Source organism: Vigna umbellata, chromosome 1 (assembly GCF_029865625.1).
Source record: "Vigna umbellata cultivar VRB3 chromosome 1, Vumbellata_1.0, whole genome shotgun sequence".
Taxonomy (NCBI): domain Eukaryota; kingdom Viridiplantae; phylum Streptophyta; class Magnoliopsida; order Fabales; family Fabaceae; genus Vigna; species Vigna umbellata.
The window spans coordinates 87,916,495-88,031,753 of NC_142165.1; the positions used below are offsets into that span (position 1 = coordinate 87,916,495).

General features: G+C 31.6%; 9 protein-coding genes and 1 non-coding gene across 14 annotated transcripts; 5 read left to right on the top strand and 5 right to left on the bottom strand.

Moving 5' to 3' along the window:
- The first annotated feature begins 4,765 nt into the window (after nt 1-4,765).
- LOC148206698 (uncharacterized) lies at nt 4,766-6,939 on the top strand. Its single transcript, XM_088114470.1, has 2 exons — nt 4,766-6,555; nt 6,633-6,939. Exons 1-2 carry the CDS (start codon nt 4,766-4,768, stop codon nt 6,937-6,939), a joined length of 2,097 nt encoding a protein of 698 aa, XP_087970596.1.
- A 3,835-nt stretch (nt 6,940-10,774) lies between these two features.
- Nucleotides 10,775-12,565, top strand: LOC148206699 (uncharacterized). Its single transcript, XM_088114479.1, has 5 exons — nt 10,775-11,211; nt 11,285-11,411; nt 11,507-11,785; nt 11,872-11,976; nt 12,062-12,565. Exons 1-5 carry the CDS (start codon nt 10,775-10,777, stop codon nt 12,563-12,565), a joined length of 1,452 nt encoding a protein of 483 aa, XP_087970605.1.
- A 6,599-nt stretch (nt 12,566-19,164) lies between these two features.
- On the top strand, nt 19,165-19,236 carry TRNAE-UUC (transfer RNA glutamic acid (anticodon UUC)). The gene has a single exon. It is a non-coding gene; the product is annotated as a tRNA-Glu (tRNA).
- Nucleotides 19,237-20,377: 1,141 nt separating this feature from the next.
- On the bottom strand, nt 20,378-24,399 carry LOC124846120 (sulfite exporter TauE/SafE family protein 3-like). Its single transcript, XM_047323337.2, has 12 exons — nt 23,963-24,399; nt 23,723-23,882; nt 23,328-23,528; nt 22,973-23,037; nt 22,848-22,887; nt 22,189-22,250; nt 22,011-22,097; nt 21,690-21,740; nt 21,228-21,452; nt 21,062-21,155; nt 20,816-20,956; nt 20,378-20,702 (listed from the first exon to the last, which is right to left on the bottom strand). The coding sequence occupies exons 1-12, from the start codon at nt 24,185-24,187 to the stop codon at nt 20,620-20,622; spliced, it is 1,434 nt and encodes a 477-aa protein (XP_047179293.1). The 5' UTR covers nt 24,188-24,399; the 3' UTR covers nt 20,378-20,619.
- Nucleotides 24,400-26,566: 2,167 nt separating this feature from the next.
- On the bottom strand, nt 26,567-30,387 carry LOC124846118 (proline-rich receptor-like protein kinase PERK15). Of its 2 annotated transcripts, XM_047323336.2 has the most exons (9): nt 30,273-30,387; nt 29,710-30,209; nt 29,004-29,591; nt 28,816-28,902; nt 28,652-28,722; nt 28,479-28,555; nt 27,868-28,012; nt 27,330-27,491; nt 26,567-27,195 (listed from the first exon to the last, which is right to left on the bottom strand). In XM_047323336.2, the coding sequence occupies exons 2-9, from the start codon at nt 30,110-30,112 to the stop codon at nt 26,968-26,970; spliced, it is 1,761 nt and encodes a 586-aa protein (XP_047179292.2). In that variant the 5' UTR covers nt 30,113-30,209; nt 30,273-30,387; the 3' UTR covers nt 26,567-26,967. The 2 variants fall into 2 exon arrangements, with proteins under 2 accessions (XP_047179292.2, XP_047179291.2); XM_047323335.2 differs by having other exon boundaries at nt 29,710-30,376.
- Nucleotides 30,388-36,793: 6,406 nt separating this feature from the next.
- Nucleotides 36,794-40,178, bottom strand: LOC124848242 (Leucine-rich repeat (LRR) family protein). Its single transcript, XM_047325877.2, has 2 exons — nt 38,713-40,178; nt 36,794-37,256 (listed from the first exon to the last, which is right to left on the bottom strand). The coding sequence occupies exons 1-2, from the start codon at nt 39,820-39,822 to the stop codon at nt 36,993-36,995; spliced, it is 1,374 nt and encodes a 457-aa protein (XP_047181833.2). The 5' UTR covers nt 39,823-40,178; the 3' UTR covers nt 36,794-36,992.
- A 9,881-nt stretch (nt 40,179-50,059) lies between these two features.
- Nucleotides 50,060-53,258, bottom strand: LOC124847800 (uncharacterized). Its single transcript, XM_047325372.2, has 3 exons — nt 52,786-53,258; nt 52,490-52,708; nt 50,060-50,451 (listed from the first exon to the last, which is right to left on the bottom strand). Exons 1-3 carry the CDS (start codon nt 53,005-53,007, stop codon nt 50,380-50,382), a joined length of 513 nt encoding a protein of 170 aa, XP_047181328.1. The 5' UTR covers nt 53,008-53,258; the 3' UTR covers nt 50,060-50,379.
- A 1,375-nt stretch (nt 53,259-54,633) lies between these two features.
- On the bottom strand, nt 54,634-56,595 carry LOC148206700 (putative polyol transporter 3). Its single transcript, XM_088104618.1, has 2 exons — nt 56,311-56,595; nt 54,634-56,118 (listed from the first exon to the last, which is right to left on the bottom strand). Exons 1-2 carry the CDS (start codon nt 56,411-56,413, stop codon nt 54,746-54,748), a joined length of 1,476 nt encoding a protein of 491 aa, XP_087960744.1. The 5' UTR covers nt 56,414-56,595; the 3' UTR covers nt 54,634-54,745.
- A 22,232-nt stretch (nt 56,596-78,827) lies between these two features.
- Nucleotides 78,828-82,480, top strand: LOC124836917 (zinc finger protein GAI-ASSOCIATED FACTOR 1-like). Its single transcript, XM_047312164.2, has 4 exons — nt 78,828-79,653; nt 79,733-80,129; nt 80,207-80,415; nt 80,976-82,480. The coding sequence occupies exons 1-4, from the start codon at nt 79,539-79,541 to the stop codon at nt 81,779-81,781; spliced, it is 1,527 nt and encodes a 508-aa protein (XP_047168120.1). The 5' UTR covers nt 78,828-79,538; the 3' UTR covers nt 81,782-82,480.
- Nucleotides 82,481-87,209: 4,729 nt separating this feature from the next.
- LOC124836918 (putative protein phosphatase 2C 55) lies at nt 87,210-97,143 on the top strand. Of its 4 annotated transcripts, none has more exons than XM_088104619.1 (5): nt 87,210-87,659; nt 88,442-88,766; nt 89,586-89,735; nt 95,059-95,349; nt 96,424-97,143. In XM_088104619.1, the coding sequence occupies exons 1-5, from the start codon at nt 87,349-87,351 to the stop codon at nt 96,463-96,465; spliced, it is 1,119 nt and encodes a 372-aa protein (XP_087960745.1). In that variant the 5' UTR covers nt 87,210-87,348; the 3' UTR covers nt 96,466-97,143. The 4 variants fall into 4 exon arrangements, with proteins under 4 accessions (XP_087960745.1, XP_087960747.1, XP_087960748.1 ...); XM_088104621.1 differs by lacking the exon at nt 96,424-97,143 and adding an exon at nt 96,343-96,378; XM_088104622.1 differs by having other exon boundaries at nt 87,211-87,659; nt 96,533-97,143.
- Nucleotides 97,144-115,259: the final 18,116 nt, after the last annotated feature.

The following is a 115,259-nucleotide window of genomic DNA, read 5'->3' on the forward strand; positions in this document are numbered from 1 at the left end:
GATCTACATACGGAAAATTCCGTATATAATGAGAGAAAATATTTACATACGGAATTTCCGTATATAAAGTCCGTATGTAAGGTTGGCGCCTTTGAGCACAATGCTTTCCAAGGATAAACCGTATGTATTTTTCGTATGAAAGGGGATAAAATATTAGCGGCTGATAATACATACGGATATAGGAAAAAAATAAATTAAAAAATTGAAACTGTGCTGCTAAAATGTGCATCTCTCTCGAAATGTTTCCCCTTTCTTTCTCGACAAAACTCTTTCTCCAGAACACCTAAATGCTCCCTCTTGCTCCTCCTTCGATTCTCCCAATCACGAGATTGCTTTTTTCTTCGTTGAGCTCTGGCAAGTGAGTTGCAGTGTGGCAGTTGCATTTTGATCGTTTCACCATCGCGATTTGGAAGCTTTGAGGTTGTTTTATTGATTGCTTTCTCTGTCCAAGCCTGGAGCTGTGGTTGTCCCTGTCTCGAGCCCTCTTTCGTCTGGCTGTCCCTGTCTCGAGCCCTTTCCACTTTCGTTGTCCATCGCGCTTTGGTTCTTCATCCTCTCTCTCGAGCTGACTCCTTCATCAAACACTGTTGTTGGGCGTCATTGTTCGGTGCGGTTCGGTGCTGAAAGAGCACCTTCATCTGGTAATTAAATCGTAATGTTGAGCAATCGATGAAATCCTTAAATAGTGAAAATGGCGAACCCTAATCTGGTTTTTTTTTTTTTACATATTTGTGGTTCGGCTCCCAAGCCGTGGTTGGAGTGTTAGGAAGCATCCATTGAGGCTACTGTGTGGCGGTATAAGAAGATTGTTACTCGTATTAAGGACAAAGACATATTCTATTTGGAGTTGCGAAGGCCCTTAGTGAAGGAACCAAAGGTGAGTGAGTTCCTTTCGACTATTACAATTTTGTCTTTGTTTGATTCAGTGTTGTGTTGATCTGTATGGCTATTGTTAGTTTTCTTGAATTCACGTGTTGTTCATCGTTATCCTTTACTGTCTTGTGTTTTGAGTTTTTAATCATTGTTTGTCTGAGTTTGTTTGATTAATTAGGTTTTGAAATGATTTGTTTGAGTTTTAATCAGTTGTTTGACTTCTGTAACAAATGTCCTTAACTAACTGTTACAACGAAAATATATTAAGAACATGAGTCTGCAGTGTTGTTACATGAAAAGAAAGATACATTTGCAAGGCAATGCCTAAAAACCCTTGATAAACATAAATAAACTAGAAAACCAAACCTTGATAAAACATAAGTAAACTACAAAACCACTAAAACCAACGAAAAAAAGTTACTACTAAGCCATACATAATGGTATGGCTGTTGTACATAGATTTCTTCCTTGAGTTCTCCATGAAGAAATGCACTTTTCACATCTAATTGAAATATGATCCAGCCATTATGAGCAGCCACTGATAGTATTATTCGGATGGTGTCTAGCTTGGCAACTGGTGCAAATACTTCTGTATAATCCACTCCATAGTGTTGTGCATAGCATTTTGCTACTAACGTTGGTTTATACTTATCAATTTCTCCATTTTCTCTAAGTTTGGTCGTGAAAACCCATTTTACTCCAATAGGTTTTGCTCCTGTTGGTCCAGTTTTCTGGTGTTTCAAGCTTTGACCAAATCTGCTCTATGAGTCTAAATGTGTTTAAACTGATTGCAAACTCATATTAATCTCAGAAAAGCAAAATGACTGGTTGAATTCCTCACACTCTGATTTCAAAAATCTGCATCAATATTCTTCACTGGTTTGAAGTTGTGCTCACTGTTGTTGGTCAGATTTTGTGGTTTTGAATCTTGGTACAAGTGTGTTTACTATTGTTATACATGTTTCAAGTTGTAGCAACTCTTGTTAATCACTAAAATGCAAAATGCATACCTGAGTTCCCTACTTTCAGTAGCTTGTCTTGTCTTTGTTTCACAATTCTCCAATTCAATTTCTGGTCTGCTTTGGTCAATACTGTTTCTGCTCAGTTTTGTTGTGTATAAAGCTTGAGACAAGTTTCTTTTATGATTTTAAGCATGTCTCAAGGGATAGCAACTCCAATCAATCACAGAATTGAAAAATGAATGGTTAAGTTGATTAAATTCTGGATTTCAAAACTGTCACAGTTTTAAATAAAGTGTTTGCACCGTGCTTGCTGTCTTTGTGTGGTTTTAGGTCACTTTAAATCTTCTAGCTGATATCCTGTAGTTAGATCTAGTGTTTAGGCATTCTTTGAGTCTTTATTTGAACCAGCCAGCTTTGAATGTACTGTTTTATTAAATCTGCAAAAGTTTTCAATGCATTTTTCGGCATTTTAAGCAACTGCTGCTGTCATATGAAGCCACTGCCTGTGTCTATGTATTCTAACCAATTGAGCAAGTCTATGTTGTCATTTGAAAGTTGTGTGCAATGTTCAAATGGTCCTTGAGAAGCCTATATGCACAATTCACCTTTAAACCATCACATTTTGCTGCATTTTAAGCTACAACTGTTGTGAATTATAGAATCTGATTGTTTCAGTGGAGTTTAAACATTTGTGCATGTGTCTTTTACCGTTTGAAAGTTGTAGTTACTGTTCATTTGGTAAATTTGACACCAGTAAGATGTGTTCATTAATCTGTTCTTTTTACTGTTTATTGTGTGATTTACAGGAGGTAGTGTACGGAGGTGTGATTAGGGAAAAGCCAAGAAGCAAAGAAGATTGTCCACAATTCCTGAAAGGTATGCTTAATGTTATAGTCCTAGCATTTTTGAAGTAATAAGTAGTGTTCTTTGTCTTCACTCTGATTTATGTTAATCATCAGGTCAAAATTTCCCCCAAAGTTGTAGTAAAACAGTGAAATCAAAACTCAAGTAAGTGGTTCTAACCTTTTATTTGGATCTTTTTGCCCAAAATAATGTTGGAGTTGTGATGTTTTCTTGGATTTTAGTCAATGAGTTTGTTTTCTTTAATTTATTTATTTATCTTCTATTCTATTTTATATATTTAGCATTTATAGATATATTTATTAATTTGGTTTCTACTATTGGCTATCATGCCTTCTGCCATATTTTTATTTTGTTTTCTTCTACATTATAAATAATGAGTGGTGCAAGCAGCACCATTGCTTGCTTTGGAATCCTTACTTATTTCTTTGGTTCTTTAGTAAACAATAACCCAAACATTCCTTTTCCAATTTATAAATGTAGAGTAGAAGCCTAGTTTTTGAATAATGTCATATAGGAAACAATGACCTTAAAGTCCAATTTCCCATCTTACAAACTTCCTTTCCCTAACAAACAGTTTAATCTATTTGCAATTGGATCGTCTGTGAAACATGCAAAAGAAGTGAGAGTTTAGGATGCCACTTTTAGCCTCTGAACAGTTAGGTTATTGTTACCCTTTTCATCTAAGGTTGAAAGGTTTCAGCTTTCTAATAAAACATCTCCATTAAAAAAAGAACATTTATAGAGAGGAAGATTCTGGATTGATGGGAAATCCCCAACCGTTTTTCTCCCTCAACATTTAGCCAAATCCCCAACCGTATTTTGCAAGTCAGAAATGTTTGTGCAAGGATGCCAGAGATCATTAACAAGTTAGCTTTAACAAAATAGATTGACAGACAACAGTTATAATGGTTAATGCCTTGCTAGCTCATTTGTAACGTGTCCATCTCCTCACTCCACTAACACTATTATTCTTTCATGATCTTTTTCCACAGCATTGACACCAAAAAGTTCTACTTTCTTCATTATTTGTGTCAACCCATGTACCCCAACTCACTCAAACCTCACTTCCACTCCTCTCATACTTAAAACTCATTCTTTTCTCTTTAAACAATGGAAGAGAATACTCAATACTCTCTTACCCGCACTCTTGGTCAAAGAGTATAGATAAGTGCCCCACCAATGTATACTTAATGCAAGAGGCTAAAAACAAGATATCCACAATATACATGGTTTTAAAGTGTATCCATGACACTTTTTCATACACAAACAACACCCCAAAGTATCCAACCATGTGTACTAATTATAACAACATCACTTTTCATAAAGCATGAACATCTATACCCCATGTAATATGGCAAACCTTTTAAACTAACATGACTAAGTACTTACCTAACATTACCTTCCAAGGAGCAGTGATGGAAATTCAATTACTGATTGTTTAGTGTTGAACTTTCTTATTACTTTTTCTTGAAGGAAAACTTGTAATACATAATTAATTTAGCCTTGTATTAAGTAATGGCTAATTTGTCGTTAATTGATATGTATACAGAACCTGGATCAAGTTCCACCAAATCGTTCATGGATGTACGATAGGTGTTATAGAGGAAGAGGTGCGTTGAAAGAGTCATTTGTATTGGGTGTTGAAGAGTTTATAATTAAGGCTTGTGAACAAGACCGTTATCAAAGAGATGGGGGGGCTTCGATGTCCATGTTCAAAGTGCGATTGTACAAAGATTTTGAACGAAAGAGTTGTGAAGGTTCACCTGTATAAAAACGGTTTCAAGCCTAATTATTTCATTTGGGAGGATCACGGGGAAATCATGCAAGAAGCTGATTTAGATAATGATGTCACTTTCAGGGGTGTGGAGACAGAAGGTGAACCAAATGAACAAGTTATGACGATGGAAGACATGGTCCATGATGCTCTTATACAAAGACAACCCTTCCAAGCATCAAATTCTTCTAACATAGAAGAGGCTCCAAATGAAGAAACTCAAAGGTTTTATAACCTTTTGTTGGAGGCAAATACGCCTTTGTATCAAGGAGCATCAGACTCCAAATTATCAATGTGTGTGAGGCTTTTAGCTTGCAAGTCCAATTGGAATATTCCTAACCAATGCATAGATTTTTTTGCAAAAATGCTTTTGGATGTAACACCACACAAATGTGGTTTACCAAAAACTTACTACGATGCAAAAAAGATAGTGTCGAAGCTGGGATTACAATCGCAGAGGATTGATTGTTGTGTGGATGGTTGCATGCTATTCTATGATAATGAATATGGTAAGATGGATGGAGCGTTAGTTGAATGCAAATTTTGTGGGAAGCCAAGGTATCAACAACACAAGACAGGAGCAAGTTCAAAAAAAAAAGTTCCCGTTAAATCCATGTTCTATTTGCCAATATTTCCAAGACTTCAAAGACTGTATGCCTCAAAAGAAACTGCAACAGAAATGACATGGCACCATCACAACAGGTCGTCAAATGGTGTTTTGCGTCATCCGTGTGATGGAGAGGCGTGGAGGCACTTTGATAGAGTACATCGTGATTTTTCCATTGAGCCACGCAATGTTCGACTTGGTTTATGCTCCGATGGTTTTAATCCATATGTGCAGGCGTCATCTATACCATATTCGTGTTGGCAAGTAATTGTCACGCCGTACAACCTACCTCTAGAAATGTGCATGTCTAAACCCTACATGTTTTTGACTTGTCTCATTCCGGGGCCATTCAATCCAAAAGTACGCATTGATGTATACCTAGAGCCCTTGATAGATGACTTGAAAAAGTTGTGGAGTGGTGTCATAACATACGATATTTCAAGGCGACAAAACTTTATCATGAGGGCGATGCTAATGTGGACAATTAATGATTTTCCTGCTTATGGTATGCTGTCTGGATGGAGCACCCATGGTAAATTGGCTTGTCCACATTGCATGGAGCATTCAAAGGCTTTTAGATTATATAATGGGCGAAAAAATTCGTGGTTTGACTCTCATCGGAGGTTTTTACCAAATGACCATGCCTTTAGGAGAAATAAGAATGCTTTCAAAAAGGGGGAAGTGGACATGGAAGACGCGCCACCATATTTGACGGGAACAGAAGTTTGGAATAGAGTTAATGGTTATCCTAAAGTAACTGAAAATGGTGCACCAAGAATAGATGGATACGGTGAGTGGCATAATTGGACGAAAAAAAACATCTTTTGGGATCTACCATATTGGAAGGATAATTTGTTAAGGCATAATCTTGATTTCATGCATATTGAGAAGAATTTTTTTGACAACATTTTTAATACTATGATGAATGTCAGTGGAAAGTCAAAAGACAATGAAAAGGCCCGAATGGATTTAGGCTTGTATTGTAAACGAAAAGACTTGGAGCTCAAAACTCAGACAAATGGAAAGATATACAAGCCAAAAGCTAATTATACACTTTCAGTAGACCAATCAAAACAGGTCTGTCAGTGGTTGAAAGATCTTAGGATGCCTGACGGATATTCTTCTAACTTGTCAAGGTGTGTTGATGTGAATAGGGGAAAGGTCATTGGGATGAAAAGTCATGACTGTCATGTGTTTATGGAATGCTTACTTCCTATAGCGTTTAGTTCTTTACCGACTCATGTTCTCAATCCCATTACAGAAGTAAGTCATTTCTTTAGAGATTTATGTTGTACAACATTGAATGAGGTCGACCTTCGGAAGATGGAAGAAAACATTCCAATCATTATTTGCAAGATGGAGAGAATATTCCCCCCCTCATTCTTTGATTGTATGGAACATCTCCCTGTACATCTTCCATATGAGGCAAGACTTGGTGGACCGGTCCAATATAGGTGGATGTACCCATTTGAAAGGTGACAATATCTCATTCAACAGTTGAATTTAGATGCAACACATATTGAAACTAACATACCACTTTCTTAAATTGTAGGTTCATGGGATATGCTAAACGTTCAGTTAAGAATAAAGCTAGGGTTGAAGGATCAATAGTGGCATCATATTTGCACAAAGAAACAACTCATTTTTGTTCACACTACTTCAAGAACTTTATGTTAACACCACAAAGCATGAGAAATGAAGTAGACACTGAAGTTGAAAGGACAACATTATCAGTGTTTGACGAAGGTGGTCGTCATTCCGGGAGGGAATCAACTCATTGGCTAAGTGACGAAGAATTGAGATCAGCTCATGTTCATCTCTTGATCAATTGCAATGAAGTTCAACCTTATCTTCAGTAAGGCTCCAAATAAATTGCATTTGTCTATGGATTTTGTTTTCATCATATTAAATTGATATTGACTGAATATTCTCATACCTATGGACAGCTCATTCTTACATACCTATCAACTTTCAGAGTCAAACAGTTCGACACATATACATGCAAATTTCCCATTGTGGTTCAGGGATCAAGTACAACTTATCAAATTCTTCGACATAAATTTGTTATTCACATATTGATTCATTTTTAATTATATTGAATAGGTTCATATATTTTTGTAGGTTCATAACGATCCTTTAAGTGTCAGAAACCAACATCTTAGAGATTTATCACTTGGTCCTTTAAGATGTGTGAAGGAATGGCATACCTACTTTGTCAATGGATATAAATTTCATACCCATGCATGGAGCCAAGGCAAGAAGACTATAAATAGTGGGGTTCATGTTAAAGGCCTTACAGAAGGGGGTGAAGATGATTTCTATGGTGTCATTAAGCACATATATGAGCTCGAGTATAATACCTCAACCATTGAGAAGAAGATTGTATTATTTTATTGTGATTGGTTTGATCCATCAAGAATAGGGACAAGAGTGGATTCAAAGTATGGCACTGTGGATATTCGAATGGATAAAAGATATATCTTGTTTGATCCTTTTATAATTGCACATAATGTAGAACAAGTGTATTATGTACCATATCCTGCATCGCGCACCGACAAACGGGGTTGGTGTGTAGCAATAAAGACCAAACCTAGAGGTCGTATAGACTCTAATGAGGAAGATGCCATTGAGCCATACCAAGTGGAGGAAATGTCACATGTTAATGACATCATTCAAGTTGAAGAAGTTATCCGATTGCAAGATATAGAAGCCGGTCTTGAAGAAGTGGACCCCAACAATGTACCATCAGTTCAACGCTATATGGATGAAGAAACAAGTCAATCGGAAGAAGAATGCAGTGAAGAGGGACAAAGTGAAGATGAGGATGAAGATTCATTTCACAGTTCTAGCAGTGAATAGAGTTACGATGTGTTCGTGTACCCATTGGTGATCATAAACCCATACTTGTAGAGGGGAGAAAGAAGAAGTGATGAATTCATTTATGTAATTTCAATTTCCGTGTTATTTTGATTAGGGGTGGGCAAAGCACACTGTACTACATTGTATTGTAAAATTTTATAGTTAACTATAAACTAGTTTAGGAAAACTGTAAAACTGTAATGTACTTAAAAACAGCTCAAAGTAACTGATCTGAACTATTTTTTAGTTCAGTACAATTCAGTTAACTGTTTTATTCATGAAAATGTAATCTCTTTACTGGTTTAAACATCACATGATTTTTACAAATAAATCTTTTATATTTTAATCTTCAAGAATATAAAAGATTGGATTATTCACCTCCTGCTTGCAAACTGTAGATCTATCTATCCATCTTTTTTTGTTGTCTTTTATACTTTTAAAATTAATAATTACTCTGCTTTTATCTGGGTGTTGTTTCCCCTCGCATGATTTTCTGCCTTGGGGCTTCCGCCCTTTCTTTTACCATTTGTCTCAGAATCCAAACAAATTTCTTTGTAATTGCTGCAACTGTTTCATTGGATATATCGTTTTTTTTTGTCTTCTGAATCACAATGCCTTTTATTAATATTGGTTGTTTATTAATATTAGTATGAAACATTACAATCATATTAGTATCACCCTCCTTAGCCTCTGAATCAACCAAAGCCTTAACTACTCGACTAATGGGTTATGGTATCAGCATAATACTAGTGTATGATTCCCACACACCACAAGTTTCAACACTCCAATAGAAAACTGGTATCAATTTTCAACCAAATACCCATTCCCCAGAACCAATTCTAGACAATTCATTATTTTTTATCTTCTTCTTAACCCAATCAGTCTCTGCCAAAATTTCCAACACATTAGCTTCTCCATATGATGTCTGTCCTTCAACCATACGACATCCCAGTTGGATTTCTTCGCAAAGGCTTGATTAGACTACTAATTAATCTTCAACAATATACATCTATATAAATCTTCTAATCCACTTAAATTTTATCAAGAACAGTATATACGTATTCAAGAACATAAATACTTGGAATGAATGTAATATATAAAACAACCTTTTCAAAATGCTACATGTCTGTGCGTGGATCTTCTCCTAGTTACTAGGGTACATAGGTGGGGATGGATTCAGCTTTTAGGACCTTTAATCAATTGGTTATGGCTGTTTCCTAGTGTCCGTTAGTTTTTCAATAAATGAAGATTGCGAAAAGACATATTCCCTCTGCTCTCAAGTTTCCATATCAGTAAACAGGAAGAGACTGTGAAGCAGCTATAGGAATACAGCATGCTAATGTCTCACAGAATAGCACCAGACATACAAGTTGAGACTTGTCTCTTACTTTTAAAAACTTGTTTTTCATAATCTATTAATCATAAATTATGATATCCTGTATATAAAAAGGTCTTTCAACGCTTCATATATGTTTAAAACTTTTTATATATTTAAAGAGAGTAAAAATGATAAATTGACGTAAAAAAAAGAAAAAAAAAAGTATATAATAAGTGCAGATAAAATAAAAGTGCATTCTTTATGATGATTTCTTTTAAGTAATCTTCTGATAAAAGATAATTGTCTCGTAGTCTTATCTGCTTGGTACTCAACATCTCCCAACTTATCCTCAGCTTTCAAATCCTTCAGTGTAAAACATCGCATTCAATTAATCAAATGAATAAACATGTAAGAGTGATCTGATTTGTTAATGAGCATGCAGAATCATTTTTGAACTATTTGAATGAGCCAAAGATAAACATATAACAAAAGGGATGTGGATAATGTATAATATATATGAACCAGAAAACTGCATAATGCTTGCAGATAAAGATGTATACTTGTGTTTGGCTGTGTTTGAGAAGGTCTCGTATGTTTATACATTAGTTGGAACTGAGATCCATGTGATGATTAGTAGAATGTAATTAAGCAAGTGTGATGTTATTTGTAGTTTTTCAGCAGAGAATACTCTTTATACAGATAAGTTTCTGGGACAGCAAGTTTCTGTCATTTTTTAGTCTGATCTGTTGAATCAGTGGGAAGGGAAATGTGTGAGGTATGCAAGGTGATCATTTGGGATGGAGTTTTGATTGTGTAGATTTGTTGGTTGAATAATCAGAAAAATATCAAGCTGATGTGGTACAAATGGATGAGATGATTGGACACATGGAAGAGAACCGTCTCTTTGAGATGTAAAGGCTGTTAGGGAAGAGAACCACGGTGGAAGATGTGAGTTGCAATCATAAGTAAATATCCTTTAAGCCAGGACTCAAATTTGAATATCCAAGGTGTGGAGAAGTACTGTATGGCTATTAAGATAGTGGAACTGCCGTCCTTTACTGAGAATAGCCTGTGGGATGGATGACTAGGGCAGAAACATACTTTGGAGCAGTGCAAAATACTTTAGAAGTGCAGATCAAATTGATTATGAAGGGATTAACTATTAGTTGCTTAAATATTTTGAGAGAAACAGATGTTGTCACTTGGTGGAAATTAAGGATTCTAATTGCTATGTTTGGAGGAAGAAGGTTTGAGAACCCATATATGAGGAATTAGCAACCTTGAGATAATTAGAACCCATATATGCCACTTACCACCCCAATAGAAACCAACAAATCCCATAGCAGAAGCACCTTTCCTTTTCAAGGCTTCAATAATAGGTTTTGCAATTTCAATACATTTTCCCTGCACATTTAATAGGTAATATCATAATAACACAAAATGTTCTTTTCTTACTTTTCCTTTCCATTCAATTGTAAAAATAAATTGACCCCACAATTTGATTTTTGTTCAACAATATGGCATCAGATGGTTGTGACCCTCCTATTCCACCTTCAACAAAATCAGATAAGGAGAAGGGCAAGAAGAAATCTTATATGGTCAAGTTGTTAAACCGTTTCAATAACGTAAATGCTTCAAGTAGTCAGCCATCTACACCTACCTCTACCTCCACTGCTAGATTTGTTCCACCACCATTACAAGTTCCTGGTTTGACACCTACTCCACCACCAATTCCACCTTCGTTGGAAGTTCCTCCTTTCACACCTAGTTCACAACAATTTGCTGCTGATCAATGGAGATCACCCTCCCCCCATGTTGGTTCTAACCCAACAACTCCCACAAATATGCCATCACCATCTCCTATAGGGGATAACCCTCCACGTTCAAGTTCAGCAGCCAATGACTTTGAAGATGTTTCCAACAATCGTCCAATCATTACACCTATTGGAGGAGGGTAAGAAAACATCAATTTAATCTTCCAAGCATATACTGTATTATTCTAATATTTGACTTTTATTTTGGTATAGCTTTTATCCAACAAAAACAGCATCCAAAGCAATCAAACCCACCATCAAGGCACAGTTTGATGAGCCATGGGTGACATGGGGACAAATACCTCAGACACGAAGAGATGTTTTCTTTGAGCGTTTTAAGGTACACTTGTGTTCATTTACATTATGTACTACAGTTAATTTTAAATGTTAAGGTCCTCAATTATCTTATCCAATATTCATCTTTTTTGTCAACAGAGAAAGGTTTCATGGAGGTCTAACCATGAAGAAAAGGTGAAAAAAAATTTCCACACAAAAGCATCTCATAGATTATCTGAGATGTTTAAAAAAGCTCGAACAGAAGGAAAAAAACCTGATTGGATGGGGGATATTGTTTGGAATGGTCTTTTGGAGAAGTGGAACATGCCACTTTATAGACAAAAATGTGAAACGGCCAAAAAGAACAGGACATCTGACAAGGGTGGTTGTTTGCACACTGGGGGATCCATTAGCGTGCATGAGCATGCAATTCGTCTGGTACATATAAATTTATTTTTACATTTCTATACGGATAAACTTTAAAAATATTTGATGTTAACAACTTACATCTTCTTTGCTTGCAGTCACAGGAGCTTGGTCGGTCAGTGCATGTTGATGAAATATTTCAGCAGACACATATTCGAGCATCAACAGGAGAATTTGTCGATGAAAGGTCTAGGCGGACACATGTTAGTTTCTACTAACTTATTCTTTATTAGGTTATATAATTCTTAGGTCTATCTATTTAACGATAATCATGTATTCATTTAACAGGAAGAGTTTGAAGCCAGATTTTCTCAAATAAGATCTGAGACAGCATCCGTTGGGGCTTCAACATGTGCTCCCCTAGACCCTGCAGATGAGGAAAGATTGAGGAACCAATGTTGGTTGGATGTTGCTGGTGGAAGGTACAAGGGACGCGTATACGGCATTGGAAATGTCAGTGCTCAAGATGACTGTGTCGATAGTTACATACAACAGACACAGGCATCTTCTTCTCAGCAACCGATTGCAGAGGACATTCTTAACCTCCACACACGAGTATCAACCCATGATGACCAACTTCGACAGATGAACTCTCAATTGCAAGGCTTTATTGGTGTCATGATGCAGTATCTTCCACCTCCTGCAGCCGCAATTGCACAACAATTTCTTCAATCCCAGAATCAGCCACAAGCTAATGTTCAACCACAACAACCACAACAACCACAACAACCACAACAACCACAGCAACCAACAGATCAACCACAAGATGATACTGTTTATGGAGATTACTAGTTATGTTTTTAGAAGTAGGACATGTGTATGACTCACACTTATTCCCTCAATGACTTTTTTCATGTTATTTGAACTTATTATGATTAACAATTATGTAAACTTTCTTGTTATGATTAATGTGAAATGCATGTTTGTAGGTTTTAAAGACTTAATTTATTTATCAAATTTGTGAATGGATATAATATCCAGGTCTTGTGAATTGTCTGTGTGGTATGGGCAGGTCTTGTAAATTGTCTCGTTTTGGATGTTGGATGACCAGGTCTGCTATTCAAGTCAAGCTGTATGTAATTTATATACGGAATATCCGTATATAACTTATATACGGAATATCCGTATATAATTTATATACGGATATTCCGTATATAATTTATATACGGATATTCCGTATATAATTTATATACGGATATTCCGTATATAAATTATATACGGATAATCCGTATATAAGTTATATACGGATATTCCGTATATAAGTTATATACGGATATTCCGTATATAATTTACATACGGATAATCCGTATATAATTTATATACGGATATTCCGTATATAAGTTACATACGGATTATCCGTATGTAATCTTATCTACGCCCTTTTTATATACGGATTTTTGACCGTATATAATCCGTATATAACACCACTTTTTATACGGATTTTCGATGTTATATACGGATTTCGGTCGTATATAAATGCGATTTTTCTTGTAGTGATAACCTCCCGCAACCTGGTGAGTAATCATTCAACATACCTAAATTGGAGCAAAGAAAACAAAACCGTTGAGGACTAAGAGCCTTAGTATAAATGTTTGGAAGTTGCCAAGAAGAAGAAATGGGCAATAGGTGTAACAAACTACTTTATGTCTTTTCTCTAACAATATGACAATCCAATTTGATATGTTTAGTACGCTCATGAAACAATGAATTAAATTTAATATGTATTCTTGATTGGTTATCATAGTAAAGTATAACTAAAGCCTTGAAATGAATTTACAATTCTTATAATAGAAAAATGAGTTGTTGAATTTCACATGTCACTGTTGCCAATACTCTTTATTATGCTTCATAAGAACTCGTAGACACTGTAGTTTTCTTCTTGGATTTCCAAGATATGAGAGATGATCCAAGATAAACATTATCTCCAATAATATATCTCTTAGTATCAAGGCATGAAGCACAATCACTATCAATTGGAGAGGTAAGGTAGATGGAAAAAATAAGCTCAAGCCTAGTGCATTCTAGATATAACAAAGAACTCTTAATGAAACATTATAGTGATCATGAGTTTCTTTGAAAGAAATTGTGTTAGGTGTTGCACTAAACAAGAGATGTCAAATCGAGTGTTTGTTATATACATGAGTCATCCTATAATACATATATATGCAGACACATCATAGTAGAGTTCTCTAGAACAAGATGAAAGTTTCTTTGCATTATCAGTTGGAGTAGATGTTTGCTTGCAAGCTAAAAGACCAGCCTCAAACAATATTTTCAAGGCATATTTACTTTGATAAATCAAAATTCTCTGTTTGATTTTTGCCACTTGAAGGCCAAGGAAAAAAATTAGCTCAGTTAACTTATTGATCTGAAAGGAAGTATTTAAGATTGTTTTATGTGCACAATTTCATCACTCTCCACTTCTTGTCAAGATGATATCGTCAACGTAGACCAAAGTAGTAGTGAAAGAACCATAAAAAGATTTAATGAAAAGTGAATAATCATGCATAGATTGTCTATATCCAACAATGATGAAAAAATAAAGACAATCAGGAAAATCATTCTCTACTAGCTTGCTTAAGTCCATATAATGCTCTTTGTAATTTACAAACCTATCGTGGCCTAATTGAATATAAACTAAGGGGTGTTTCTATGTAAATTTCATCCTTTAATTCTCCATGCAAAAAAGCATTATTGATGTCCAATTTTTATAGTTGTCAATTAAGATATGAAGCTAGAGAAAATGGTTATCTCATTGTGGTCATCTTAGCTATATGGGAGAATGTGTAAATATAATCAATTCTTTCTATTTATGTGTATCATCTAGCAACGAACCAAACTGTGTACCTTTCAATAGTTTCATTGTTGATCTATACTATTATTTTGTTATTTGTCTATTGGAGGTTCTTATTGATACAATGTTATTGTCAACAACCAACACATTACAAAAATTTCCAATTTTTTCGGGGGTTATTTTTCTCATTTCCGACGGTTTTAACCTCCGGAAAGTGCATTACCCGCGGTTAGAAAAACTATTGGGAAAAGCTGCGTCGTTAAGTAATTATCGACAATTTTTTGAAAAACCACCGGTATTAGCGGGGGTTTTGGAGAACCGCTGGTATTAGCGGGGTTTTTGGGAAACCGCCAGTATTAGCAGGGTTTTTGAGAAAATCGCCGGTATTAGCGGGGTTTGAGAAAACTGCCGGTATTAGCGGGAGTTTTGGGAAAACCGCCGGTATCAGCGGGAGTTTTGAGAAAACCGCCGGTATCAGCGGGGGTTTTTTAAAAACCGTCGGAAATGTGTATAATTTTTTTTTTGTTTTTTATTGTAATAAAATGATATTATGATAAAATTATTTTATTAACCAAATAGATAATGAAATAATATAAACTAAAATTGAATATTATATATAAAATAAATTATATTGTTCAATATATTAATATGTTCATATATAATTAATTGTTCATACATTAAATAGAAAGATGTTCAATACTAAATTAAAATACTAAAAATATGACTGAGATGTTTATTACATTACTAAAAAGGAAACAATATCTAATTTTGATCTTTGTTACTTTCATTGTTTGGCATGCTCGATTGATCAGATACCTATAATATAACATAATATAGTTAGTCAACAATATATTTAATAAAGAATCATAAAAATAAATTTAACAATTATTATCGGTGATGGTTGAAACATAACAAACTACGAAGGCAATGGAATCAATACAATGTATAAAGGAGATTTTATATTCAATACTAACAAAAAGATAAGATATTGAAATAAATAAAACTGTTTCTAATAATACATATATAATATAGATTTCTTTATTATACAATTTAGATAAAAATGTTCCCAACATCTAGCCGACACAGTTTTAAAAGAGGGTCTATATATCATGTTATTAAATTAAAAGAGTGTGCAGTTTAGAAAACACAGGTTTATTTATATGAACAGAACATGAATAAAATAAATAAATAAAGGAGATTTCATATTCTCTGATGACAAAGACATGTTATGGGAATAAATAAAAATGTTCCTAATATAATATACAGGTTCAGCTTCTTTTTTCTATAATTATGACAATAATACATATGCATGCACTTTTCCCTTTTATTTGGTTATCAAAATTCAAGTAACAATGGATTAACAATAATTTGAAAGACAGATAGAGCAATTGCCAAAAAATAAACTAATTAAGTGCAAATTATATAGGACAACACACAAGTATGAAGAAAAGCTACCTTCCACACCACATCTCTTTTTGCACTACCAACTACACGTGGATGATGTGAGCAAAGTAATATTTTGACAAATGAATCTAGAGCATGTTTCAGAGTGGTGACATCATAAGCAGAGCCTTAACCAACACCTCAACAGATGGATCAGACGAAACTTGACGGTTCAAAGAAATATCAGTATCACTGCAAATTCAAATATTAAGAGTTTAAAAGCAGAGTGGCAAATATTGAGATTGACAGGGGCAGAAATACAAGACTATGATTGAAATGCTATACAACACTAGGACTATGTTTGATATCTTCAATAATACTATGCGACAAGATAGAAAGCCAAAGAGTAAGTGTAACTGTTGTAGCAGTTGAGTCTTCCAAAACATGTAACTGAAGTCCTACCTGGATTCCTTCAGCTAGAATGTCGAGGCCATACAGTTCTGCTGCCCTTAAACTTGCAATAGCTCCCATGTTCCTTCTTCCGTCTAAGGCCACAGCCTGCTCATAATGTCCAAATCCTTATTAGGACATAAAACTCTACAACCTAATCAGTGCTTGTTTTAAGTGGAGTAGAGAAGATTTGTAAAATACCCTAGCAGCTGCAGCACTGTCATCTATAGCAATGTTGGTAGGCCATCAATAATCATGTTAATGAAAGACTTTTTAAAGAGACATAAAATAAACAAAGATTTAGTTGGCATAATAGTTTAAGATAAAAACGATAAAGAAAATACCTTCTATTTATTTGCCAAATGACAAGTAGCTTGAAGAAAGACTATTGGAATAAAAAACCTTAAAATAATAAAAAATCTAGACAGAGAAAACTGCAATAAAATAATTATTAACCAAACCCAAGATTCCAATACTAAACTAAATCTGATATCTTCTATATTTGAACTGCTAACATAACTAAATTATAAATATAGTAGAAAAGTTACAGTTGTTCTTTTATTTTAAGAAGAGAAATCACATCAAATCCTATTTGAACATAAATGACAATAGGGGCCATCTCAAGCTCAACTAAACAACATGCAACATCAGATATAAATATTTCTATATGAAAGAAAGAAATTAATAGTTTTATGAATCAAAATGACTTTATGTGTATTTTTTTTTAATTTATAATTCTTTTTTACATATTGAAACATTTGAAATATACTTAACTGAAACATGAGTGAGTCAAGTTCATGCACAAGATAAATTGAGAAGCAATTATAATAAGGCATAATACTCAATTTTGTCCCCACTTTGGTTCGGAAATCTCAAGTTAGTCCCTTTATAGAAAAGTGAGTTGAATGGATCCTTACTTGTAATTAGTTGACTCTAATGAGTCCCTTCCGTTAAATAGAAGGAAAAGGAGTTAGTGGACTGATGATGTGACAGTTGTCTTTGGTGAGGTGTCAATACGCAATTGTTTGCGTGCTTACGTGGTTCAGAAAGCTTCAGGTTCTCCTCTTCTCTCCGCGCCATTCCAACGGGATGAGACCCAGAGTCTCTTTCTTCTCCCTACAGTTCGCTGGCCTCCCAACCAAAAATGGCCACCGCATTCCAACCGGCATCGATGCCATCTCCGACACCCACGGACGGCCATCGTCGGACGCCGCTCCAGCCCCTCCTTCTCGCGTGCGAGGGAGGACCTCGCTTTTCACGTACGCCCCAGATCTGCTCCGAATCCATCCTTGCCGCGCCTCGATTCAGCCACCGCGGACGGATCCCACGCCGCCGCACGTCACCAGGACCTAGATGGCTGCGACGCTTCTTCTCTCTCCGCTCGCGGCCCAGATTCACCGCTGCCCTCGCCGGAGCTTGCTTCTCCACCGACGCCACCACTCCCTTTTTTTCTTTCCCTCTTCTAAGAAGGGTTCTTTCATCTCCAGCATCACCACCGAACATTTTCCCCTCTCTTTTTACTCATTCATTTTTTTTCTGAACCACGTTGCTTAGGTTTTACTCGATTATTACATTCTTTAATTTATTTTAATTCTCTTTTGTGGTGATGATGGGGCTGGGAAGAATTGAGAGATGATGGGGGGTTGGAGGAATTGGTTGGAGAAGATGAAGAAGGTGGTGGTGATAAAATACCACCAAGAACAGGAGGCACTGCAACAGGGGAAGCATTTGGAGAAGGGTTGGTTGAAGCCATCACGACACAAATCTTTCCTCAAAAGCAAAATGTACTAGTTAAACACTTCCATCACCATTCCTCTGATACTTTCTCAAACCACCATCACTCCAAATTCCTATGCTTTCCAGAAACATTGAGTCAAGTTCATGAAGAAGAATTTATTGACTTGACGATCGAAGGTCATCTTGTGATCTGTGAAGAACTGATTTATAATTATGTTTGATCATTCCTTAAGTTGTGAATAGCTGTATTTATAAATATTATTCTGTTTGGTATTAAATTCTTTGGAAATCAAAGGTTCCAACCAAAACAAAAATCTACATACCACAACGTTTCTTACTATACTTGTCATTATTTCTTGATTTAAAAAACAAATAATGTTTAAATCGTTATTTATTCACATTTAAATTAATTTTTTAATTTAAGCTCACAATTATGATGATGGTATCAATGTCAACCATCATTATTTGTAACCATTTTAACCGATAATTTTCAAATTAAATGTCACTATAATGTTAAACAATAATAATAAATTAAATTTCTTTTGTATATATTACAATGACACTATATTATTTATGATTGTAAAATTATTGAAAAAACATTAGAAAACGAAATAAATATATTTTTGAAGAAATTTCAAAAGTAATATTTCTTACATATTAAAAGGTATAATAAATGTTTATTCAAGGAATTAAAAAGTTATGCAAAAAAAGTTAAAAATATATTCACAGTATTTAACACTGATAAGTAATTTAAAGAAATTAAAACTGATATTTTTCATGAGATCAGCAAAATACATATTTATCGGAAAAAGAAATTAAATTGTTAATTAAACAAAATTCAAAATAAAAAATATAATTTTCTGTAACTAATGATTGTGCCCCTTTTATATAAAAGTCTCACCTAATGTTATCCTCTATTCTTTTATATCTTACTTACACGTATTTTCTTCGGGTTAGTTTAGTTTATGAAAGGAAAATTAATATAGTAATTAAATAAATTAGGAAAGAAGAGAATCATAAGCAAAAATCCATTGTCGTCCAGCGGTTAGGATATCTGGCTTTCACCCAGGAGACCCGGGTTCGATTCCCGGCAATGGAAATTTTTAGCATTTTTTTAAATTTGACCAATTAATGGATTCATCTATTATCCAATAATGTCCCAATAGTAACAAATAGGCCCATTCGTGTATGGACCATAAATAGCCCATTACCAGTTGAAAAGTCTGAATAAGTCTGTCAGGTTTATTTTTCGTGTTTTTTCTCTTTCTAGGAATTTAAAATTCATTTTTAAAAAAATATTATGAATAGGAAAAAAAATGTTAATCGAATAAATAAAAAAATATAAGCTTGTAAATGATCTGCTTTGACAAAAAAATAAAATAAATAAAAAGATCTTTATGTTCATATATATTGGAGGACTAACCAAAACATTTCATGCGCATTTTATTACATACAAATACTTCTATTGATTATATTTAATATAAACTTAATCTTTAAAACATACAATATATTGTTATCAAGACACGTTGAATTTAAATAATTTGTCTTGCATGGTTCTAATAAGTTTACATCTCTTCATGGGTATTATTGTACCAAACAATGTATGATTAATTGACCATCAAAGTCAATTCTTTGTAAGAAAACCCTCGAGCAACAAATTGTGGTTCATATATATTACAGTTTCATATCTATTATTTGATTTCAATAAACTATTAAAGGATGGTAAGTCCACAAATATTCACCCTTGAAATCATGTTTCTACCTAAAATACATTTTCCAATTTTAGCTAATAATTGTCAATATTGACTTCATTTTGATTGCATCATTTTTCATTCTTAACGTAATTCATTATTATTAGGACTTTAAGTTTTTTTTTTTCACAATGTTATGTATAGTATTTAATTATGTCAATGGATTCTCGTCAAATTACTGTTTAAGTATTCTTCAAGAGTTATCATATCTTTGATAGGGTAATCTTGATTTTTAGCTTTATTTTGTAGAATGTTTATCCATGAAACCATTGAATCTGTCATACTTCATGCATGTTTGAGATAGAGTATATTATCCAGCACCATAATTCATTTAGTCACTAAGGATAATGATAAATAATTATTTGAGCTAATGATTAATATTTTGTGTATTCTCACTACCCCCAATGTTTAAAAAAGTTTGGTAAAAAATGATAAAATATTTAGTGCATCTAATATGAGAAGTATTAATACCTTCAGATTGAATACAACTTTGAGGGAAAATAATTTATTTACTGGAATGGAAAGAGACAACAGAGCTACACACTTTCTTCTAATACATTTTTCGTTAAAACTTATTAAAACTGAAAAAAAAAACAGATAAATTCAAGAATAAAATCCATATTGACTTTCATTAAATTTGAAATACTAATAAAAAAATTTAGGAGGAAGTGTGTTCCTCTGATAGGCATAAAAAGGTGGCCACATCAGTGATCTATAGAAGCAAAACACAGCTAAGATTGATGGCAGATATTTCTAAATCCCATATGCTCGTTATTTTCCATCTTCTCAACCATGTTCCCAATTCCCACTCCACCTGAGATACCCAAAAAGAGAAAATAAGTGTGTTTGAATGATAAACTAATCAGGAAAAGGAAAAAATTAACGGAATAGAAGGCCAAAACTTGCAATGAAAATCATGGAAAGTACCTAAACTTATTGCACTCAAAAAAATGGTGAAAGCTAGAACAAAGATGATGATGGATGCTCGTCCCAAGATAGCTATTATCTTTCTCACCACATGCTGCCCAGTTAACGCAGCTATGGTTGCAATCAAAATAAAGTAAGAAGCTGCGTCATCCCATAAGAAGAAAGGCATTAGTATCTTTCATGAAATCTGCTACACGTTGACCATTCAGGAATGGTTTTATTTAGTTATAGTTTTTTGGTTCTTACCATAGGGAACTGGGAAGCGTTCTAGAAGATAGTATTGTACGACTGACATGGAGGAAGAGAAAACCATAGCAAAAGTTGATGTAGCACTGGCAACCTGCAAAAGAGGAGAAATTATGAAAGCATGTGTGATTGTTGTGGAAAATCTCAAGAGTGGTAAAAGGTGTACCTGAGGAGGAATTCCCAACTCCAGAAAGAGTGGCCCCAAAATGAAGCCACCACCAAGACCAAGCAGTCCACTAACTATACCAGCTATTATACCACAGGAACAGTAAAGGCAGATCTTGTGAAGCTTCTTCCAATCTGTTATTTCCTTTTCCTTTGATGCAATCACTCTACTTCCATTGCACAAGCATATGGCTTCATAAAGCGTAACAGAGACTGCAATAGGCACCTTTAAGTGACAAATAGGCAACCCAAAGTTCATTCAGACCATATGGACAAATTCTATAATTCAATTTTTATAAATCAGCCTTTGCATACTATATTTCATAATTGGTTGCTAAAAAAGCTAAGAGATAACTTCATATATATATCTTCATTCAGATTCTCATGTACACAGCTTAAAATAATAGAGGAAGCACACAGATACAGTTAATTGCTGGAATATTTATCAAAGTAGAATGTTTACCTGTAGTAAATTAAGAATCCAGTACAGTGTGGAGCAAGTTTTGCTGTATGTCTGGATTGAAACAAAGAGGTGCATATTCAATATACATATAGCGTTAATTGCTGGATCTAGTTTCCTATCACTAAGCTAAAAGACTTTAGTTGAAGTATGGGTGTAACTTTATTTTCAATAAGTTTCTAGGAACTGAATCAAGCTTAAGGGGCTCATTTTTGCATCAAATCGTAAAGGAGAAACTCCTCTCTCTTGGTCTTGCTTCAAAACCCACAAGTGCATGCCAGTTACTGAATTAGAAAAGCCAACAAAATGTAAAAACTTAACTACCTTAATGATCTGAACGATGAGAAAAGCCACCCAAACGTAGACAAGGACTAATAATTCTTTCCAGTAGATGTTCTTTAGTAAAGGGACCTGCACACCAGAATTTAATGCAACTTATAAGGCTAAATAAAACTTCAATAAGGTTCCTGTGAGGAATGCCTTGGATGGCCGTTGGAATCACCTTCTCATCTCGTGGATCAGTCAAACCAGCTGGTAGTGGCTTATAGTCTTCTTCAGAATCATCTGCATTAAGGGTAGGGGCAATAATGTTTCAATGATATATTAGACAGATTTTTCACTAGATTTTTCAAATGATAATTATGAACTAAATAGGTTTCATAATCCTTGTGTGTAATGAACATCAATTTGTCAAGAGTTTTCAGTCACTTGTTCTCCGAAATGAAGTTGTACAGAATCATTTTCCTTATATTTCCTTCAGTTGTACGAATCACAAAAACTTGTTGTGAAGAAACTCAAATCAAGTTCTACATGTGATGGCAAAATAGTGAAAAAATGTGGGAGTCCCTGCTCTGTGAAATATGCATTCTCTATCCATTTAAATCCTGCAAGTAAAACCAAAAAGAAAAGAAGCCAAATTTCTCCCCTATTACAAATTTGAAACCCTGATTTAATGCCTAAAATAGACCCTGGTAGGAGAAATGAATATGTTCATACATTCTTATCTGATAAATCTTATTTTCTCTGTATTTTTTCAGCATTGTGCTTTTCTTTTCTTTTTTTGCTTCTTGTAGTTCAGATTTTGCAGTAATCTTTTAGGTAGTTGCTGAGATTTTCTCTCTATTTTCTCTATATTTTCTAAGAAGGTTTGCAGGGACTTACAACCAGGAAAAGAATCTGATTCCAACATCTTAGCTGCCTCCTGAAATTTCGGTAGCATAATCATCTTGATATCAAGTTAAAAACAACAGAGCTTCAGAAGCTTTACAGTGCATAGGCAAGTTTACCTTCTTCATAGTTGTTTCCTTTTTCCATGTATCTATGCCTTTGAACAAAGCTTTTGTGGAGGTAGCTACAACCGATTAATTTCATTAGAAATCAGACAAATTATTGTAAGATATTCAGAATAGAACAGTAAGTAAATCATGTCATGTGTACTATGTACCATAAGCTAGTTAATAATCTTAAAAAACTAGTAACATGTTGGCTACAAAAGATAGATTAACATTTTTTAAGATCCATGAAAATAGGATCTTAAATGAAGGAATAGCAGTTTCAGAAGAAAGAACGCACCCACACAGATTTTTGAGACTGCTCCAGGACAATTTAATAGTTTAAAAGGTTATGGCAAGTAAATGTTACCAATAAATAAGATGATGAGCAAAACCGTCACCATCCAATCAGCAAACATGACATTAAATGCAACACCAATGCTTATTCCTAGCATTAGCATAGGCTGGAATAGCAAAGCCAGATCATAATCTATAACTGGCAAATCTAGTGTTGGGTGTCTAAACCTCAGGTTATAATATACAGTTGATACCGCTGCTCCCATAATCATACCTGCAATTGCCAAATAATAACAGTTAAACACCCAAACAATATACACACACACACACATGAAGTTAGTCTCCAAATTGAGTTTGGAGCCAACGTATATTAAGTTTTGTAGATCAATAAGAGGATGTTTAAGACCCCTTCAAGCGTGGCCGTGTTTTACTTGTGGAAAACTAAAAAGAATAGAGCAATATACTAACACTTAGAAATGGCAGTGGAAGACTTAGCGTCAAAACCAATGATCAAAGTGAGCATTGGGATGAAAATTCCTCCACCTCCAACCCCTCCTACGCTTCCCAACGCAGCTCCAAAGAATCCAACGATTGACCCTACCAATATTCTCCAACCAAACTTCATCTCCTGCATTCAGACCAACATGAAAGGAATAAGTAACTACAAACATAGTCCATAATGTGTGAAAATGTGTTTGATAAACTCACCGGCCAAACACGGTCATTGGAAGAATCTCCTCCATCGTTCCAAAAGAAATCAATTATACTATTCAAAGCTCCATGTCTTTGTTTTGCAGAAAAACTCTGGTGGGTTTGGTTTTTCAAAACTCTTTCTGCATAACTCACATTGTAGGCCATGATAATGCTCCACGACACCAGCCATATTGCGGTTGCTGCTGCTCTTGAAGTCTTCTTTTTCATTTCAATGGCCATGGTAGATGGGTATGTAGAAAGACCAATGCTACACTTCTCTCTCTCTCTCTCTCTCACTCTCTCTCTCTCTCTCTCTCAACGTGTTTTTCTTTTTTCTGTGGTTATTTTTTTATGGAGGTTCTACAAGTATGGTTGATGGAGGAAACTACGAAAGCTAAGGACTAAGGAGTACATTGATGAATAGCATCGTTCTCTCTCCCTCTTTTAGGCCAACTCAATGTCACTATTTATCCTTGCCTAGCTCCTTCCTCTGTTCTGTAATGGCATCGATTCTAAAAGATTCTCTTCACAGTACTACTTTGTACGCACCCATGTCTTATGAAAGCCACTAGTAACATTTTGCCTTTCACACACTTTCCTTTTTTCGACCTTTTCTGTGATATAAACATTATTATTGAATAAAAAATTATTGCACGTAACAATTTATTAATTTTTTATCATAACTATTTTAATCTACCCTACTTAATTCTAGTTGATGGCTGACCCATTATTACCTACGGAAATGAATTTTTATAGGTTGAATGCATATAAATACCGTTGGACGTAAAAAGTTTGAAGACAAAGAAATAGTCAATTCGTGTTAGTTTGGATTTAACATGAATCTTATCCGGTCAAAGAATAAAGCAAAGATGGTGATACACAGTGCAGCGGCTATGGCTGCTCCGTTTTGGTCCAACATTTTCTTTTCATCTGAAGCAAATTGAAGAAAAGTGAATGTGACGAAATAGACATTGGAATATAAGCACGAGATAATCAAAATCACAATATAGGAAGCTTCATTAAAGCAACGTAGCTCTCAAACCCAACAGATAAACACCGCAAAATTATGAAGCTTCATGGTAATTTCATTTTCTCTCAGTTTTCGTTTATCGTTTATTGACTTACATAGCAAAGCAACAACAGAAAGAGAAAACAAATAACATTGCTTTCTCTTTCCATAAATCCTGAAAACAAGTTGCAAGATGAAATAACCACAGTCAAGCTCCTAAGGAACTTTCTTTTGCAATTATTATATACAGTATGAGTCCCCACTCCGAGGAACTATAAGGCAAAATCTGGGTATTTTCAATTCGTTAATTCGCCAATTATTTGATCGTTTTGCTCCCTCTGGTGACCAGCTTCTTTAAAAAGTTAATTTAACTTTTTATACAGTGAATTGAATTGAAAATTATTATTGACTAAAATCATACTTATATTTTATTATTATTAATCATTAATATTAGTAATTAAACTGTATGCGAATAAAAATTTATATTAAGTTTAATTTCATAATTCGATTTTTAAAAAGAGTCGTATTTAGAGAGTTATGAAAAATTGACAGCAATCATATTTTGTATTTGACTTATAATGAAAATTTTCATAAAATAGATTAAACACGGTCAATTCAAGATTTAAAGTTATAAATTCATTTTAACTTTAGAAATATAAACTTTGGTAGAACTTTACCAATCATATTCTCCTGATTAAATATATGTTCATTCAGTTATTCATATGTAATTGAAAGTTCAAGAATGCTTCCAATTTCTTGAATCTAGAAGATCTGAGGATTTAATGATAAGATCTCCAACTGATATATTCAAATCTATTTCCGACATTCAAAGTATCAGATTATTTGATTCAATCTCAAATTGAAGATTTTTTTACCTCTTGCCAGACATAAACAAAGTGGTGAATGGAGCTTCGGGATATTCCATTGTAGAGATGAAAGGTCTTCTGCAATAATAAATGTCTTTTTCCACATGATAGTTTGACAAGATACGTATTAGACTTATGTATAGACTTATGTATAGTTTACAGTAAGATTTTCTTTTCTTCTTTTATGTTATGCTTGTTTCTTTCAGATATAAAACTTTCACTTGTTCAGAGTAACTCTTAAAGTACAGTATACAATATTTGTGTTTAACTTTAGGATCTGTAGCCCTTATGTATATGTATAAAAATATCATATAATGGAAAAACGACCAAACATATGAATTTTTATTGCATCTGTTTCTCTTTATGTAATTATATATCTATTATGTAATTATCAACTAATTATTCGCGCATTTAATTATAGTTTGAAAGTGCGTTTATAATATTTACTATAATTGTAGATTTTGACTGTATGAGCCTGAATAGTTTAAATCAAAGTAAATCGGATCTTAAAATAGGTTGAAAAATAAACTATTTTTTTCTTAAAAAAAGTTTGAAATAAACATGATTTATTTTATATATCCTAAAGTGTAACAGTTGATTTCGTAAGTAACAAAATTTGTAGGTGCAACAGAAAATTATGAATAACATAATAAGTATTATAGACTAACTCTTATCATTTTTAAAGCACCAATTAATTACATGTATAACCACCAACAATAACGTGGGTTAGACAAATCTTGCTAGTTATACCTAAATGGACTTTACACTTTTACCAATCTCTAAAAAATTGAACATAATGCCAAATCAGAAGATAAATCAACAATTAAAAGAATGTTACATTATAATAGCGCGTTGTAACGTGCATCTCAAACATACTAATAGGGCCACAAAACCAAATCATTCATTCCCCCATTTCCTATATAGTATGAGATCTCACTTCACATATACACCAACGAAATAGATAAAAATAATAATAACAACCCCAGTGATAAAATTGTTGATGTATTTTTTACTTTCCTATGGTTGAGAACTTTTTTTGGTATTGTGACTTGAGATTAGCAAAACGTTAAGTAAGCGAAGGGTGACCCAAATTTAGCTGAGAATTGGTTCATTTGATTCAGCATTCCAAACTTAGGTTTAGGTTTCTAATGATAACCGATCTCCTTACTGGAAAGCTCACCACTGTCATTAAATTCTTGGCTCGACATTATTGCCTGTCTGAACTTTGCCATATCAGCATTGTATTGCATGGTATCATATTCTGAGCTTCCAGACGAAGAAGGGTAGGCACCACTATTCCCATTCCCTGTTGTAAGTTTCATTCCATCTTTTAAGTCTTCCAATGAGACATCTCCTTCCAGTGCTCTCACAATCTGCCCATAGTTAAGTCATACATACGTTAAATTAATACATATTCTTGTTCTGGTACTATCCATGAGGACAATATATACTTGGTAATTACAATGGTATAAAACAATAATCAACAGATCTAGGTGTATATATATACCTGGCTCATTTTTGAACGCTTCTTAGCAGAATGACGAATGCTTGCAGCTGCACAAGCTGCCATTCTTGTCATTTCCTGGGCATTGTAGTTACCTTCCAAAAATGGATCCACCAACATTCCAAAGTTGCCATCCTCCAATCCTTTATTCAGGAGTGGTCGAGCCTGCTCGGTACATATAGTTCTTTATTCACATTTGGATTGAAAAAAAAAAAAGTTGCAGGACAATATGGACGAACTTGGAAATATTTAAATGTGAATCTAAATCATACAATCGATAAAAATAACAAAATTAAATACTGTAAAAGAAAAAAAACTCATAAATCTAATATCTCAAAATTTTATATTAAAAACTTATGTGATATATATTAATCTTCTCTTAATAAACCTTTTTAAAAAGAACCATCATGTATATACTTTTATACTTTTGGGAGATTAATGGACTGTATATTTGAAATCTCTTCCAAATGATAAAAGGATAGAAATGTATATATTTATAGTTCAAACTATTGTAGATAGAAATGTAATATATAGTACTAACCCAATCCACTAAACTGTCTTCCATGGCATTTGTTGGATCTACAGGTCGTTTCCCTGTTATGAGTTCCAAAAGCATGACCCCAAATGAGAAAACATCAGACTTCTCTGTCAATTTTCCACTTGATGCGTATTCTGGTGCCAAGTACCTATTTTAATATACAAAATTAAACTATTCAGTTGGACTAATTAATGAATATGATTTTATGCCACTTGTTTTTTTTTACAGACCATGCATTGGAAAAGAATTTATTTTCTTTTCTATATGTTCTGCATGCTGAATGATTTGACATTGTGAAATCAACAACATCTGTGGTTATTTAAACAACAGTGTTCATGCAAATTATCTTATGCAAAAGCTTGTAAGTGTATAATGTTCAAAGACACTAGTTAATGAAGTTATTGAGTGTTAAGGATAACCACACACGATATATCGTGTATTCGGTCAGACATTGTACAAATATTTAATGACGTTATCACTTTTAAGGGCTGCTTTGACAAATTATGTCTATTTATAGAAAAGCACTTTGTATTTATATAAGAAAAACTATTAATATTCTTCTTTTCTACTTGCTTTATGGTTCGACAAATATTAGAGCGCGAAGGGAGAATTACCCGAATGTTCCCATGACACGAGTTGAGACATGTGTATTAGTATCAGAGGTCAACTTTGCAAGTCCAAAATCAGACACCTGACCAAGATGCACATTGGAGTGTAAACTTACTTGTATAATATGTGCGATATACGACTAAAGTAGTTAAAAAATAGTAAATGTATGTTGTTCAACCTTGGCTTCAAAGCTTAGATCAAGAAGGACATTAGAAGCTTTAATGTCGCGATGGATAATTCGAGGGCTACCTGAGTTCATTTATAAATGTTGCAAATATGAGAAAGACAATGAAGCAAAACAAAAAATATGATAAGCAGAAGAAATTGAAATGTAATGCTTACAATCTTCGTGAAGGTAGGCAAGCCCTTTGGCAGATCCAATCGCAATTCGCATTCTAGTAGGCCAATCCATGGTAGGCATACCTTTACCTGTGGCCATCAAATCATAAGCTCTGTTATTATTCATCATAAATAATCATAACAAGAAGTGTTTTCAGTACAAGAGTTAAAACAATAAATTATGTTGATACCATGAAGGTGATGTTCCAAAGTTGAGTTGGGAACAAATTCATAGACCAGCATTCTTTGGCCTCCACAAATGCAATATCCAACAAGTGACACAAGATGACGATGATGAACTCGACTGATGATTTCAATCTCAGCTTGGAACTCGCGTTCTCCTTGTCCACTACCTGCTTTTAGACTCTTAACAGCCACTTCCTTTCCATTAGGCAAAACTCCCTTATGGACATAACCAAAGCCACCTTGTCCAATAATCTGGTCATTGGCAAAACCTTTGGTGGCAGCTGCTAGCTCCTCATAAGTGAAGGTACCACTCTTGAGCGTGAGAGGAAGGCCTGGCGATGAGGAACCCATACCCGCTGAATAATTAGAGCTCATATCACCACTGCTCATTTGAGGATGTGATGTTCCCCAGCCACCACTAGGAGGACCCATTCCCATTCCCATCTGCATCCCCATCTGCATCCCCATCCCCATCCCCATCCCCTGTTGTTGTTGCTGTTGTTGAACCCTCACAACATGCTCCCCCATATGAGGACCAGCTCCTGGTTGCCAATGAGGAAGAGATTGTTGTCCAGTGTTGTAATAATTGTTAGCTGAACAAATCATTTTATACCTTATTAATCATCAATCACTAACTTAAACCCAATGTTATTTCAGACAACGTAATTATCAGATGAGAATCTGAATACAACATCTAAATTCAAATGTTACCTGCTTTTCCTTTAGAAGGAGATGCGTAATAGTAGTTTTTATTCTGCTTTCGCTTCTTCCTCCTGCAACACCAAACCAAACACACAACGAGCAACACCAGAATGACAAACCCAACTCCGATCCCCGCTCCCAATGCTGCTTTATTGGTGCCATCCTCGTTCGTTGACTCTGTCAGCTTTTCATGCGACAGCGATTTATGTGCCTCTTTGGTCGGTGGTGAATGAGTGGACGACGATGAGGAACCTTTATGTGATCCATTTGATTTATCGGGCGTGGCATTGTCGGGCGTGGCATTGTCCGGTGTGGAGTCATCGGGAGTGGAGTTGTCGGGGGTGGAGTCGTCGGGGGTGGCGTCATCGGGTGTGTTGTTATGGGGTTCAGATTTCTTATTAGGGGAAGACATTATTCCTTGGGTTCCGGCGAAATGGTTTATACGTTGAAAACCACGAAATGCCGGAACACCAGGATTTCCCCTCCTTTTTTTTCACGAAGCTTGAGCCCTGTGAGAAAAGAGATTAAAAGAAAGAAATGAGAAAATGGTTTGGGAAGAGAAATGGTAATACCTGGAAGGATTATCGAAAGAACGAAATGGAAGAAACTATTGCATTGGTGAAAAAGTGGTAATACAAAAGGAATCGATCACAATTCCTTCCCTACAAAGGAGGGCCCTTAGCACCTCTTATTTAGTTCATGTCATTTATAGATTTACCATTTTCTGACTGGTCTTTATTTTATCATCAACACCCATCATTTCCTTCTATCATCCATCTTACCTTACAAATTTTAACCACAAATAGATTTCTCAACCTCCCATCCCATCCCCCAAATTTTCAATTCCAAATAAACCTTTTCATTATATTTTTCTTCTCTGCTTCTTTTGCATATCTTGTAACTTGTATGGCTAGAAAAATACTCATGGAAAACAGTTTTACCTGTTATATACGTAAGTGCCAACCTTAATTATTAAATTTACAAAACTTATGAGTGACTAAATAAAGAGAGAGAAAAAAGCTATACATTAGTATATTGAATGTTAGATACCATAAATGATGATGCACAATATCAAGATCGTGTTTTTTTATGGTATTCAATATATTGCATAGGTTTCCTTCTCTGTGCGAGTCTTAAACATACATTTTTGAAAGTATATCTTTGTTATTTCTATCATTTTGTGTTAAAGATGCTTCAGAATTAAGGTTATAACAATTTCAACAGCTTTATAATTAACTAACTTCAATTTCTCTCCATTTTATTCTTCATTTGTAAAGTATGTTACAAAAATGTTAAACTAATTAAGGTTGAAGATCAAAAAGATGAAGTTCAATAAAACTTGTATACATTCCAATTTTTTGTAAAATTCAAATTCAATACAGAATGCACTTTCTTTTTTAAATTTCTTTTCCAATTAATAGTCTTTAATTTCTCTTGTCTTTAAATACTGCCATTTAATTTGTGTTTGCCTTTAATTTTTGTTTCTTTTATCTTTCTGCATTACCGTTTATGTTTCTTGTCCAATTTGTGGTATTTTTAATTGCTTTTAAATTCTGCAGCTATCTCTTATTGTTCTTGATAGTTGAAGAATTGCTTTAAAGTTTTGTTTGTTTTTATAACTGGATTTAACACTACAAAAGAAATTGATTTTTTTCGGAAACAAAATCTAGATGTAATGTATAAAATCTATAAGTAATTATATATTATCTACGGATTATATATGGAAAAACAAAATCAGGCATAATTAAACTTACATATAAAAAAATTTCTGTAAATAATATTACATACAAAATTTTTCACAAATAATAAAATTCGTAAAAAAAATACATCCAAAACAATATGTAATATCTTATTTTACTAATATAAAATTATTAAAATAAGTGGTACAAATACGATAACTAACTAGAAACCTTTTGATTTATAAAGTTGAAGACTTACGTTTATAGAATTAAAACCTAACTATTTCATTGTTTTGCCCGCCAAAGCTGAATCAATTGGAAGGACTTCCCTCCAACTTCACACCATTTAAAGTAATCATTGCAAAAGAGAAAGAAAACAATCTAAGATAAAAGGGTAAGGTAATATTAAGATGCTAACACAACATTCACAAAGTAACATTATATTTTTAGTTCAAACTAAATGCAACACCTAAATAGGTAATACATCTCGACTTAAAATCTGGATACATGCGTTATTGTCGAACTATGACGAGTTGTACACTTGTGGTGGTGGAACAACTAAAATGTTCATAAACCATAAACATATACATAAAATGTTCATAAACCATAAATATATTCATTTATTCAAATCAATTAAGTGTAACAAATTTATAAACTAATTCACCCAAATAAGGATTCCAAAGCAAAGGAAACATATAAGAACTTAGAAACAAAAAGTCCAACAAATTTAAATTTTTAAGTTCTTTTTTAAAGATAATTGATTATCACACTTGATAATTGATTATTCCAAAGAAAAATCATGCAAAGGAGACTTTCTAAATGAAATAATTGATTATCATGTGTGATAATCGATTATTCTAGAGAGTTTTGAAGAAAAGATGACATTTTGATTGAAATAATCGATTATCAAGTAAGATAATCGACTATCCCTTTCAGTTTTGACATTTAACATTATTTTTCTGGTTTGGTTGCACCTGTGACTCATCCAACAGATCAAATAGGTTTCTTAAACACTAGAATTGATGTTAAAACATTTTTATGGTTAAAATGAAATATCACTTTGCTCATTAGAGCAGAAACTAGGTGAACTAAACCAACTCAAAGTGCCTAAACTTAATTCCATACTTTCTAACACAGAACTTGGAAACCTAAGGGTCTAAACAAGTCAGGATTGATCTAACAACATACCTCAAACCCTCTTCTTTAACACAAACCCTCTATTTTAGAATTTCACTAGTCAAAACCCCTAAAACTCAATCAAAAACCATACAAACTCAACCTATCAACTACATACTAGTTCTAATTCAGATTTCACTTAACTCAAAGCTTAAACAAGTTTCAAATGACTATAAAAGAGACCCAAAAACACAGTTTTCCAATTTGACTATTATCTGAACTTCTCACCTATCAAAACCTCCTTTTAAAACCAAAAACCAACCTATAACTCAGCCTACGCTCTATTTCCCAATACTACATCAATCCATACCATTTACACTCCAAAACAAAAGCATGAAACATTCAAACCAATACCAATTCTCAAACATGACCTACATTATTCATCAGCATATAAAAGTTACACAACAATCATCTCAATCATAACACATTCAACCAACATACATCCTCACAACATAGCAAACATAAACTCATGCATCATAACACGAAATTAAGGACAATATTAGCTTCCCTTGTCTGTTTGAAGACCCACAACTCTATAGAACCCTCAAACAGCTTCTACAAATCCAAGGACACTAATTGTGCTACAAACAATGAAATTATGATCAAAGTATGTCGTTATGACCACTAGTTGACAAGGAACTAGATACAGAGATCAAATGACACGTGTAGGCAATCATCCTCTATACATGTATCTTAAACTAAAAACCAAAGAAAATTAGTAGAAATTGACTTACTTTTATGAAAGATTGGTCAACTAAAAGTGAAGAATTCACTATCGTGATCTTTTAAGCACCTCCTATATAGATGTCTTAGGAGCTAAGTATCTTAGAGAGAAGGGAGAGAGAACTCAGAGGAATGAGTTTTAGAGATATGGTGAATATTTTAGACAATGAGACGTGTTTAACAAATTTTATTTATATTATTAAATTATTTTAATCATTTAATATACTCAATCTCATTATTTTAAAATATTTATCCATTGTAATACTTCATTATTCCCCTAAATTATTTGAGTATATTACATATAGAATAATTAGTATATAAATTACATAAAAAATCATAAATAATGTTAGATGTGTTACATACAAAATTTTCATAGCTAATGCTGAGTTAATTTTATCCAAATTATTTTGTATATAAATCTGTAGCTGATAATATACCTTTTCAAATAAAAAACTATATATTTTTATTTCCAAATCTGTATGTAATAATATACCTTACTATTATCAAAAGTCATAATTTAAATATTTTATTATTTATTATTATCCACATATATTTATAATTTTATAATAAAAATAATAATAATAAAAGTTTAAAATATATAAAAAATGTAATGATACTACAAAATAAATTAGCAAACAGTATCTCTCATTAAACATAAAAAATAATTACATCAAAATACCATGTTTGAGTATTAAAAAAATTAACCTTAGTTCATTGCAATCCTACAACTAAAGCTTTTTATCTTCTAAAATGTTTTGATTCGACCACTTGATTCGATTACATCATTTTTGGACAAGGCATGCTACTCCGAACATCTGTGGCTACGATAGAAAATATAAGTAATTGAATTAGACAGCAATACAATAAATTTAAGTTATGTTCTTTTCTACATTATATCTCATTAGTAGAAAGATTCTCTGGAACATTGCAGATAGTCAAAGTTCCATCAGTTACCTCATAAGCAAGTAAATCAAAACTCATGTGCCCAAACTTCAACACCGAAACTAGACGGATTTTCAGAATTATTCCACCATAAAAACCAAGTAAAACAGAGACTGGTACTAGGGTAACAAACAACAAATTTAGGTTGGACTTACCATATGTTTTGCACTTGTCAAAGAGACAATGAATTCCAACAAAAGAATAAGCAGAATAAAATTTCTCAGAATGTGCCTCTCTTCCCTTCAAATAACATAGCCACAATAAAACCATGTCAGCACCAAAACTACATCGAAAATTAATGATGTCTTAAACAATTATTAAGCATGATAAACCACACCGGACAATGCATCAAATTGAATGCCAAAGACCTCAAGTGAAATTCATATATATAAAAATTATTTTATCTATAGATTTTATTTCGTATATATTATATGTAGATATATAATTTTGTTTTATTTAAAACTTATAAATTTTAAATTGTCTTTAGCATACTTTATGTATTTTTTTTATATTGTTACGATAATGAACTTTTGAGAACATATGATAATGTAGGATATGAAGAGAAGGAGACTTGCAAGAGGAATAGTAGACGATACTACGTTACACCTTTGTGCATTTTTAAACTTTAAAAAGTTATGTTTTATTTTAGTTTTGAAAATCATAAAATTATGACACTGCATCTTCACTATTATTTTGAACATTTTTAATTTTAAATTATTAATATTGCATTTGAAATAACCAATGTTTTAAATTATTCAATTATCAGATGAATTTTAAAACTACTTACTAAAGAATAACTAAGATAGTACATTAAAAACAATCAAAACATTGCATTTTGTATCAATTTGGCACAAGTTAGATACATGGTATTTTAGTCGTTAAACTAGTAATATAATATTAGATATTAAATTCTTCCATTTTAATTATAAACAATATTTTCTATTGAGGACTGAACATCAAACTTTGTAGATTTTGTTAAAAGTATGTAACATGGTCTATTTATCTAAATCTATAAAATTGACCAGATTCTAAATAGGTCAAGATAGTGAAACTTGTTTCTACTTATGGTCATAGTACAATAAGAGAGGAAAAATAAAATAAAGACGATACTTAGAAAAAAGAAAAGAGGCAGAGAGTAAGAAAGAAAGAAATGGAATCATCAGGTGTGAAGTGCTGCAAAAGTGCGTTTGTGACAAATGTTATTATCCGTATTTGATATGTCCAAGTATTTCTTTAATATATGACTTATTGTTTCTGACCGAATACAACTTATTAACTCTACATATATCTGGTCTATACTTATTAAATTAGTATGAAATTATGTCAACCAAACTGTTTTAAGATGGTTTACAATTAAGCTGAAAAAATTAATTTAAAATTAGCATATAATTAGATATATGATCCAAATTTCTTCAAGTAAAAACTCAAAAATAATAATATATTTTCCAAGATATATTTATAACGTTTATTATTATAATATTAATTAACTTTGTCTTCTGTAAATATACAATTATTTTATCCAACTGATAGAGAATAAGTACTTTTTAAAATATCAAATACTTTAAAGACTTGAATTGTTTGTGAAAGATTTTGTAAGATATATTTGACAGCATAAGAAGATTATCCAATAGACTGTTCTTTTAAGCCAATATCTCATCTTTCACTTAATCAATTAACCTACTATCTTTGACCAAGTAACAAAGTGAAGCTTTTTTCTCACATATAACAAATTCAGCTTAAAAAGTTGAACAATTACCATTTTGATTAGATGTAAGCTAAGAACATGTCACCCACTTCTATATCAATCTATTTATTTAAGATATTTATATTTTATTTTAGTTAATATGATTTAACTAATGATTTCCAAGTTTTCAAGACTGGGTTAAAATAATTTTGAATCATATTTATTAATCACATTATTTATAATACAAGATGGTCCGATGCCAAAATATAAAAACTTAGGAAACGCCGTGTTGAGGAGTGGAATGAACGTTAATAGATTCTTATTGGATGGGTTCCATTGGGAAAAATAAATCCAATAGCATAAACACTACTGATCTCACCGTCCAAATGAAGATTATGAACAAGTGGCAAGATGTAATTTTCAATAGAAAGAATGGATAAAAACATGAAAATGGCAAATTAGATAAAAACCCAATAGTAGGGACCCATTTGCACATTACCTGTCAGTTGACTACTCCAACTGGACCAAAATTTGGTGATTGCAATCCAAATAAATGCAAGCAAAAACTGGAATAAATCCACGTAACAGCAATAATTTGTGAAGTGTACACGTCATTACACAATAGTAAGTCACCAAATTTGATAGATAAGAATCATTTTCATAAGAACTATCTACAGGTTTTTACAAGTTCTTCCCTTTTCTCTCACCAAAAAAGTACTCCAATAAACTAGAGATTTGAAAAAATTTTAAAAAGTTCCCACCCTTTCCCCCAGGCACCAGCCAGTTCCTTTACAAGCCAATACCAGCATCGAGCACATGAGCGGTAAACCTCTTATAACTGCCATTTGAATATTTAATAAAGTAACGGCTATATGTGAAAGGCAAGAGGGAAAAAAAACTAACGACTTTTTGAACTAAACATATTTCCACCCAACATACAATTCTTTTCCCTAATGTGTCCTCTGTCCATCACAGCTAAACTCCTAAAAGCTAATCATTGTTCTATCTAAAACTGAGGTTTCTCTGCTTCCCACACATGGAAGCCATCAACAGAACAAGAACATTTTATATATTAAGAATGATGTTGCTCAATGATGCTTCTTCGATGACTTAGTGAATGCTACCACATCTTCATCATCACTCTCCTCATCATCCTCCTCTTCATCATTCCTCTTCCTCTTCAGGTGTGATGAGTCAGGAGGTAACACCTGAACATCTTCATCGTCATCATCAACTTCATCCTCCTCTTCACCCTCATCATTTCCACCATCCACATCAGCAACAACTCCAGAATTCAGAGCATCAGACTGTCCAACTGGCTGAACAAGGTACCCACCACCATAGTCTTCTTCCTGTGATTCCAACAACATTAAAAGTCTGGTTAAAAAACTGAGATACTTCCAACAATAATCAGGAATATACAGTAAATAAAACAAATAATATTTTTCACCACCCTTACCCATACGTCCATAAATTTTACATTAACACCGCCAAACAAAATAACTACAATGTTTAATGAACGTTTTATAACTACATGGGAAAGGCTGAGCTCGCCATTCAAACATTATTTGTAAAATTCATGAATTATCACACGGGTTAGACAAGAAGAAATGAAACATGGTAAAATCAGAAAACTAAAAAGATGAAAACTCTAGACTTCTCACCATCCAGAGTATACTAATATGCACCCAAACCAAATTATCTAAATATCTTAATTTCCAAAGAAACCAAGTAACAGATCAGAAGCACGGTATGACATAGCACAGACTTGGGAAAGGCTGAGCATGTGCCAACAATAGAACATCCTAATCCTAAATACAAAAAAAAAATTATATGGGCAGAAAAAAAACTACTTTACGGAAAACACGTACCCAGTGTTGCATTTTATGAAAAGAAAAAGAGCAAAGAACCCAAATAAAAAAAAAAGCTTAAAATATTCACTGGTGTGGTAAATGATTGGTATGACTTAGTGGTGCCAAACCCTATAGTGATGCATTAGCACACTTTTCATGTTTTAGACGAAAAAAAAAGACATAAAAATGGTAAAAATTCTTAAAAATGACGGTAAAATACGTGCTTTTTATTATGACAATGACATCAATTAAAACATAAGAAAGATATACCTATAACTTAGAGGAATTTCAAGTATTAAGATATCAGAAAGTTATTTTAAATATATAAATAATTATGAAGCTTTCAAGAGATCTAAAAATATCAAAATAATGTCATTAATAATCAAAAGTTCAATTGCAACTAATACTACTACACTGTTTCCCTTATCTGCAAGAGTCCACTCCATTCCAATTCCTGCATTTGATGTGAACTATAAACATGGAAAAGGCAGTGGGAATCAGACAAATATCAACAATAAAGTTTGTAGCAAAGCAACACTAACATGCATTTTGTAAAACAGATACAGCAATGACAAAATGCTTGAAAATAAGCAATAAATGTAAAAAAACAAATATCCAAGATCATCGAATTATTAAGGATAATATAAAAAAATATCTAATTTTTAAAGTACAAAACATGCAAGACAAACATCAACCCAAACTCCACGCACGGAAATATACATCACAGTGTAAATAAATTAAACCAAACAGACAACAATGAATCCAGTTAGCAAGCATCAGCAAATAGAGACCACCCCCAACTTGGAAATCTGACCACATCAAAAGAAGAAGAAATAAACAGCAAAATATAAAAAAAAACGCAGAAAAATTCCAAAAAATGAAACAAATAAAAGTTTAAAACCAAATTATAGCATGCACTAAACAAAATCAAAGTAAATCAGAAGGGATATCTCACTTCATCGTCATCTTCAAAATCGCCATCGTCTTCAACCCCCATCTCATCTTCCCCGGTCTCCCCATTATCATCCTCATCTCCATCCTCCTCCCCCTGTTCATGTCCATCAATCTCGCCCTCGGTACTCGTTAACCTCCCAGTACTCTCCGGCTCCGCAAAATCACCCTCATCATTATCCACCTCCTCCTCATCGTCGTCATCATCGTCATCGTCCTCATCATATTCCACTCCATCCTCATCGTCGCTATCCTCAATCTCATGAACCTCAACCACATCATCATCATCGCCCTCCTCCTCATCAATTTCCTCACCAGAATCATCCTCGTCATCGTCCTCCTCCACGTCATCCCCTTCTACAGGCACAACACGGAATCCATTCTCCCGGTGATTATCGCCATTGGTAACCCGCCTCGACGTCTCCGTCTCCTCCTCATCCGCATCACTCTCTTCCTCCTCATCAGCATCAACAACACCATCAACGCCCTCGCTGTGTCCATTGTTAATACCATGAGGTCGATCTTCTTCTCCGTCAATCTCGCCACTCCCAGGGTCATCTTCCTCCTCCTCTTCCTCTTCCTCCTCTTCTTCATCATCACTTTCAGGCCTCTCGTTCTCCTCCGCATCCATCTTATCCAAGTACTTGAGCGACTTAATCAACCCAAAAACCCTAGATCGATAATCCTTCACACGCGTCACGGGACACTCGTACAGATCCAGCGAAACCAGCTTGACCTGCGCCAGCGGCGCGAGATCCTCAATGTACTGAATCCGATTGTTCGACAAATCAAGGTCACGCAGCGAATCGAGGCCAGCCTGGACAAGAAACTCCAACCCTCCAGCGATCCGGTTGTCGGAGAGGTTCAGCTTTTGCAGATTCCGGAGCCGCGGAAACTGCTCCAACGTTGAAACACCAACGTTTGCGATGGAAAGGTGCTGAAGGTTCTGGAACCTTTCAAGTAGGGTCGGAGGAGGTAAGCGTCCCTGCACGCACTTAACGGCGCCGTCTAGGGTTAGCGTCCGGGCGGACGCATGGTCCTTCTCGCCGTCTAAGGCGGTCTCCACAGCCCGCTCCCAGATCTCGTCCATCAAATAGGAAATCCTATGTCTCATACAAAACGACACCGCAAGCGTTTCAGGCACAACCTTGGCAAAGCATGGGTAGAATAGAAAAGAAAAGAAAAAGGGTGAGAGTTGGAGTGCTTTTATGAACCCCCAAAAGCGCGTTTGTCTCGTAGATTGGTGATGAATGAAATTGGATTGAAGTGCAGAGAGCGCCGGATGGTTTGTGCAGTGTGGGAAATTGAAGCCCGGTGATGGTTTTGGTTTTGGTTTTGGTGTTTTTGGAGAGTTTAGGTTTGTATGTGTTTCTCTCTCTAGGTCTGTGTTTTATAATTTCTCTCTCATTGGTAAGAGAGGAGGCGAATTGGGGGGATAAACCTCTTTCTCATTGTGTCTGGGCAAACGGGCTCGCGGTTTGGGTCTGACCTAGGGTTCAGGTGGGCTTAGCCTTTGTGGTTCGGGGCGTTTTGTCTTGTAGCGATTCCCACCGTTGGATTTGGAGAGACGGGGATCGATGACGTGGAAACATTGGACGGCTCAGATTGGGGGTTTCTGTGTTTGTTTTCGAGAAGGGTGTAGCGCGTTGGACTAGCAATTTTCAAACACGTCATTGATTATGTAAATATCGGAAAAAGGCTTCATATTTGGATCTTTTGGGCACCACATTTACCGAAATGCCACTCACGCGGAGCGTGAACTGCCTGAATCAGATATCCGAAATTCATATTTAGATATTACTTTTCTTTTTTTTCTATTGGGTACCTTAAAAGGATCAAATTTCTTCTCTCTTATCATCTCTTCGGTTTTGGCTCTCCAATAAAAAGCAATGGACAGTTTTCACGGCGAATTCTAGTGTCTGCTTGCAGTATTACTGACTTTAAAAACCTATCTCATGTGACTCTTTTATTTTATTCATTATTTGTATATATATTTACGTTATTCTTGAATTTTAAAATTAAGAGTTTTTTCTATTTCATATTATTTTATTTTCATTCTTTTTCTAAATCAGTATTTAGAAAAAACTTTATGTATAATTATCTTTTATTTTATTTTCTTACTTAATCAATTAATTTAATTTAAATTATATATTTATATTAAATTGAATTTAATTATTTCTAATGTTTTGGACTTTACTTTTAAAAAACATCATAAATTATAATATAATTAAAAACTATAATTGTAAGACGTTATTTTTTAAATCTTTTTAAATATTAAAATTGGTTTGATTATGTACTAGTAAAAAAAATGAGACTTATAATGTAATTTCTTTTATTTATAATAGATATAAATACAGTAATGAAAATAAATACAAATGGATAAAGAATAAAAATTGTGATTTCCAAAACAATCTAACTATTAAATAAAACTATTTAATCTCAGTCTAACTATTGATTATGATATTAGGAAGGTGTGTTCTTTTGGGTGTATTTGAGAGAGATGATTTGGGGGAGATGATTTAATGGATTTGAGTGGATTTGAGGATAAGTTTGTAGTTGTTTTTTTGAGTGGATTTGTGGATAATTGAGAGTGAATTTGGAAGTAAAGTTTGTGAAATTAGTGTAGGGTTTGGATGATGTGATAGATTTTAAAAATTAGTATAATTGGTATGAAATAAGGATGACCAAAATGTCCCTCTTTATAAAATAAATATAAAATGTTATTTATTAATGTTATATTTAATTGTAAAAATGTTTATAAAGAGAAAAAAATGGTGTATAATTTATAAAATTTTTGTTTAAATATTATTAAAATTATAATTTAGTAAAATGAATTAATTTTAAAATGTAGTATTAACAATATATTAAATTTAAAGATGCAAGTATATTAATATTAGAAAAAAACAATTATAAGAAAGATTTTTAAAATACACAAAAATGTAACCGGTTATACTTTGCCGTGACCGGTTACAGTTTGTCGTAACCGGTTACAGAACCATTTGAAAACTCTTCATATTGACGTGACCGATTACGTCTCTGGTGTAATCAATTACGAACCCTCCATTTAAACACTCTTCATCGTCTTCTTCGCCTCTGACGCACGCGGTTTCATCTTCTTCTTCAAGCCTTTGATTTTTCTTGCCATCAACACGCACAACGTCATTCTTCCTCCCAGTCTACAAACCTGCAAATGCAAACCACCATATACATGACAATAGGTTCTACTTACCTCACCACTTCCTCTTCCTCGTCTCAGCAAAACAGCAAGGCACTCTCCATAGCTCTCAACAACGTACACTTATAGAATTTAGGTAATACGGTAAGGGCACATAGGACTTTTTCCAAACAATCCACACAAATCTCTTCGAAATTGAGAGTGACCAAAATTGAGTATATCCCGCAAATCTCCACAAATCTGTCGTGATCCATCCTTTTTCTCACAAACGAACAGCATGGGGTTTATAAATCGCCCGCAAATTTGCATGAACAGTCATGCGAACAGGGCCTTAATTTTTTTCATATACCAATCTTTCAGCTCCTGTACGTTCAATTGTTGGAGAGACAATGTATTACAAAAGTATTAAAGCCACATTGATTTTCATATGAGTTAGTATACTAAAAGAGAAATTTAAAAATATAAATATTTAAAATATTAATTAAAATAATCTAAACAACAGTAAAGATGAAATGTAAATAAATATTTTCAAAAAAAAATGGTAAAAGTTATAATTCATTGGAATGTCTAATTTTAAAACAAAAAATTCATACCAGAACATTTGCTAACAGCCAAAACCAGATCTCATAATTGAATTTCTTCCTCCCAGTTGAAGAGAGAGCTCTACCTGTTCATTTTGCAACAACGGAAGTAAAGAAAGTAATAGAAAAGTGTTCATTTTTTTATATATTTGAAGATATTAAACACATTTATACTCTGTGAATACCTTTTATAAAATGTAAAGAGGAATTACCACATGCAGAAAAAAAAAAGTTGAAAAAAATAATAGCTTTTAAAAGTTCCCTAACCAATATATAACCTGAGATAAAGTGAACCATTTCTTTCAAAAACAAAGAAACGTTTTAAGTTATTATTCATTTTTAGAAAAATAATTTATTGATTGTCTGGTATTAGATGTTCATAAAATTTTGTAACCTCTTATGACTTGGACTAATTTATCAGAACATAATAAAAAATAAACATAAATGAGAAGAGTAATATAATATTATATATAAATATAGTGAGTTACATTTAATTCAAAATAAAAATAAATAGCTATTCATGAAATTTAACATCGCAAAATCTACAGAAAAGGACGAAGAAGAAATGAAGGGGAAAGTCACATATGGTGTGTTTAGGATACGAGTGTCCTAGTCTTTTCTTACATGCTTTTTGTTTCTCTCTTTTTTCATACCTCTTATGCTTTTTATGTGGTTTCAAGCATAAGGTGAAGTATTCCTTAAGTGACTCACTGAGTCAAAATTTGAATTTATTGGACAAGGTCTGCAATGTTGCCATAAATAACATGAAATAGCTACTAATGTATAATTAAGTTGTTTTACATCAATTGGTTTTGTTACTTATTTTATCAAAATATTTATACATCTTTTTAATTTGAAATAAAGAAACTAATAATAGAAAATAACTATTAAAGTTATGATAAATATACATGAAATGCTTACTATTAAACTATTCTCTTTCTAGTTGTTATGCTATTTCTATTTTGTTTCCATAAACTTTTATATTTTTGTATTTTAAAATATACTTTTTAATTTAAATCACTATATTTAGAAGGTTTATAACATTACATTTAAGAGTGAGACTTGACAATTTTTTTTCTAATGTGAAAAACTTATATAGTTTAAAATTGAATTATTAAGAAATCGATCTTACTAAAATAAATTGTTTAAACTTTTTAATTTGTGGTTTATTGTATTTAAATGTAATATTATATATTTAATTTATATAATATTGTTAAGGACATGGAGAAATAGGAAGAAATTATTCAAGATATTAAGAGTCCTTGTAAGACCAAAAGTTGGTAAGGTAAGTTATATATAATCGATCGAAGATCAAGTCTTATATTGCTTGATCGATCGAAAATACACAAGTCTCGGATTTGCACCCTTAGTGAATGTAGGTCTCAAAGCTAATCAGATTGTTATTCTGCTGTTAGTTGCCAAAATTAGGTGTCCCTCTAGATGGTGTAGATTATTAATATGTAAGTGATTTAACGTGATAGAATGATTCTATTCAGTTGAGGTATTTGATAAGTAAGATTGCCTATGTATATATAAATTATCTTCACTGTCTATTTGATGTTATTAAGAATTATTGGCTATTTTCTCTTTTTTTATGTTTTAACACCCACTTACATTATTTTTAGGGTGTGAATGTTAGAAGAAAGATACTTTTACTCCATGGAAGAAATTTCTAATATATTCGTATATAACTAGTATTATCAGACTTAATTGCTGGATAATTTCTATAATCTGTTTTCAAAAAAAAAAAAATCAAACCAGTAGCATCACTACAGAAGTGGTTCTGTTCTTTTGGTCTGAGTACTTAATAGGTGCAGTCCAATTAAGCTAGGAGTTGCTAAAGCAAGAGCTTGGTTGCACCTTGAGAAAAGCACTCAAAGTTGTTGGTATAACAGTTGGCCAATCTGCTTTATATTTGTTAAATCTGATTGCTATGATCAATTCTGGTTTTAGCACTAAAATAATTGCTAACCATCTATTGTATCATTCTGCTGAATCGAGCAATTTTAAATTGCTTTTTTAGAGTCAAATTAATTGTAAAAAGTGCATTTGAATTTCTGTGCCTAAATTTGGATAGTAGTGTTTCTTGTTTTGAATTCATAAGGACTTGGATAAGTCAAAATGTCACTTAAGGTGAATCTGAACTGAAAAGCTGCTCAAACAACTTTGTTTTCATAAAATAAACATGTTCATACAAAATTAACTTGAGTTTATATTGTCCTGTGCATTTTCACTACTCAACTCATCCACTTTAGGCAAGTTTTGGTCAACACAAGTTGCTGCAACAGATTTTCCTAAAACTGATTTGTGCATTGATCTTTGAGTAAGGGTTGTAGCAAAAGCCTGGTTCCAATAACATAAACAATACATTCAAAAGATTTTGGAATACAAGTAAGAAGCTAATTGGACCAGTGCAACCCATTTTTTTGAAATCTGACATACCAGAACCAGAATTTCTACTCCTAAACTGATTTATCTTTGAAGCATTTTCTCAAACAGTTTGGGAAATCTGAAAAGTGAGTTTAATTTTCGTTTCAGCTGCAACTTGTTGTCTTTGATTGCTTTTGTAATCCACACTAAAGCCTATCTTAATCCTGTTTCATAACCTGTTCATTGCTTATTTTCCAATTCTTGAAACTCTAGCACCAAAACTGTTTGATCAAATGTCAGTGCTGGTGCAGTCCTTCTGGTTTTTATTTGGCGCTACTGGAAGTATTAATTGTTATTAAAACTGTCGTAATTGTTTTCTTGTGAGGTGATTTGAAGGTGCAGTCAGTTCAGAGACCTCATCTATCATTGGTAGTCTCCTAGGAAGTGGGGAAAAGTGATAAACGACAAGCACGAAGACAGGTCTGGACTGCAGCAAGCAAATCTGATCTGCTGCCTTTGCAATATCAGTTTGAGTAAACATTGAAAAACAACCTATTACATACACCCTGCAGCTGTGAGATTTGCATTGTGACTAGTACAGTCCAAATTAATTATTTGACGAGAATCCAAAGCTGCATCTGCAAACCAATTCCTTTTTCCTTGTTCAGTTTTCATTAATCCTTGCTTGGACCAATCTGATTTTTTTTATGAAATTGGCTAATTTAGTTACATGAATTAACCAGTTTGGTTTTATATTTGTAGCTAACTCAGTCACCAATGTTTGGCCAGTTGAATTACTAAATTTTGAATTTGAAGAGTTGGAAGAGGTGTTGCAGCATTACCCTCTCGGGTATCACGGAGTTAATAAGGAAGGTAGAGCAGTTTACATTGAAAGGCTTGGGAAAGCTCATCCAAGTAGGTTGATGTGTATCACCACAATAGATAGATATTTGAAATGTCATGTCCAAGAGTTCGAGAGGGCTCTGCAAGAAAAGTTTCCAGCATGTTCCATTGCAGCCAAAAGAAGGATTTCATCAACCACAACAATATTGGACGTACAGAGCTTGGTAACTTGTATTGTGTCACTCAAGTTTATTATAAAATTATGTGTCTCATCAATGAAACTTGGTTAAGGTGTTTGTATTCCTTATAGTTTGTTGTACTTAATAAGGTATTTCACAATTTCAGTATCTTCATCGTTTTTTGTACATTTTTCAATTTTAACTTGATGATGTTTGTAATATAGGCAATAAAAAATTTATCTCCTACTGGTGCAAGTCTTTTAGCTGCCATAAAAATATATACAATTACTATCCTGAGGTTTTCATCCTTCCCTTTCCCAAAGCAATTTATTTTCCCCTCATCTTCATGTGTGCATTAGAATCATCAACATTCATTGCAGACATTAAACCGAATGTATCTCAGCAATGCCGGTCTGGGCTTTAAGAAGATGCTCTGGCATGCTACACAGAAGTTTCTTGATGCGAAAACCATTTGCAGGTTCTTGAACCTGGGTCTACGTGTAATTTTTAATCAAATTGTTGTCTAATAATCTATGGTTTGTAAATATGTACACTGCTAGTTGCCAGAACTTTTAGGTGGGTCGTGTACATGTCTTGGAGAAGATGGATGTCTTAGATCTAATAAAAGGCCATGGAATGATCGTGATATTGTGAAGGTAATGCTGCTTTGCCGTCTCTTGTTTTTTTTGTATTTTACAGGGTTAGATGGAATTTTTTTATTTTTTTGCTGATTTTGTTTTTGCTTTGGTATATTAAGTTATACACCTCTTTTTACATTCAGGTTGAGTCTTAATCTTTATCTAAGTATAACTGTTTTCTTTTTCGACTCTTTCAGGTAAACATTGTTAGAGGTGCTGCCAAACATTTTCAGGTATATTATCTCCCAAACACTAATAATGTTATCAAAGTGTAGTCAATAACCATTGAGATATTCTTGCTTATACACAAGTATGGGATTTGCACCCTTAGTGAATGTAGGTCTCAAAGCTAATCAGATTCTTATTCTGCTGTTAGTTCCCAATTTTATAGAGACACTATTGGTGTAGGATAATAAAGTCTTCAGGAGTTATCAAAAAATTTTGTGCTTTCCGAACTTCACTAGTTGTGAACCATAAATGATTATATTCTACAAAGATGGGGTGAGTGAAGACACAATTAATCAAGTGCTTCTTAATGAGATGAATGTCATAAAATAGGCAAGTAGCTCATTAAAAGCTAGTTACTAACCTCTTGTTTAAAAGTTGATCGAGAGAAAATGAAAGTCATGAAGCAACTATTGATCGAAACCAAGAAGAAAATCGAAGAAATGGACAAAGCAACAATTACTCTAGAAAACTTAGCGAATATCAACTTTCCAAGCTACATGAACTTTGAAACTGGTAAGGTTAGTTTTAGGACAACTATATGTAATATTGTTCAAATTTGAATTTAAATATTGTAACTGTACGAGGAATGTCAGAAAATATAAATAGGGTTTATTTTGTATTTTACAATTGTGACAAATCGTGGAACAAAACATACATTTCAAAATGCCGCGAATAGGAAAAATGACTAATCCAATATTAATTTGGTTTAATTGCTTACTTTGTCCCTAGGTTTACTGCAATGTGTCAAGTTGATCCTTCCTTTTAAAAAAGTTTCAATTTCGTCCACACATGGTATAATTTGTCTCAATCAAGTTCTTTCAGTTGAATATGCACAAACAGAGTTAACTGTTTTTTGATGTGGCAAAAGAGTATGATAACATGGCAAAACTAATATTTTAAGGTTTACAGATGTTTAAATGTAATGTAAAGTGATTACAAAGGGGAGGTATATGTGATGCCCTAAGTCAAGTATGTACCTCATTGAATCAGTGTTGTTCATCTTGCATTGATAGAAATCCCAAAAATACAATTTGAAATGAAAGTCCTACATCCCAATTCACAAAACTCAGATAACAAAACAGAAATGCCCAAAATTAGAGAACAATTAAAACCCTAACTTGCATAATCAAAAACCCTAAATTCCAAATTTCAGAAAACCTACATCTCAAATGCGAATCAAAATGCAAAAATCCCAAAAACAGGAATCCAATTTGAATCTAGAAAGAAGAGGAAGAAATGGTTATCCCCAAGCCCAAATCAAAACGCGGCAAAAAAACCTCAAATCAAAACCCTAAATCAAATGTTACCGTACTCTTTTGCCACATTAAGAAACAATTAACTTTGTTTCTATATATTTAACAAAAGAGACTTGATTCAGGCAAATTATACCAGGTATATAGGAAATTGTAAATTTTTTTAAAGAGAGGACCAACTTGACACATTGTAACGAAACTAAGGAAAAAGTAAGCAATTAAACCTATTAATTTTTGTGGTCACTACTTTTGTTGATTTATTATTACAAGTTCCTTTACTTTTGTTTGTAATTTACTTTTTGCAATTTATTTAAGTGTTCTTGTTACTTTACAATAACTTCTTCTACTTCTTCTATCATCACACCTATTACCACTTGAATTTTACCATCTTTATATTGCACTTCATCCAATGTTCTTTCATTTTCATTTCCATTTACATAAAAAAAAAACCCAAAAGAAAAAATAGCAAATTAGGAGATTCTCATTGAAATTCAAGTATAAAGGAGATCAAATTCATTAAATGTTTGGATGAAATTTGTTCATGAAATTAGTAAAATTTACGTGAAATTAATCCCTTTCCTTAATACTTAGACGTGAAAACACTCTAGTTAAATTGAAAAATGAGTGTTTGTTGACTATGTGGAAGAAAAACTCACATTGAGTCGATACAATAGAGAATCAATTAAATTAAATCCTTGAAAAAACACACAAACATGTGGTCACTACCAAAAAGAAATCATCTTCATTCCTAGGTGTCATGTGGTCACTTTTAAAAAACATGGCACATGACACACACTTTCCACTTGGTTTGGATGTCTAACTTAGGAAAAATCATACGCTACTTAGACCTTAATAGAAGCCTTAAACAAACTCACACTACATGGTCGAATACAATGACCTAGATGTTCTACATTCTTCTTCAATTCATGCTCTATGATAGCTCCAAAGGTGACCCACAAGATAGAGTTGATATCATCTTCATGCATAGCTTCCACTCTCTTGAAAGTGTTTGACTATGGCTAGGAGATTTACCATCAAACAGTCACATAGTAAATGTCATATGAAAAATTTCAATTTAGTCCTTTTATTTGTATTTTGTTTTAATCCCGCCTTAATTCTTTTTAAATTAGAATAATTATATCATTTTTAAGACTAAATTTAATTTTTATATAAATCTATATTATATTAAAATTGATATTTTTATTAAAAAAATTTATTAAATATTTTTAATAATATTAAATTTATATTTTATAGGGAATTTTATTATATATTAATAATTTTATTCAAAAATATTAGAATTTGTTTAAAATAACAATATCATAAATTCAAATATAAAATTTTAACAATATTAAATCTATTTAAATTTATATTTTACATTGAACGTTAAACTAACCCTAATATTTGTATAGAATTTATTAATATTTAAATATGTAAAACAAAATATAAATAAAGTTTAATGTAAAATATAAATTTAATATACTCGAAAACATTTAATGAAAACATCAATTTTAATAAAATTATCATATATAAAAAAATTATCATATATAAAAAAAGTTAAATTTGATCTTAATTAAAAAAAAAGATAAAATTGCTTTAATTTTAAAAAATTAGAATTAAAATAAGTCAAAATTCAAATAAAAATACTAAGATTTTCCAATGACATTTTTCACATTTTTTCATAATGTCATACTATCTGTGCCAGGTCAGAGTCCTCATTCAATATGTAACAAAGTTTTCTTTTCTAAAAAAATTAAAATAAAATTAAAAATTAAAAAAAAAAAAAAAACCATTGACACATGACATTGAATTAATGTCATCTAATAGAAAGAATCAAATTAATCAAATTGCATTAACATCGTTTAACAGAAAAGTTTAAATTGCGTCACATTTTTTAAATTGAAAATCCAATTAAAACAACTTAGAACAAAAAAAAAACAAATTGAGATTTCTATAAGAAGACCATCAGAATCTTTTAATCAATTTGAAATGATTATTTCCTAAGCAAGAACTTGGAAATAATTTTTGATCTATTTCTATTTTGGAACCCTGAGTGTCAAGTATGGGTCAGAAGTACTGCACATGGATAACCATAAATTGAAATGAGTATTTGTTTTCTTCATTTTTTGAAACCTAGTACAATTTTTTTCAAATTAGAAACCAAGTATATATATATATATATATGAAATCAAACCAGAAATATACTTTTAATCTGATTTATCACGTTCCAATTTACTAGTACAGTGAACATTATGAAGTTGACTGCAAAATTTGAAAGAATCACAACCAAATAAAGTACATAATTTTCCGTGTTACGGATGCATGAAAACCGGAGTATGAGTCCGCCTGGGAACCACAAGATAAGCTTCAGGTAACACGGCCCTTTGGTTGCTTCACATTCCAATATCTATGCACGTTTGGAGGTTGCACCTTTACCTTTCTCCAATTGCTCGAGGTTCTTATCAACTTCCTGTGCTCTCTGAAATGGTACATAAATGCAGTGAGACATGCATTCGAAAAACATCTAGATTGAAGCATTAATAGATACAATTTCTGTCACGCCCCAGCTTCTAAGTACATTCTTTTCCTGCTTTCTTGATTTTGTTAAAGAAGTATAAAATATAAATTTATGTTGTTTTCAACATTCCCTTAAAAAATTCAGTATAAACATAAACAAGCTAATTTACCCGTCCTTAATACCCAAAAAATGTAAACAAAGAGAAAAACATCAAACCAACTTACCAACAACATCAAAACTCACAAGTGAATTTATGTCTTATTTATAAGCCTTACCAACACTTCTGATCATATATGATCCCCACATTGTTCATACAAACAAGTTCACTCGTAAAACTCACCCATTAACTTACCCTTTTATGTGGAAGAAAAATGTGAAATAATACTCTAATGTTGAATGTCCTCAACATATTCAGACAAGGAGGGACACTTAATTTACACTAAAATATCAATGTTATGCCGGCTACCCTAAATCACAAATTACAATTGCAGACAGCTGTCTGTTTTCTGTAAACGCTTACATCCTTGAGAGTCACCACCAGTCACGATACTCAAACAATCTACCTAAATTAACTAATAATTATATGAAAAAGAGGCTACAGAATACAGTGCTAAAGGCTCCCACCACTAAGAGTATATCGCAGGCAGACTTACTTGGCATTTTCAAGAGATTAATTCCTCGACTCAGAACCTTGACCTCCTAGTCACATGGCAGCAACTCTAATGGTCGCACCAAGGATCTCTTTCAACCAGTAATAATAGAAATTCAATAACAACTAGACTAAATAAGAAATTCAATCTCAACAATTATCAAGATACATTTCCTTTTCATTTTATTTTCTTTTCCAAGCAGTCCTTCCTCCTGACCACACCAGTTCCACATTATCTTAATTGTATCAAACAATTCAACAATCCATATACTGTCCAATTTTGTCTCTTACTAATGCGCGGAATGGGATTCAATTCTTGCACGAGTAAGCAAGGCAAGGGGCACCGGGACAGGGCAGAAAGGGGAGGCCTACGCATATGTCTCCTTTAATTATTGTGGACGCCCAGTTCCTATTTCAACAATGCTATGCACCAGCTTTTCAAGTTGATGGGAATTAAATCCCCCATTAGCAGATAATTTTTCAGTAGCAGTAAATGTTCCCTACGTAGCAATATCTCAGTGATTGGAAAGTCCCCTTAATTGTGGTCACCCCTGCCTTGTGGCTACTTTGAGCTGCCTAATTTGCTATGTTGGAAAGGTTATTTAGTTTCACATCGACTAAGATATAGTGTAAATAAGTATACAAAACATGGACAGTCCTCACCTTATATGTTAGTTTCCGAGGGGTGGAATTAAGCTCTAAGCTAAATTTCTCAGACTTGGTTAAAAAACAGCAGTGCCACGAGAGGCAATTCAATTTGCACATTTGAACACAACCAAGAGAGTCGAAATGGAATCAAAGCAGAGATCAAAGAACTGTTGCAAGACAAGCAACAAAACATGTAATCAAGCCAACAAAATGAACAAAACAAAACTTTCTTCCCCTGACAGGGGGCCACGTTGTAAACCATCTACTTGAAGAAAAGTTCCTCCTCAAAAGGATTCATTTCAATTAATAAGGATAAAAGATACGTGGACAATAAGCATCATTGTTAGTATAAAAAAGCTTTTACTGCTAATAAGAAATTATGTTATTAAAATAGTTAAAATAAAAGTCAACAAAATTAAGGAAAGTGAATGATAATGTAAAACATATTTACACGGTTCAAAGAGGAAACAATAAATGCACCATTAGTGTATAGGGTTTTAACCACAAATGCCTGAAAAGTTATATCTGACACGACTTTTGATCGGAATTCAAACCAATCTTTACTTCATAAGATCACTCGTTATATAATACTTAATAATAATAATAATAATAACAATAATAATAATAATAATAATAATAATAAAAAGCAGTGGCACAGATAAATCGAGTTCAATAATTTTAATAGGAAGGAGAAGTAAAAACCGTAGAATGTGTGACAGGAGGCAATTGAATATCAAAGGAGCTTAGAGACATGTTAGCGATCTCGGCGATGGCAGCGTCTCTAACCTCCGCCACGTCACTGCTCAAATCCTCGTACGCAGCCTCGAAGGCCTCTTGCCAGAACCGAGGCAACCTGGTCCTACGGTTATTCGTGTACACGTCCCACATGTGCCTCACCACCTTCTCTCTCTCCTCCATTTCCTGCACTCACATTTACCCATTATTAGGTCACACATGCCGTTAAACCCAGATGCGGAAAGAGCAAAATGGAAACCTACGAGGACGTCGAGGTGGTCGTGGAGCGGCACGTGGAGGTCATGGGAGAAGGTGTTGAGCGTGCCCGACCACCGGAGCGAGACGGTGCCGGTGAACATGGACCACAGTGCGAGGAGCAAAATGGCCGCCAGTGCCCAAAATTTGTAACTTCCTCTTCCGAATAAACCTGAATCTGAAGTTAGGGTTTCCTTTTTCGCAATTGGGAGTGTCTCTTCATCCTTCATTTCTTGGATTTCAATTGAAAAAAACCGGTCGGGTTTTGTTTGGGTATGGAATTTAGCTCTACGTTTTTCTTCTTTCTTCTAACATTGTGGTGGGTGCTTTTGCATTCGCTTCATCGTTCAGACTCAGATTTGTCCAAAGGGGAAATGAAGCCGATCTAAACTGAAGAAGAACACTGAACAGTGATTATTACTATTTTAGTTAGTGAAAAGAATTCTGAAATCGTGGTATGTTTGGAGAGTGGGATACCGCAATAATATGTGTTTTGTTAAGATAAATTGACCTTTGTTTTAGATGGATCAATGATGACCGTTGATTGGACTTAAGCCACCGACATCGATACCGCGTGCAACCGACACATAGACGACACCGTTTTCGTCACACTTATCCATTAACCATTTCCACTTTGCCAAGTGCTTCATCGATGCTTAAAGTTCAAATTAGTTTACATTTAAATTAGGACTTAAAACGATTAGTTAAATGCTAAAACTACAAATTTAGTCGAGTCCTCTTTCGTCTAATATAGTCTACACAAACTTTTCCTCACTAAATACACCAATTCAATATTTAATATCAGTATAATAATTAAAATTAAAACTTTGAGAAATTAGAATCGTAAAATTGAAAATTTATATAAATGATAAAGTGTTATGAAAAAAAAAAGCAAATACAAGTACATGTTATATATTGTTAGAAATTAATACTAATTGAGCAAATAACTTTTCTACATCCACCTTTATTTATCTTGATTTTTATATTTTATAAACATATTTTTTTTAAAATATAAAAAAAAAACTATTTCAAATAAATTTAATATATCGTTCTTTTGCTAATTTTAGACTCAACAGATCGGTTTTTTCTGAGGAGAAAACTATTTTAAATAGTTGATACTGTTTTCCAATTAAATTTAGAATTTTATATTTGAAATATGTAGCCCATTTAAGATGAGACAAATAAAATTTAATCAGATAGCATAAACTGTATCAAATACGTAAGCTTTGGAACTTTTTTTTTTCTCCGGGATTTTAAGTTGTTTTTTTTAATTAAAAATTGGATATTAAACCGGTTCTTAATTAGGCAGCTTGATTCAATGCTTTTAATTTGAGATTACTTTTGGTTTTAGGAATTTTATTATAATTTATAGTAGGTCATTTATTTTATATTCTATTTTTGTATAGAAATTTATTTTATCATTTCGACTTGTTCAGTTTGATCATGTTTGAGCTTTATTACATTGAATGAAATTAAATTTTCTTATTTAGAAAATACCTAAAATATGATCTAAAAAACCGTTTCATTCTATCATGGCCTTTCAAGTTTCATCTTCATCAATTTGTATACTCTTTATCTCATGCAAAACAATACAAAGGCCCATTAATCTTATTAAGTAAGCAAGACCTAACCAATTCTGAATTGTTAAGTTATTCATCTCACTATTTATGGTCTTAAAACCTAATGATGAGGTTTAATTTGAATTTCACTTAACCCTACTTTGCCTGAAATTTGAATATGGCTAATTCCACTGGAGCCAGAGTGGCAGAATTTTTATTTTAACTATTTAGGCACTTAGGTTTTCTAAGTGTTTTTTATACTGTTAAAGATGATAGAAATAATAAGGTAAAAAGAGATTTAAATATAGAACCCTGTCTGTTGAATTTAACAACATTTACTTCAAAATGGTACACTGTCCCACCTTTGGGCTTCAAGAATATTATAACTCTTGCCAGAACACAATAGTTTCTATCTGGGATCAGGTTTTGTTACTACATTTTTAGGGCAGGATTTTTTGCTAAAAACCATTTCCATTTCTTCCAAAGGCACGCCTTTGGTTTCAGGAAGAAAAAAGTAAAAGAAGAGCCAAGCGAGTACAGATACACCAGCGAACATGAAGAAGCTGCCACCAATGGTGAATGCTTTGGAGACTGAAAGAAAGCTCATGGAAACCACAGCATTCATGGTTCTATTCACTGCAACTCCTATACTAGCCCCTTGCGCCCTCAACTTCAAAGGAAATATCTCCGTGCTGTAGACCCAAGTCACAGGCCCAAGCCCAATGTTAAAGAAAGCAACATAAGCATATGTGGCCGCAATGCTAAGACTCAATGCCCACAATACCTTTTTACTGGATTCATCAACCATGGTCAAACTAAAACCCAAAAGTGTCAGCCCACAAATCATCCCCCCAGTGCTTATTTGCAAGAGCCGCCTTCTACCAACTTTGTCAAGCAAAAACAAAGCCATCAACAAGAAAATTATCTTAGTCAGACCGATTCCAACAGTCGCAAGCAAGAGCTTATCCTTACTTCTCACACCAGCTTTCTTGAAGATTCTCGGACTATACAACATCACGGCTTCAATCCCAGTTGCATGCTCGAAAAAATGAATCCCTACTGCTGCAATCAGCATCCAACGAACTTCCGGTGTGGGCCTCACAAGCAACTCTTTCCAAACGCCTTCACCCTGTGACTTCTCAGGGACCTTGCCACACGTCTCATCAAACCCTACAGCCACTTTTATTTCGCTGAACCGAAGTTCCGCCTCTTGTGTGGTGTTTGAAACTTTCAATAGCACCTTCTTCGCACCTTCCAAACGACCCTGCATCACTAACCACCTTGGCGACTCTGGCATTGCCAGAATAACCAAAGCCAATGCAAGTGAAGGAAGCGCGGCAACACCAAGCATCAACCTCCATCCAAGCTTCAAGGTCAATTTTCCCAAGAAGAAGTTCGATACGTAGCCAAGTAAGATGCCAATGCCGATACAAAGCTCCGGCAAAGAGGTTAGAAAACCCCTGGATGATGCAGAGGAAATCTCTGCCGAGTAAACCGGTGCTATCATAAGAGCAAAACCCACACCCACACCACCAACGCACCTTCCAACCATTAATATTGCATAGTTGGGGCCGTACCCCATCAGAATTGCACCCAGCATGAACAGAACGGAGGCTAACAAAATCGTGTATCGACGACCGATGTAATCAGAGGTTCTTCCTGCTGCTAATGATCCTACCAACGCGCACAGGTTCAAGATTCCTGCAAGAACCTCTTGCTGGGTATCGCTTATTCCAATATCGTCCTTGATGAATATCATTGCTCCACTCATCACACCAGTATCTGAAACAATGAAACAGAGTTTAAACTATACATGTATTTTACACCTAACTTCTCTTTATATTCATCTTTTTTTTTTTCTATCTTTTCCTTTCATTTATATAGACATCTTCAATTTGCAGTAAGGAAACTAAAAAAAGGGGGAAATATCGCAGAGAAAAAGAATAAAAAAGTTGAGAGAGAATGCAAAATTACCGTAACCAGAGATGATGGAAACCATTGAAGCAACTACAGCACAAGCAAAGGCATATTTGTTGAACGTCGTGGTCTGGTCTTCGCTGCCACCCTGCTCCACCATGATAACAGTAATTAATATTAATTTAGTTATAAGATTTTAAATTTAAGCTCACTTTGGCTTCCTCGGTAGTGAGAAATTTTCTGAAGAGTAAAAGGGTGGTGAAGTGATTTGAGTTGAGTCGAAACTTGTTTATATAGGAAACACAGAATGGAGAAGGGATCGTTGGTCTGATATGTTCCCACTAATTGTGAAGTAGTCTGAGATGATGGATGATGTTATAACATCGTAAACATACGATAACATGACACACTTTTAGATTTATTTATAGTTAATATAAAAGTAAAATTATTTAAAAAGTATAAAAAGTTATAAAATTTTATTTCACATTATTTTTTACTCTTTTCTTTTTTAAAAAAATATAAAATTTTATATTTTTTATACTATTTTATCTTTATATCATGTATTAAATGAATGTAAAAGTATGTTATGATCTCATTTCTGAAAATTATAACCTAAAAATACAATAAAAATAGGATAATGATATTTTGATAACATTATTTTGACAACATTTTAACATCATTTATATGTTATTATGTGATTAATCTAAAATTAATTTACAATTAATAATAATAATAAACTTGATGACACATAAATTGTAAAAAAAAAATATCGTGAAAAGTATCATTATCCATAAAAAGTAGGAAAAAGAGAAGAAAAAGATTGGAAACATATACAAGAGAAAAAGTTGTGTTTGAATTAGTTAAGCCACGTGGCACGCGGTTGGCTAATCAAACGTCTCTTCATTTTTTTTAAGTTGTTATTTATGATTCTTTAAGATGGAATAAATATTTTTGTAATCTTAATAAATGTAAAGATTAGATGAAAAAAATAATAATAATAAGAGAATAAAATAACCGTCTAATTAATATTTCAATTAAATATATTTTTATTCCTTTAATTTTTTCGTAAAAAAACTCAAATTAATTTCTTTTAAGAAAATTCAATTATTATATAATGTGAATTTAGTTATTTTAATTAAATTTTGATAAATTTATTTAAAGTTTTAATTTCATTTTAAATAATATAAACAATTTAAGTATTATAATAAAATATCTTTAAAAGTTAAATAAATTTAACAAATTTATTAAGAAAATTAAATTCATATATTTTTAAATTAGGAAACTAAATTAAAACAAAATTATTGTTTAGTAAAAAATTAATGAAAAAACCATATTTAAATAATATTTTCTCAAATTTTAAAAATTGAAATACAAATTGAAGAGTAATTATGATTAAAATGGATAAGGATAGACACAAAAATTCGATACAAAACCAGATTATTGATACAATCTGTTCGATATGTGCTGAGTAGACTATTTGGATAACAACCATTGCATTGAAATAAATTGTAGGGTTCCTGAAAATTTATGTAACTATGTTTGGCAGTAAAATCTGTATCTAGCATTAATTAAGACTGACGGTGAAGTGAACTGTAATGTTTACTTTAAATGGATGCAACTCTCCTACAGCCAAATCCTTGATTCCGAAAATAAATTAGATGATGAATTTGAATTAGCATATTAGGTAGAAAATAAATAAATAATTGATTATATTCCTATTTTATACTATATACTTTATTTATTTACTGATTTATACTATATACTTTATTTATTTACTGATTTCTTTTATCTCTCCAAAAAAAACAGTTTTTCTTTTTAATTCTTTTATTTCTTTTCGTCCATTTATTTTATTCATCCTCTCCGCGTGGAAGGTTGAGATTAAATAAACGTGCATGACATGCAAATTGTGTAAGATTTTTTAGACAAAAATAATAAACGTGTTGTTTTTTATGATCTAAAGCATGATACAGAAAGCGAAAGGATAAAAAGCTCGTTTAAAGTTTAAAGTGTTATCTGACCGCGTTGAAGTGTACCTTCCCTTGCAATACTAAAAATATATTCACGAGAGAGAGATAGAGAGTGTTGGAACACACTCACACCATTGATCCCATGAATGGCAAATGGCACGGTCAAATATTTTATTTTATTTTAAGAATGTTTTACAAATTTTAAATAATTTAAGATAAATATATTTTTAGTTTTAAACTTTAATGTAGAATTAACATTTATTTATATATAAAATTTTGATATATTTTTCTTTTTAAATATAAAAATAAATAAATATAATTTTTTTAATTTTTTAATTCAATTATATTAAATTTATTTGACATATTAAACATATTTTCTTAGATGATATTTAGATAAAATTGTGTAAAATAGTATAAACAACTTAAATATAACATTTAAAATAAATAATTAAATTAAAAGAACTATATTTATTATTTTTAAAGTTTAAGATTAAAATATATTAAATTTTAAATATAACGAATTTTAATTCTGTTTCAAAGTTTATAATTAAAAACATATTTAGTTTAATAAATTTTCTATATAAAATGAAGGTAAAAATAGTTTTAATTGTTATTTAATTATTATTAAGATATAATAGTTTTATACCAGTTAAATAAGACTTCATTTTAACATTTAATTTCAATAAGAAACCACACACCCGTTCTTCATTTTTACTAACGTCATATCTCTTCTAAATTTACATTAAAAATATTAAATTGCAATAAATTTTATAAAACAAAATGATTAATTATTATATTAATCATATTAAATGTATTTTTTAAAATAAAAACTATTAGTATTTACAATATCTTTATTATAAATAAAAAATATATAATTAATTTCTGAATTACAATCTAAATTAATCTTTAATATTAATTATCAAAGTCTTAACTAATTATTATTATTAATTTTAAAATAGTATCTAATTTTAAATTAAAAACTAATTTAAACATTAATTCATTGATATTTATTATTATTGATTAGTAACTAAAACTTTGGTCTAAAGTTTGAAACCGATTTAAACTTTAATTTACAAAAATAATTATAATTTTCTATTCATAATTTAGATATCAATAATTTTTAATTTATAAAATATTACCTACCCTGGTCAATATAATAATTAATTGTTTTTTGTATATAAAATTGGTTGCTATTTAATAATTTTTTGGTAGTGTTAAAATAAATACCTATTTTTCTTGTATTTTTTTAATAAAAGGACATACCATGGTTTAATAAATATTTAGTATCATCATATTTTTACTAAATGGTAATTACTTAATTTATGTTTTTAATAAAATGATATCCATATTCATATATATTTTCTATTAATTTTTATACTAAAAATATTTTTATTTAAAAACTTTAATTTCAAATATTTACTACTTTTTATTCAAGTTTTAGTCAATATGGCATTTTAAAATAAAATATAAAAGATAAACATATTTTCGACTTAATATAAACAACCACTGGTAAAAACTAAACCAGATTAAAATTGAAAAAACAAAATAGAAGTAGTACAATTTGAACAACAATATATATAAAAAATAAAATCAAATATTTAATGCATTAGAAATCATGTAACTTGCTTAACAGAAGTATATTTTAAAAATGTTCTCATTTTTTTGTGAGGTTTTTTTATAATGAATTAGATCTATAAAAAAAAATTGAATCTTTAAATATTACAGCAGTTTATCTTATGTTTGAGGAGAATGTTTCCTAATGATTATTTTATTCAAAATTAACATCTCTGTCCTAAACAAATGCTATAGAGCTAAATAACTGACATATAATAAATTAAGGTTATGTTTAGTTGATTTGTTCTATTTAGTTAAAGTTTAAAATAATAGTTGTAAAATAAAGTATACATTATTTAATCATTTTAACTGAATTTTTCTAAAATTTAAGTTGTTATGGTGTGCAATTTATTTTAAAGATTGTGTCATTAAATTTCTGATAAAGGTTATTTTCAAACATTATATATATATATATATATATATATATATATATATATATATATATATATATATATATATATATATATATATATATATATATATATATAAGTTAAGTTGGCTAGTTTTTAGAAACATCTATTCAGAATATTAGACCGAACATCTCCTTAGCCTTTTCAGTTCCTTAATGGCAATGTTCCATTTTTTCCCCCCTCTTACTTCTAAAGTAATTTCCCTTAAAATGAACAAAATCTCTTTTTATGAAATTACGAGTTGGCCCTTTTCTTGAAAATTGAAAATTTTCTTGTTTTGGGATATTGGGTTTGGTGGGTATAGTGCTGATGAAGATATATAAACTTAAAGTGATAGAAATGCAAGAAAGAAAAGAATATGGTTGATGGTGAATGAAGACTAAGTGGATCAGTGGAGGGTGGAAAGCGATGACACATGCCACCTAAAAGAAAAAGAAAATCGCCACTAAGTGTGGCTCCAAACAAATCAACGTACCAATCTCCAGAAGCAGTTAATCCTTCGTCTTTGTATATAACGTACCAAAGTTAAAAATATATAAGGAATCTACATCATTTTTTTAAAAAAAAAAACTTAACAGGTTAATCACTCTTTTATTCTTATATACTGTTTTACTTTCTTATTTTTATCCAATGTGAGACTTGAACTCAAGATTTGGATATCCAACATCTCCTCCTTAAAGGTAAGTCCCTTCCACATAGGTACATTTCTCTTCCAGCGAAAGCATTTCCAACCAACCACAACCACGAGTAGCCCTTTCCAACCGTCGTATCTTAACGGAACTCACTTACCTGGATACCCTTTGTCAGGAAGACTTTCGGTATAAGGATCATTATACTCGTCTGAGCCGGTCACCAAGACAAACCATCGGCTCTGATACCACTAATAGGAAAATCTCACAATATACGCACTCTGATATTTTTCTGAAATTGAGTCTTACTATTCATTGATAATTGAAGGGTTTAAATAGTCATAACACTTACAATATTACGGAGAATAAAAATAAAATATCAACTATCTTAAAAATAAAATCTGCTTCATTTATCATAAAATAATATTGTACCTGGATAAACCGAAAATCATAACTACGTGTCCCTATTTTATCTTTATCAAATCAAACTAAATATTACTATACCTAAAAACTAATAAAATAAGATTAAAACAAAATTATTAATAAAACCCTAAAATTTAAGTTTATCCCAACAAACTCCCCCATAAACTTAAATCCTTCCTTTCTTCATTCGGCTTTTCATGTGCATCATCCCACTCCGGGTTTGCTTCTTTCAATCTGAGTTGACTTCTTCTTTTTCCTTATGGCCCTCCTATCTTTTACCTTGGTTGACCTCTTTAATGTTTTAACTAACTTTGTTATGTTCGACTTCTCACTAACTTTGACCAACTCGTTTCTGACCTTAGGCAATTTCTCAATAATCTTGACCGACATCTTCATCGTGTTCTTCTCAACATCTTCATCTTTCTCTTTGTCTGGTTCAAGAACACTAGATACTTCATCTTCCTTTTCAAGAGTCATCTTCTTCAGATCCTCAAACTCAACCCTCTGTTTATTCATAATTTCATTAGCTTCATCTATAAGCCTCCTTATCCGCTGAATTTCTTCATCTTTTTGTTTGAGTTCTTTCTCCAGGTTTTCCTTCTCCACAATTGTTGCATCCTTTACTAAGATCACTTCATCCATTGTTGGGATCGGGCTCTCCATGTGCATTGCATCCGAGCTTTTTGCCATCAACAGGATTCCACACTCTTCTTCAACATCTTCAGTAACGAGATTCGTCTCCCCCTTTGTCTCAGTCTTGCAATACTTTGCAATATGACCAACCTTGCCACAGTTGTAGCACTTGCTTGATCTACACTCGTTTGCATAGTGGTCATACTTGCCACACTTAAAACACTCAACTCATGACCGATCTCCTTGGCCTTTTCCTTGTCCTCGGTCACGCCAATTCTGCTGACCAGTTTGCTCTTCATTATCATTCTCGTCACCATCTACTGTCAGGACCTCGGCTTTGAGTAATCCGAGATTTATTCGAGTCAAATTGTACCTGTAGTGCTTGATCATCGGGTTCCCTCTTTTTCTTTTTCTTCCTCAATTTGTGGGCTTTTAATGACTCAACTAACTCCTCCACAATGACATTTGACAAATCCTTTGTCTCTTCAATAGCGTTCACGATACTTTCAAAATCATTCGTCAGATTTCTCAAGATCTTTTCCGTAACCCGGTTAGGAGGAACCTCTTATTTGTTCATTCCGAGTTGGTTAGTCATCTTATGCACTCGAGTTATAAACTCGACAACTCCCTCATTTTCATCCATCTCCATATGTTCAAAATCTCTTCTAAGAGCTTGTACTCTGACCTACTTCATGCGGGTATCTCCTTTGTATGCCACCTTCAGAATTTTCCATGCTTCTTTTGCTGACTTTGCATTAGCTATTTTCTCGAGTCCATATTCATCCACTGCATTATACAGAAAGTACAAAGTCGATATGTCTTTCACTCGTGTCTTTTTCAATGCAACAATTTGGTTCACTGTCTGATGCTCATCATCCGCGGGTTCATTGTACCCGTCCTCCACTATGTCCCATACATCTTGGGATCCAAGAAGAACCTTCATCTGCAAAGACCAATTCTCATAATTGGTATTTTCCGACAATTGTGGCACGCTCATCCCATTGACTACCTTTATCATCTTTTTCAAAAAAAAATCAAGCACTCACTTTTTCTCTCACGGTGTTTGACTATCTCCTCTCTCTCTCTTTTTCTCTCTCTTTTTCTCTCTATATTCATAGCATAAAGCTTTGAACAAAGATAGATAATCTAGAGGCAAGTGATAAATAATAAAAGAAATTCAAGTTTTTTTATTTTATTATCCTTTTAGGAACTAAAAGAGAAGGGATATATAAGATAGCATGCATGTTTGTGTGATGACATGTTCATGCACATTTCAGGGGTAAAATGTGTGGATGTGTAAACTTCTCATATATATGCTTTTGTGTTTTATGATTCTTATTAAATATTGAACTAAAAGTTCTTATATACAAGTATACGAAAATAGAAATACGTATTGTATAACAAAGTTGACATGAGATCTTTAACAAACATAAATATTTTATAATTAAGGCAACTCTATAGAAACAATATATATATATATAATATGTATATAATTTTTAATTTAAGCATACCAATGTTTTGATCTCAAATTGGCCAAAACGAACTTAGTCATAATACTATGGCTGAATGATAAATGAGAATGGAATCTAAAATGGAGAAGATTATGGTTGGTATGGTATGGCAAGAGGAGGTGGTAAAAAGAAGTTTTGGAGAAATTGAAATCCTCAAATGTCATTAAAGATGAAAAAGATGGTTGGAGATGAATAATTCCAATAATGAGCAACATATTGGAGCTTCAACGTATGAACTACTATATGATGAAGAGAGAGAAACATAGAAAGAGGCTTCATGGAATGTTAAAACACCTTAAAAAAAGTGATGACTTCTATATTGAGCGGCATAAAAAACATAATTCTCACTATAGTTGTAAAAGAAACGTACTAGAGATAATGAATATGATATGTCATCTTTTGCAAAATGGAGAATAAGATCATGTAGCATGTTATGTTATCTTGCTACAAGGTGAAGGAGGTGTGGTAAAGGTTTAATGTATGGCTTGATAATAATGCCTTTATTATTACATTCTAGTAGGTAAGGAGTTCATAAAATCGTATAACGAGAATAGTAGATTTTACTTTTTACAATAAAAATGACAAGTTATTAAAGTAAAATCAATTCATCTATCAATATTTCATCAAACTTAAGTTTTCAAAATTAATCACTCTTTGAATCCTTCAAAATCCTGATCATAAAATTACTCACTTTTGAATCCTTTAAAATCCTGATCATAAAATTAATCACTCTTTGAATCATTTAAAATCCTAATCCAGAAAGAGTGTTTTATTTTAATTGATCAAAATTTAGTGAGGGTGACTAATGTAGCAAAAATAGCATTCTTTACTTTTAATTAAATTTGAATTTTGTTTTAACTAAAATCTCATTTAGCCGCTTTAATTGAATTTTATTTTGATTGAAATTAATTCAAGAAGGTGAATGTTCGTCATATACAAATAACAATAAAATTTTTATTACATTAAATTTTATTTAGATTTAGATTTTGTTTGAATACATTCTTTCAAAAGGGAGTGCATAAAAAACTTGACAGTTTAAACAGTTTGTACTATACATGTTAATAACTTATTAATTTGAATACAGGACATTAATATTTTAATATATTTTTCCATTAATAGCTTGATATTATTTTTATAAATCATTTTAGAAGTTTATTACTTACTCAATTTGTTATTACAAGTGTTTTATATGACTGTCAAAGCCTTGATGTTAACATAACTTTTGTTTTTTAATTTACATGAGTCACTTTTCATTATTTATTGTTTTTCTTCACTCTTTTTTTTATATGGCATCTTTATTGTTAATTTTGTACTATAATTTTAAAATATAATTAAAGAAATAGGAAAATTTGTAATCGAAATCCCATGAAAACTTTTGATATATATTATGTAAAGTTAAAAATAAAAATACAACAAAATCAACGTTAGTGTGACAAAACATTAATTAAACTTTTTCCTTTGTTTGAAAAATTTGTAGTTCTTATTTTAGTGTAATTTGGAATATTCACTCACATGTCTGAAACTCTTAGTTAAATATGAGAGGAATTCAAGATATTTAGTTTAGAATGTATGGATTAAAACATAAGGATGAAAGAATCCAATAAATAGAAAAAAATTTATCACATTTTGACCATCAACATAAACAAACATTATGATGAAGTCAATTTCAATGTGAACTAAATTCTTGAAAAATTGAACGATAATCAAGACTTTTCCTACGTATTTCTATCCTTCTTTTCTTTTTAATATAATTGAATGAATTCAATTTAATTTCATGTTGTATGATGTCTTAATGACTTTTATATTGAATTTGTGTTATATATGTGTCTTCAACTCTTATGGATTCAAATAATGGACTCATAGGAGAAATCAAATGATCTTCAAAGAAGAATGTCTGCCATTGTTAATTGCCAAGTTACAACTATTGAACATCAAACTGTCATCCTTAATGAAAGCTACAACCTAATTCCTGAAACCCTTTCATCTCAATATATTGGAGTGTAAATTTCTAAGTTATTAATAAGCATGAATATTTCAAGTAACAACTTATTCAAATAGTGCTACGACTTTCTTTACACACACATCCCATACAAAACGTATTATGGAGATACCGACACAATATCATTGGAATAAATGGTAAACTTATGTGAATGAGAAAGACTTCACTAATATTAATCATAAATCATATTATTTCTTCTGAGGTACATATTTGTCATATATTATGTTATATTTTAAGTTAACTTTATTAATTGTGTGATAAAAAATCTTTATTTTTTTTAGTTTTATAATCAAAATATTTATTTTTTTATACCAAACATATTGTATTATTTATTTATTTTAATTAATATTTTTTCAATTTTATTTATTTTAAAAAATTCTAAAATAATTTTAACTTATCTAAACATCATTTTATATTATTTTCAACATTAAAAACAATTTAATATAATCTTACTTTAATCTATTATAACCTTTTTTAATCTATCACATCAATTAAATATTTCACAAACTTTACTCTTGAATCTACTTTACTTTCATATCTAAATTCTTTAAAAAAAACAACAAATTAAACTTGGTATTTAAATCCACCAAAATTCATCTTGTTTATCTCCATCATACCAATCCTTACACCCGTAGAATTAAAAGTTGCTACTAGAGTTTGTGTCACGTCTTGGTGATTATGGTCGCTCTGTCCTAGGGCATACCTTATAACAGTAATCCTCTGACTTTTAGAAATGATTCTTTTAAGATTGGAAGCGCATTCATGAACTCATTCTAGAACAACGTTGTATATAATATAAAAGCTTGAGTGTATGATGGTGTTTGAGAGAACTGTAAAGACCTACCTCAGATGAAGCTTACCGCAATATTTTAAAGGCCATACGGAATCAGGCTACACCTTTGTTTGTGCGCAGTTAGTACTACACCCAGGAATGGTCACCGAAAGAGACCATGCATATTTCTTCTACTTCAATAATTATACTTTCAAATCTAACATTTACATTATCATCATCTTATTGTAACATTTACATTTTAAATTTTTTTAATTAAATATAATCTTTTCACCAACTATAAACGTAGAGATTATTAAAGGAATTTTTTTTTATATAGACTTAACTTCAGAGAATAGTGAAAAAATATGAAACTAATATTCCCAGTATAAATTGTAGACGCTAGTGATTTCCCTTGGCCAACTTTCTTTATCATTGCAACGCAAAAAAGTCTAATAGAATTTGATTAATTTTTTTATTTTTATTTTCCTGAATATAATAGTTTTAAATTTTATTTATGAATAATGAGTAATAGGATTACGTGGACCATGTTTGACATGAAGTATAAAAGATAGGAATAAGAAAAAGGGCAAAGTGGACGTATCTGTTTAGTCAACTGAATTTGATTTACGACTTTTGTGCTGGTGTCTGACAACAATTTTGATTTTGCTTTCTTCCTCTATAGTCCACATCTCAATCCCCAATTTGGCAGGAAAAAACAAAACCCAACTTCGTCAGGTTTAGTGGAGCTCCTGCTCGATAAACAACTGTTTCTTTTAGTTATATATGATGAAATTTGGCACCTTTCTTTTGACTAGTTTTACTATTTTTTTTAAGAAAGGTTGATTAAAAGAGCGTTATCAAAATCACAAACACTAGTTGGACTGCCAAATTGTTTAGTTTATGGGTTGTATTTATTTTGACAAGTGCTTGCGATACAGCTGGTGTGAATGAGGGAATGTGGTGGTTGTTGTAAAATTGGTTGAAAGTATTGTTGGGTACAAACAAAAAAACAAAATCTTGGATAAAATAAGAAATAGATATAAATTTATATATATATATATATATATAAATAAGATACATTTTTTAAAAACTTTTTAGATTGGTATTAAAAACAAATTCAAAAAAATTTAGACAAAAACGGATAATATCTTACTTGTGATACGTTCGTTGTAGATGGTGCTGTTTTTTGTACACTTGATGATAGATTGTTTTAGATAGATTTTTAGTCTGTGGAATAACACTTCGGATAGGCCCGTGTGCATTAATTGCAAAGCAATGAAAAAAGGAAAGAAGATTACAACCCTAATTGCGTTCCTTGACATTGTGAGTTTGAAGTGGCAATGACATGGATTTATGATATCGTTGTCGATAAGCAAGTAATAACGTTTGAAGATAAGTTTTTTTTTTTTTCACAATGGTAATAAATAAGTCATTTTACAGTTATATATGAATTTAAATATTATTTTATAAATCAATTTTATAACGTTAAGTTAAATTTAAAATTTAAACTTTAACATGATACACTAAAGTTAATTTATTTATTATTTGTTGAATTTATTCTTTCGTCTCATATTAAATTATTATCGGATTATTAATGTTTAATTTTATACACAACAGATATATATATTGTTACTATCATATTATTTTTTTAGTGTCTAATTTCACGTATAATATGTATTTGTCTTCACAGACTAATGTTAGATTTATTGTCAATTTAAAATATAAATAAAAAGTTAATTTTATAAAATTGAATTAGACTTTAAATTCATCTTCATTATGATATTAAAATCATGAATTAGTATCTAGCGAAATTTACTGTATATATTAAATCCAGAAAATATATTTTGAAATTTTATATTGTCAAAAAATAAAATCTGTTCATAATATATATAAATAGATGTAAACTTATGAATTTTATTAAATTAAATTATGTTTAAAGTTTAATTCATATATTAACTGTTTCCGAATACAATAATGAAAATATATGAAAACGGAAAGAAAATTTCTTAAATCAATCTTTCGTTTTTTCAAAAGTTTTGTTATAAAAGTAAACATAATGTAATAAGTTTGTAAGTAAAAGGGCAAATACCTTTTTCTTTCCAGAGATATTAATCTTTATTACAAATAAATGTATTTCAAAAAATAAGATTTACTGTAAGTTTACATAAAATAGGAAACAAATATACAAAATTAGGGATCACAACATAATGTTTAAGATATACGAGTTTGATTATTCATTGCTCGAAATAAAATTAATCTTTATATTTAATTCGTAAATTTTTTTTTATCTCATTCTCATTTTTATTAGGAATTCATTCCTTCTCATTTACTATTCTAAATATTAATTAAATTTTTTTATAATAAGAAGAAATTAAAATAAATAAAATATAATATTATCAAATATTTAATATTTAACTTCATATATAAAATAATAAACAAAAAAATTATAATTACATAAATATCAAATAAAAATGTCAAACAGTAATTAAATAAAAAATAAATTATAAAAAATAAAATAAAAATTATATATATATATATATATATATATATATATATATATATATATATATATATATATATATTATTCATATTTATATTCAATAATACATTATTTTAGACACTACATACGCAAGTTCATTTATTATCTGTGAAGATACGTAAATTAGACTATAATAGGAAGATAAAATTGTAAAGATTTAAAGTTCTATGTGAATAAATGGCATAAACTTAAAACAATTTTTTTTTTGTGTGTGTAAATTATTTGAATGCAAAATAGTAAAGAATATTGTAATAACTAATTCATCCAGTGATAGAATACAAATGTAATATTTATAAAGCACTATTTCTATGTATCCATAATTTTCTTAATAAGTTTCATTTAATCTTCATGATGGGTAGTCTTTTCTTTTTATAACATTCTAATAATTTTTTGTAAAAAAATATTTAATGTTAAAGGACATTACTTCATTATTAAAATAAAATCACAGTTAACAAAATTTCCCAATGTCTGTAATGAAAAAGTTATTAAAATATATTTGTTGCCCATAAATTAAAACTTAATATTGGAATTTTTTCAGTTAACTCCACAGCACAAATATTGAATATTGATATTATTTTTAAATTTATTTTAATTTTAAACAATTACTTCTTTCAGAAAAAAGGAATATTTTTTTCTTTTTTGTAATCATTTAATCAAAATTATTTTCAATTTTAAATGGTAAAATTAACTTTTTTATATATAGAATAATGTGCAAATTTAATACGTGAATTTCGATGATGAAGAAATTTTTCAATGATTCTTTCATCTCATATTTTTCAATGACTTAAAAAATATTTGGATTTTCAAATTTTAAGAGGGAAATTAATTTTGATAATATTTTTTTTTTTTTCACAATGGAAGGCAACGCTGTAAATTTTTAACTTCGACTAATTGATTACAATCTCAAATAAGTGTTTTGTTGTCATAAAACCATTCAAAGATGATGACGACAATTTTTTAATTGACAATCAAAACCAATTCTAATAGTTTATTGAAAATTGATGATACAAATCATTTAGTTTAATTAGTATTTTGTTCTATGTACATTTTGAAAAAAAAATATTCAATTGTTTTTATTTTTTTTTAATTAATTGAGTTTCAGTTTTGTTTAAAAGGATGATATTTCAATTAATGTGACATAAAGGCAGTTTGGTGGATGTGATGTATTAATATCTTAAATTATTTTATTGTTATTTTTTTTAGGTTTTTATATTTATTTTTGAAAGTTACCTTCTTTTTTTCAATTTATCTCTTCCATTTCCAAATCTATTCCTTCTCTTCTTTAATTTCACTTTTCTTTCACCTGTTTCACAATCAAAACCTTTAATCTCTCGTCCTTGCTGACCCTCGTACACCCTAAACTTGTAATTGTACAAATTTATTATTAAGATGAATAAAGAAGAAAACAAACACATACATACCGAGAAAAAAAAATACACAATAAGTTAATATTAAAGAAAAAAAACATAATATTATAATTCTTTATTCATCACATTTAAACAAACAAACATCTTAAGCATATCATAGACTTAGACTTGACCATCCAAATATAGTATAAATATCGAGTTATGGCAGGTCATGCACATGTGGTGACCTCTATTGTTCTACAAAATAATTACCAATGGGTTTCACCATACCACACACTCAAGGTTAGTCTATTTTGCGTCTTAAGTCATAATGGAGCACCTAGATTATGATTTTCTGCTACTCTTACCACATGCATCACTCATCTCTAATTGATAATGAATGACCATTAGAGTGTCAGAATAACTCCCAAAATTGAGCTTCGTACATTCATACAAACAACACTTGATACAACCACTAAGAATTCATCCTTAGAACTCTTATAAACCACAATTTCCATACTTAAATAGATTCATTCATTACCACCAGGTAGTTCAAGATGTATTAAGGAACATACAATAAAGCATCATACCATTTACATCCAAACATAGTAGATAACTGAAAATAGAACAACCAAGAAGGCCTAAACCTAGTCGCTCAATGCTTAAATCCTGGCGTCAGTGATCACAAGCTTGCACATTGAGCAGCTCTCGTCGCCAGCAAGAGCTCAAACAAAAAGCTTCCCTAGTCTAACAGAGAGCTCGCCCAACTCTTGAAATTCACTGTCAAAACTCTCACTTACTCGCCTAGTGAGCTATTTGCTCGCCCAGCCATTCTACAGAATTTTGCAAAACACTAATTCTGCAGATTCTACCCTCCAAACCTCTCATGTTCTAACTTATACACCTTTACCAACATCCTTAACTCCCATTTGATATTCTAAACCTTAATTAATCTTATCCCAACGAGTGACCCAAATCAAACCTCAATATACTTGTTGTATCATAATTCCTCACTTATTCTAACTAAAATTCCACTCTATAGTTCATAATTCAGTCTCTCTCATTCCTCACCACAATTTGGTAAACTTGTCATCTAAACAAGTCACATATGGTCCAAAACAAACTATAAACAATAGTTGTCAAACTGGGTCACAACGTGCGGGCCAACCTGGCCCACCACAGGTTTGAGTCTGGTTGGGTTTGAAAAAATTGTATTTTTTTTAAGCGGGTCAAATTTCAACTCAGTTAAACCCGGCTCATGCGGGTTGAACCCGTGGTGGGTCGGGTTGGCCCACCAACCCACCTACCCAATTTTATTTTATTAAAATTTAATTTTAATTTTATAAAAAATATTTATTATTTTGTTTTTGCTTGAAAAAATTATTTAAGTTCCTTATTTTCAAAATTAATTAAACACTCATGTTGGGAGTGAAATTTGTTTAGATTTGAATTATACAAAGTTTGTAATTTTTTTTTTAATTGTAATTAAGTGAGCTAGTGAGCCAACCCGTTTATCCACCAACCCGTAGTGGGTCGGGCCGGGTTCGAATTTTTCTGGCTCGTTAATAAATGAGCCGGGTTGGGTTGGCTCGCTAAGTGACCAACCCGTGGTGGGCTAGGCCGGGTCGGGCCGGGTGACCCGTTTTGACAGCTCTACTGTAAACCTTATTATTTTTCCTTTCCACATCTATTTCAAGATTTCACCTATCATGACTCTCTTTTCTACAATAAACTAGTCTTCAAGTTCTTCAAATTCTCAAATTCTCTATTCACCATTATCTTTTGGTTATGTAAGAATTGTTACAAGTTCTAGATGATAAAAAAAAATAGATTATGAATAGCAGTTATCATACCAAAGTGACTACTCTAGAATCTTACCTACTAAAACCCCCAAATTTCAACCAAAACAGCCCCCTCAAAACTTATCTTCACTACATTCAGTCCTACAACAACTTTTATACACAATGAGACCATAATACATCAACTAGAACACTCATATCAGTACAATTAATCAATCAAAACCACAATCATTCATCAGCATATCAACATCACACATAAGATATCTTTATCACCACATATACATCTAAATATAATTCATCGCAATCTAACTAACATAACTCATATGCTTTATTATGAAATTAAAGATAAACAAATCAGATTCTCTTATTTGTTTGAAGACCGACGACTTTATAGAACCCTCAAACAGCTCCCACAGATCAAAGAATACTAACTGATCAGGGTACACTATTAAAACTACGTAAAGAGTCGCATATGCAACTAAGATGAAACATGCAACCATAATAGTACATATGCAAAGCAAGAGAAACAGATCAAGAAAAAAAGAGAAGAAAGTAACTTACTCTTTTGGAGAGACTAATCGATAGATAATGGAGAACAAACTGTTGAGATTTCCTAGACACTTCCTATAGTTAAATAAATAGCTCAGGAGTTAAAAATCTTAGAGAAAAATGAAAAAGGATTCAAATAATGAGTTTTTGAAAAATGACGAGTGTGTTAGATAATGAAACATATTTATAAAATTTTATTCATATTATTGATTTATTTTAATATTAAAATACTTAATATTTATTATTTTAAATATTTATCGATTCTAATACTCTATTTTATAAATTATTACAAATTTTAATTTCAAATGTTCAAGTACTATAAATTGGATATCAACATTTTTATGTGGGTCACCCACTTTTCTTTTATTGAAATTATAAATTTGTAAAAGAAAACATCTTTAACTCGTATAAAACATTATTATTGTAATTTTCAGAAATTCAAAGTCCATTTGCAATTTAAAATTAAAGGCAGTGTTATTTTTTTAAGAAATCGAAACTGCATTTTTTTAATTGAATTCTTCTTCCAGTTACGTTGCATTTATTGTTTTACGGTAAAAATGTTCACTTTTTTTTTGTCTGAAATCAACCTTTTTTCTGAATTTCTTTAAATTATCAAAATTTTGTATTGATTATTATTTTTCAATCGGAACGTTTTTTTTTTCAGCAATTGGAATCTTTGCTTTTTGATTTATGGAAACTCTTTCTCTTTGTTTGTTATAAAATTGAAGTCAATTTCGGTGATCTTCTAATAGGAGTTTAATTTGATTTGATTTGATTTTTCTAATTAAAAAAACTCTTGTGGTTTATTGTTTAAATTGAAACTTAAAAGGCTAATAATTAAGATATTTTGTGGAGGGTTGAGGTTAGGATCGAAATGTCTAGAGTTGTTTAGAGTATTCAAAAATTATTTTTTCTCTAATTTTTTTGTAGCAGTTTGTTCAAGTCGTTCAAAAGATACTTAATGAATGTAACAATTTAAATATTAATAAAGTAATTTAAATGTTAAATAAAGTAACGAATATAACTATCTATTTCTTCATTTCAAACCTATATTTATATATTTTAGAGTGTGCTTTTAATTAACAATAGTTTAATTACAACCTAATTGTTGATAATAACGTTTTATCTTAAATTGTTAATACTGAAATTAATTGTTTTGACAATAAATCAATATCAGACTCTGCAATCATTCAATCTTAATGGTGATTTGTTTGAGTGTCTTACTAATCATTTGACCAAACGATTATACATTACAAGAGATAATTTTATTTTTTTTAAGAAATTAAAACTCCATTTTTGAAGGATTTACCATTCAACTATCGATGACGATCTGTCTATATATATATATATATATATATATGACAAAAGAAAATATTATTTCCTTCCTTCATTCCAAAGTAAATGTTAGTTATATAACGATGGTAGAAAAGCATATATGTAAGACAGTTATCTCCCAAAATATTTGTATTTAGGCCAATTTATAAAAGATGAATAGTAATACAAATGGATTTGAATAGTCAATTATTTTGTGCACCCTATCATTTTCTTCCTACACCCTATTACTTCTTCTATCACTTCCAAAATTTATTTTCCGAAACGCAATTAACAATTTCGGTTCTGAAAATCAATCATCTCTCCTTTGAAAACATTTTCCAGAAACTTTTAAAGGGTTGGGAGGTGAAATTTGATGGGGGTGTAAGAAGCTTTAGCCATTTGGATATTATTTTATGGGTGTTGCTCCCTCCACCCCCACACATCTCTTCCTCCACCTTCCCAATTTTCTAAAATGCCAATTATATCCTTCTAAAATGACAATTATATCCTCAAAAGTTAAAATTTTTTATTTTTATTATTTTAATATTTTATTTTATTTAAAATTTCTGATTTACTTCCCTCTGCACCTCTTCCTCTCTTCCATTTCTGTTTACCTTTCTCTCTTCCGTCAAGCTTCTTCTTCACCGTTTATCATTTTCTCTTCCGTCAAGCCTCATCAACGTTTAAAAACTAATCATATATAACATTTAAAATTATAAATTTAAATATAAATTACTGTAAATAAAATACAAGTTAGTGTGACACAATTGGAGTTGCTGTCAACTAGAAAATGGGGTAAATAATTTTTGGAGTACAAGAAATAAGTACAAGTCTCAATCTTGCAGGTGTTTTCTTCCAAGCTTGCGAAAAAAATTTGAAACAAACAAGAAATTGGCTTCACGAGGTTCCATAATGTTGGAGCTTAATTTATTTCATGGCCAAACTACGTAGGTAGACTAATTAGCGGGAAGAATAAAATTAATGAGCAGAGAAGCACATGGGTGAGGGGTTGTAATAAGAGGCCGTGGTCCCGTGACTAGTGTCTGGTGCACTCTTTCTATAATAAATTTACCTCCATTGAAATTTGTTAACGGATGTTGAGATCCGTTAACGGATGTGGAGATCCGTTTAAGGATTAATATTTTAAACTTGGTGTAGGGAACAATACTCCTGGACGGATGACATCCTTCAACGGATGTCAACATCCGTTTAAGGCAAAACGGATGTCGACATCCGTTTCGCCTTAAACGGATGTTGACATCCGTTGAAGGATGTCATCCGTCCAGAGACAGTGTTCCTTTTACGTTTCGTTTTTATTTTACTACGTTTTACGGCTCATGCAAGGATTATAGGCTTAGATATTAAAAGGATTATTGGAAGTATGGGAAGGGTTTAAGGTTTAGGATTATTGGAAGGATTATGACTACGTACCTGGAGAGGAACTACGACAAGGACACTACACCACAAACGCACTGCACCACGTAGTGCACCGAGAACAAGAGGAAGATTGCTTGATAATTCTTTTCACGATTACCAAGCTTTGCAGAAAAATATTTTACTCATACAAGGAACTACGTAGGTTATCAGGTTATCAGTGAAATATGATATAAATGAATAAAATTAAAAAACAATAATTTTAAAAATAAAATTTTAATGAGGGGCAAAATAGTAAAGGAAAGGTGGAGGAAGGGGCAAAATAGTAAAGGGGAGGTGGAGGAAGAGATGTGTGGGGGTGGAGGGAGCAACACCCTTATTTTATAGGCTTATTATTGGACTGATGCGGAAATGGACTTTTATCAAGAGGGTGTTACTCCCTCCACCACCACACCTTTCTTCTTCCACCTCTCATTTATTATTTTGTTCCAAAGTAAAATTTTATTTTTAGGGTTATTATTTTTTAATTTTATCCATTCACAACCTATTCCACTAATAACCTATTCTAGTCCTCTGTAAATATACAAGTTGCAAAGGTTGGTGGTGGTGGAAGTGTCGCTCTCGTGGTGCAGTGCGTGTGTTGTTTCCTCCAGGTGCGCATTCGAATAAACCTTCAAATAAAACCCTAAAATAAAAAACGTAACCTTTTAAACGGAGGTGACATCCTTCAACGGATGTCAAGATCCTTCAACAGATGTCAACATCTGTTTTTCCTTAAACGGATGTTGACATCCGTTGAAGGATGTCACCATAAAGGTTACGTTTTTTATTTTAGGGTTTGTTTTGTTAGTTTATTCTTTATTTTGGAAATATTTTAATTATTTAATTTAAATGTTTTGATTTATTATTTTTGAATATATTTTTAATGTATTTTAATAATGTAAGGAAAACGAAGAAGAAAGAAATCGAGGAGGAGAAGTGAAACGGAGAAGACAAATTGCAGAGTAAAATGGAAGATAAATTGTTAAACGAAAATGAGATGAAAAGATTGGCTGCAGGGAGTAAAGTAGGAGAACTAGGTTTGAAATAAATTAAAATAATAAAAGTAAAAAATTTTAATATAAGAATATAATTAGAATTAAAAAAAATTGAGGAGGTGGAGGGAAAAATGTGATGGTGGAGGGAGTAACACTCTTATAAAATTTTAGTTTTTTAATTGAATTTTCACCGTTTTTTGGTTTATTTAAAGTACGAAACAATTTTTAAAAAAATTAAACTCTTTCGATTAATTTTTAATCAAGATTATCTTTGGTTTTTAAACAAATTTTTATTTATTTCTTAAATCGAAACTTTTTAATCTGTTTATTTTTCTAACTGAAAAGTTCAAATTAGTTTTCATATAAAAAGTTACTCAAAATCATACTTAAATTTTCAAATGATTTCCAAAGTACAGGAAATGAATAGGGATATTTTTTTTTTCTTTAAAAAAAGAATCGATATTTTTATTTTGTTCTTATTGAAGTTTTCTTGGCGTCTTGACTACTTTATTTTATATCAAAAAGGACTAAATGTGTCACAATGTTAGTTCTAAGAATTATGATTTATTGACGGATAAATCTCCAGCAAAAATATCAATGTTCTAGAAATTTATTGACATTCACAGTAGGTGTTGTAAGTGTTGACAAAATCATGAATAAATTTTTTTTCTGATAGTGTGTATTGTGTAAGTCCTCTAAAATATAATAAAAATATTTTAGATTTTTTTGAGTAATATTTTATTTTTTAAGTTCTTATTGACATAACTTTTTTATTTATTTAAACAAGCTGTTACTTTTATTAGTATGATTTGAATGATATTATATTATTTAAAAACGAAAATATTATAACATAATTTAATTATAATTATAGTTGTCATATATCACTTAAAGCTACTAATCTATCATTGGAATTATATATATATATATATATATATATATATATATATATATATATATATATATATATATATATATATATATATATATATATATATATATAAATATCAGCACAATAGGAAATTTTACGAGAAAAATGAGAACTAAACTTTTCAAGTTTAAGTTTTGCATTTCAATTTTTCTTTAAAGCGAAATTGTTTTGGTATAAAGAAGTATAAATTTTTCAAAACTTATCTAAAAATTTAAAATTAATCTTGGTATTTTAAAAAACATAAATCACTACAAAAATTTGGTAAAATTATCAGTAAAATAAAATTTACTCACAAAATAAATTCATTGATAAAATAAAATTTATTGATACATTTTAAAATTTTAATTACCAATAAAAAGTTTTGTTGATAACATATTTATTAATAAATTTTATAGATAAAATGGGAGTCAAAATTTTGGTTTTAGAGTTTTGGTTTTTATGATTAAATTCATAAGTAAATTCTTCGATGATGAATGTTTTTAAATCGACAAATATGTTGTTAACTTAATATTTTGATTTTTTTTTTAATTTGTCAATAACTTAAATATTTTAAAATTTGTTAATAATTGAATTTTTAAAATTTTTTTGGTAAATAAACACTAAATTTTCTCTCAAAACTAATATAATGTATTTATAAATAAATTGGATATGGATGAAAAAAAGAAAAACGAAAAGGGGGAAGAGGCATTTAATAAAACATACTTTGCTGAATCATTTCAAGTCATTTAAATAAAAAAAAATTAAAATAAAATAAATGAACGAAAATTTTCTATCCGTTAATCTTCTTTTCAATTTCTTCCACTCTAATTATTTTCCAACAATATGAATACGTTAAATAACATTTTAGAACTCGATTCGAATTATTAAACGATGGTTAAATTGCATAATAGATCCAAATTATTGATCAATTCTTTTTAAAAATATAAATTATTAATTTTTTTACCAACAAATGAAAATAAATATGTAATTAAAACAGAATTTTACTACCAAAATAAATTTCTCGATAAAACACAATTCAGTAAAAAAATTTAAATTTTAATCATTCATAGAAAATTTTGATCATAAATAATCTTTCACAGGAAATTTGATTGATAAAATAGATATAAAAGTTTATACTTTGAATTTTGACCTTTGTAGTTAAATTTGTCAATAAATCATTCAATTTTTAAATTAATCGATAAATTTATTAATAATTAAATTTATTTGTAAATATTTCAATAACTTATATTTTTAAAAAAATGTATAAATAATTAATTTTCTTAACATTTTTTGGTCAATAAATGCTAATTTTTTTATGAAATAATAAAATATGTTTATAAATTAATTCATGATGAATAAGAAAAAAAAGGCAAGAAGATAAAAATAATAATAATAGTGATGAAGAAGAAATAGAAGCAAATATATTTTAAAACACAAATTTATCATTTTTTTTCTAAAACATATTTTCCTTATAATTATTTCAAGACATTTAAATAAAAAATTAAAATAAATTAAAACAACTAAAATTTTCTTTCGATTAATCTCCTTTCTCAATTCCTTCAACTCTAATTATTTTCTAACAAAACAAATACGTTAAATAAAATTTTAGAACTTGATTCGAATTATTAAACGATGATTAAATTGCATAGTAGGATCCAAATTATAGATCATTTCTTATTTTCTAATCTAAATCATTAAATGAATATATATCTAAGGGTGAAAAGAGATAACTCAACGTGGACCACATATTCTTGTTCACCTTACTCACACGGAATATAATAAAAGAAATCTAATAATAAAAAGCAACGGAAACGTGGCGAATCCAGAGCGGCGCAAACCAGGAAAGCCACCGTGTGTTCTTTGACTTTGTACTCCTTTGAGAAATTGTTTTGTTTTGTTTTTGTTACCAATATTCATTGTTTCGCCAATGCTCTGTCTCACTGTCATGTCTGTTGATACAGAATACGGATTCAAACTAAGCAAAAACTCAGAGCGCCAAAAACACTTCTCCTTCACTCTCTCAACAGTGTGCGCGCATTCTTCTCTCTGCTCCTTTCTTCCTTAACCCTTTCCATTACTACTAACTAATCAATTTACATTGCTCCCTAATACTGACGAGTTAACTTCAGGAGAAGTAAACAAAAAAGAAAGGAAAATGAATTATAGTGTGAAAACTGAGCAGTCTTTCGAGAAACTAGTAGCGTGAGAACTGGTGAGAAAGACTTGGTTTAAGGATTCTCGTTGTTTGTTCCGTTTTAAGGTTAATTTTGTGACATTATTGGAGGTGGTAGGTAGGTGAAGAGGGTAAATGAGAGAAACGAGGTTAAATAAATATTATAAAAAACTGTGGAGGTTGACCGGTGGATATTAGAGTAGTAAGTAAGCAGTAGAATAGAAACCCTAAGGAGAAACCAAACCAAAACATTATCCATCTCAGAAGTTTGTGAATAGAGTGAGGTTCCATGTCGGTTGATTTGGACAACGTTTCCACAGTGTCAGGGGAAGCAAGCATGTCTTCCTCTGGCAATCAAACAAAACCTGCTCCCAAGAGAAAACGAAACCTCCCTGGCATGCCAGGTACTGAACTCAATCAAATCGATCAAACAAAACAAAGCAACACTATTTAATTTAATTATTATTTTGTTTGTTTTGTCAGATCCTGAGGCAGAGGTGATTGCTCTGTCACCGAAGACGCTGTTGGCGACGAACCGGTTCGTGTGTGAGATATGCAGCAAAGGGTTTCAGAGGGACCAGAATCTGCAGCTTCATCGGAGAGGTCACAATTTGCCGTGGAAGCTGAGGCAGAGGTCCACCAAGGAGGTAAGGAAGAGAGTGTACGTGTGTCCCGAACCCGCGTGCGTGCACCACGACCCTTCTAGAGCCTTGGGGGACTTGACGGGGATTAAGAAGCACTTCTGCAGGAAGCACGGCGAGAAGAAGTGGAAATGCGACAAATGCTCCAAGAAATACGCCGTTCAGTCGGATTGGAAAGCGCACTCCAAAGTATGCGGCAATAGAGAGTATAAGTGCGATTGTGGAACCGTTTTCTCCAGGTTCTTTTTTTACTCTCTGTCTCTCGAGATTTTTGATTCTCTTTGTTAAGGCTCTGTTTGGTTGTTGCGATTTGAAGGAGGGATAGCTTCATTACGCATAGAGCGTTTTGCGATGCGTTGGCCAAGGACGGGGCGAGATCTCACACTGTTGTTACCAAGGCTAATGAGGAGAATGATTCAATGGTTTTAACCGAGTCACCGCCGCCGGAGGGTGCGGCGGCTGCAGCCACCACCCCTGCGCAGTCAAACAGTGTCATATCTTCTGGTGTGCAGACACAGAACCCAGGTAGATTGGACGATTAATACCTTACTAGGGAAAAACATGCGTTATTTTTGGTTTTGTCGCGTGTGATGTGGTTAAATTAAAACTAGTCAACAAAATCAAAGTTATGTTTTTGTTTTTGTTATCGAATGTGAGCTCGGAGGTTAGTAGTTTTTTGTCTGGTATTGTGTTTTGGTTTTACTTGTGTGCGATGAAAAGGATGGAAGAGGGAAGTAGTCGGAGACTCCATGGGCCAATTAAGTAATGGAAATTAACTTAAAAAGGTGTTCATTGGGACTGGGATCTGAATTGTGCAATTGACATCAAGGGATGTTCAAAGATACAAAGCTAAAAAGAGGAAAAGATTTGTTTGTTTTTTGGGTGGAGATAAAGGAGGGCGAAGTGCGTTATAGTAGAGGAAAAACTATTGTTTTGTTCTTTTCTTCTGAGCTTTTAATCTAACTTAAAAAGAAAGGCATCAACTTTCCGACTCTGCGTTTTCTGTTATTTAATTAATAATAGTTCATTCTAATAATGCTGTTGTTGTTCTCTTTTTCTTTACCTTTTTTCTTCTGGCGTTTCAGAGTTACCGGAAAGCAATCCCCCAGTCATTGAGGAGCCACAAGCTACTACTGCTATAAGTGGGAGCTCTGGCAGCAAAAATAACAGTAGTACCAATTGCTCGGCAAGCAATGTCGGTGCTACTAATAATAGTAATAGTAGTAGTGTGTTTGCAAGTTTGTTTGCTTCTTCAACATCTTCTGGGGCTCTACAATCTCAAACACCAGCATTCGGTAACTTAATTAGAAGCATGGGGCCTCCAGATCACCGTGCAGATATCACAGCTCCCTCTTCGTCTGAGGCCATATCCCTTTGCCTCTCCACCAGTAATGTCTCACCAATATTCGCAACAGGAGGGCAAGAGCACCGGCAGTATGCCTCGCCTCCGCAACCTGCCATGTCAGCCACTGCATTGCTGCAGAAAGCTGCTCAAATGGGTGCTGCAGCCACAAATGCCTCTCTGCTTCGCGGGTTGGGCATTGTGTCATCATCTTCAGCTTCAACTCCATCAGGGCAGCAAAATGGCCTGCAATGGGGTCAGCCTCAGTTAGAATCTGAGAGTGTTTCGGTTCCTGCAGGGCTTGGACTTAGTCTTCCATGTGATGGTGATTCTGGACTGAAGGAATTGATGACGGGGACACCCTCCATGTTTGGTCCTAAACACACGACTCTTGATTTTCTAGGACTGGGGATGGCAGCTGGTGGAGGCTTATCTGCGCTCATCACATCTATCGGTGGTGGTTTGGATGTTGCTGCTGCAGCTGCAGCAGGAACCTTTGGTGGTAATGGGGAGTTTTCTGGCAAAGATATTGCAAGGAGGAGCTCTTGACATTTTGGTTGCAATAACTGCTTTTATCAGGGCAAAAAGTTATCTACGACTGTAGAATTAAATGTCGTCTTTGTGTAGAGTGTTTCGTTGCAGCAGCAATGATTAGGAGTATTGGTAGCAGTATGATAGAGCATGCACATATGGAGCTATGCAAGAAATTATGCGCAATGGGGAAATTTTTGGACTGTGTTGCCCCCTTTTGATGTGAGGGAAATGACTGTATTTACTGTCTTTGAAAACGGAAAGGTGGCAAATTCCAATTAGTGGCACAAGTTACAATATTCTTGCTCTGTTCTGGAGGACGGTTAGTTGTGAATTAGGGTTATTTGCAAAGTGTTCCAAATTTGATATGGATGTCGTAGGTTTCGGCGACAGTGCACGATTGAAGTTATCATCTTGGTCACGACTTCTTGAGCCTCCACAGTTTTGATCCAATTTGAATTTTGCCGTTGAATGCTTTGATCCGTAGCTGTTGGCATAAATCAGGAAACTTTCATTAGTATAGTTTTCTTCTACTTTCGATTTATTGTAACGAGGTTGATTTTTATCCATGCCCCATTGTTTTGTAGTTAATGTTTGATAGAATACTGGTAAGTAATTAATGTTTTGATGTAAATGTCATAAATTGTTGTAGCATACTTTGTATAGTTAAAGATTATTATAAGTACGTTCTTTTAAATTTGGGATTTAATTTGGTAATTAATTTTTTATTGAGTATATTATATATTATTAAAGTGCAACTTTAGATATAATAGGAGGAAATATTAATTAATTGCCAAGTACCATTAAGTATGGATTTACTATCATGGGACATTCTTAAAGAATTAATTAATACTTTCTTAAGTTAAATATAATCACTTTAATAATTATAAGTAATCTCAAATGTAATAATCTCAAAAGTCAATTATTTGATAACGTAGAGTGTTTTAAATAATAATATTTAATTATTTTATTTCAAAAATATTAAAAGTATAAATAGAATTTTCTAATAATGAGTTTCATTATTTAAAAGTTTTATTTCTCTAAAACTTTTCTCTTCAAAAATGTTTTTCCTTCTCTTTAGAGATTCTCACACTTTACTCATTTATCTAAATATCAGAAATAGTCTGAGAGATCTTGAGATGAGATCTTCCTTCCTATCCGATTGATTTCAATTAAAGAATAAGTTGATTTCTGTTTTTTTTTCTTCTTGAAATTAGATGTTTGTGCATGTAAGAGGTTTTCTCTATTATTGGAGGTATGAATCTTCTATAAGTCTCTCTATTGATTAGTGACACTGAAGATATGTGCTGATCAAGTTGTTGTGAATTGTAGGAGCAAATAGAGATCCTGGAGTCGTAGGAGAAATTTTACAGTTGTTAGAATCGTCATAACATCATTCAGGTAAGGGAAGCTTGTTTATTTTATTTTGATTGGTAGACAGGTTGTAATTGATGCTTGTATGATGATGTAGTGTTTGACTTGTGAAATTCGATTGAATTAAGAATTCTAGTATATTGAGTTACTTGTAAAAGTGGTGAATTGAAAATTTGATGAATAATGGTGTGTGGTTGTTTTGTTGTTGTGACAATTGTGTTTGGTAAATTTGAGAAGGTAGATTGAGTTATTATAGTTTATAAATTGTTATAGAACTTTGATTGTGATTAAGTTAGAAGAAATGTGAGTTTTGGGGTATACAATGGGGTTTTGACAGGTCAAATTCTAAGGTTATGGTTTTGGGGAAATTCTATAGCTTTGAGAACTGTTTTTGGGTCATTTAGGACTTAATTGGCATCTTACTTTGCTAAAATATGGTTTTCATAGAGAAAGAATTGTTGTGTGAGCTTTTGGGTACTAGACTTGGCCTAAATGCATTGATTTCATATTCAATTGAGCAAATTGTGTCCAAATTTAAGTTATAAATAGGTTCATTAATCAAATACAATGCTAAGGATACCAATTTGGTCATTTGAATGAGTTTAAATTACACTTAGATCAAAAGTTTATGTTGTTGTAAAAAACTGACATAAATAATCAATTATCAGGTTAGATAATAATCGATTATCTCAGTCTACAATTCGTTTTTTCTTCAAGACTCTCTTGGATAATCAATTATCCTACCTAATAATCAATTATCTCAGTCAGAGTTCTTTTCTGGTTTGAAATCTCTAAATAATAATCGATTATCTTATCTGATAATCGATTATTTCAGTTAGAGTTCATTCTTTATTTGAAAGTTCTCTAGAATAATCGATTATCAAGTAAGACAATCGATTATCTTAGAAGAAACAAGGTTTTGAATGCCTAACAACACCTGTTTCTTTTATTTCCTTAGTTATTTTATGAGTGAAGCTTTGTTTAAACTTTGTAAAAGTGCTAGAGATTGCATTATGGAAAGGTTAAAATTTGTCATTAAAATTCTACGTGGTGAAAGAATTTTAGCTTAAACAATTTTTTTAATGATTTTTATATTCCTCATGGATGGTGTATGATTTGCATAATACACTTGATTAAATCACCTATATGAGTGTCGAGTGGGGTCACTTGCATGGTATCTTAGATCTCTAGAGCACTCATGAATATCGGGCACGCACATGAACAACAAGGATTGTGGAAGTGTATTGTGATTGATAAACCTCTAACACACGTCAAATGTCTTTGGTTCATATAACTTGTTATACCAACTACATTATGTGTTAAGCTTCTTGATCTAATATTAGTTCTTATAGTTTGTTATACCAGCTCTAATACATTACATCCTATGAAACCTAAGATAAAAATTTCTTATATTTCTTTTGCAATTTGCAATACAATACGTGGAAGATTGTTATAAAATAATAATAATTGCAAAAGAAACGTTAGTTTTTTAAACTAGGTCAACAATTTTTTTTTATTAAAGTTCATAAGTGTCAACGGTTAGATTTTATTATTCATTATTGTTGACAAAATGTTCTTTAGTGTAAAGTTTAGTTTTTTTTATTATTGTAGCAACAATTAAGTTATCTTTTCTCTTCTCAAAAGGAAACTTTATTCCTCAACCTATCTTAGTTTTTCTTCCTATCTTTTCTTATCTCTTTATATTTTGGATTTATTCTTTTACTCTATTTAGAGTTCCTTACTCTATATATATATATATATATATATATATATATATATATATATTAAACATATTACATCAATATATATTAAATAGATTACAAAATCGATGTGCTCCAAAACTAATCTAATATATCTAGTTGGAGCTAATATAATGTATCTAGTTTACATTAGTGAGTATAATATTAACATGTATTTAATCATGATTGTGGAAAAAGATAAACAAAAAAAGTAATAACTTAAAAAAGGAAAAAAAAATTGATAGAAAGAATTCATGGCACAAAATTTCAAGCAAAAAATCATGAAAGAAATACAAGTTGATGTTTTAATATAATTTTTTTTACATTTACTGCTTATGCAACCTATGTAAAAAAGAATATACTAATTTCTAAATATAAAAAGTACTCTAATATTTACAAAAATTATGTTATTTATTTTCTAGATCATGTTAAACTTATTAAAATTATAAATAAATGTTAATATCATATCACTTATTAGTGTCACTTGAGCTGAAGAGCCTTAGCGGAACTTGATGTCTAATAGAGTCTATTTTTTCGTTGTAGCTAAGTGTGAAAGAATGGAAATGTCGAACTCACGTGTAATGTGTCGAAACAGAAAACAAATGCTTTTAAGAAAAAGGTGCGAGAAAACCAGTGTGTTTTATTGACATTAACTTTAATATAATTTATTATTTTCTGATGATAATAACATAGGAGACCCCAGCTTTAATATTACTTTTATTAATTTTATGTGATTTTAAAATTAAAATAGGAATTTAACAATTTTCAACATCTAAAGTGATTTCAAAATTTTAATTTGATGAGAAAAAATAAACTCTTGCTAATAAACATATCCCTCCAGTCCTTTATATCTGTAGTTGTGGGAGACCTCAGCTAATTGAACAGAATTTGTTTGAAATTCTTTTAATTAAGCAGATAATGAGAAAGATTAATTATTTTTGAAATATGAATTATTGATATAAAAAATTTAACTTTATTTTTTATTTAAAGCATTAAAATTTATTATTTATAAATCATATTTTTTTTTATATATCACTAATTTTTATATTTTTATTTAATGGAAGATTTTTAATTTCTAAACTAGATAGAACTTGCATTACTAGCCCACGGTATAGTTGTTCCGTTCCCACCGTCTCGTCTCGTATACAATATCAAAATGCTTTACGTTCCTAACCTAACCTTATTTTGTTTTATGTCACCACGAAACATTGAAGAATAAAAGAAACTAGGATATTTTTTCACAAGGAAAAACGTAAAAAGTAATATCATTTTTCTTTTATTTAGTAAAAAAGAATTCAAAATGTAAGTCATTCTAATGATGTTAAAAGGTAAAATTATCATTTAATTTAATTAAATGTGTCTTATTCTCCCGTGTTTTGAAGAGTATTTTTTTTATAGTTTTATTTAAGGTGAAATTAAATAGGTACGTTAGGTAGTTTGAAATAGAAGGAAGTTTAAAGTTGTCTAATCAATTTGACTTTGAGGGAATCTTGATTAAAAAACAAGAATCGTAATAATTCAACTAAAAGAAAATTGAGCTTGACCAAAGTCTATTCTTTGTATATGAATAGACTTAATTAACTAAATAAGATAAAATGCATAAAGAAATTAAAACTACAGTTTAGTCTTGTCATTTCAAAACTTTGAAAAGAGAAAAGAAGTTTTGAATAAAAACCAGTTTGAATGAGCTAAGAAGGCATGGATCAAGTTATTGAAATTCAAATATTGAATTAAAAAAGGTTTTGTAAGAGTTGTTTAAAAAATTGTGAAGAGATATTCTTTAAACTCAGAGATAATTTATATTGACATTTTTAAGAGATCTTAAATATATAAATAATAATCTATTCTCATATAAAATTCTTAACATATATTCAAATGTAGAATTCTTATTGTAGAAAGAAAATTAATTTCCAGTGTGATACATCAGTCCGTTCCTTACCATTTAAAAAGTTACTAAAACCTAATTTTTGATATTCTATACTTTTATAATTGATTTTCTAGACTTAGTAAAATTATCACTAATTATTATTTTAACCGTTATAAATTAATAAAGGGACTCAAATATGAAACTCGTATAAATCAAAGACTTAGCTGAATGAAATAATAAAATATTCTCAAATAAATCAAGACCAACAACTTATTAAACCTTAATTCTATCGCACTGTCTTAATTTTTATTTGGTGTGTTGTCCAGCTGTGTTCGTTGTTTTAGCGGGACTTAGAATTTTAATGTAACAAATAAATGAAAATAAAATATTCAAATTTGAATTGAAAAAAAAAACAGAGATAGAGATGTAATAATAAAGAGGCCAAACATTGGAGAAGAAATCGGAGTTTTGTCTCTTTCAATCTCCCACCTCAAGATTTTGAGGCTCCAGAGGAACCGAGACATTCTCCTCTATCTTCGGGGCTTCTTCTTCTCCCATCTCAGCTTCACGTTTCTCATTTCTCACTCCTCATTTCTCAGCATTCCATGGCAGCTTCCACTTCCAATGCCGTTCTTCTCGGAGATGTCTACTTTGACGAAGTCACCGCCAAGCCCTCCGGCGTTCGCTTCCGGGACAGGACGCGCCGCGCCGCTTTGCGAGCTACCGTCAATCTCACAAGATTGCAACCCTTGAACAGTCTTTTGAACTTCGGGTGCTCCACCTCCAATTCAACTTGGAGGAGTTGGAATCCGAGCTCGCTCCTTGTTGGAACCAAGCGCTCCTCCTTTCCTTGCTGCTCCGCCGATACAGCGCCTCATGTTCAACACCTTTCCTCCTCCACATTTTCACTCGACCAGTACGTCTTTTCTCTGTAAACCCTTGTTTTCTTCTCTGAATTTAAGTGTGTCGTTTGCTTTAGAATACTTTTAGGGTGAGACGTGTTGTAGATTCTTCGTCTTTGGTTTTAGTCATTGTTTCAGTACACTTGCATCTTCACTTTAAAATGGAAAAATCAAAACGTGAAAGCTACTCTCTCCGTAGCTTCGAACTTGCGTGAGTCTGGTGTCGTAGAATGGGAATCAAACGCACGCTTAAAAAGATTAGAAGTAGTTTGGTTCCCGTATCATTTTGTCCCTCTCTATGGAGTTCAGCGAGGACCATAATCGTTATTTTTAACGTATGGAGATTAAAAACAACTTTAGACCGAAACCTGAGAGACTTCAAATATATTTTACCCTGTTTTTGGTGTGTGTAATGACGGTAAACATGAATAAATGATGAAAATGAACATCTTGTACTAAAGTGGCTGATGGTTGCACACCTAGGAACTAGAAAGAGAGTTACGTATGATGTTTTTATTTTAGAGGCAACTTTTATTTTAGTAATTTATTGAAGTTATTTTAATTTATGACTTTGTTCAGCGATGGTAAAACATTATTTGCGTTAGTTTATGAGAAGGTATTAGTGGGAGTGACGTTTTCTCTAGACAGAAGTGAAGGAATTTTTTTACCAGAGTTAGGAGCTACAATGGCCTACCTACATATTTAGTATCAAGATTGAAGATGAGGTTTCCTCTTTTAATTTATGTTTCCCACAATTACAAGGTAGACATGTTAAATAATGATTTTTTTTTTCCAGAACAAATTTTGGTCCTGAGAAGTTGAAGTTGTTTTCGGGGTCATGTTACCTACCACATCCGGATAAGGAGGACTATGGTGGAGAGGATGCACATTTTATTTGCGTAGATGAACAAACAATTGGTGTTGCAGATGGTGTAGGTGGCTGGGCAGATGTTGGTGTTAATGCTGGACTGTTTGCTCAAGAACTCATGTCCCATTCTGTTAGAGCAGTTGAAGAGGAACCAAAAGGTTCTGTTGATCCCGCGAGTGTTTTAGAGAAGGCTCACTCATTTACAAAGGCCAAGGGTTCATCAACAGCTTGTATCATTTCCCTCAGTGATACGGTATAGTGTTATTTTTATTTAAATTTGTTACTATTAAAATAGTTTTCTTCCTTTCCTGTTGGAAGCACTGGATGTGTGCAGACTTTTTTAATTGCATTTTTTTGCTATAAATTAAATGTCTGTTTCTTTTTCACTCGGTTGACTTTGTCATCATTACATTAGATCATGCATCTCCCTCCCCAACATCTGCATTTTGTCACATGAATGGTTTTCTTCCTTTTCTGTTGGACATTACTAGAGGTGTCTGGATTTCGTTAGCATTTTTAATGCTATATATTAAATAGTTGTTCTTTTCACGTTGTTGACTTTATCAACATTACATTAACATTAGATTATGCATCTCCGTAGCATCTGTATTTTTACGTCATATGATGTCTAATGTAAAATCTTGTACCATAAAACTAGATTCTTGTCTACGTCCAGGATCGGACTTACTTACTGTTACGTGTTAGTGATGAGTTTAGCATGTATCTACTGTTAGGTTCCTTTGAAATCAATATCTAAATGGCACAGGGGAAATAAAATTAAAGCTTGCTCAATATTTTCCATCTTGTTTTTCATGAATTTGGTGACATTGTTCTCCACTATACTCATTTTAATATACAGTTCATGCATGAACACATACACACATATCTTTAACTCTTGTCTAACCTGCTACTAAGCCTTAAGATATTGATGTTTTAGTGTGCATCATGATTGACTGAAGCCCATCAGTTCACAACCAATAAAATCTGGGTAGCTAGTTTTTTTAATATGAAAGGAAGTGAAAGAGTAAATCAAATGATTGATTTGCTTACTATGTTTGGTTTCTTGGTCCAGGGACTGCATGCCATTAATTTAGGTGACAGTGGGTTCATTGTGATTAGAGATGGATGCACCATTTTCAGGTCCCCTGTTCAACAGCATGACTTCAATTTTACGTATCAACTGGAGAGTGGCAATGGATGTGATCTACCCAGCTCTGGTGAGGTATGTTGTCACTAATTTCACACATGATTTACTTCTAAGGACATTACATTGGCAATATGGAAATTTCCAACATGGGGCTCTTATTTGTTGAGGCTGTACCCTCTTACCCGTTTCTGATAGCATGCATGCCAGGGACTTTTTGTTGAGACAGTATAGTCCAACTCTTACTGTTTCTGACAGGATGGCTCTGGTGCCAAGAAACAGAGTTTGCAGAACTTTCCTCCAATCTCTTGTGATTAATGTGAACAAACTGAAAGATTGGCATTTGAAATTTCTTTCATATCCTAATTATATTTTCTGGTTGATTTCGTAAAACACGAGGTTTGATTTTTAAAGGTAATAATAAAGAGGGTTTTTATTTAATTTTAAATGAAAAAAAAATACAAGGAGAGGGGAGTGAAAATGAAAGGTGTATCTCATTTTCAATATTCCCTTTTGTATATTAAGCACATTTAAGATGACTTGGATGTGAGATCAGAAAATGTTACTGAATTGGAGGGGTCGGGAATGTCACCTCCCAAGGAATTTAGAGAAGAATGATTTCTGATTAATGTTTCCTGGTGCATTATACATCCATATATAGGGAAAGTAAAACAGAATCATAACAGAATGGTAAAGGAAATAATCCTATTGCAATTTGACAGCTCATTACGAAGAATCTTTGATAGATTGTAAAATCTTTAGTGCACGAAGTCCTCCCAAGCAGAGGGAGGTTTGGTACTACGCTTGGGCCTTTTATTAACATCCATTGTAGGCCCATTCGTTAATGCTGCAGTTGGGTCTATGGTTGCTGGACTCCTATCACTCCCTGGCTCTTGGAAAACTACCTTGTTCTCAATGTAGTAAGTGGCAGTCAAGTCAGCCTAATCCTCCCAAGTGGTGTCTTTAGGAGGGAGTCTTGCCCATTGGATCACGGGGAAGGTCACTAGTATTTCCCATTTGGAATCCAAAATGGAAAGTGGTTGGATAATTAACTTGGGACTAGAAAAGATAGCAGGAAGGTCCTTAGTAGTGGGAAAGGGTCTATGAGGTAATTTGAGTAAGGAATAGTGGAAAACTGGATGAATCTAGGCAAATTCAAGCAAAACCAAACAACAAGCAACATGACCAACAACTTTCATGATCTCAAAAGGGTCATAAAAGCATTTGCTCAACTTTTTTATAAGGGGATCCCAAAATAGAAACTTGATGGTAAGGGTACACTTTTACTTATATCAACACAGGCCTTCATAGTTTGTTAAGCCTTATGCAATTTGTAAGTAAGAGAGGCAAGTAAATCTTCCTATGAAGAAAGAAGGCAGTCAACAATTTCAATGTGGAGGAGCTAGGAAAGTAGATGGAAATGATGGGAGGACATTTCCCAAAAGTGGCTTTGAAAGGTGTGATTCTTGTAGCAAAATGGAGGTGTTATTGTATCACCATTCTGCAAGGCTGAGAAATTTGAGCCATTTAGAAGGTTAACTATTGACATAAGCACAAAGATGTAGGTCAAGCTCCCTAACAAGGATCCCGGTCTTTCCATCACTTTGAACGTGATAGGCTGTACTCATGTGAAGCGGTACAACTCAACCTCAAAAGCTTTTACCTAAAGTGTTGATAAAGAAAGGGTCTTGATCAAAAGATAAGACTTCTTGGGAACCCATGAAGTTTGCAAACCATATCAATGAAGCTAAGAACAACTTTGTTGTAGTCATTGAAATGTGTAGGGAGAGGACAAAAATGTGCACCTTTTGAAAAATGATCAACAACAACTAATATAATTGTGAAACCGGAAGATGGTGGAAGTCCGATTATGAAATCTAAAAGACAAACCTCCCATGGAGCAGTAAGAGGAGGTATAGGTTGCAATAAACTAGGGGTCTTAGTGTTGTACTTTGCTTAGGGAAAACTGAATAGTTAGTGATGATTTGGGTGATGTCGTACTTCATTGCATGCCAAGAGATATTGGTAAGTTAGCTAAGAGCCTTTGCAATTCCCATATGGCCACCCAAGGTAGAAGCGTGAAATTCAGTCAATAGCAAGGGAATGAAAGAACAATTATTAGGAAGCCAAATACTACCTTTGTAAAGTAACAAGCCATCAATGATTTTATAATTAGAGTGATAAGAGGGTGAAAGAGAGACCTATTGTTTGATGGAACAATATGCGTTTGAAGGAGGTAGTTATTGCTTCAAATTTTCTAGGAATTGAAATTGTAGAATGGAGAGAATCCAACTAACTAGAGTCCATTTTACAGTCATGCATATGAGAAAGAGCATTGACAATGACATTGTGCTTACCTTGCTTTAATTGAATGGAGATAGAAGGAGAACAAAACATGAAGATAAAACACTTTCAATTTGTCGAAGAAGATGAATAAGAAAAGAATGTAAGAGAGAAGCTTACGGGTTGATGGAGGAAGCCACACCACTTGAAAGATCTTCAAGATAAGTGTTAAATGGAATTGTCACTTGATCTTATGATCCAAGATAAGACTCAAGAAAGAAGGTGCTCTCTTTCAAAGAACTCTAGAAGTGCTCTGCAAAATCTCTCTCAATTCTCATATATTTAAAAGTTACTTATAAAGAGAAGAGACGATTATTTGTAGCCTAAGATCATCTCCTAAATGAAAGTATAATATGCATAACTTGGAATGTAAATGTAGAATCTAGATACTTTAAGTGTGGACGAAATTTGAACTAGACAAGGTGGGAAAATTTAAATTAAGATTCAAAATTTAGATCTAGATAAATGGCTTACATTTGTCCATGTTTCCTATACTTGTGTCACACTTCGCATGCTTTCTTCACACTTGTGATGCTTAGCTTTTTCCTTGACTTTTGTGAGTATGAAATACGATTTTTGGAATGTCATCAAGGGGCCATGTGAATTTGGTGAAACCCTTCAACAAGGTCAACTTTTGTGAACCTTGAAGCAAAATACAAGTCTCCAAGGAACTTGTCTAAGGTGGGAACTGGAAATTGGTCCTTGATCATAAGCACATCTAGAGAACAAAAATCCTTGCATACTCGCCATGCCTGATTCTTTTTATGATTAGTAACACTGTAAAGGAGAATGAACTTTGACTGGTTGAATCAAGCCAATTTGATGCTTGATTTCTTGCTTCTAAAAATGTACATAACAGTATGGTGAAACATTTACTGGTGCAACACTGAGAAAGAGGTAGATGTGGTGGTTAGTAGTTCTTGGTGGGGGTAAGGAGTGAAGGGCTAAAAATGGGTGCAAACTGTGTGATCAGAGTTTGCAGAGAATCAAGTTGGTCGTGGCTTGATCAATGTTTAAGAAGGAAGGGTTAGGAGTAAGGAAATTAGAGTTGGGCTGAAGTTGGATATGAAAGTAGGTTGGTAAGTGTTTAAAAGACGTTTAATTTAATTATGAGTAATCTTAGTTGGGACAGAACGACCATGTAAGTCAGCTCATGTGGCATTCTGCATAAAATGCATCGTAAGACGAGAGTAGTCCATAATAATTGTGTTGAGGGCCTTAAGCCAATTTACTACAAAAAAAAATAAAAATCAGCTCTTGCAAGGTCAATGATGATAAGCTAAACCTAAAAACTTTGACGAGAAATACAAAAATGCCCTTGCAAATAGTGGAACAATTAAGTTTATTTCCATCACTGGTCGTGACACTCATTGGTGTGGTAGCTTGAGGTGTGAGGTTGAGAGAATGAACCATGTGAGATTGGATAAAGTTATGAGTGCTATCGCCACTGACAACACAATAAGTTGGTGAGCATTAAAAATATTGACAATGCTTTGCACAGATAGAAAGTAGCAGAATTGCTTAAGTCATGGGATGGGTTGGTATCAAGAAGAGAAGGATGAGAGACAGGGCCATGTGGGATATCTTTGTTAGCCACAAATAGGAGGAATTTAAATTTGCATTTGTGGGAAGGTTTCACAATTGTAACAAAGACCACGATTGCGACAATATGATAATTCAGTTGGGGTGAAGTGTTTGAGGGGTGTGATGGTAGGGGTAGGAAGGGTAACGATACGACTGAAGTAGAGAGGATAAGGGGATCAAGGTGGTGTGATGGGAAGATGGGGATCAAGGGTGGTGAAACTTTTTGGCTTCAAGTAAATTATCCTTTTAACTTGGATGAGGGTTAAGGGCTAGAGGGCTTGAACCTCATCGTGGATGCTGACAGAGAGGTTGGAGATTAAACAACTCAAGGAAAAAGGCTGGGAAGCCGACAGTGTGATTAGCAAGACTCTCGAATTTAGAGAGGCAGTGGTTAACAAAACTATGTTGGTTGAGTTTAGTTTAAATAAAGTACCTTTAGGGTCATCATAGAAAGAAGGCGCAAAACGCAATTCAATGCTTAGAGAAAATCTGCCCAAGACAAGATTTTGTTATTATTGCTATACATCCAATAATACCAACTAAGTGCAGGGTTGTTAAGGTAGAAGGCTGCTATTTGGGAAGCGTTCACCAATAGAGGTAGCATGGTAATCAAATAATTGGGATATTTTAAATATCCTAGGCATATCGTCGGATCCATCAAAATGGGAAACATGGGCTGAGGGTGAGAACTAGTGCTATAAGTAAACGGTTTAGAGTAGGTTTCTGTGTTGGAAACTTGACTGATGTTCTCATCAATTTTGGCGTGGAGGGGGCTCTGATCAGTTGTGAGGGTAATTTGGTTCTGGGTAAGTTTTGCAACAGCGCGTCCTATACGAGCCAGTGCCTCAACCCATGTTTGAGCACGGATCTGGTTAGGGTCAGCCATGATGGATGCAATGAAAGGACCAATTTATATGAGAATAGAAAATGTTCCTGAATTGGAGGCTCAGAATGTCACCTCCCAAGGAATTTAAGGAAGAATGATTTCTGAATAATGCTTCTTGTCTATTCATAAAGGTACGAAAAAGCAAAACAGAATCATAAAGGAAATAACATACTTTAATAGTTATCCCATAGCAGTTTGGCAGTTCATTGCTAAGGATCTTTGATAGATTCTGAAATCTTTAGTGCATGAAGTCCTTCCATCCAAAGGGACTACTGGTACTACGCTTGGCCCTTGTCTTAAACATACATCGTAGGAAAATCATTTGATGATGCAGTTGGGTCCATGGTTGCTAGGCTCCTATCAGCTTTGCCGATGCAATTTTTATTTGCATGAGTTTCCTCTTTGCTTTTAAATATTAATCTGAAATTATCCTGCCGAGTATTATTTGGGTCTTGGCATAGTTAACATCCTAGAATTTTTTTCATAGGAAGCCTCGGAGAATATTAAGTTTCTGTATTTCAAAACAAGTTCATATAATATCTCTGGAAAGCAAACAGACTAACAAACCCATCACAATCACATATCCAGGTATTCAAAATATCTGTTGTGCCAGGAGATGTTGTCGTTGCTGGAACAGATGGATTGTTTGACAATCTGTACAATGATGAGGTTGCTGAAGTTGTTTTGAAGGCAGTTAGAGCTGGACTAGAACCCCAAGTAACTGCTCAGAAGATAGCAGCACTGGCTCGTCAGCGAGCACTGGACAGGAATAGACAGACACCATTTGCTACTGCCGCCCAAGAGGCTGGGTTCCGTTATTATGGTGGGAAGCTTGATGACATAACAGTTATAGTGTCATACATAACTGGCTCAACATATGTGAGTTTTTCACCATCTTAGCTTTGTTGCATTATATATATTCCTGTTTATTTACAAGGGCTGGGTTTGTAGCCTTGTCTGTCATTTTTGTCCTGAATGTGCTACTTTTTCAAAATCTTCTGTAAAACTTGAGTTGCTTACATGCTATAGTGATTTACCATATATAAATTTCTTCCCAATGACGCCTTCATCTTCTTGCTTTGCATTTTATACGCCACAAAATATTTTGGCCATCTGATTTTTTTTTTTTCACGAATGTGAATAGCTTTAGTATAACGATCAATGATCATCCTTAAAGTCAACTATCCCCTGCCAAACAGCAGCTGCAAAACCATATTCAATTCTTTCTTGTGGGACCATATTATTGTAGTTACACGCCAACCCTTTGGCCAAGCTTGGACCTTTGAACCAGATAGAGGTTAATGAGTCGTGTCAATATTTATTTTTTGGAAATGACACAAATTACCCTTCGGTATGGTCAATTGAAATTTTATCCCATTCTTACACAAGAAATGCGCTCTATTCTACTGAATGCATGCCATTAGTTTTTTTGTTGGGTACTCACAAGCATGAGTGTGGATACAGTGTCATAATGGATCTGCTAGGGGTTTGACTAGGACTGGGGCTGGTTTTTGATTTCGGCAGGATAGTCCTTCATGGTTGTGGTTTATGTCTGTGTTGTTACAGTTAGGAATGGTGACAATGTCACAATGGAGGTTGATTTCGGAGGGTTGTCTTTTGTAGAGGTTGATGGTGTTCTTTTCTGATTAGTTTGATTGAAAAATGGTTTGTTTCCTGAAAATAATTGCATTTAAGATGGTTGGTGAGGTTGATTGTGGCTCACAACGGGAGGACTTGATAGTGTGTAAATAGACACAGCAGCGGTCTATATTTTAGTTGAGTTTCTGCTATTTGAGGTTTAGGTTTTATTCAGATAATTTTATTTGGTTCCGATATCTGTTTAAGATGGGACAGATGTTGTGTGTTAAACAGGTAGGATGGGGTTTTGCATAGTTCATGTGTTTTGATATGTAGCTTCTTTTATGGAGCTTGCATGTGATGCTGTTTGATCAGGGGTTTAATTACTGGTGCAATACGGGGATGGAGCTCTGGTGAGTATGTTGGCTCTGTTTTAGTGTGCTCTTGGCTGAGGAGTTGTGTTCATTTTCTTGTTCTGTTTCAGTGACGGGTCAAAACCAGGGGATTGGAGCGTATGCTGAGAAGCTTTCATGGTAATAAATAAACAAGGGAATGTTGGTAGAGATATTGCAGGGGAAAATTGTCATCTGCAACCACTACAAAATGCAAGCATAACCCCGAAACTCAAGCAAATACAAAATGAGTACACGGAAAGGAGGAATGACCCCCTCCCCCAGAAACCGCTAGCAAATGCCCCAATGGTCCTTTACTTTTATTTATGTTCTAGGATTATCATGGTTGAAAAGTTTTGTTTAAAAATATATTTCCATAGACATTTATATAAGTAAATAAGAAAGAAAAATAGAAAAACCTTTTTCCATAAACTATAATTAATTTAGGCCAAGTTAAACTTAATTTTTTAAGAGAAGTTAAATGACCAGTTTTTCTAAAAAGCTGATTTTAACTTAAGAGAGAAATTATTTCATCTTACGTTTTTATATAAATATTTATGAAGAAACTAATTCGTATAGCACCAAGAATACGTCGTTGGGAATATTTTGGTAATAGTTTGGAGTGCAAATTTTGGGTCAGAATGGAATTATGTGTTAAGCTGTTGTTGCTTGGTTAATGCAAACATTTTCTGTTATTGTTATAGTTATTATTCTTATGAATTCAAACGTGAATTTAAGTTTTGCATTTGATAAAATTAAGGAAGTTAAAAATCATATAAGAATTAATATTCATAAATCTAAGGTTAATATTTTGAGTAGTTAAAAGTGGTGTTAATATTTTATGTACGTTAAATTCATGTCTCGTTGTTATGACTTTTTGGAAAATTCTTTTCTTGATAGACCATAAATCTAATGTCTTAAAGTCTGGGATAGAAGTTGTGTCAATTTCTTAAGTTAGATTCAAGTCCATTTTGTCTCTAGATCCATCAATTACTTTTGTTTTCCTGTCTCTACGTAGCAGGAAATTTGTCTGTGAATTTATGCTAGTGATTCCTATAATTTGAGATTTAGTTTTTGTAAACATAAAAGTCAGTTTATATTGTAAAAAAAAGAAAGCATTAATTTACGATATGCTTTTGATATACATCTGCCGCCTTCCCCCTGCAACAGTATCACTGTAAAAACATTTACCGGCGGAATACTTTTGTGGGCATTTGAGCCTAATGAGTATTGTTTTAATAGAGGATACAACATCCTTTACTTGAATTGTTATTTTGTTAAATTAAATAAACGATTTATTTACTTGCGTTTATTACAATTTTATCAATAATTTATTCAATAGTTTTTCGCTTACAAATAGCATATCAGAATTTAATTGAATGAATGAATCATATAGGATTTGTTAGAATCTCCTTAACGTAGCAGGGTGCATGGCGTTTTTATGTCATGTCGTTGAGAACATAAGTGCGAGAGCAGAGGCGATGAGGTGAACATACTAAAATCATAACTACAGAGTTCTGTAAAATATTCTTGTTGCATCAATCACGTGTCTGCATGTTTAGGCATTGCCTTGTATATTTTGTTTTTACAAAATCTTAAAAAAATAAACAATATTAGGTTAAATGAGAAGGAAAAGAAATGAAATTATTTTTATGGTCGGTAGTTTCTTGAAACTCATGCTAAGTATTGGATTGGACATTAAAAAGTGCATCTTTGGTGCAAGGTGAAAAAGACGGCATAAATTAAAGTTTTTGTTTAGTCATTGCCATCTATCAAACGTGTCTTTTTATTTTTTGTCCTATCCTCAAATTTATTGTGGGATACAACCATTGGACCCATCACACAACACATTTTAAAGCCACCAGACAAGGTTGGCATCTTATATGAAAGGCCCAAATTACAAACTTTAAGCTCCCACTTTTACTTTTTTTTCTTCCCTCAATTTCTTGTCCCTAAATTGCACTTTTTTTTAGCTATATGATATCATCGAATTGTTTTTTTTGTTTGTAATTTTGTTTTAAAGGAATGAGATATATAATGAAAATGTTTTATTTTTGTTATTTGGATATGTATTCGGATAGATGTAGAAAAAGAGGTGTCGGTTTCACATATATAAATATATCGAATATACTATAATCAATATTTCTAAAAAACAAATGCTAATCACATTTTTTGTATTTTTTATTTTTTATATTTAATGAAGAGTATCGGTACTTGCAATTATTTCAAGTTAACCACTAAAATTATGTGCCTATAATTCAATTTCACTATTCAGGAGAGGGACAAAATTTAAAACCTCCAAGAAATTAACTGTTGACAGAATCTCGTAATTGAAACAATGCTGACTGATTTTCCCATCAAACACGGGTCTCGCTAATCAGGGTTTAAGGAATTCCTAATTTTTTAATTAATAATATTTTTAATAATTGATTAGTAATTTGTTTAATTTCTTAATCAGGACATTGATTAACATTTACATAATTATTAAAGATAGGAGTTTTTCTTCCTTCACCACTATTAAATGCTCCCTTCACCACTCTATATCTAATTTGTCCTTTATAAAACGGATGTCAATGTTGACATCCGTTTACATATTTTATATTTTAGTTTATTGTTTTTATTTAAAAATAAAAAGAAAACCTTAACGGACGTGACCACATCCATTTAAGTAATTTTATAAAAAATATTTAAATAATTTATTAAATAATGATACATAAATTAAATTAATAATAATTATTTTATTAAATAAAAAATTAATTTATATATAATAAATTTTAAAAAAATAATAATATTTATATATTAATTTAAAATATAATAAATTAATAAACTAAAAACTAAAAAAAAACCTCAACGGATGTAGCACATCCGTTAATAGATCCGCTAACGGATGTGGCACATCCGTTTAAGTAGATTTATAAAAATATTTAAATAGTTATTTAAATAATAATACATAAATTAAATCAATAATAATTATTTTATTAAATTAAATAAAATCAATTTATATATAATTACGTAATAAATTTAAAAAAAATTAAATAATATTTTTATATTAATTTAAAATACAATAAATTAATAAACTAAAAACTAAAAAAAAAACTTCAACAGATGTCACCACATCCGTTAATGACACATCCGTTTATGTAGATTTATAAAAAATATTTAAATAATTATTTAAATAATAATACATAAATTAAATTAATAATAATTATTTTATTAAATAAAATAAAATTAATTTATATAATTATGTAATAAATTTTAAAAAAATTAAATAATATTTATATATTAATTTAAAATACAATAAATTAATAAACTAAAAACTAAAAAAAAAATCTCTAAGGATGTGGCCACATCCGTTAACGAATATGACACATCCGTTGAAGAATTTTTTCTTCAACAGATATCGACATCCGTTGAAGAAAAGAAGTGAGGGTGTAGGATATTTTAAAATATAAAAGATAATTTTGAAATTTTAGAAAAATGTGACAGTGCAGAAGCAATGTGTGGTGGTGTAGGAAATAAGTGTCTAAAGATAGACGCGAAGTCCTGTAAAGCTGCTTAGATGTAATAACTAAAACCGAATTTTATACTTAAATCACTTAATTTTGGATAATAAATTAAAGATATCAAACTAATTGGGGTACAAAAGTAGTTCTTCAGCAACAAGTGCCATAACATTAATTTGTATCACATTTTTACAATCAAATAAAACGAAATTAGGTCACTGTTTAAAAAATAACGACATTAATCATTATTAAACAATAACCAATTCAATAAATTATAAACTAAGAATTCATATAATATAATATAATTTAAATACATTTTTAAAACAAGTATGTCCATATCGATTTGAATGACTCGAAATTCAATGTGACAAATATGTTAAGAATGTTAATTATGAAGAAAAAAAATATTTGCATAGAAGTCTTGGAAATAATTATACACCATTGTATTCTATGGGCAAGTTGTATTATTTCATTGTACAGAGGTTTTTTTTTTTTGAAATTTAGAATTTCCGTATTTTTGAACTATGAAAATATATAATTTCATTAATCAGACATTAGACACGTATTTGATTAGATAAAAAGAGAGAAAAGAAAATAATTATCCAATAAAAGACATCTATTTTTGATATGGAAGACAATTTCCTTTTTGAAGTGAAGCCATTGGAATTGATAACGTCATTGATGCATTGAAGTGGCAGAAAATAGTATAAGTACCACAAATCTTTGTGACTTTTTTCCATAGACCACAAAGTTGTGTCGTAATATCTCACGTCAACTAATGTCAAGCTAAAGAAGAAGAAGATTATGAACATATATATGGGAAGGAATCACATGCCGGAAATACAAAACCAGGCAATAAAAACTACAAACTATATTCAACATCTTCAACTTTAATGCAATATGACATGATATAAGCTAACTAACGTTGAAACCCACCAGATTCGCTTCACTGCGAGTTTGAGTAACATGCACGGAATTTTAATACTATCACCGTAACCTTCTTCTCTTATTTTATATATAATTTCAATTAAACAAATATGTTAGTTTAATGTTAAATTAAGAAAAACTAAAATTCCAATGTAACATGAAAAACTAATGAAAATTAATACAAATTATTAACTCATCTATATTTATGACATCTTCACTAAAGAGATATAATACCAATGAAATTTGAGTCTAACTAAGATTGATATCACTCTCTATCCAAAATGTTTTTAGACAATGAATTAATAGATCTTTACCTTTCTATGTTGATTTTTCATTTTTTTCTAATGTGAAACTTAGACTCGCACTTGGATTCTCAACATACAAAACCGACAATATGTCCAATAAACAACAAATCTTGTTATAATAGATTCTAACAATGATTATGATACTATGTTAAAAAATGAACTTTAAATTTAAGTCAACTTTACAAAATCGTATTATAAAATGAAGTACTTATATATTATAAATTAACTTTATTTTTTATCGATGTAAAATTTTTAACATCTTAGTTGAAAGTTTAAAAGAATTTTTGTTCTTACATACGATATCAATTATACTTATATATTTGAGAAAATGAGAAGATATATATATATATTTGAGGTATGAATGTGGAATGAGAGGATGGAGAAGATAGAAGATACTATAGAGTATTATTCCGAGAAATGAAAAATGACATCCTCTTTTAGCCTTTTCCTTTAAACGAGTCATGATAGAAAGCAGAATCTCTTACTCTCTCTCTCTCTCATATCATAACACTCTCATCTAATCTCCTTTTGTACTCTTCAAGCTTCCTTTCTCGTTTTCCCTAACGCGTCATTCCCGTGTCCTTCCTTCCTTTCTCACTATCTTAATGCTTAAGTATATGTAAATACACACATACTCCAATTACTATATTATATCACACTTCTATTATTACCTTTCCTTTCAATCTTCTCATTCTCAGTATTAAACATCTTCGCTTTTCTTCTATTTTTTCTATTAATATATGCTTCCAAGGATCCATCTAAATCATCTACTATTTCTTTTATTTTACTATGATTTTTTTATCATTTTAATTTATTCATTCATATCCTCATTTACACCACCTTAATCTTATATTTTTACAAAATAAAATAAACAAAATTTAAACTATTTTTTATACTTATTGATTGATGCCCCCTTAGACTTAATTAACCCATGTTGTTATGTGTTCACTTGTGAATATATAATTATTACATTATGTTTTAGTGAGTCTTTCGAGAAACTAGTCGATATTATTAATCTTTTCTAGTTTATGAATTTTAAAATAATAAATTAATGTACTGGATTAAAAATATTTAATAAACTAACTAATAAATAGTTGAAAATATAAAATAGCATAAAAAGATATACTTATATAAGTCTTATTTGAATAAGTCATTTTATTTAGACAAGTCGAATAAATAAGCATTAATTAAACTATAATTTTTATTTTTTAAATTGATTTTTTTTATTTCTTAATTTAAACTATTGCTGCATTGACTATATTTTTTTTCTATAATTTTTATTGTCTGTAATTTTTACCATGTAATCAAATATTCTTACGACAATTTGTAATTTGTTTTTTAATTTCAACTGTATAAGCAAATTAAAATTAAAAGCAACTCAAGAAATATTGAAAATGATATAATAATTAATTGTATATATAAAATTAAAATAAATAAAAAGGATATTAAAAAATATATTAAAATATAAGGGATATCAATAAAAACGAAGATATAAACTACAAATTAGAAAGTATACAAAAAAATTATGAATTAAATACTTAGCAGTTGGATTTCAGTTGGAACACTAACGAATTTTCACTTCCATTAACGTTGTACCAACATGCTTGACACTTTATTTTCATATTTAGCTAAACCTCCACTTAACTTAATACTCAACTTAATTTCTAACTTAAATCCATATGCACACTTAAAGACTAAGGAATTTCAGAAGACTACATTAAATTTTGCAACATGTCTCAAAATATATCTTACCATTAAACTATTCCAAATTCCATTTAGTATTTCGAATGTAACGTAATGACATAATATTATTGATGACCCTTAAAAAGCTAACAAACATGAATTTATACTGATTCTTCACCGTTTAACTCATTCATATATGTTAAAAGTTTTACAAAAATTAAAGATAAAATCAATTGAAAATATATAGGTGATATGAATCTCACCTTATAAACCTGTTTTATGGGTAGAATTAAATTTAAAATTTACCATTAAAAGTCATAATTTAAAACTTATATTTAGAATATACATAGTATCTAAATTATGAGTTAAAACTTATATTTAGAATATATAACGTTCAAACTTCACCATACAAAATATGATATCACATTAATATATTCTATATATAACTCAATATTTACACACACAAATATCATATAAATGTATTGCATTATCATTATCAATAAACACCATCCAAAATCATATATTATAACATTCACTAACACATTCGTATAAATGTTAAACTGTTTAAAGCTTTGTAAAATACATTTATTTGAATTATAAGACTAAATAATTGAATTAAGATTTTTAGGAACTCCCTTCAGCAGAATTTTCTAGATAAAGCCTTTTATCTAAATACGGAACAATTTTTTTAGGAAACAAAATATTTCTATTCCCAATGATTTTCCCTATATAAACAGCTTTTAGCTGGTTAAATTAGAAAGAAAGAGATTGTTTTTTTTACATTTTACTTTGTTAAATTTTGTTTCACTAAACAAAGAATTAAAATCAATATTCACAACCTTTTATACATGTATTATTAGCCAGAGTATTACATGATGTCATCTTAATTAGTTTTCCGATACACCATATAATCTTAGTTAATAGAATATGCAAGTAATTACATTCTAGAAGGACAGAGTAAACAAATATGATTATGAAAAGTTGATTATCAAACACTTTATCCAAACAATGAATGGATTTGTTTTCTTTGGTTGTTTAAAGAATATACATGAAATTGTAAACAAAATTTGCAATAGAGAGCTAGCATTGGATCCTATATGTAATAAGTTGTGTATGGGATGATTCTAATAAGTGATTAGAATAATAAGTGATTATAAGAATAAAGATTAAAATAAGTGATTAGAATATGGAAAAGAGAATTGTGAAAAGGTGGTAATGAAAGAGGTAATGCATGTAATGACAAGTGTGGTAGAAGAGTAGAGAGATGGTGTTACGTTTGGAATAGAAAATGGGCATAAAGAGACTTTATTTTTTAGGTGGCCAAACTTTCTGTTAAAGTGGTAATTCCATTAACAAAAAAAAAAAGTGCAACATAATTTACAATAATGGAGGTGTGGTAGATAAAGATATGTGCGGTGTGTCTTCGCTATGTAAACGAAGGGACATATTTCTATCTAACAAAAATCTTTATGCTCTATCTGTCACGTAACATATTATATGTATCCTCATACTTACGAATATATTCCATCCCACAAATTCTTTTTATAACATACTTTTACTCAACTTTTCTACAATCATATCAAATATATATTTATATATATATAAAGTACCTCTATAATAATAAATATATGTATATTTCTTTCATAATGTTACAGTTATCAATATGTATATATCTTTTTTTTTCACATTTTATTTATTTTGTGACATCCCTTTTATGTTTTCCTTTTACTCATTTTCACGTTAATTTTAGAAACAAAATTTAAATTAATGTGTCTTTTAAAAAGTATTAAAATGATTATGCTAAAATAATTTAAAATAAGCCATCAGATTTAATTATAACTACTACTATTATTTAAAAATATTAAAAAACTATCCTTTTCGTTACAGAAGCTTTTTAATTTTGCATATAAAATATTCTAAAATTTCATTCATGTATAAAACCGTTGTATGGTTTTATATTATTTTTTTTAAAGGGAACTTTTTTATATTTGTATTTAGAATTAATTTTAGTATTTGATAGTCTTTATTTTTCAAATTAATTTTTTGGAGAAAAATAATTAATTTTTTCATTGAAATTAATTAATCGATAATAAATAACAACATATTAATTTAAAATAATATCTACTACCACTAGTAAAAAATCGGGTTTTTACAGCGCACATTATGCCACGGTTCAACGAAAACCGCAGCATAATGGTGCGCGGTGGCAGTTTTGTAAATAAAACGAACATATATGCCGCGGTTCCCAGTAGAACCGCGGCATATACCCCAGTCAAACTTTGCCTTTGACGCCACGTATGAATAAAAAATTAAATAACAGAGTATATGCCGCGGTTCTCTGCACAACCGCGGCATATACCCTGCCAATTTATTGCAGGTGCTGACTGGGTCAGTGAATTTGAAAAGTTACAGGGGGTATATGCCGCGGTTCCCTGGGGAACCACGGCATATACCCCCTGTAACGTCTTAACTTCTCTGCTAGTCAGAGAATTTCAGAAGTTACAGGGGGTATATGCCGCGGTTCCCCAGAGAACCGCGGCATATACCCCCTGTAACTTCTGAAATTCTCTGAAAGGCAGTTGGGGAGACAGTTGTGCTGAACACGTTTCAGGGGTATATGCCGCGGTTCCCCAGGGAACCGCGGCATATTCGCCTATATGAAATTAATTTAATATTTATTTGAAATATTTCGAGGTATATGCCGCGGTTGCCCGCTGAACCGCGGCATATAGTTTGAAAATAATTTCAAAAATGTCATTTCTGATAATTTTTTAAATTAGTATATGCCGCGGTTGGGGGTTAAACCGCGGCATATAACCCTTTTATACCGCGGTTAAGTAGTGAACCGCGGTAGATTCCCCTGTTCAGAGTTAAAAAACAAAACTTGGAACAGTGCATCGTCTTCCTCGCGCGTTCTCGTTTCTTCTTCCTCCGAACCACCCTTCATCTCAGATTTTGCATTTTTAACCGTTTAAACTCAAAATTGTTCGGTCATTATTCGTTTTTGACGATAAAAACGAGTTTTAGCCGATCAAAATCGTGATTTCCTTGCGTTTTTCACCCTCTCCGCCGCCGCCGCCGTTGTGTTGCGTTTTTCACCCTCTCCGCCGCCGTTCCTCTTCCAGGTATTTATGTCCATTTGCATTTTTAACGTGATTTTTTCATTAATTTTTGCATAATGCTATAGTTTTGGTAATGTATGAAGTTTCTATAGTTTTGGTAATGTATTATGGTATAATTTTTGCTTTAATTTTGATAGTGCATGAAATTGTTATAGTTTATTAATTGTTTGATTGTATGATTGAATTGATTGTATGTTGAATATATTGTATAATTGTATGATTGTAATTTTGTAGAATATTTACGTATGGATCGAAATTGGATTAATTTACCACGCATTAGTGTTGAGTACGAGAGAGGGGTAGAGGAATTTATACAATTTGCGCAACGTAATGAGGGGAGAACTGATAATGAAGTGAAATTTAGATGTCCTTGTGTGAACTGTTTGAATGGGAGAAAGTTGAACGCAACTCAAATTAGAGAACATCTTATATGTGATGGTTTTCTAAGATGCTATACAACATGGATCTGGCACGGCGAAGAAATGGATTTTCCCACTGACTCTCAAAGTGTAAATGTTACTGATTCCACCATGGAAGAAGATCGACCGGATGAAGACAAATTGGAGGACATGATCCGCGATGTTGGAGCAGAAAATTTTGCCAAAGCTCATGTGTATGAGACGATGTCGACTGATGCAGAAACACCTTTGTATGTCGGTTCAACTAAGTTCACACGTTTGTCAGCGGTGTTAAGGCTCATGAATTTGAAGGCGAGCAATGGATGGACTGATAAGAGTTTTACAGAACTGTTGACGTTGTTGAATGAAATGTTGCCAGATGGAAATACACTGCCCACTCGTAATTATGATGCAAAGAAAATTCTTTGTCCAATGGGTATGGAGTATAAAAGGATACATGCTTGTCCTAATGACTGCATTTTGTATAGGAAAGAGTTTGAATTTTTGACAAAGTGTCCAAAATGTGGCTTATCACGATACAAGTCAAAAAACAATACTGAAGATAATGGTCAGATAGAAAAAAATGGATCTGCTTTGAAAGTAGTTTGGTACCTTCCAATAGTGCCCAGACTGAAGCGTTTGTTTGCGAATCCCAAAGATGCTAAAAACCTTAGATGGCATGCAGATGAGAGAAAAATTGACGGGCTGCTTCGTCATCCAGCTGATTCAAAGCAATGGAAAAATATTGATCGACAATTCCCCGAATTTGGTAAAGAGTGTAGAAATCTTAGGCTTGGTTTAGCCACTGATGGAATGAACCCATTTGGTAATCTGAGTACCAATCACAGTTGTTGGCCAGTTATATTGATAATTTACAACTTATCTCCTGCATTGTGCATGAAGAGGAAGTACATGATGTTGTCTATGATGATATCTGGTCCAAAGCAGCCTGGAAATGACATAGATGTTTATCTAAGCCCACTAGTTGAAGACTTGAAGGTTTTGTGGGTTGACGGGGTTGAAATATTTGATGCATTCGCTTCAGAGACTTTTATGATGCGTGCAATGTTATTTTGCACCATTAATGACTTTCCTGCTTATGGTAATTTGTCAGGATACAGTGTCAAGGGTCATAAAGCGTGTCCTATATGTGAAGAAAACACTGCAGCTCATCAATTGAAACATGGAAGAAAGACGGTGTATCTGCGTCATCGGAGATTTCTAAAACGTAATCATCCATATCGAAGGTTAAAAAAAGCATTCAATGGAGATCAAGAGAGGGACGAAGCACCAAATCCACTTACTGGCCTTGAAGTTCTTCAAAAAGTTAATAAAATACATCATGTATTTGGGAAAACATCGAAGAAGTCATCTGTAACGACCCCTTGGAAGAAGAAATCAATATTCTTTGATCTTCCATATTGGTCAAAGTTAGATGTTCGACATTGCATAGATGTGATGCATGTAGAAAAGAATGTGTGTGATAGCTTGATTGGTACATTACTCAACATTCAGGGAAAGACAAAAGATGGAGTGAATGCTCGTTTGGATTTGGTTGACATGAATATCCAAGAAAATATACTTTTTGCCTTATATATCCGGGTAAGTGAACTTTGTTAACATAATAATGTTCCATATGTGATTTTAATATTTAATAGTTACGTTATTATGAATTTCAGGCGCCATTGGCAACTTCTTGTTATGTCTGTGCAAGACAACTATGCTTTGTGGTTCTGCTCATTGCACAGGCCTCCTCCCACACAACTCAGACAAGCAATTGATTGGTAAGAACCTCAATGTTTGGACTTTCTTTGTTATATAACTGAATGCTAAAACATTTTTTTATATACAGTTCTATTCCAGCAAGTATGATGATGGACGGGAGATCAATTGCTAAGAGTAGAAAGATTGCTTGGATTTCTCTCAAGGTTTGACATATGCTAAAGTCATACTTTGTTATAATTGTTTTATAACAAATGTTATTCACTAACTATTATCAACTGTGATGATATATTGTAGTGTAACAGACAAAATGGGTCATATGAGTGTGGATACTATGTAATGTATTGGATGACCCATATTGTTCGTTCTCACATCACAAGAAGCTGGGAAACGGTAATATTTAACTTTAACAAATTTTGATTTTTTAACAAATGTTGAATTCATATACACTAATTAAAATGAATTGTCTTTTGCAGAGATTCAAGACTACTACACCAGTTCTTGAGAAGTCCCTACTATTCATTAGGAACGCTGCTGCGAAGTATATAGTTAGATTATACAATAGCTCTTAGATTTAGATTTAAACAATGCATTTGATTAGCTTTTGATTTCTTAGACTCTCTACTTTATTTGATGTTGAAATACATTTGAACATGTGTTTGTTATGTTGAAATTGCATTTCTGTAAATGTTTTTATATGCAGGTCTGTTTTTGTGGTAGTGGATATCACAAAAACAGACCTGCAATTTTAAAAAACTGCAGGGGAATATGCCGCGGTTCTAACCACAACCGCGGCATATTCCCCCTATATGCCGCGGTTCTAACCACAACCGCGGCATATAGTGCTTCGTTTTTTTTTTAAAAACGAGACATATGGCCGTGGTTTTGACACTAACCGCGGCATATTTGTCGGCCTATATGCCGCGGTTCAACCGCGAACCGCGGCATATAGTGCATTTTTTAATTATTTTTTTTGAATTTTTTTTTAAAAAAAATGAATTTAGGCAGCGGTTCCCTAGACAACCGCGGCATATTGCGCAGACTATATACCGCGGTTATGACCGCGGCATAAAGTGTCTGACTTACTACCGCGGCTGAATATGCCGCGGTTCAAGAACCGCGACGTATAGTGAAAATCAACCGCGGTAAAAGCCCCTCGCTGCACTAGTGTACATAACATTTAAATAAACGTGTAACAACGAAAATTAAATGAAACTATATAACTATTACGTTTTCGGTTTTGATCTTTAGTCAAAATCTTTATGTGTGAATGAAATATGATCTCAATGGCATATGTGTAAATCATGATAGTGGTTGTCATCTTACAAAACAAATAGTAAATTTTAAATTTAAACAATAATTACTTCCATAAGCAACGAGTTATTTTTTAGAAATTTTAATGACATTAGTTTTGTTCCATTGTAAAATTACTAAGCATATATGATACATCTAAGCATCTTTATAAATTCTGGTTGATTTGTTTAACAATCAACTATACCACTCACTGGGTCCACACTTATTTCCAAATACATCACCATAACACGTCACTTGCTAGTCTCACGTCTCAATATATATATATATGAGAATTAAGTTTAGATATAAATAAAAAGTAAAAAAAACAAATAGTTAATTTAAAACATAAATTTAGAGTAATTAAATAAATATTCTAAAAATTATATTAATAAATAATTCAAATATTATAAAAAGTTTCACACTTTTTTTTATATAAATTAAAAAAGTATATAAAACAATATATTTTACCACATATAAATATACAAACAGACTTAAAACAATATATCATTTGTTAAAAAATAACGCTGACTTATTTTCCATTTCAGTAAATAATTAGTATGAACAAGACATAGTTTTAAATAAATAATATAATAATATAGTTTTATTCGTATAAATTTTAATATATATACTAGTAGGACATGTTTGCTGTTTAAATATGACGATATATAAATGTAAATTAAGAACACGTGTAATAGGATAAAAGGTACATAAATTTAATTCTATTTAGTTTCGTATAAGATAACATTAGTACAGTATCATGTCTTGCATTTGGAACGAATTCGATAATCATAAATGGAGGTAGTAATGGTAGACCAAAACATGATTAGTTAAAAGCATATATAGTTTTATTCTATTTAATATTTGACATAAACATGACAACATTGTGGTGTTTTCTTGTTTTATATCATTCAAACTAGATTAACTATCAACAATATAGGTGGCTACAAACTTATCATTGTTCCTACATAAATATTTTTGGCTCATTATATAAGGCCCTTTGTATAAACTTCAAGCATTTTTTTTCCTTCACTCTCTGCATAAGTATAACTTTGTATAATTGACAAAGAAAATGTGTCATGTTTTATGAAATGAAGAGATAAGACATGAATCTCACTTTTGAGTATTGATTTAAAGACTCCTTTTTTACCTACACATGAAAAATTTATTTATTTTTAATATGTAACAGAGAACTAAACTAAACTCTAAGATACATCGTGAAAAAAATATTAAATAAGTAGAGTTGAGTTGTTCCAACCCATGCATAATTTGTAAAAAAGAAAAATAAAAAGACATGAATCTCATCCAAGACTAGCTTTTACACTACAACCGATATCCTATATCAGATGCAGTAAAATAGCAAGAAGTGAACACCCTCATAATTATATTATAAACGTTATGTAAAAAATTACGAAATCAGTTTCAGAATTCGCCAGGTTAAAAAGTTCTGATTAATATTCAAGTGATACATATTTTATTTTTTATTTTATAACTCGCAATATTTTATTATCAATAACATTTTTTTTTCTCACCAAAGTATATATATTATATATAGATATATTATAATATATACAAAGAGACATTTAGAGTGTCTCAACCCTTCTACAAAAGACAGTTGATTATATGGATATTACAATTAGACCAAACATTTTGAATACCTGTCTATTTAGCCAAAAAAACATGCCATAATTCTCAAATTATTATTCAAACGCTTGTTCATCAAGAATCCTCATTGTTTTTTTTTTTTTTAAATATAACCTGAATATGAATATGTTTTAAATTTAGCAAATGCAACAAACAGGTCTTGAGGTCATTTCAACATATATTAGTTCAGTAATATGTCATTTGTAGTATGATAAAATTCCTTTGTAGTAGCATCCATGCAATTCAAAGCTTTCAGCAGTTTCTGTTTTGTTGTTGATTTGCTTCAATGGTTCACATTTTAGGATGTTGCAATTTGTGTTAAGTTGCACTTTTATCCCTTGTATTTGAATACATGCAAGGCACAAAAAAAACATATATATGCAGTGTATTATACATATTACTTCCCCCTCTCACTAACCTCCCCAACCCTTTACATTTGTATTTCATTGTTGTCAATAATATTGGTTTCGTATTCCATTCTAAATTATACATAATATTATATTTTCTGTATGGATTTGACAATATTTTTTTGATAATATTTTAACATTATCTATGTGTCATTTTGTGATTAGTCCATGTCGGTATTTATGATTATTATAATTGATTGTGGAGTAATTTTGGACCGATCACAGAATGATACGTCGATGATGTTAAAATGTTATAAAAAAAAATGTTGTCAAAATATAATTATCTTATGTATTCCATTTTATCTAAATGGCTTATCCTTTGATTTGGCCTCTTTCTAGTTACCCTGAGCTCACAATGTTTTTAAGCATTCAATAGGACATTAGTTCCAATCCTAAAAAAAGAATGTCACATTTGAAATTATATGTTTCACGTTTAACTCTGCTAAGCTAAAGATTTTCTCAACATCCACCTTTCCTTGTGTAAATATTGTCTTATTTACATGATTCCAAATTTCCCATACTATTACTACTCATAATACCTTCTAGATTAAGTTTTGATTTTTCTTTTAAGGTAGATAACTATGTTGGAAGTGTACACTAGGCAAATTATTATCTACAACATAGTAGAAAATTAAAAATGCTGGAAATGTACATAAAGCAAATTATTATGTATAACATAAAGATTGGTTGAGTCTTTGCAAAAATAATGGTTTACGATAATCAACTTCTTCCATATAATTTTACTTCAAATCTTGTCCCACTACACCATTTTATAGATGAGACAACACTTATATGACAAAGGTTAAAAGACTATTGCCCAAAATAGGAATAAGGCATGATTTTTTTATTGTTGGTTATATACTGAGTTTTACTTTTCTTTAATTTAAAATTTATAACAAAAACGTTGTTTATATATTTTAAGCAACGCATTAGAAAATGTAGATAGTTATAAACAACCTTTATTAAAACACGGATAGTTTATACCACATTTTAAATATTTTTTTTGGGTAGTTTAGATCATATATTAAAAAGTGTGGATAACTTATATACCACATATTTAAAATTGTGGGTAATTTAATTTTAAATATTTTAGATTATTATCATGTGGATAAATAATAATTAAATTGTTATATGTTGTATCAATTATCTCTTAACAGAGATCAAGTAAGTCACAAAATATTGACGTTTGAACTTCTTTGATCTTAAATGGAAAAAGTTACATCATATCTATCAACTGTACCTTTTGGTCAAGTTAAAAAGGTTCAATCCAACAATTATTATGAATTTGATTTCTAGTAAAAGAATTATACAAGAAAACATTATTCTGAATTGCACAATTATCCGATAATGTAGATACACGAAGACTATTATATATTTAACAGACATACTTCTCGAGTTATAATAATTTATTAGATATTATTTTAACTTATCTTCCGCATATTACAACACTATTTATATTTCCTTTTTTGACTTTTTAGTTCTCTATTTTTTTTTTCAGGTATTCCATTTCTCTAAGTAGTTAACTACTTTGATGTTAAATTTAACCTTATAAAATAATATATAAAATTTAACGTCGTAAAATAATATATAAAATTTAACCTTGTAAAATAATATGTAAAATTTAAACAGAATTACATAAAAAATAAACAAATTATATGAATATATATATATATATATATATATATATATATATATATATATATATAAATAATTGGGGTAAACTTATTTCTTCAAAGATATTTTAAAAAAATCTTATTTTATATGATGGATATTTTCTTCTTTTGTGTGCAATCAAATTTAACTTGCTGTTTTTGAATTTGAAGATAAATTTGTAAAAGTGGTTTTAAGTGAATTTGAGGGAGAAATGAGGTGAATGTAGTGTTGTTTCGAAAAATATGATAAAAAGATCAAAAAATTTGAGATGAAAGTTTATGAAAATTAGTTAATTATGTAATAAGTTAATACTTAAATTTGTTTTAATTGATATATATATATATATATATATATATATATATATATATGTGTGTGTGTGTGTGATTACATTTTATCTTTCATCATAAAAATAATTTAAAACAAAATATTTTTAATATTAATTATTATTATTATTATTTTTATTAATTCTATTATTATATGTATATTATTATTATATTTTGTCCACATTTTTAGTTTTTTACTCTAGTCACCAAATAACTAAATCAATATATGAAAAACAAGAATGTTTTAGATGTAGGATCAAAGATTTCCACAAAACATTCACACTTTATTTCAAATTTGTTTTGGTATTCCTCAACGTTTTTAGTCAAAGTCATTCCTTGTTGTTCTTTTAAAAAAGACATTTCGACACTCAAGTAACTGATTAATTTGATCAGGATCATAGTAAAATCTTAAATTCGCAATAAATGTAATTACATACCTTCTTACTTTTGAGTTATATTTATAGGTTTCGAGATAAACATGAGATTAGTAAAATCCTAATCACGACTCAATCATAACCCATCACCTACTAAGTAACGCTTACCCAGTAATTTTGATTATCAATCATCTCTTTTTGATGACCTATCGGGTATCGAAAGAAAGAAAAATTTTGTAATTACACAATATTGAGATGACTTTATTTGTAAATCTTCTTAATCGAACAAAAAAACATAAAATACTTAAAATATATGCCTTTCCACACATTTAAATCTTCGTAAATTCATAAAAACAAACGAATAGGTCACCCGAAAATCTATCAACAAAAATGATACTTATGCGCAAACAAACAGGGCGTAGATGATTATATATATATATATATATATATATATATATATATATATATATATATATATATATATATATATATATATATATATATATATATATATATATATATATAAGAGATGAAGTACTGTTATGAAACTAGAAGCAAAAGATGCAAGTGATTATGCTTTTTAGCCGAAAAAGATGATTGAATTAGAATGTCAAACAAGGCCATAAACAAGTAAAGCTTAGTAATAATAATAGTAATAGTGACAATGAATTGGGATATGAAAACCTGGCACATGAGTCATGCATCTATCTCAGCAAAAGAATAAAGCTAAAGTACTTTCTTTCTTTGTACGGACTATTTAGTCGATGTGATTGGATGTACTATCCATGCATGCTGCTTAAACATCATCATTAATTCCCAACATTTTTTACTGCTCAACTTTAATAAAACCGAGTAAGTCAAAAGCACTTTATTCCTTTTCATCAACGCTGTTTTCTTAACTTGAACCATTTTCACATTTCACATCGATACTTACTACTCTGCACTAAGATATTCTATTTGATTTTCGTTCAAGGCTCATAATAATTAAATGTATTCGAATGACGGTTTATCATAATTTTCTCTTGTTAAATTATTGAAATTGATAGATATTTTTTTATTGTAACAAAAACTAAATTTATTTCCGACAAGAAAAAGAACATTTAAGGTAGTGTGACTTGTGCATTATTAACAAAAACATAAAATTATTTAAAAAAAGTAAATGATAATTTTAGTTTCTTAAAAATTGAAATTTCCTAAACTTTTCAAATTAATATTTCATTTAGAACTTGTACGTTGAAATGGAAATTTTTTTGATGCAGTGAAAGATAAAGCAACTAAACCCTCCATGGAAAGTAGCTAATGATGAACCTTTTCCCTTAACTTCTCTTTATATGTATAAAAAAGATGGTGGTAGTACTTGTCTTGGAGGGTCCATTACACACAGCTTTTGCGGGACCAATTTCAACGGTTTAACTTGGAGCTTTAGTGCTGCCACTATTTTACCCTTTTAATGCGAAGTTCACTCCCA

Coding starts and splice junctions, on each gene's coding strand:
- LOC148206698 (XM_088114470.1), top strand. CDS start 4,766: ATGTGTGTGAGGCTTTTAGCTTGCAAGTCCAATTGGAATATTCCTAAC. Junction 6,556..6,632: donor TGGATGTACCCATTTGAAAG/GTGACAATATCT, acceptor CTTAAATTGTAG/GTTCATGGGATATGCTAAAC.
- LOC148206699 (XM_088114479.1), top strand. CDS start 10,775: ATGGCATCAGATGGTTGTGACCCTCCTATTCCACCTTCAACAAAATCA. Junction 11,786..11,871: donor ATGAGCATGCAATTCGTCTG/GTACATATAAAT, acceptor CTTTGCTTGCAG/TCACAGGAGCTTGGTCGGTC. Junction 11,977..12,061: donor AAAGGTCTAGGCGGACACAT/GTTAGTTTCTAC, acceptor TTCATTTAACAG/GAAGAGTTTGAAGCCAGATT.
- LOC124846120 (XM_047323337.2), bottom strand. CDS start 24,187: ATGGCCATTGAAATGAAAAAGAAGACTTCAAGAGCAGCAGCAACCGCA. Junction 23,883..23,962: donor CCAATGACCGTGTTTGGCCG/GTGAGTTTATCA, acceptor GTCTGAATGCAG/GAGATGAAGTTTGGTTGGAG. Junction 20,957..21,061: donor ACGCTTCCCAGTTCCCTATG/GTAAGAACCAAA, acceptor GGGATGACGCAG/CTTCTTACTTTATTTTGATT.
- LOC124846118 (XM_047323336.2), bottom strand. CDS start 30,112: ATGTCTTCCCCTAATAAGAAATCTGAACCCCATAACAACACACCCGAT. Junction 28,903..29,003: donor TTTGGAACATCACCTTCATG/GTATCAACATAA, acceptor TGATGGCCACAG/GTAAAGGTATGCCTACCATG. Junction 27,196..27,329: donor AGCGTTCAAAAATGAGCCAG/GTATATATATAC, acceptor AACTATGGGCAG/ATTGTGAGAGCACTGGAAGG.
- LOC124848242 (XM_047325877.2), bottom strand. CDS start 39,822: ATGAGACATAGGATTTCCTATTTGATGGACGAGATCTGGGAGCGGGCT. Junction 37,257..38,712: donor ATTTTGAAGATGACGATGAA/GTGAGATATCCC, acceptor TTGGAATCACAG/GAAGAAGACTATGGTGGTGG.
- LOC124847800 (XM_047325372.2), bottom strand. CDS start 53,007: ATGAAGGATGAAGAGACACTCCCAATTGCGAAAAAGGAAACCCTAACT. Junction 52,709..52,785: donor ACGACCACCTCGACGTCCTC/GTAGGTTTCCAT, acceptor ATGTGAGTGCAG/GAAATGGAGGAGAGAGAGAA. Junction 50,452..52,489: donor CTCCTGTCACACATTCTACG/GTTTTTACTTCT, acceptor GTACCATTTCAG/AGAGCACAGGAAGTTGATAA.
- LOC148206700 (XM_088104618.1), bottom strand. CDS start 56,413: ATGGTGGAGCAGGGTGGCAGCGAAGACCAGACCACGACGTTCAACAAA. Junction 56,119..56,310: donor TTCCATCATCTCTGGTTACG/GTAATTTTGCAT, acceptor TCATTGTTTCAG/ATACTGGTGTGATGAGTGGA.
- LOC124836917 (XM_047312164.2), top strand. CDS start 79,539: ATGTCGGTTGATTTGGACAACGTTTCCACAGTGTCAGGGGAAGCAAGC. Junction 80,130..80,206: donor TGTGGAACCGTTTTCTCCAG/GTTCTTTTTTTA, acceptor TGCGATTTGAAG/GAGGGATAGCTTCATTACGC. Junction 80,416..80,975: donor TGTGCAGACACAGAACCCAG/GTAGATTGGACG, acceptor CTGGCGTTTCAG/AGTTACCGGAAAGCAATCCC.
- LOC124836918 (XM_088104619.1), top strand. CDS start 87,349: ATGGCAGCTTCCACTTCCAATGCCGTTCTTCTCGGAGATGTCTACTTT. Junction 87,660..88,441: donor TCCACATTTTCACTCGACCA/GTACGTCTTTTC, acceptor TTTTTTTTCCAG/AACAAATTTTGGTCCTGAGA. Junction 89,736..95,058: donor ATCTACCCAGCTCTGGTGAG/GTATGTTGTCAC, acceptor TCACATATCCAG/GTATTCAAAATATCTGTTGT.